The 138,137-nt window shown below is 43.8% G+C and overlaps 6 protein-coding genes and 1 non-coding gene across 34 annotated transcripts; 3 read left to right on the top strand and 4 right to left on the bottom strand.

Moving 5' to 3' along the window:
* Positions 1–25,721: 25,721 nt before the first annotated feature.
* TREM2 (triggering receptor expressed on myeloid cells 2) lies at positions 25,722–30,520 on the top strand. Its single transcript, XM_069564749.1, has 5 exons — positions 25,722–25,915; positions 27,372–27,722; positions 29,087–29,177; positions 29,941–30,134; positions 30,217–30,520. Exons 1-5 carry the CDS (start codon positions 25,876–25,878, stop codon positions 30,231–30,233), a joined length of 693 nt encoding a protein of 230 aa, XP_069420850.1. The 5' UTR covers positions 25,722–25,875; the 3' UTR covers positions 30,234–30,520.
* Positions 30,521–31,181: 661 nt separating this feature from the next.
* Positions 31,182–31,253, bottom strand: TRNAG-UCC (transfer RNA glycine (anticodon UCC)). The gene has a single exon. It is a non-coding gene; the product is annotated as a tRNA-Gly (tRNA).
* A 2,998-nt stretch (positions 31,254–34,251) lies between these two features.
* On the top strand, positions 34,252–38,964 carry TREML1 (triggering receptor expressed on myeloid cells like 1). 2 transcript variants are annotated; one of them, XM_069563137.1, is made up of 6 exons: positions 34,252–34,402; positions 34,590–34,922; positions 36,908–37,025; positions 37,433–37,518; positions 38,011–38,063; positions 38,423–38,964. In XM_069563137.1, the coding sequence occupies exons 1-6, from the start codon at positions 34,360–34,362 to the stop codon at positions 38,735–38,737; spliced, it is 948 nt and encodes a 315-aa protein (XP_069419238.1). In that variant the 5' UTR covers positions 34,252–34,359; the 3' UTR covers positions 38,738–38,964. The 2 variants fall into 2 exon arrangements, with proteins under 2 accessions (XP_069419238.1, XP_069419237.1); XM_069563136.1 differs by having other exon boundaries at positions 34,256–34,402; positions 37,430–37,518.
* Positions 38,965–46,849: 7,885 nt separating this feature from the next.
* On the bottom strand, positions 46,850–85,487 carry LOC138425348 (adenylate cyclase type 10-like). Of its 5 annotated transcripts, none has more exons than XM_069563132.1 (32): positions 85,301–85,487; positions 83,933–84,037; positions 81,312–81,350; positions 80,409–80,552; positions 78,193–78,398; positions 77,825–77,915; positions 77,640–77,728; positions 76,860–77,051; positions 76,354–76,475; positions 73,337–73,413; positions 73,044–73,233; positions 72,497–72,552; positions 71,645–71,798; positions 71,295–71,484; positions 70,035–70,121; positions 67,956–68,227; positions 67,269–67,405; positions 66,245–66,370; positions 63,834–64,100; positions 62,696–63,025; positions 57,155–57,218; positions 55,398–55,617; positions 54,950–55,075; positions 52,720–52,892; positions 51,981–52,137; positions 50,110–50,314; positions 49,926–50,022; positions 49,339–49,457; positions 48,957–49,074; positions 48,318–48,516; positions 47,602–47,806; positions 46,850–47,087 (listed from the first exon to the last, which is right to left on the bottom strand). In XM_069563132.1, the coding sequence occupies exons 1-32, from the start codon at positions 85,455–85,457 to the stop codon at positions 47,023–47,025; spliced, it is 4,779 nt and encodes a 1,592-aa protein (XP_069419233.1). In that variant the 5' UTR covers positions 85,458–85,487; the 3' UTR covers positions 46,850–47,022. The 5 variants fall into 5 exon arrangements, with proteins under 5 accessions (XP_069419233.1, XP_069419236.1, XP_069419232.1 ...); XM_069563135.1 differs by having other exon boundaries at positions 85,073–85,413; XM_069563131.1 differs by having other exon boundaries at positions 77,640–77,915; positions 85,301–85,466.
* A 931-nt stretch (positions 85,488–86,418) lies between these two features.
* Positions 86,419–112,691, bottom strand: NFYA (nuclear transcription factor Y subunit alpha). 16 transcript variants are annotated; one of them, XM_069563116.1, is made up of 10 exons: positions 112,125–112,627; positions 104,658–104,805; positions 102,983–103,066; positions 100,116–100,262; positions 95,161–95,292; positions 94,850–94,955; positions 93,610–93,764; positions 92,416–92,589; positions 91,313–91,414; positions 86,419–89,009 (listed from the first exon to the last, which is right to left on the bottom strand). In XM_069563116.1, the coding sequence occupies exons 2-10, from the start codon at positions 104,730–104,732 to the stop codon at positions 88,956–88,958; spliced, it is 1,029 nt and encodes a 342-aa protein (XP_069419217.1). In that variant the 5' UTR covers positions 104,733–104,805; positions 112,125–112,627; the 3' UTR covers positions 86,419–88,955. The 16 variants fall into 16 exon arrangements, with proteins under 16 accessions (XP_069419217.1, XP_069419207.1, XP_069419215.1 ...); XM_069563106.1 differs by having other exon boundaries at positions 93,610–93,782; positions 102,983–103,069; positions 112,125–112,561; XM_069563114.1 differs by having other exon boundaries at positions 102,983–103,069; positions 112,125–112,288.
* Positions 112,382–121,718, top strand: OARD1 (O-acyl-ADP-ribose deacylase 1). Of its 8 annotated transcripts, none has more exons than XM_069563123.1 (6): positions 112,382–112,864; positions 113,506–113,585; positions 113,926–114,070; positions 115,115–115,173; positions 116,162–116,274; positions 117,770–121,718. In XM_069563123.1, the coding sequence occupies exons 2-6, from the start codon at positions 113,547–113,549 to the stop codon at positions 117,870–117,872; spliced, it is 459 nt and encodes a 152-aa protein (XP_069419224.1). In that variant the 5' UTR covers positions 112,382–112,864; positions 113,506–113,546; the 3' UTR covers positions 117,873–121,718. The 8 variants fall into 8 exon arrangements, with proteins under 8 accessions (XP_069419224.1, XP_069419228.1, XP_069419225.1 ...); XM_069563127.1 differs by having other exon boundaries at positions 112,394–112,679; XM_069563124.1 differs by having other exon boundaries at positions 112,405–112,880.
* Positions 120,542–134,479, bottom strand: APOBEC2 (apolipoprotein B mRNA editing enzyme catalytic subunit 2). Its single transcript, XM_069563122.1, has 3 exons — positions 134,044–134,479; positions 123,882–124,445; positions 120,542–120,931 (listed from the first exon to the last, which is right to left on the bottom strand). The coding sequence occupies exons 1-2, from the start codon at positions 134,172–134,174 to the stop codon at positions 123,902–123,904; spliced, it is 675 nt and encodes a 224-aa protein (XP_069419223.1). The 5' UTR covers positions 134,175–134,479; the 3' UTR covers positions 120,542–120,931; positions 123,882–123,901.
* Positions 134,480–138,137: the final 3,658 nt, after the last annotated feature.

The raw sequence follows: 138,137 nt of genomic DNA, 5'->3' as shown, positions 1-138,137 counted from the left end.
TTTTCAGTGGAGAGGAGAAAGTTGAGGCTTGGGAGGAAGATGTCGGATCAAGAAGGGAGAAAGAAGGAGGAAAAATAGGTTCTTAATTTGTTAACAAGTCCAAGTTCGTACTGCTTGCCGCATGACAGGAAAATAAATGGACAGGAAGTTGTTGGGACATGGAAGAGCAACTTCATTTGGAAAGCCAGCTGATGGAGAACGGGCTCAAAGAAATGTCTTACCTGAGTCAGAATTCAGGCTTGTTTTATACTAAAAGGGAGATGGTATTGCAGACTTCTTGGTGTCAGCCAGACCCTGGAGGGGAGGTGAAAATGCTTTGTTTTTGTAGTTCCTGTAAACTTCCAATAAGACAAATGCTATTCTCCATTCTGCAACTTTTTATCTCTGCATGAATGAAAAAGCAATGTACCTTTAAAGGTCAGAGCCCAGAATGGGCTATTATGTATATTTCAGGCTATAAACAACATTCTCAACCAGAAGCAAAAGCAATCCCTGGTGGTCCAGTGGTTAAGGACCTACACTTCCATCATAGGGGGAAGGAACTCAGATACTGCATGATGAGCAGTGCAGCCAAAAAACAAAAAAGGTTAAAATAGAAGAAACCTGTCCCGTATGGAAAGGCAGGGAGACGGGCTGATGGGGAAGAGGCTGGGCAGGGAGGGTCAGAGTTCCCCCGGAGCCTCAGTCAAGGCTCCGATGTAGCACATGCAGCTGAGGGTCCTGCCTGCAGACTGAGGCCTCCCCATCCTCTCTAGGCTGCCGCTTCCCAGGCTAGCTTTGGTGGCCGAGCTGAATCCCCCTGGACTCCGGCTCTCCCTTCTCAGGGGCTTGCTGCTGTCTCGTTTCCTTCCCCTTGCCTGAAGTCAGGAAGAGGGCCCATGGCCTGGGAAGCCACATACTGGCTGCACCTGTCCTTCTGGTGCTCTGGGCTCAGGTGAGGGGCAAGGAGGGAGGGCAGAGGGAACAGGACAGGCAGAGAGGGAGACGGACATGGAGGAGGCTGTGAGGAGGAGGGGCAGGGGACAGTGGTGTAGTGGCGGGGGCCAGCTCTGGGGTTCATTCTGTGTGAGCAGGAAGAGGGTGGCTCCTGCAGCGGAAGGCCTTCATCTCACAGCCCTGCATTGGTGGCTGGGGGGCTTCCTGACCGGAAGGTTTATTCTCAGGTTGGGAACAGAAGCCAGAGTTGCCACGTAAACCATAGGATGAGACAGTCTCTATGAGATGCTGATACCCACCCCAGCAAGGCTTAACACTGAAAACCCGTGCAGGGGAGCATCCGCATATTGTTGTGGTTGTTGTTCAGTTGCTTAATCGTGTCCGACTCTATGATCCCATGGACACCAGTGCATCAGGCTTCCCTGTCCTTCACCATCTCCCAGAGTTTGCTCAAACTCACAACCATGGAGCCGATGATGCCATCCAACCATCTCATCCTCTATCGCCCCCTTCTCCTTTTGCCTTCAATCTTTCCCAGCATCAGGGTCTTTGCCAAAAAGTCAACTCTTCGCATCAGGTGGCCAAAGTATTAGAGCTTCAGCTACAACATCAGTCCTTCTGCCTCAACATCAGTCCTTCCAATGAGTATTCAGGATTGATTTCCTTTAGGATTGACTGGTTTGATCTCCTTGTAGTCCAATGGACTCTGAAGAGTCTTCTCCAGCATCACATTTCAAAAGCATCAGTTCTGAGCACTGAGCATCAGTGCTCAGCCTTGTTTATGGTCCAACTCTCACATCCATAAGTGACTACTGGAAAAACCATAGCTTTGACTAGATGGACCTTTGTTGGCAAGTGATGTCTTTGTCTAGGTTGGTCATAGCTTTTCTTCTAAGGAACAAGCATCTTTTAATTTCATGACTGCAGTCACTGTTCACAGTGATTTTGGAGCCCAAGAAAATAAACTCTCTCAAATTTCCATTGTTCCAGCTCCCAGAATACTGGAAATAAAAGCAAAAATAAACAAACAGGACCTAATTAAAATTAAAAGCTTCTGCACAACAAAGGAAACTCTAAGCAAGGTGAAAAGACAGCCTTCGGAATGGGAGAAAATAATAGCAAATGAAGCAACTGACAAACAACTAATCTCAAAAATATATAAGCAACTCCTGCAGCTCAATTCCAGAAAAATAAATGACCCAATCAAAACATGGGCCAAAGAACTAAATAGACATTTCTCCAAAGAAGACATACAGATGGCTAACAAACACATAAAAAGATGCTCAACATCACTCATCATCAGAGAAATGCAAATCAAAACCACAATGAGGTACCATTTCACATCAGTCAGAACGGCTGCGATCCAAAAGTCTACAAGCAATAAATGCTGGAGAGGGTGTGGAGAAGAGGGAACCCTCTTACACTGTTGGTAGGAATGCAAACTAGTACAGCCACTATAGAGAACAGTGTGGAGATTCCTTAGAAAACTGGAAATAGAACTGCCTTATGACCCAGCAATCCCACTACTGGGCATACACACCGAGGAAACCAGAATTGAAAGAGACACGTGTACCCCAATGTTCACTGCAGCACTGTTTATAATAGCCAGGACATGGAAGCAACCTAGACGTCCATCAGCAGATGAATGGATAAGAAAGCTGTGGTACATATACACACAATGGAGTATTACTCAGCCATTAAAAAGAATACATTTGAATCAGTTCTAATGAGGTGGATGAAACTGGAGCCGATTATACAGAGTGAAGTAAGCCAGAAAGAAAAACACCAATACAGTATGGTAATGCATATATATGGAATTTAGAAAGATGGTAATGATAACCCTGTATGTGAGACAGCAAAAGAGACACAGATGTATAGAACAGGCTTTTGGACTCTGTGGGAGAGGGAGAGGGTGGGATGATTTGAGAGAATGGCATTGAAACATGTATAATATCATGTATGAAACAAATTGCCAGTCCAGGTTCGATGCATGATACTGGATGCTTGGGGCTGGTGCACTGGGATGACCCAGAGGGATGGTATGGGGAGGGAGGAGGGAGGGGGGTTCAGGATGGGGAACATGTGTATACCTGTGGTGGATTCATGTTGACGCATGGCAATACCAATACAATATTGTAAAGTAATTAACCTCCGAAAATAAAATAAAATAAAATAAAAATTTCCATTGTTTCCCCACCTATTTGCCATGAAGTGGTGGGACCAGATGCTATGATGTGCATTTTTTGAATGTTGAGTTTGAGTCAAATTTTCACTCCTCTTTCACCTTCATCAAGAGACTCTTTAGTTCCTCTTCAGTTTCTGCCATGAGGGTGCTGTCATCTGCATATCTGGTATTGATATTTCCCCTGGCAATCTTGATTCCAGCTTATGCTTCATCCAGTCTAGCATTTCACATGATGTACTCTGCATAAAAGTTAAATAAACCAGGGTGACAATACACAGCTTTGACGTACTCCTTTCCCAATTTTGAACCAGTCCGTTGTTCCATGTCTGATTATATCTGTTGCTTCTTGATCTGCATATAGATTTCTTAGGAGGCAGATAATGTGGTCTGCTTTTTCCAACTCTTTAAGAATTTTCCCCAATTTACTGTGATCCGCACAGTCAAAGGCTTGAGTGTGGTCAGCGAAGCAGAAGTAAATGTTTTTCTGGAATTCCCTTGCTTTTCCCACAATCCCATGGATGAGGACAATTTGATCTTTGCACATGGTTGTACTGTGTTAGTCACTGGCCCAGGCTCTAGATAATTCCCAGGAGTCTTGATCTTCCAGTCAGGCTGACCTCAGTTCGGCCTCTTTCATCATGACTTTGGTGATCTTAGGGCAAAGGACTTGGGATTCTATTGGTGTGGAAGCCACGAGTCTTTCAGGACCTCTGGTCGCAGAACCATCTGTCTGGTGTGTCCCAGGGCGTGTTCCTTTCCTCCTTTTGTGTGCCTTTAAGACTTCCTGAATCACAGATGTTAGAGCCAGAAAGGAGTCTAAAAATCACTTCCGGCAACCTTTTCACAGATGAAAACTGGGGCCCCTTCCTCAAGGTCTCTGGCTCGTCAGGGATAGAACCAGCCCCAAACCACAGACCTGCTGGCTTTTGGTGGGCTCTGCTTTCCCCATCACATACACTTCTCTGAACACTTCTGTCGCTACCCACAGGACTCCTCCATCGATGTGTGATGTTCGCATAGCTTCCTCAGGCTTGAACAAGACTGGCTTATTGGTCCATTACCAGGCATCCCTGATCCCCAACTTCTCCTAAAGGGCTGTGCTCAACATGGGTCACAGGTAACCAGGTGGGGGTCAAGAAATGTGGACAGACAGGAGACAGCCAGGTGGCGAGGCAGGCATGAGCCCCTGGGGGTGGGGATGAGCAGCCAAGAGCTCAGAGAGCCTGAAATTGCCCCTAATAGTAAGAAACCTTATGTGTCAGAGTGGGAAGTCTGGGGTCATCCTTAGCCCGAGGCCCTCAAATACTCCTCCTAAAAATTTCAGAGTTGCAAATCATCCCCTGTGTTCTTTGGGTTGGTCAGGGCTTGAAAGGTACCTTCCAAGACTCTCACCCTGTGTGAGCCTGTCCAGCCATTTGGAAGCCTGAGGACCCAGATCAGCTGCTGGCTCATTTACTGTCTAAGCCTTGACTCACTTTTATCCATGGAGGGCATGTGGCTAAGCTCTGGGAGGGGAATCAAAAACTTTGAGACCCCCATCCTTAGCTGGAGAAACCCACAGCCCAACCAGGAGGTCAAACATGTAAATAAAGGATTATTTCCATGTCTGTATGATGTCACATGTCATACATGTAGACATCATAGAAGCATGTTGGGTGGAGGTCCAGTGAAGGGAGGACCAGTTTGTTGGAGAAAGCCAGGGGTATGGACTCTCCTGGAGGACTCCCCAGAGGAGGTGACACCACCTGGGTCTGTTGGATGAGCAGGAATTTATCCAGGGGTGACAGCACGGGTTGGGGGGAAGGAGGGAGGCATAACACCTCCATGTGTCTGCAGGACCATATGTGTGTGCTCCTCTCGCCCAGGACTGGGGGCTAGAAGTGGGGAGTCCTAGAGTGTGGGGCAGCCAGATAGGGATGTACCCCTCTCAGTCACCCTTCCAGTTTCAGCACCATCCACCATCAGGAGCACCAGGAGAACCACTGGTGCCTCCCACCATGTCCCTGACAGCTACTGTCACCTCATCCTGGTCCTCGCAGCCCTTCATTTCCTCCCACCCACTGTTGACGCCAACTACCATGTTCCCCTGGATACCTGGCTCTCAGGGGATGAAATGGAGACAGATGATTTGCTTCTGGTCATTTCACCTCTTTGTGCCTCAGTTTTTTCATCTGCGAAATGGGACCAATAACATTCCCACCTAATATCCAAGTTTCTTACCCTTTGCACTATTGACATTTGGGTATTATACTGAACATTTCCTTGTCTTGAGGGGCTGGACTGTAGGTGGTAGGATATTTAGCAGCATCCTTGGCCTCTACCTGTTAGATAACAATAGCACAAATACCCTCCAGACGGCACAGTTGTGACAACCAAAAATGTCTCCAGGAATCACCAAATTTGCCTTGGTGGACACAGCCACCCGAGTTGGGAACCATTGTTTTACAGGGTTGTTGTGGGGATAAAATGAGATCAGGGACTTAAAGGGCTCAGTGTCAGGGACATGACCAGAGCTCCTTCTTTTTCCTTCTCCCCACCCCAGCTCTTCTCTATCTTTCAGTACAGGCAGGGAGCCATTCCAAGCTGCGAGGGTCTAGGCGAGTAACACTCTGTGGTGACTACCACCTGTGGCCTGATTTCTCCTCCACCCCGCCTGAGGGTTCTCAGGTGGCTGATGATGGTGGAGGAGGCACAAGTGACAGGCAATCACCCCGCCTTCCTCCTGGAGGAAGACCTTATCCTCACATACCTGCCCACCAGACCTCAGACCACCCTCCCTTCTCCTCTCCAAACCTCCACTCCATTCCTGGCAGTGTCACAGCCTAACTCTCAGGTCCTGTGGGCAAGGGGGACATCTCCTTGTGACCGAGGGCAAGCAAGGTCATAATAAAAGCATTCCCAAATGAGCTACTGAGCAGGAGGTGAGATGACAGAAGAGGCTGATTGATTCACTGGGATTTTGCCCAGGGGCCTCTGCTCTGGTTGGCCATGGGATTCGATGACCCTGAGAAGTGATGAATCTGCAGTTCTGAGTAATCTTCCCCAAAATGTGGCAGGATATCCCCCTTCTGCCCACATGGCCTGGATTTTCCAGAGTTATGAGTCATTCCTTGGGGAGGGGAGCACTTCTGTCTCTGAATGACCATAGAAAAAAGATGAGGTAAACATACACCAAAATAGTACTACTATTCCTGGAGAATGGGGTTAGAGGAGGGGAGGAAAATTCCACTCAATATAATGAAGAGGATTGACTCTGAACACAGATTGTGTTGTTAGTCGCTCAGTTGGGTCCAAATCTCTGTGGCCCTACGGACAGTAGCGCAGCAGGCTCCTCTGTCCAAGGTATTCTCTAGGCAAGAATACTGGAGGGGGTAACCATTCGCTTCTCCAGGAGATTGAACCCAAGTCTCCTGCATTGCAGGCAGATTCTTTACCATCTGAGCTACTGGGGAGCCAGATTATGTTGATCTAAATCTAACTTCTATCTTATATGAGCTGTGTGAGCCTATGCAAGTTGTTTAATTTTTCTGGATCTCAGTTATCTGGAACAATAATATTATCAACTTGTTGGGTAATGATGTAACATATAAATTGTTCAGACCAACGCCTAACACATAGTAAGCACTCAATAAATATTAGTGTGATTTAAGTGGTGGGATTATGGACCCCTTTTACCTTTTTAGAGAAAACTTTTATATATTTTTCCCCATAAAAATTTTTTGAATGTAGCTTTTAAAATATTTTACAAATGCTAAATACATTTTATATAGCTATTCATGTTAATAGGCATAACTTCCCTTTAAAGCTGGGCTCCACCTAAATATGGCAGCTGATACTGGGGAAAATTGCATGCGGTTTGAAGTTATGATGTTTCAACTGCACAAGAAATATTCCAAATAAATGTTGATATCATTTGTTGTATGTCATCTATTTAGTAAGCATGGTTAAATCTCGATTCTTACAATTTCAATACTAGGTCTTTACAAATTATCTATTTTTTCTAAATTGAGATGTTTTTCAAATTCTAAAAAAAATTTTTTTTGGAAACAAGCAAATTTTGTAGCAACTAATCTGTCTTTAGGACTGGTTTTGCTTTCTATGCTAATCCAGCCCCTTTCTAATCTAATCTAACCTAGCTCTACTGTTTCTACTTTAACTCCGGGGTTCTGGCAGATGTCTCAAAATTGAGAGTAGATTTAAAAGCATCTCACGGCTGGATAATGTTAGAAAGGGCTGATCTACATGCACACTGGTGTCAAGATTTATTTCCTTGTTGATCCCTGATTGCCCAATGTGCTCTGGGTGTGGAAGGAAGGCCTTGTGACCTAGCTCAGGCCAAAACATTACAGGGAAACAGTGCCACCATGTGGGGTCCTGCTGGTGCTAGAGGTGCGAATCAGCCCCTCAGTTGGGGGAACTTTCTTTTCAGGAAGGCTGCAATTCTCTAATAATTCTCTCTTATTTTTAAAGATATGCATCTGACTAAGGCAAGGCCACTCTTCAGTTGGCAGAGATCTGTGGTCAAAGCCTGGTCTTATTTCTACCTTGACAGGCATCCTGACTTCTCAACTCGATCTTAGACCAGAAGTCCAAAGTTGCCTTTCTGAATGAGATGGCCAGATATGCCTCAGACTTTCTCAGATGACTCATTTGAAGGCCTCCTTTCACTCCCCAAACCCAGGTGTTCACAGTTTAGAATTTGGCTTCTACAGATTTACAGTATCAACATCACTTCCACACAGAGGAACAAAGAGGAACTGCCTCTTGTTTATTGCACCTCGCTAGCACCTGGCATGGTGCTTGGCACATGGTGGTAGTGTTTAGTTGCTAAATAGTGTCTGATTCTTGTGACCCCATGAACTGTAACTCACCAGGCATGTCTGTCCAGAGGATTCTCCAGGCAGGAATACTGGAGTGGTTACCATTTCCTTCTTCAGGGGATCTTCCCAACCCAGGGGTCAAACTCAGGTCTTCTGCACTGCAGGCAGATTCTTTACCGACTGAACTCCCAGGGAAGCCCTGGCACATGGTAGGTGCTTGGAAAATATTTGTGGAATAAATAAATGTGCCCCTGAGAAGAATGCTCCAGGCTCTCCTGTTCCCTTCTATAAGAAGGAAAGGAAAGTCAAGAAGGAGAGGGCATTTGTAGGCCAAGTTCCCTGCCAGGAACAGATGGCTTTTACACAAAACTGTTGAATTATCATTCATTTTGGGGCTTTCCCAGTGGCTCAGCAGTAAAGAATCCACCTACAATGCCGGAGACGTGGGTTCAGTTCCTGGATTAGGAAGATCCCCTGGAGAAGGAAATGGCAACCCACTCCAGTATCCTTGCCTGGCAAATCCCATTGACAGAGGAGCCTGGTGGGCCACAGTCCAAGGGATCACAAAAGAGTCAGATACAACTTAGTGACTAAATCACAAAAACAACTTCAATCATTTTAACAAGGTTCTTTACAGAGGAGTGGTCAAGGATAAGGGAAGGGGTCATGATGCATTGAAAGAGAGGGAGCTGTTAACACCCCCAGACTTGACAGAGCAGGGAGAGAAAATTGTGTTATTGGAACTGAGTGAGCACCAGAGCCACAGAAGAGGGACCACCAATGGGAGCTGTTGCTGCAGAGGAAGGCAGACCCTGTTCAAACCGCAGAACACGTGGAGAGAGTAGGGGAAAGTAAAGACCAAACTTATTTCTTCTCTTGACCTCCAAACTCCTGCCAATATCTTCCTTTGACTTAACCCAGGAGTAGGCTGGTGGGCTGGGATCCTGGGTGATGCAGTCCAGAGGGGCAGTCTCCTAGGAACAGAGCAGGTCTGAACAGAAAGAGCATGGGTTGGTGGAGGGGGCAGGAGGGAAGAATGACAGGCCCAGTGGTCAAGGATGTCAAAGGTAGCAGAAAAGCCAAGAAGGGGAGGACTGGGACAAGACTGCTATGACTTGTAGGGATCAGAGTCAAAGAAGCAGTTGAAAAGCATGAACAGCAAAGCCGTCTCTAAATTTTTCAAAAAATAAAATATAGATACAAGATAATAAAAGAACAGCGATTGAAGAGGAAGCAGAGACAAATGAGGGCCTTTGGGGACAGTTGAGACTGTGCCCATGTGATCATGGAGGAAAAGGCCCTGGGGGTGGGAGGCCGGTAGAGCTTGAAGATACTGGAAGAAAGAGGACGTAGGTGAGAAAGCAGGTTCCTGGGGATTGGCGAGGGCAGAGAGAGAGAGAGAGGCAGAGAGAGGCAGAGAGAGGCAGAGAGAGAGAGAGAGAGAGAGAGAGAGAGAGAGAGGGAGGGAGAGAGGAGAGGTAATCTTGGAAAAGGAAAATGGAAATGGAAACCTGGGATGGACATAGACAGGAAGAAGAAATGAAGAATTTAGAGAAAAATATATTGAAGAGGGAGGAAAATAATGTCAGCTACTCTTTTGAGCACTTCACAATCGATCATATACCTTTACATACCCAGATACTGAAGCTGCTGGAGAGTTAGAAAACCTGCCCAATAGCTAGCAAATAATAGAGCAGGACCTACTCACTGTAAGAAGCAGACCCTGTATGCTTAACCCCTAGTCTGTAGTTTCAATATCTGCCCCACCCAGGCTTCCAGTTCCTACACTCTGCCCCACATTCAGGCTAGACATCCTCCTCCAGCCTTGCCAGATCTGGTCCAGTTCTGATCCAATCAAGCAGCAATTAAGACTCCCAGCACCTAAGATGCCTTTCACCAGGCTCAGTACATGGGTCTCTGCCTCTAAGCTCCTGTGTTCTCAACCAGATCTTCCCTTTGACCAGATGTCCTGCATCACTATGGCCCCTGGACAGAGGTTGAGATCCTTAGCTCAGAAATATGAGATCTTAATAATGGGAGAATTGCCTCAGTCAGAAGTGGCAGGGAGTGACAATATAAATATTAATACAAAGAGACAGGTGGGATCAGGCCAAGTCTGAGGGAGCAGATGTGAGAGTGTGAGGCTGGAAGGAAGGGGTGTGGACCCAGGAAGGCAAGATCAAGTAAAAGCAGAACAAGACCACAAAAGGAAGTGTTAAGTGGCTGCTTATCAGTCAGTGATGTTTATAGGCTCTAATGACTGTGGTTGGTGGACCCAGTCAAGAGTTTTCTCAAGCTCACTTCTCAGGCAGGGCTGGGCAGGGGATTTCCCAGGCTGGATTACTGGTATGCCTGGATAGAATTTGAGTTGTTCCAGGTTTGAGAAGCCTGTTTCCCTGCCAGCTCTTGGTGACCACACCCTTCCCCAGCCCGGGACGGGTGCTGGCCATGGTCCTGACCGGCCACTGGTGCTTCCCTGGCTGCCCAGGTTGGTGACAGTGGTGACAGGAGGGTAACAGAGAATCTGAAAGAGGGTGAGGATGTTCACACATGATGGTCCTGATCTATTCCTAGGGAAACAGAGGGAGTAGAAGTGTGTGTCTGAAGACACTGATGATTTGGGAGACCTGCTATAAGCAGTTTACTAGGAAACCTCCATGTATTTTGTTTGTTTTGTTTTTAAATTTTTAAAAATTTATTTATTTTAATTGGAGGCTAATTACTTTACAATATTGTAGTGGTTTTGCCATACATTGACATGAATCAGCCATGGGTGTACATGTGTTCCGCATCTTGAACCCCTCTCTCACCTCCCTCCCCATCCCATCCTTCTGGGTCATCCCAGTTCACCAGCCCTAAGCATCCTGTCTCATGCATCAAACCTGGACCGGCGATCTGTTTCACATATGATAATACACATGTTTCAGTGCTATTCTTTCCAATCATCCCACCCTCGCCTTCTCCCACAGAGTCCAAAAGACTGTTCTATACATCTGTGTCTCTTTTGCTGCCTCGCATACAGGGTTATCGTTACCATCTTTCTAAATTCCATATATATGCGTTAGAGTACTGTATTGGTGTTTTTCTATCTGGCTTACTTCACTCTGTATAATCGGCTCCAGTTTCATCCACCTCATTAGAACTGATTCAAATATATTCTTTTTAATGGCTGAGTAATATTTCATTATGTATATGTACCACAGCTTTAATGGCTGAGTAATATTCCATTATGTATATGTACCACCAAGAAAGCTGATGGACATCTAAACTGCTTCTATGTCCTGGCTATTATAAACAGTGCTGTGATGAACATTGAGGTACATGTGTCTCTTTCAATTCTGGTTTCTTTGGTGTGTATGCCCAGCAGTGGGATTGCTGGGTCATATGGCACTTCTATTGCCAGTTTTTAAAGGAATCTCCACACTGTTCTCCATAGTGGCTGTACTAGTTTGCATTCCCACTAACAGTGTAAGAGGGTTCCCTTTTCTCCACACCCTCTCCAGCATTTATTGTTTGTAGTCTTTTGGATAGCAGCCACTCTGACCGGTGTGAGATGGTACCTCATTGTGGTTTTGATTTGCATTTCTCTGATGATGAGTGATGTTGAGCATCTTTTTATGTGTTTGTTAGACATCTGTATGTCTTCTTTGAAGAAATGTCTGCTCAGTTCTTTGGCCCATGTTTTGATTGGGTCATTTATTTTTCTGGAATTGAGCTGCAGGAGTTGCTTGTATATTTTGGAGATTAATTCTTTGTCAGTTGCTTCATTTGCTATTATTTTCTCCTATTCTGAAGGCTGTCTTTTCACCTTGCTTATATTTTCCTTCATTGTGCAAAAGCTTTTAAGTTTAATTAGGTTCCATTTGTTTATTTTTGCTTTTATTTCCATTACTCTGGGAGGTGGGTCATAGAGGATCCTGCTGTGATGTATGTCAGAGAGTGTTTTGTTTATGTTTTCCTCTAGGAGTTTTAGTTTCTGGTCTTATGTTTAGATCTTTAATTCATTTTGAATTTTTTTTGTGTGTATGGCGTTAGAAAGTATTCTAGTTTCATTCTTTTACAAGTGGTTGATCAGTTTTCCAAGAACCACTTGTTAAAGAGATTGTCTTTACTCCATTGTATATTGTTGCTTCCATTGTCAAAGATAAGGTGTCCATAGGTGTGTGGATTTATCTCTGGGCTTTCTATTTTGTTCCATTGATCTATATTTTTGTCTTTGTGCCAGTACCATACTGTCTTGATGACTGTAGCTTTGTAGTATAGCCTGATGTCAGGCAGGTTGATTCCTCCAGTTCCATTCTTCTTTCTCAAGATTGTTTTGGCTATTTGAGATTTTTTGTATTTCCATACAAATTTGAAATTATTTGTTCTAGTTCTGTGAAAAATACCGTTGGTAGCTTGATAGGGATTGCATTGAATCTATAGATTGCTTTGGGTAGTATACTAATTTTCACTATATTGATTCTTCCAGTCCATGAACATGGTATATTTCTCCATCTATTTGTGTCCTCTTTGATTTCTTTCACCAGTGTTTTATAGTTTTCTATATATAGGTCTTTTGTTTCTTTAGGTAGATATATTCCTAAGTATTTTATTCTTTAGTTGCAATGATGAATGGAATTGTTTGCTTAATTTCTCTTTCTTTTTTCTCATTGTTAGTGTATAGGAATGCAAGGGATTTTTGTGTGTTAATTTTATACCCTGCAACTTTACTATATTCATTGATTAGCTCTAGTAATTTTCTGGTGGAATCTTTAGGGTTTTCTATATAGAGGATCATGTCATCTGCAAACAGCGAGAGTTTTACTTCTTTTCCAATCTGGATTCCTTTTATTTCTTTTTCTGCTCTGATTGCTGTGGCCAAAACTTCCAAATCTATGTTGAATAGTAATGGTGAGAGTGGGCACCCTTGTCTTGTTCCTGACTTTAGGGGAAATGCTTTCAATTTTTCACCATTGAGGATACTGTTTGCTGTGGGTTTGTCATATATAGCTTTTATTGTGTTGAGGTATGTTCCTTCTATTCCTGCTTTCTGTAGGGTTTTTATCATAAATGGATGTTGAATTTTGTCAAAGGCTTTCTCTGCATCTATTGAAATAATCATATGGTTTCTATCTTTCAATTTGTTAATGTGGTGTATTACACTGATTGATTTGCAGATATTGAAGAATCCTTGCATCCCTGGGATAAAGCCTACTTGGTCATGATGTATGATCTTTTTAATATGTTGTTGGATTCTGTTGGCTAGAATTTTGTTAAGGATTTTTGCATCTATGTTCATCAGTGATATTGGCCTGTAGTTTTCTTTTTTTGTGACATCTTTGTCTGGTTTTGGTATTAGGGTGATGGTGAGCTCATAGAATGAGTTTGGAAGTTTACCTTCCTCTGCAATTTTCTGGAAGATTTTGAGTAGGATAGGTGTTAGCTATTCTCTAAATTTTTGGTAGAATTCAGCTGTGAAGCTGTCTGGTCCTGCGTTTTTGTTTTGTTTTGTTTTGTTTTTTTGCTGGAAGATTTTTGATTACAGTTTCAATTTCCATGCTTGTGATGGGTCTGTTAAGATTTTCTATTTCTTCCTGGTTCAATTTTGGAAAGTTATACTTTTCTAAGAATTTGTCCATATCTTCCAAGTTGTTTATTTTATTGGCATACAGTTGCTGATAGTAGTCTCTTATGATCCTCTGTATTTCTATGTTGTCTGTTGTGATCTCTCCATTTTCATTTCTAATTTTGTTGATTTGATTCTTCTCCATTTGTTTCTTGATGAGTTTGGCTAATGGTTTGTCAATTTTATCTATCATCTCAAAGAACCAGCTTTTAGTTTTGTTGATTTTTGCTATGGTCTCTTTTGTTTCTTTTGCATTTATTTCTGCCCTACTTTTAAAGATTTCTTTCCTTCTACTAACCCCAGGGTTCTTCATTTCTTCCTTTTCTAGTTGCTTGAAGTGTAGAGTTAGGTTATTTATTTGACTTTTTTATTGTTTATTGAGGTAAGCCTGTGTTGTTATGAACCTTCCCCTTAGCACTGCTTTTACAGTGTCCCATAAGTTTGGGTTGTTGTGTTTTCATTTTCATTTGTTTCTATGCATATTTTGATTTCTTCTGTAATTTGTTGGTTATTCAGAAGCGTGTTGTTCAGCCTCCATATGTTGGAATTTTTAATAGTTTTTTTCCTGTAATTGACATCTAATCTTACTGCATTGTGGTCAGAAAAGATGCTTGGAATGATTTCAATTTTTTTGAATTTACCAAGGCTAGATTTATGGCCCAGGATGTGAATCTATCCTCGAGAAGTTTTCATTTGCACCTGAGAAAAAGGTGAAATTCATTGTTTTGTGGTGAATGTCCTATAGATATCAATTAGGTCTAACTGCTGCATTATATCATTTAAAGTTTGTGTTTCCTTGCTACTTTTCTGTTTAGTTGATCTATCCATAGGTGTAAGTGGGGTATTAAAGTCTCCCACTATTATTGTGTTATTGTTAATTTCCCATTTCATACTTGTTAGCATTTGCCTTATATACTGTGGTGCTCCTATGTTGGGTGGATATATATTTATAATTGTTATATCTTCTTCTTGGATTGATCCTTTGATCATTATGTAGTGTCCTTTTTTGTCTCTTTTCACAGCCTTTGTTTTAAAGTCTTTTTTATCTGATATGAGTATTGCTACCTCTGCTTTCTTTTGGTTTCTATTTGCATGAAATATCTTTTTCCAGCCCTTCACTTTCAGTCTATATGTGTCCCTTGTTTTGAGGTGGGTCTCTTGTAGACAACATATATAGGGGTCTTGTTTTTGTATCTATTCAGCCAGGCTTTGTCTTTTGGTTGGGGCATTCAACCCATTTACATTTAAGGTAATTATTGATAAGTATGATCCTGTTGCCATCTACTTTGTTATTTTGGGTTTGAGTTTATACACTCTTTCTGTGTTTCCTGTCTAGAGAAGATCCTTTAGCATTTGTTGAAGAGCTGATTTGGTGGTGCTGAATTCTCTCAGCTTTTTTTTGTCTGTAAAGCTTTTGATTTCTCCTTCATATTTGAATGAGATCCTGGCTGGGTACAGTAATCTGGGCTGTAGATTATTTTCTTTCGTCACTTTAAGTATGTCCTGCCATTCCTTCCTGGCCTGAAGAGTTTCTTTTGAGAGATCAGCTATTATCCTTATGGGAATCCCCTTGTGTGTTATTTGTTGTTTTTCCCTTGCTACTTTTAATATTTGTTCTTTGTGTTTGATCGTTGTTAATTTGATTAATATGTGTCTTGGGGTGTTTCACCTTGGGTTTATCCTGTTTGGAACTCTCTGGGTTTCTTGAACTTGGGTGGCTATTTCCTTCCCCATTTTAAGGAAGTTTTCTACTATTATCTCAAGTATTTTCTCATGGCCTTTCTTTTTGTCTTCTTCTTCTGGGACTCCTATGATTCGAATTTTGGGGCATTTAACATTGTCCCAGAAGTCTCTGAGGTTGTCTTCATTTCTTTTAATTATTTTTTTTTTCCTCACTGCTTCATTTATTTCTACAATTTTATCTTCTACCTCACTTATCCTATCTTCTGCCTCCATTATTCTACTGTTGGTTCCCTCCAGACTGTTTTTTATTTCATTTATTGCATTACTCATTATTGATTGACTTTTAAAAATTTCTTCTATGTCCTTGTTAAACATTTCTTGCATCTTCTCAATCCTTTTATCCAGGCTATTTATCTGTAACTCCATTTTGTTTTCAAGATTTTGGATCATTTTTACTATCATTGTTCTGAATTATTTTTCAGTTAGACTCCCTATCTTCCCTTTTGTTTGGTTTGGTGGACATTTATAATGTTCCTTTACCTGCTGAGTATTTCTCTGCCTTTTCATCTTGTTTAGATTGCTGTGTTTGGGGTGGCCTTTCTGTATTTTGGCAGTTTGTGGTTCCTCTTTATTGTGGAGGTTCCTTGCTATGGGTGGGGTTGGACGGGTGACTTGTCAAGGTTTCCTGGTTAGGGAAGCTTGTGTCGGTGTTCTGGTGGGTGAAGCTAGATTTCTTCTCTCTGGAGTGCAATTAAGTGTCCAGTAGTGAGTTTTGAGATGTCTATGGGTTTGGTGTGACTTTGAGCAGCCTGTATATTGAAGCCCAGGGCTTTGTTCCTGCATTGCTGGAGAATTTGTGCGGTATGTCTTGCTCTGGAACTTGTTGGCTCTTGGGTGGTGCTTGGTTTCAGTGTAGGTATGGAGGCTTTTGGATGAATTCTTATCAATTAATGTCCCCTGGAGTCAGGAGTTCTCTGGTGTTCTCAGGTTTTGGACTTAAGCCTCCTGACTCTGGTTTTCAGTCTTATTCTTACAGTAGCCTCAAGACTTCTCCATCTATACAGGATTGATGATAAAACATCTAGGTTAATGATGAAAAGCTTCTCCACAGTGAGGGACACCTAAGAGTTACATGGAGAAGAGAAGAGGGCGGAGGGAGATGGAGGTCACCAGGAGGAGAAGAGGGGGAATCAAAAGGGGAGAGAGCAAGCTAGCCGGTAATCAATTTCCTATGTGCTCTTCACACTCTGGACCCCTCAGAGAGGTTCATGGAGTTACACAGAGAAGAGAAGAGGGAGGAAGGCGACAGAGGTGACCAGGAGGAGAAAGGGGGAATCAAAAGGAGAGAGACAGACCCATCCAGTAATCAGTTCTCTACATATTCTCCACAGCCTGGAACAAACAAAGAGATTCACAGAGTTGGGTAGAGAAGAGAAGGGAGAGGGAGGAGATAGAGGCGACCTGGTGGAGAAAAATGAGAGTCAAAAGGGGGAGAGAGCAATCAAGCCAGTAATCACACTCCCAAGTAAAAATGGGTACTGAAGATTGGTTTCTTCAGTTCAGTTCAGTCACTCAGTCATGTCTGACTCTTTGCAACCCCATGAATTGCAGCACGCCAAGCCTCCCTGTCCATCACCAACTCCCGGAGTTCACTCAAACTCACGTCCTTGAGTTGGTGATGCCATCCAGTCATCTCATCCTCTGTCATCCCCTTGTCCTCCTGCCCCAACCCCTCCCAGCATTAGAGTCTTTTCCAATGAGTCAACTCTTCGCATGAGGTGGACAAATCATTCCTTCCAAAGAACACCCAGGACTGATCTCCTTTAGAATGGACTGGCTGGATCTCCTTGCAGTCCAAGGGACTCTCAAGAGTCTTCTCCAACACCACAGTTCAAAAGCATCAATTCTTCGGCACTCAGCTTTCTTCACAGTCCAACTCTCACATCCATACATGACCACTGGAAAAACCATAGCCTTGACTAGACGGAACTTAGTCGCCAAAGCAATGTCTCTGCTTTTGAATATACTATCTAGGTTGGTCATAACTTTTCTTCCAAGGAGTAAGCGTCTTTTAATTTCATGGCTGCAATCACCATCTGCAGTGATTTTGGAGCCCCCAAAATAAAGTTTCTCACTGTTTCCACTGTTTTCCCATCTATTTCCCATGAAGTGATGGGACCAGATGCCATGATCTTCATTTTCTGAATGTTGAGCTTTAGGTCAACTTTTTCACTCTCCACTTTCACTTTCCTCAAGAGGCTTTTTAGTTCCTCTTCACTTTCTGCCATAAGGGTGGTGTCATCTGCATATCTGAGGTTATTGATATTTCTCCTGGCCATCTTGATTCCAGCTTGTGTTTCTTCCAGCCCAGCGTTTCTCATGATGTACTCTGCATAGAAGTTAAATAAGCAGGGTGACAATACACAGCCTTGACGTACTCCTTTTCCTATTTGGAACCAGTCTGTTGTTCCATGTCCAGTTCTAACTGTTGCTTCCTGACCTAACAGAAGCAGAAGATATTAAGAAGAGGTGGCAAGAATACACAGAAGAACTGTACAAAAAAGATCTTCATGACCAAGATAATCACGATGGTGTGATCACTCACCTAGAGCCAGACATCCTGGAATGTGAAGTCAAGTGGGCCTTAGAGAGCATCACTATGAATAAAGCTAGTGGAGGTAATGGAATTCCAGTTGAGCTATTTCAAATCCTGAAAGATGATGCTGTGAAAGTGCTGCACTCAATATGCCAGCAAATATGGAAAACTCAGCAGTGGCCACAGGACTGGAAAAGGTCAGTTTTCATTCCAATCCCAAAGAAAGGCAATGCCAAAGAATGCTCAAACTACCGCACAATTGCACTCATCTCACATGCTAGTAAAGTAATGCTCAAAATTCTCCAAGCCAGGCTTCAGCAATATGTGAACCGTGAACTTCCAGATGTTCAAGCTGGTATTAGAAAAGGCAGATGAACCAGAGATCAAATTGCAAACATCCACTGGATCACCAAAAAAGCAGGAGAGTTCCAGAAAAACATCTATTTCTGCTTTATTGACTATGCCAAAGCCTTTGGCTGTGTGGATCACAATAAACTGTGGAAAATTCTGAAAGAGATAGGAATACCAGACCACCTAACCTGCCTCTTGAGAAATCTGTATGCAGGTCAGGAAGCAGCAATTAGAACTGGACATGGAACAACAGACTGGTTCCAAATAGGAAAAGGAGTACATCAAGGCTGTGTACTGTCACCCTGCTTATTTAACTTCTATGCAGAGTACATCATGAGAAACGCTGGGCTGGAAGAAACACAAGCTGGAATCAAGATGGCCAGGAGAAATATCAATAACCTCAGATATGCAGATGACACCACCCTTATGGCAGAAAGTGAAGAGGAACTAAAAAGCCTCTTGAGGAAAGTGAAAGTGGAGAGTGAAAAAGTTGACGTAAAGCTCAACATTCAGAAAACGAAGATCATGGCATCTGGTCCCATCACTTCATGGGAAATAGATGGGGAAACAGTGGAAACAGTCAGAAACTTTATTTTGGGGGCTCCGAAATTACTGCAGATGGTGATTGCAGCCATGAAATTAAAAGACGCTTACTCCTCGGAAGGAAAGTTATGACCAACCTAGATAGTATATTCAGAAGCAGAGACATTACTTTGCCGACTAAGGTCTGTCTAGTCAAGGCTATGGTTTTTCCAGTGGTCATGTATGGATGTGAGAGTTGGACTGTGAAGAAAGCTGAGCACTGAAGAATTGATGCTTTTGAACTGTGGTGTTGGAGAAGACTCTTGAGAGTCCCTTGGACTGCAAGGAGATCCAACCGGTCCATCCTAAAGGAGACCAGTCCTGGGTGTTCATTTGGAAGGACTGATGCTAAAGCTGAAACTCCAATACTTTGTCCACCTCATGAGAAAAGTTGACTCATTGGAAAAGACTCTGATGCTGGGGGGGATTGGGGGTAGGAGGAGAAGGGGATGACAGAGGACAAGATGGCTGGATGGCACCACCGACTCGATGGACAAGAGTTTGGGTAAACTCTGGGAGTTGGTGATGGACAGGGAGGCTTGGCATGCTGCGATTCATGGGCGCAGAGTTGGACACGATTGAGTGACTGAACTGAACTGAACTGATGTTGCCCTCTGGAATTCCAAAACTCCCCACAGACCCGCTGGTGAGAGTGTTTCCTGGTGTTTGGAAACTTCTCCTCTTTTAAAACTCCCTTCCCCGGATGGATTTCCACCCCTACCTCTTTTGTCTCTCTTTTCATCTTTTATATTTTGTCCTGCCTCCTTTTGAAGACAACGGGCTGCCTTTCTGGGTGCCTGATGTCCTCTGCCAGCATTCAGAAGTTTTTTTGTGGAATTTGCTCAGTGTTCAAATGTTCTCTTGATGAATTTGTTGGGGAGAAAGTGGTCTTCCCATCCTATTCCTCCACCATCTTAGGACTGCCCCCACCTCCGCGCATTTTGAAAACGATGGCCCAGCAGCTGTGAAGTCTCAGTCAAAGTCAGACATCACTTCCCCCAAGTCCTGCTTCTGGTTCTAGGGCTTCCCTCAGCTATGTTGTCATTGTGTCCAGGAACCCCGAGGCTTCAAGAGACCTGAGTTCTCCAGCACGTACATGGCAAGTGAATAAATGCATGCATGCAATCACTGTTGCAAAAGTTCTAGGGCCACAACAGATTTCCCAACCTGGGGATACAACAAAAGGACTGAGAACCCCCAGTGAAATGGACTCTTGGAGGGCACAAATAAAGCCTTGTGTGTACTAGGACCCAGGAGAAAGGAGCAGGCTGAGCCAGACTTGCCTGTGAGGGCCCAGGAGTCTCCAGCAGAGGCACGGGTCAAACAGCGGCCTGCCACGGAATCAGGGGCACTGACTACAACAGTCCTGGGAGCCGAAGCATGCTCAAATAAGTTCTTTTGAGGGAAGTCACCATTACCTCCATTACCTCTACCATCAAACTACCTGATGTAGTTTGACATCAGGCCAAACTACAGGGAGGGAACACAGCTCTATCCAGCAGCAGAAAATTGGATTTAAGATATATTGAGTATGGCCTTGACTACCAGAGCAAGACCCAGTTTTACCCACAGCCAGTCCCTCCCACCAGGAAGTTTCCACAAACCTGTTATTCTCATCCTTCAGAGGGCAGACAGAAGGAAAACCACAATCACAGAAAACTAAGCAAACTGATAACATGGATCACAACCTTGTCTAACTCAATGAAACTATGAGCTGTGCTGTGTAGGGCCACCCAAGACAGATGGGTCATGGTGGAGTGTTTGGACAAAACGTGGTCCACTGGAGAAGAGAACAGCAAACCATTTCATCATTCTTGCCTTGAGAACCCATGAACAGTATGAAAAGGCAAAAAGATAGGACACTGAAAGACTAACTCCCCAGATCAGTAGGTGCCCAATATGGCTACTGGAGAAGAGTGAAGAAATAGCTCCAGAAAGAATGAAGAGGCTGAGCCAAAGCAGAAACAACACCCCGTTGTGGATGTCTCCAGTCATATAGGTAAAGTCTGAGGCTGTAAAGAACAATATTGCCTAGGAACCTGGAATGTTAGGTCCATGAATCAAGGCAAATTGGAAGTGGTCAAACAGGAGATGGCAAGAGTGAACATTGACATTTTAGGAATCAGTGAACTAAAATGGACTGGAATGGGTGAATTTAACTCAGATGACCATTATATCTCCTACTGTGGGCAAGAATCTCTTAGAAGAAATGGAGTAGCCCTCATAGTCAGCACTAGAGTCCGAAATGCAGTACTTGGGTGCAATCTCAAAAAGGACAGAATGATCTCTGTTCATTTCCCAGGCAAACCATTCAGTGTCATAGTAATTCAAGTCTATCCCCCAACAACCAATGCCAAAGAAGCTAAAGTTGACTGGTTCTATGAAGACCTATATGACCTTCTAGAACTAACACCCAAAAAAGATGTCCTTTTCATCATAGGGGACTGGAATGCAAGAGTAGGAAGTCAAGAGATACCTGAAGTAACAGGCAAGTTTGGCATTGGAGTGCAAAATGAAGCAGGGCAAAGGCTAACAGAGTTTTGCCAAGAGAATGAACTGGTCATAGCAAATACCCTTTTCTAACAACCCAAGAGATGACTCCACACAAGGACATCACCAGATGGTCAATACTGAAATCATGTTGATTATATTCTTTGCAGCAGAAGATGGAGAAGCTCTATACAGTCAGCAAAAATAAGACCTGGAGCTGACTATGGCTCAGATCATGAACTTCTTATGGCAAAATTCAGACTTAAATTGAAGAAAGTAGGGAAAACCACTAGGCCATTCAGGTATTGACATAAATCAAATCCCTTATGATTACATAGTGGAAGTAACAAATAAAGTCAAGGGATTAGATCTGATAGAGTGCCTGAAGAACTATGGATAGAGGTTCATGACATTGGACAGGAGGTGGTGATCAAAACCATCCCCGAGAAAAAGAAATGCAAAAAGGCAAAATGGTTGTCTGAGGAGACCTTACAAATAGCTGACAAAAGAAGAGAAGCCAGAGGCAAGGGAGATAAGGAAAGATATACCCATCTGAATGCAGAGTTCCAAAGAATAGCATGGAGAGTTAAGAAAGCCTTCCTAAGTAAACAATGCAAAGAAATAGAGGAAAACAATAGAATGGGAAAGACCAGACACCTCTTCAAGAAAATTAGATACCAAGGGAACATTTCATGCAAAGATGGGCACAATAAAGGACAGAAATGGTATGGACCTAACAGAAGCAGAAGATATTAAGAAGAGGTGGCAAGGATACACAGAAGAACTATACACAAAAGATCTTCATGACCCAGATAACCACGATGGTGTGATCACTCACCTAGAGCCAGACATCTTGGAGTGGGAAGTCAAGTGGGCCTTAGGAAGCATCACTATGAACAAAGCTAGTGGAACTGATGGAATTCCAGCTGAACTATGTCAAATCCTAAAAGATGATGCTGTTAAAGTGCTGCACTCAATATGCCAGCAAATACGGAAAACTCAGCAGTGGCCACAGGACTGGAAAAGGTCAGTTTTCATTCCAATCCCAAAGAAGGGCAATGCCAAAGAATGTTGAAACTACTGCACACTTGCACTCATTTCACACGCTAGTAAAGTAATGCTCAAAATTCTTGATGTCAGGCTTCAACAGTATGTGAACCGAGAACTTGCAGATGTACAAGCTGGATTTAGAAAAGGCAGACGAACCAGAGATCAAATTGCCAACATCCATTGGATCATAGAAAAAGCAAGGGAATTACAGAAAAACATCTATTTCTGCTTTATTGACTATGCTAAAGCCTTTGATTGTGTGGATCACAACAAACTGTGGAAAATTCTTAAAGAGTGGGGAATACCAGACCACCTGACCTGCCTCCTGCAAAACCTATATGCAGGTCAAGCAGCAACAGTTAGAACTGGACATGGAACAATGGACTGGTTCCAAATTGGGAAAGGAGTATGTCAAGGCTATCTATTGTCATCCTGCTTATTTAGCTTCTATGCAGAGTACATCATGCGAAATGTCTGGCTGGATGAAGTACAAGCTGGAATTAAGATTGCCAGGAGAAATATTAATAACCTCAGATATGCAGATGATAACACCCTTATGGCAGAAAACGAAGAGGAACTGAAGAGCCTCTTGATGAAAGTTAAATGGAGAGTAAAAAAGCTGGCTTAAAATTCAACATTCATAAAACTAAGATCATGGCATCTGGTCCCATCACTTCACGGGAAATAGATGGGGAAACAGTGGAAACAGTGTCAGACTTTATTTTGGGGGGCTCCAAAATCACTGCAGATGATGACTGCAGCCATGAAATTAAAAGACGCTTGCTCTTTGGAAGAAAAGCTATGACAAACCTAGAGAGTGTATTAAAAAGCAGAGACATCACTTTGCCAACAAAAGTCCATCTAGTCAAAGCTATGGTTTTTCCAGTAGTCGTATGGATGTGAGAACTGGACCATAAAGAAAGCTGAGCATTGAAGAATTGATGCTTTTGAACTGTGATGTTAGAGAAGACTCTTGAGAGTCCCTGGGACTGCAAGGAGATCAAATCAGCCAATTCTAAAGGAAATCAACCCTGAATGTTCATTGGAAGGACTGATGCTGAAGCTGAAAACTCCAAAACTTTGGCCACCTGATGCGAAGAGCTGAATCATTAGAAAAGATTCTGATGCTGGGAAAGGCTGAAGACAGGAGGAGAAGGGGATGACAGGATGAGATGGTGGATGGCATCAGTGACTCAATGAACATGAGTTTGAGCAAGCTTCGGGAGATCGTGAAGGACAGAAAAGCCTGGAGTGCTGCAGTCCATGGGGTCACAGAGTCAGACATGACTGAGTAATTGAATAACAACAATAATCAGAGAATGAAGGCATTCAGAGTGAATGATGTATTAGAGGGGGAGAGATCTGTGACCAAGTATGAGGTCGTGGGTATCTTTGAATGCAGATTTAGCAAATGGAAAGGAAAGATTCTGTGCTTGGACGTGGGGTCATGTAGAATGTTCCTGTGCTCAGATATGAGGATCAGGGGATTGAACTACAAATCAGCACAAGCTTAGAGAAGGAGTTTTGTATGTGCATGCTGTGAATTCATATACATGAACTGGCAGAGATTTCTTGGTGCCTGTCCTTTGCTATGAGGCTTAGAGGAACAAAAATCATACCCTTTTCTCAGGTAGGAAGGATGTGGGAAGAAGAGGTCAGAATGGAGCATAAATGGGACTGGAAGTAAGGTAAAGATTCACGGGATTTCAGAGTTCTGTTTTGGCCTAAGATATAGGAAGTTAGAAACACTTTTAAAATAGCACCAAAATCATGGACCAGAGAGAAATTTAACAAAATATGTGAAAGATCTGTATGCCAAAAACCATAAAACATTGGCGACAGAAACCATAGAAGAAGTAACTAAATGGTGAGCTAGAATGTGTCCAAGGATTGAAAGACTCAGTAGTGTTAAGATGTCTGTTGTTTAGTTGCTAAGTCATGTCTGACTCTTTTGCAACCCCATGCATTGTAGCCTGTCAGGCTCCTCTGTCCATGCGATTTGGGGGGCAATAATACTGGAGTGGGTAGCCATTTCCTTCTGCAGGGGATCTTCCCAACCCAGGGATCAAACCTGCATCTCCCGCATTGCAGTTGGATGGATTCTTTACCGCTGAGCCACCAGGAAGTCCATTAAGATGTCTGCTGGTGCTGCTGCTAAGTCGCTTCAGTCGTGTCCGACTCTGTGCAACCCCATAGGTGGCAGCCCACCAGGCTCCCCCGTCCCTGGGATTCTCCAGGCAAGAACACTGGAGTGGGTTGCCATTTCCTTCTTCCTCCCAAATTAAGCTATAGAGTCAATGAAATCCCATCAAAAGCCTGATAGGCTTTGGGGAGAGTGGAGGGGGTAGAAATTGACAGGGAGATTCTAAAATCTACATTCCAAAGCAAAGTTACTAAAGCAGTTAAAACCATTTTGAGAAGGAACAGTGTAGTTGGATTACATCACCTGATTTTAAGACTTGTTATAAAGTTACAATGAATATGACCCAGCAATCCCACTAGGGCATATACTCTGAGAAAACCATAATTCAAAAAGACACATAATTCAAAAAGTACCCCAATGTGCACAGCAGCACTATTTGCAGTAGCCAGGACATGGAAGCAACCTAAACTTCCATTGACAGATGAATGGATAAAGAAGATGTGGTATCTATACACAATGGAATATTACTCAGCCATGAAAAGGCATGAAATCGAGTCATTTGTAGCGATGTGGATGGACCTAGAGCCTGTCATATGGAGTGAAGTGTCAGAAAGAGAGAAACAAATATTGCATATTAAATGCATATGTATGGAATCTAGAAAAATGGTATTGATGAACCTATTTGCAGGGCAGGAATAGAGATATAAATGTAGAGATGTGGACTAAGAGAGAGAAGGAGAGGGTGGAATGAATTGGGAAAATAGCACGGACATATATCCACTACCGTGTGAAATAGACAGCTAGTGGGAAGCTGCTGTAGAGCCCAGGGAGCCCAGCTCAGAGCTCTGTGATGACCTGGAGGGTTGGCATTGGGGGCAGGGGTGGGAGGGAGGCTCAAGAGGGAGGGGATGTATGTATACATACAGCTGACTCACTTTGTTAGTACAGCAGAAACACAACATCGTAAAGCAATTGTACTCCAATAAAAAAAAGCAAAGCCCCAATGAGTAGTCAAGGTAGGGTGTGATTGGTAAAAGACCAACACATAGATCAAAGGAACAGAATGGACAGTCAAGATGGAGACCTACACGTCAAATGACTTTCAATGAAGATACTAAGGCAAATGAGTGGAGAAAGGATAATCTCAACCAATGAGAAGGCTGGTACGGGCTGGCCCGTGAGCCGCCCTCTCAGCGGTCTGGGATCCACAGCACCCCCTGCTGGGCTGCAGCGGTGGCTCCTCCTCTCCCGTCTTCACCTCCCCCGCTCTGCTCCTCCTCCCTGAATCATGAAGCCAGATCCCAGTCCTGACGGTTGCTCAACCTCCAGGAGCCAGTTCCTGTGGGCAGTGTCTGGGGAGCCCGACCCTCGTGAAAAGACGAGATCTTGCACAAGGCACCCTGCGTCTGTCCTCCACAAGGGAAGGGTGACATGGAGCTTGTCGGGCTGCTCATCCTGCTCGCTGTCACAGGTAGGAGTCCCTCCCTCCGCTGCTGACTCTCCCTCCCCTTCCTTGAGTCTGTGGCAAGTGGGTGGGTGGGGAGCGCTGAGCCACACTCTAAAGACGGCTGAAATCCTCCGCCTGTCCTGCACCCCCGCTTCCCACTGTGCCCCGTATTCTCCACGCTTTCCCTCCCTCCCCAGTATCAGCTCTTCACGCTGGTGGAGGCATCAGAGGCTGGTGGATTTGGACACCTAGAAAGAGGAGGAGTTCTGATGGTGGCATCTCAGGCACTAGCTAGTAGTTGGGGGAAGTTTGGGGAGCACTGGTAGGAGTCCCTAACATTTTGAACCACTTGAGCATAAAACTAGTCCCAGAGGAATAGCAGGGTGGGAGGGAGAAAAGAACCCAGCACTGGGAATCTGCATCTTTGGGGTACCCCTCCTGGGCTCTGAAGGTCCTCCTGTCCTCAGCCCTGGGGGCTGAAGGTTCTGTGATTGAGCTGCAGGGATGAGCACCCCAGAATTTTGCACATGACAGCATTTTCTCATTGGGGGATGCTTCTTGCTCCCCCAGAGGAAAAGTCACATGGTGTTGGGGGGAGACAATGTTCCAGTGAAGATGGAGTTTCTTAGCTGGAGGTGGGGCAGGGAAGGCAGGGGGATGTTGGTCTGCCTGGAGGCAGATGGACAGGGTGGTATGGGGGATATTGCTTATCAGGTCTCTCTGGTTCCAAAAGGCAGGCCACCAGCTCCCTAATCCTGGCAAGTTTCTGTCACCCATGTGGTTGACAAAGTGATTGAAGAGAAGGGAGGCTGAGGCAGAGGGTGCTGGGTGATTCTCTTTCAGCCCCTGCCCTGGCATCAGACTGGCGCTCCCCCACCCCAAGGAGGGTCCCTAAAATAGCAGCCTCATGTTTCCCCCAAAATAGCTCTGAGATGCATCCCTCCTGAAAGGGGAACAAAGCCACAGAAATAGGGAAGCTGGAAGCTAAAGGTCACAAAGAGGAGAATGTGGGGCTGCTACTGGCGTGGGCAGCTGCAGAGTTAGCAAGCATGGCGGGCATGGGGAGGGAGCGTTCAGCCCCCCGTGGGACCAGCCCCAGGCCTGAGAGGCCACTGGCCTTGCTCTCTTGACATGGACGGGGAGAGACGAGGGCATGATCCCCTGTAACAGGAAGAACACGTGTGGACTAGGACCGGCAGGAACTTCAAGACCAAGTGTCTCTGGAAATAGGCTCAGAGAGGGTCAATTACTTCTCTAAAGTGGTCCAACAAGTCCAGTGGTGATAAAGCCAGACCCAGACCCAGGACCCAGGGTTCCTGGTTTCCTCACTTGCTATAAACACACACTTGGGCTTTGCCACCTCTTCCCAGCTTATGTGGACCTGAGTTCCTTACGGGCAGGACTGCTGTCTCTTCTGTTCAGTGAGCATAGTAGGTGTTCAGTAAACACACGGTGCAGTGAAGGGACGTCTCCTCCCCAGAGCCGTCCGGAGCGCACAACACCACGGTGTTCCAGGGCACGATGGGCCGGTCCCTGCGGGTCTCCTGCCCCTACAACTCCTTCAAGCACTGGGGGAGACGCAAAGCCTGGTGCCGCCAGCTGGGTGAAGAAGGCCTGTGCCAGCAAGTGGTCAGCACCCACCCCTCGTGGCTGCTGTCCTTCCTGAAGAGGCGCAACGGGAGCACGGCCATCACAGACGACGCCCTGGGGGGCACACTCACCATCACGCTGCGGAATCTTCAAGCCCACGACGCTGGCCTCTACCAGTGCCAGAGCCTCCACGGCAGCGAGGCTGACACCCTCAGGAAGGTCCTGGTGGAGGTGCTGGCTGGTGAGTGGGCGGCTGACTGCACCCCGCCCTGAGGCTGGGGCTCTGAGCACAGGATCGACCACCCTCGGGGCTTTTGGGGGCCCTGGGAGGTCCCACGGTGTGGATTTTGTCCCCCTGCCCAACTGAGGGCCACTGTGGCTCGTTGTGCCGATTGCTGACTGCACGAGGGGGTCGCCATCCAGCCCTGTGCCCCGCTCCAGGCTGCGCGCCCTGGTGGAGGACTGCATCGCTTGCAGGAAGGGTACAGTCCTTTACAGACACTTAGGAGCTAGCTGTGGTCCTGCTCCCCTCCAAACAGCTTTATCCATCTGGCATCCCGTTGGGATGTGAGCCCTGAGGTGGTCCTTAAGGAGTAGGAGGACATTCACTCATTCCCTCACCCAACCACCCAAAGCACCTACCAATGTAGATTAAGCACCAACTTGGTACAGAAAAACAGGCCCAGAAAGGAACACTGCTGTGACCAGGGGCAACTGCTTCTCCTCTCCGGGCCTCCATTTCCCCATCTTTAAATGGTGGTGATGGAGTGGGTGCCGCTGACCCCATATGGCTCCCGTAAGAAACAAGCAACAGAGTTTTACAGTGCTTGGGGGCAGTGACAGCCCTCGCCCCAGTCTCCTGCTGCTAACTGCTTGGGATCGTCATTCCCGGTTTAACTAGGTGAGATAGGGAGTGCTGGGGTCCTTCTCGCCCCTGAGCTTGCACAGGGGTGCCCTCCAGGAAAGCGTTCTGTCTGTGTCTCCTGTGTCCCAAACAAATCTGAGGTTACAGATCCCTTTTCTGACTCTCTCTTTGTCCAACTCTTCCCCCTAACATGGCCCCTTATCATGGAAATGAAGGTCGGAAACTTGTCTAAGATGGGGAGGGTAGGTGAGACCATCTGCCTTAGACCCCAAACCCCATCTCCATGGAAGTAGGTGGCGAGGAAACACGGCGATCCTATCAGAGTCTAAGGTTCAGCTGACTCCCACAGATACAGCAGGAAAAGAGTAACAAGAATAACAACAATAATATCTGTAGCTGGTACAGCCAGCTTGACAGTCCACACCGGACTTTCAGAAACACTGATCGTCTCGTTTGCTCTTCCCAAAGACCCTGTGTGATGGGAGGGTGGGGGTGCAGTCACTGAGCTCCTTCAGGGGATGGGCACTACACAGGCTGTTCTCGCTGAATCCTGCAACACTATTATTAAGAAGGGGTTCCTAACTGCTCCACTCTACAGGTGAGGAAACTGAGGCTCAGAGACGTTAACAACTTGATCCACACAGGGTGAGGTCCCAGAGAGCTTCACCCCACCCAGAGGGGTCCTCTCCACTGTGGCTTCAAGAAGGGGACTAGCAGCTCACAGGCTCTGTCTCCCACAGACCCCCGTGATTACCAGGACCCTGGAGATCTCTGGATCCCTGAGGGGTCTGAGAGCTTCGAGAATGCCCAGGTGGAGCACAGCATCTCCAGGTATAGTAACAAGTCTTTGCTAAGATCCCTAGGTAGACTCCACCCTGCAGAGCCCAGGCATGGGGTGGCAGCTGGGGGGCGGGGGGTGCCAGAAGCACAGATTCCGAGGCAACTGCAACAGGAAGGGATCTATATATGATCTTGTCTAAACACCCCTCCAACCCGCCAGTGTGTGTTGGTGTGACTGTACCAGTTGTTAAAATATTGCAAAACTTCCCTAACAGTTTATAAATAGCTGATGCTCCAAGATTCTTGAATGACTGGCCTCCCACCCCTTCCCCTGGTAGCCCTCAGACAGAATCCTCACAGTTCAGCAACAATGAAAGTTTTAGGATTAATATTTCAGCACAAAACTTGTACCCCCAGATCCCTGCTTCCCTGACAGGACCAGAATCAGTTCTGACTGGTTCTTGACTATGTACTGGTGTTTAAACACTGTTAGTATAACCATGAAGTGCACGTGTGTGTGCACACACACACAAAAACACACCACAACACATCACACCATCATGAAGGCAGAAAACCGCTCAGCGAGGGAGGTGGTTGTTTGAAAGTACTCAGCAGGCAGATCCATGCCTGGAACTCAGGTCTCCTGACTACAGGCTCCCTAAGCCCCATAAAGCCTCATCCAGGGCTGGCGGTGGGTGGGGGAGGTGTCCCCAGCCCCCAGAGCTCCTGAGGTCTCCCCATTCCTTCTCTGAGGACAGATTCCAGCGTGTGTGTCCCCTCATGGCCTCCCACATGCCCTCTTTGTTTCTCCAAGGAGCCTTTCGGAAGAGGAGAGCCCCTTCCCACCCACTTCCATCCTTTTCCTCCTGGCCTGCATCTTTCTCAGCAAGCTTCTAGCAGCCAGCGCCCTCTGGGCTGCAGCCTGGCATGGGCAGAAACAACGGCCACCCCAGGCCAGTGGACCGGACTGTGGCCACAACCCAGGTTACCAGCTCCAAACTCTGACAGGTGAGCTTGGAGAGCACAGTGGTGGCCGGGGGCTGGAGAGGTGGGGCAGAGAGGCGCTGAGTGAGTACCCTGTCTGTTGCAGAGCTGAGAGACACATGAGAGAGGAGGACCCTCAGTGGAGAGAGGTTCAGGAGAGGTCTGCACGGATCACTCCAGCCTGCTGCACACCCGCCCCTTGGCCACCAAGTCTCCTGGCTCTGCTTTGGCAAAAGGCCGCTCTGCCTCTACCCTTCTTCCTTTGGCCGTGGAAGCACGCGCGCGTGTGTGTGTGCTCACGCACGCACGTGTGCGCATGGGAGGTGGGAAGGATACCTCCAGCTTCTGGACATTGGCCATTAAACAGTCTCACAAATAAACCCAAGACGTCATGTTTCTTTGATGGTTTAGGGTGTCATGAAGGTCTTCTCTTTTGCTACAAGGCTAGGAGAGGGAATACCGATGAGGAGAAGTCAGAAGGTCTGGCTCCTTAGGGTCCAGGGTCTTAGAATACCACGTTCTGCCATTTCCACAGGCTCCAAACTGGCCCAACTTTTTAAGTCTTCTCTCTCCTTCCTAGAGATCTGATTACCAAGCCCTGCTTCCCTCTGTGGAATTTCTCTAGCATCTTCTCTCATCCTCCTGCCTCCCGTCCACTCGTTCCCTATGATTATTGCTGGGCCCCCACTCCAGGCCCCCCTCCCTCTGCCTGTCTCAAGCCCCCCCCCCCCCCAAGACCATCCAGTTCCCAGCTGACTCATCCATTCATCTCCCTAGAGGTTTGTTTTTATCGTGTTATGCTCCCTCCAGAGAAATGGCAAGGGCTTGGGTTGTTGGCACAGCATACCAGAGCTAGGGACTACTGGTCCAAGCCCCAAGCCTCTCATCGTATAGAAGGGAAACTGAGGCTCAAAAGGGAAAGATTTACCCAGAGTCCCCTGTGCAGCCTGGAAATCCTACTTTCACTTGACTTTCCAGGTGCCCTTCCCTCTAGCTCAACCCTACTTATTTATTTAAAATAATCCCCCCCTCATTTTTTTTAGCCACGCTGCATAGCTTGCAGCATCTTAGTTCCCTGACCAGGGATTGAACCTGGGCCCCAGCAGTGGAAGTGTGGAGTCCTAACCACAGGACTACCAGGGAAGTTCCAATCCTACTTATTTCAATAAAAACTGATATTTTCTGTGCCAGGTACCAGTCCAGGCATTGGAGACACAACAGTGAACAAGACAAGCAAAGATTTCTGCCCACAGAGAGCCTTGATCTAATGGGAAGAAGGCAGACAGACAAATACAATGTCGGTCAGTCAGCTGGTTGGGAGTGCGGGGAGGGCAGAAGGCCCGGGGAATGATGCAATTCTAAGGGGTAGTCAGGAGGCACCACTTGAGAAACACCTCAGGGAAGCAAGGCAGGAAGAGTGTTCGAGACACTGGGAACAACCAAGGCAGCTCGGGGAACCTCATCTCTCTCTTCAACACACACACACACCTCCTGGACCAAGCATGAGGGGAAACTAGATGGAAGCTACCCTGAAGGCGGGCTGTCCTCGAGGAGGAAGTGGGCTGGCCATATCTGCAGGCTCTCTGTCCCGGCCTCAGAGCGGAAGGCCAGGAGTCCCTCTCCACGGCCACATGTGGCTGCATTGCTCCCTAACCTGGATGCGAGTCCCTGGGGTTTGGAATCACTGGGAAAGAGCCCTCGGTGCAGCCCTGTGTATCAGCCTCAGGTTAATAGGTCACTCCCCTTGTCACAGCCCTGCCCCACCCACTCCCGTCGAGGCTGTTCCGCTGGCCTCTGCCCCCAGCTCTTGGATCCTGGTCTAGTCTGTGTTTCCCTGGCCTCCCTGACTCAGCTGCACTCTAGTGAAACTTCCCCGTTGGGTCCTGGTGCAGTCGTCTCCTTCCTGCAGACCCAGGCACAGTCTAGGAGCCAAGACAGAGCAGAGCCCAAAGCGAGCCCACGCCAGCGCCCTCCCGCCCACCCCGCCTGAGCACCGGGAGTGAAGGGACAGAAGGGGAGGCTCTGGGGGTGTGCCTGGTGGAGGGGTGCTGCTGGAACTTTCCTGCTCTTGGGAGCTCAGCCTTCGCTCCTTCCTGCTCGGCCAGGTCAGAGACGTCCACCCTGGGATCCCCCGCCTTTCACTCTCGAGTGCACACTGAACTGAAAGCGTTTTCCAATGTGAAGTTTGCCTCCTTAAGAAACCTTGAGCAAGTTCCTTAACTGCTCTGAGCCTCAGGCTCCTTGCACATAAAGACAAACAAAAATCCCAACACCAAACCAAACCCCAACAACCCTACTTTGGTGGGTTTTTATGAGATTGAAAGAAATAACATGAAAGTCCCTGGCCAGCTGTCTGGCACATAGTAGGTCCTGCATAAGCACTGGCTTTCTTCCTCTTCTCAAACGCCTGGTGAGAGGACATGTCACTGGGTCCTTGCCACTTCTGTCCCAGGCACCCAGTGGGGGACTGTGTCTGTTTTAGGCACTCAATAAATATTGAAGACAGTTCTCCTCCTCACACAAATCTCCCAGGTTGGCTTATTAGAGCAAAGATAATTTTCTGGTAAGGAAATAAAAGAAAGACTGATACGCCTTGGCAGAACAGACATACATCCGTCCATATCACTCACAAGGGAGACCCAGGTGTCCAGTCGGCTGGAGACTCTGCCAGTGTTAGCACCGAGAGTCCTGTGTCCCCAGAAAACCCTCACCCCAGGTGAACAGGGACAGCTGGTCTCCATATCACCGTGTCCACGAGACTCGGCTAAACACAGCTTTCTCCGGCTCCTGGTCCCTGCTTCGCATTCTCAGCTCCCTTGCTCCTGGAGGGAGGAGGAGGTAGGGAGAGGGGAGGAGGAGGGCAGGGAGGACAGAAGAAGGAGGGAGGGTGGTTTTTCCAGGCCCCTTTGCAGGCATGAGCATCTAGGTCAGAGCAGTGTGTCCTCCCAGGCATTCCCACCTGGCCTGCTCCGGTCTGAGCACTGGCGCATCGCTGGTGTCAGCAGGTTCACCCCTCACATTCTGTGCAGGATCCCCAGCCCCAGTTCTGCACAGGGTGATGCAAATGGGGGCCAGATGGACCCTGTGCAGGGATTGGGTTTGTGTCATGGAGAGGAACCCCAAATTATGAGACTTGGAGCTGATATAGAGCATCTGGCAGGTTGAGCATTGGCCCATCTTCCTCTCTGGTGGGAGAGAGAGACATCTTTACTTCGGAATAGAACCTGATCATTTCCAGGGAGGAAGGGGAAGGATGGAAGCAAATCTCTCTGGAGCTGACATGCTGTCTCTAACTCCCCAGGCACATTTGCTCTTCAAGCTCCCTGGAACAAAGCTCGGTCAGTGACCTTTCCTGAGAAGGCCCCGATCATGCAGAAACATGAACATATTCACAGAGAACTGTCTTCTGACAGAGAGGACAGTGCATTCATGAAATAAAAATAATACATCAAAAATGCTTGGAGAATTAAAAATACTATAAATTAAAAGCACTAAGGGATAAAAATTTGAAGGACAAGGATAGAAGGGATGGAAGAAAAAATATGAGGATATCTTCCAGGAATCAGAACACAATGGGCAAAAAAAAAAAAAAAGGAAGGAAACCTAGACAGAAAAGCTATGAAAATGAGATGAGTACAGGAGGCTCAATATCCGATTAATTGTCAAAGCAGTAGTGCAGCTCCTGCAAGTGGAGAACGTGGTCCACACCGGATGTGCTAGGGAGCACTCAGCACAGGGAGCGAAGACAGGTCAGCCCAGGGTGCACCATCGAGGGGGGGCTTCCTGGATGATCTCTGGAGAGCTCGGGTAGGGCACTCACACAGAATTTAAAATTAAGATGGACTCAGGCCCTGGGGAGGACATTTTACTTCCCTCCTTCACAGCTCTGCATCATCAGATTCTATATTTGGAATACCCTGAAGATCATCTTCCCCCTTTCTCTAGTGCTCCCTGGTTGCCATAATCCTCCTCCCTGACTTCACTCCTTAGGGGTGCCCAGGATCCCAGGCTTCTGTATTCCTTGGGCCTTCTCATTCTGCCTCGCCCACTCCTATCTGGAGCACTGAGCCAACCAGAGCTTGGAACAGCTCCTTCTCCCCACCCATGGCGGGGCCCACCAGTGCCTGCTTCCCAACCCCATGGTCACTGAGAGCCCCACGTGAGTGTCTGAGGCCAAATTTCCTGCCCCCAGGGGAATGCTGTGTCAGTGCCCAGAGGAGCCTCAGAGCTGACATCTCCTCGCCCAGCCATGGGCCCCAAACTGCTCCTGCTGCTGCTCCTGGGACTAGTAGGTAAGGTTCAGAAGGAGCTGCACTCTGGGCCCCATGTACCCTGCTCCATGCCCAGGGATAATTGGCATTGCCCTGGCAACAATTACATGTGTAGGCCCAGAAGTGGACCTCTAGACCCCTGACCCCCTGGGCAGTGGGTGGACCAGGAGGTGCCCTGCCTGACATTCCCTCAACTTTCCTTCCCTAGGCCAGGGCTCGACTGGCAGCCTCCCGGAGCTGCTGCAGGCACCCAAGGGGAGCTCCATCCTGGTGCAGTGCCACTACCGACTCCAGGATGTCAAGGCACAAAAGGTGTGGTGCCAGGTCCTGCCAGAGGGATGCCAGCCCTTGGTGACATCAGCTGTGAATCGCGGGGCCCCAGCTGGCAGCCGCGTATTTCTCACCGACCTGGGGGGCGGCCTGCTCCAGGTGGAGATGCTTGCCCTGCGGGAGGAGGATGCTGGAGAGTATGCCTGTGTGGTGGAGGGCCTCTCGGGGCCCCAGACTGTGCACAGGGTCACTCTGGATGTGCTTCCTGCAGGTGAGTTATCCCAGCCTGGCCAGCAGCCCTGGCCTGCCCTCCTGCCCCAACCTGCCGCTCTTGGGTCCTTGGTGGGTGGGAGCCCTTGTGGGTGAGGAATATTGGCCAAATGCCCAATATTCTTTTGACAGCTCTGCAAGGAACGGAAGCCAAACTGGGTGAGAAGTCTGAGATAAATCAGACAAAGAGCAGTCCCCTTTCCGCTCTTGCATGGGTGGGTCTCCCCACAGGAAGTCACATCCTTCTTCCCCTACTCAGGGTCTTGGCCTCCTCATCCAGCATTTTTAACATACCATATGCTGTTATTTCCCCCTTAGAAATGCTTTAAACAAAGTTTTGATTCAGACATATCAACCGGAATTAATTTTTTGGTATACGTTCCAGGCTTAAGATTAATGGCTTAAAAACTACTGAATTTATACCTTATTTTATAAGTCTTCACTGAGCGTCTAGTATGTGTCTCATGTAACAGGCAGGGTACATTCAATGGCTGAATTCCTTTGACTTATTCAGTTTTAAAAACAGAAAAAGTGTCTCATCAATATATAGTCAATATTCTCGACCCTATTTCAGTTTACAAAGTACTCTTCACAGGATTCATTTTTACAGTCTATAACTTTCTCATGTCTAAATATTTACTAAAAGAACATTTCAAAGTATTAAATATTCCTCAGAAAAGTACAATATTGTAAAAAATAATTGTTCTGTTGGGAACATGGTCAGCTACCTGAGGAAGCAGACTGTTCTACCTTCCTCTTATGGATGTTGACATCTTTTTGATTTTCAAGTATTCCTTTCTTAAGTAATTTGTGCCAAAGGCCCAAAATAAGGAAATCAAGACATTTTTCCTTGTGTTTTTCTCCATCTGTTATGAGGAGGGACTAAGCTGTCATTAGAATCTCTCTTGTGTCCATAATTTTTACTCATATTATAAACATACTCCTGTTAACTCTGCTTATCCTTTGTTCTCCTGCTTCCTTGACACTCTAAGGTCTAGTAACTCAAGGTTAGAGCTTCCTAAACGGCAAATGGTCACAAGACAATGCACTGGGGAAGGGTGGCAGGGAGATGGGTACCCTCAGTGGGACATCTGAGGTATGGGGACCCCAAGAGTTGTAGAGGATGGATATTCAGGCAAATGGGTAGAGCCCAGTATCCAGGGAGGATACAGCGGTCTTAAAAACCAGATCAGGACATATGCCACAAGGCTGGGGTCAATGATGTCTCAGTTCCTGGTTTACCGTGGGGCGGGGAGTGGGAATGGCGATTGCTAAGAACCAGGCAAGACCCTCCTCTCAGAGGATCTAGGAGGGCGGCTGCGTTCCCAAGGCAGATCCTCAGGCCGACAGAAACCAACCCTGAGCCCCACAGACAGAAGCTGAGCACATTGTTGGAATGACAAAAAAACTTGTCACAAAACTGAGTCTCAGGGTCTAAGCCAAAGCTCTCAGCAAGTGTCAGCTGGCACTGTGTCCCTTCAGGACCGACCCTATGTTCCTTAGCTCCAGAGCTTGGGATGGGGCCCAGCCAACCTGCAAGGCTGGTCACAAGGTTGCAGGTATGCAGAGAGGTCTAGTAGGCTGGGCCAAAGCCCCTTTAGAGAGCAAGTGATGAGAGCTGGGAGCAAGGTCCCCAAGGAGCTCAGAGTAGAGAGGCCTATTCTGGGGTGGGGAAGGGAAGTGGGCACAGATAACACAGTGGGGTTTCTGCATAGTCTGAGCAGCCTGACTGAGACTAGGCACAGGGGGAACGGGTAAAGGAGAAGAAATTCAGAGGGGGAGGTTGGGAGCTGGCAGCAGAGGGGACGTGAGCATATTCACAATCAGATAAAGACTTAGACTTCCAGAATAAGAGGCCCCTTAAGGAATATCCCAAGCACCCCTTTGTGTTTCTTACTCCAGACCTTCCTCAGTTCTACTCCCCAAGTCCCTCAGATCTCAGCAAGCCCTTCAACCCTGCTCAATAAGGACTTCCTTCTCACTCAGCTCCTGGCCTGAAAGAGGAGGAGGAGGAGATCCATCAGGATGGGACTCTGGGTGAGAGCTCCTCTTTGGACTCTGTAAACAGCGGCAGCCCTTTGGATACCAGCCAGGATAAGAAGAGGTACTGACAAGAACTGTATGTGGGTGGCTGGGAAAGGGTGATGGTGAAGATACAGCTTGTTTAGAGCCCCAGCCTAAATTGAAAGGAAAACTTACAACTCTCTCCACTCCTGGGGAAGCTGCTCAACAGGTAGGCAGGTAGGCAGACAGACAGGCATACCTCTCTATCCCAGTTCAGCACTGAGCCCTTTATTCCAGTAGATCTCCAGTCAGGATACCCTGATAATGTGTCTCTCTTCTTCCCTGCTTGAGTCTGCCTGCCTCATTCCATTAAAAAAAAAAAGCTCTTTCTCCTGACCATGGCACACCAAGAATGGTGCCTCTGCGCCACTTCTCCAGGATTCCTGCCAAGCAGCTCCCCACCAGGTTCAGGGCTAAGCTCACTTCCTTCTTCATGTGTCTCAGCAGACCCTGGATTTGGGGTGCTGTGTTCCTGCTGGGCCTGCTGGTGATGGTGGCGGTGGTGCTGCTTGCTGTGATGGTCAAAAGGAAAGGTGGGTAGATCTCCACCTGCGTATCCCAGCAGGGCTCTTCCAGCCCTGTATCAGCCACTCCTGCATTTGAGGCTGGGAATCCAGGTCTGCTCCCCCTACAGATGGGCCTCGGCAAGCGCCCCCAGGCCCTACAATTCCCATGGCTGAAAGGTGGAGAAGAGCACAGAGATTCCGTGGGAGGTGGCCTGGGGAGAGACAGGAATTGTAGGGTGAGACAGTGGCACTGGGGACAGGTGGCTGGAAGAGATGGGGGATTTCAGGAGATGGCTTGAGTGTTGAGACAGGATGAAGGGAGCTGTGGAAGTAGTAAGTGGGGGAGTTAGGGCTGGCCGGAGGTGGGGGCTGGGGAGATGGAGGGGGAAGACTTTGCTGTTGGGAGTGGGGATGTTTGAGTATGGGCTGGAACAGAGGTTGCCAAGGTTTCTGAAGAGAGTGCATGTGTGGGAGGCACTGAGTCAGCACAAGGAGCAGTCTGTGCTTCTGTTCCACCAGGAAACAGGTTTGCTGTCGGTGGACAGTTTCAGAGCAGTGGAATCTCAAACACGGTAAGAAACCTCTGCAGGCCCCCAGCCAAATTCCCTAGACCCTCTCTCTGCCATACTCACTGACAAGTCCTGGGATGATCGGGTGGAGAAAAGACTGGAACCCACATGAGGTCCAAATCCACTTCTTAAATGCAGTAAACTTGCCAACTATAGTCTTCTACCTTCCCACTTTGCCATCCACCTGCCCAGATTTAGGGAGATACTTGGGGCCTGAAAATCTTCCCAGTGAAGCCGTCTTGCCCACAGACATACTCAGGATTCCGGAGACAGATCCAGTGTGATCCTGGACTTCCCACCTCAAGGAACTGGGGTAGAGGGAGGCATTTTCTCTTTGCCTGACAGGCCTGCTTTTGTTATAGGCTCCCTCCTCAGTGGTCCACCACATCAGTGACTCTGGACTGGCTGTTGATTTGCCATCAGATGTACCATATGTCAAGCTTGACTCACCACCTTCCTTTGATGATACCACTTACACCAACCTTCCTGCTGACTCCCTGTCAGGGAAACTCCTACCCCTAGAACCACCCTCTGTGGCCCCTCTGCCTCCTAAGGTTGAGATCAGCTCCAAGCCTGTGACATACGCTACAGTCATCTTCCCTGGAAAGGGCAAGAGTGGAGGAGCTGCCTGCGAGCCAGCCCAGGAGCCGCCTAATAGCCAGGCTCCACCCAGCTGAGCTGTTCACCATCCTGTACACCACCGCAGATTAGCCCCAGGGTTTTCTGTAGCCATCCATGCAACCCATGCTCTAGATCCTTAGGCTATCAGATCTTTAGGATCTAAAGTCTTGACTTTCCTGATCTGGTAAGTGATACTTGGAATGACTGAGGTGTCCTGGGAAACTAGCCATGTTAGTTCCTCTGCCATTACACCAAAGAACTAAATAAACTCTAAATGATAATATATGAGCTCTTGATGCTTGGGAGGGAATGGAAGGGCCCTGGTTTGACTGCTCGTCAACTGAAAAGAGTGGTCTAGAGTTTGTGCTGTAATGTTCTCCTGCCAGAGGGGAAGTGATTTCCCTCCCTGATCAGACTCCTGCAATGCAGTCTGATTTAAGGGGCATGAAGGGGGATTTCTTCAAAAGCATTTCCTGCCTTTATCATGACACTTGAAAGTATAGATTCATTTGCTTGAGACGGAAATCTCCTTTTTTCTGCTTTTGACCTTGAAAACAAACGTGACCTCTTACGATGCGACACATAATGGGAGAAGGAGGATAATTCCTCAGCGCCAGGTGCTGCTAGTGCTAAAGAGCCCGCCCTCCAGTGCAGGAGATATAAGAGACATGGGTTCGACCCCTGGGTCAGGAAGATCCCCAGGAGCAGGAAATGGCAACCCACTCTAGTATTCTTGCCTGGAGAACTCCATGGACAGAGGAGGCTGGTGGGGTCGCCCAGAGTCGGACAAGACTGAAGCGACTTAGCACAGCACAAAGAGGGCTCAGGACAGAAAGGGTAGGAGAGATGGGGTTAAAAAGAAACAGGAGGAAGGCCAGAAACAAATAGATACCAAGCCTATTCCTTGGTAGAGCAAAGGATTTTCAAGCACCAGGAGATAAAAGATCTTCACAGACATCAGTTTTATCAGAGTTGGCTCTTTCTCAATTGTGTGGTCTTCTGGTAGCTCTGTTCCCCTAACTATGAGCCTAGGAAGAGCCCAGTGAAGAAAAGGCATGCAGGTGGAGGAATAAGGAATAAATGGTAAATGTGTGGCCACAGTTAAGTATAAATGAAAGCTAGTCCAGGCTGGGTATAGGAAGGCCTTTAAGGTTTCTGCCATGACTTCTCCTCAAACTGTTTGAAAATATTTGTCCATATTGAGATGAGAGACTTAGATGGAGAAGAGGAGGTGCTCAGGAATCCAGTCTTTTACAATCATGAAGAACTAGGCAAAAAGAGGTTTTCACTGTCTGAACCATCTGGAAGGGCCCTAAGCTTAGTCGAGGTACATGAGGCGAAGAGACAGGCAGGGGCTGTTTAAGCCTAGTAATGCTATTTTCAGGGAGCTCTGGCAGGATGTTCTGGGCTTCCTTTGATAGAGTCTCAGCCTGTGACAGAACCTAAATTTACTCTGTCCCTTGTGGAGGCAGCAGCTCCCCACCAATCAACTAAGCCCTCATTTACCCTGGCTAAGATGACTGGGGACTTTCCTGGTGGGAAGGAGAGATGGGGGAAGGGGAGAATAAAGTCTAAAAAGCCCCCCTCTGGGAGAAATGACTATAATTGGTCTGAATGTAACTGTTTAGAACCTGACAGAAGTAGAAGTATATTTAACAATGCAAAGGAAAATACTAAGATAATCAGTTGACTGGTAGAGAAGACTGAAGGAAGAAAGGGAAATGTACTAATTCCATCAGTGCCTATGATAGAAAGTCTATGAATTATAGTCACAGAGTCACAGTTATAAAAGTAACTTCTAAAAGGAAAATGCTAAAATTAATTTCATTTATTTTATAAAAACAAAGTAAATGCAAATGACATGGTGAGATGACTGCTTCACACTAGAACCTTTGGAACTCAGGTAAAGAAGCTCTCAGAGGAAAATACACACCCTTAACAAGAATTAAGCATCTTACTCAAACAGCTAGTTAATTTTAAAGGAGAAAAATGACATAACTAGTACATAAATAAAAGAGTTTATTCTTTGAAGTCAACTGAAATAAAGTGTTAGCTAACTTACTCAAGAAGATGGATGAAATAAACAACAAGGGGGAAATATTCACAGATAAAAAGACAATAACAAAAAAGTAAGAATAGTTTGTGCTAGTGGTGGAGGAGTGGGAATGACTGTAAAGGGGCCTGAAAGAACTTTGGGGTGTAATTAAATGTTCTTCATCATGGTTGTGGTAGTTACATGGTATATACATTTGTCAAAACCTATCCAATAGGCGTAACTTATGGCATATAAATTATATTTTGATAAAATTTATTTTACAAAGTATTTGAAAGGTCATTGGGGAATAATTAGAACAGTCTTAGAGAGAAAAGCTCTTTAAAGTATCATACAAAACTCAGAAGCCATAAAAGAATTCATAGATACATTACAACTGACACATTAAGATAAATTAAGACTGATACTTTTCCCTCTATGACAAAACACCACAAATGAAAATCAAAAGACAAAATAAGGACAAATTTTGCAACCCATATAAAGGCAGAGGGCTCATTTCCCTAACTCCTACATATCAATTAGAAAACAAATACTTAATAGAATATGGTCACAGGATATATACCTACAGCTCACACACAAAAAAATATAGACATAATAAAGATGTTTCAATTCATCTAAGGAAAATACAAGTTAAAAGTACATTGAGAGTAATTTTAAAAGAAAATGGTTAAAGAACTCTGAAAATTCTCACCTTCATAAAAGAAACAAGAAAACTGGCAAAAATATGGTCAAATTTTTTAGAACTCTGGAAATTAACCAATGGCTTGCATCAATCCAAGGAGTGTTTACTCAAGAAAAATGGCTTCCCCTTGCCCCTATTTAAGAGACAACTTTATAAAGCAATAATTATATACCTGTGCTGATGGGCACACCATTTATTAAGATGTAACTTTTATGACAGTAACAATATGAAGAGGGAGAAAAAAGGAATGGAGCTACATAGAATCAAAGTTTTTGTCTAAATATATTATTGAAATTGTTATATTAATCTGAACTAGATTATTTTAAATTAAAATGCTAACTATAATCTCTACAGTAAGAAAACAGTGCAAAATTATACAGTAAAAGAAATGACAAGGGAATTAAATTATCTAATATGACAAAAGACAGTGGTGAAATAAAGGAGAAAAAAGACATAAAAGAAGTAGAAAACAAATAACAAGCTGGAAGACATAAATCTTACCTTATCAGTAACTATACTGAATGTAAATAGATTAAACATCCTAATTAAAAGGCAGATATTGGCAAAATTGATTTAAAAAATATATGATTCTAATATATGCTGCTTCTAGAAGACAAACGTTAGACTGAAAACCACAAGTCTGCTGAAAGTAAAAGAATGGAAAAACATATCATGCAAACTAGTTACAGAGCACTAGAGTAGCTATGGGAGAAGGCAATGGCAGCCCACTCCAGTACTCTTGCCTGGAAAATCCCATGGACGGAGGAGCCTGGTGGGCTGCAAGTCCATGGGGTCGCTAGGAGTAAGACACAACTGAGTGACTTCACTTTCACTTTTCACTTTCATGCAGTGGAGAAGGAAATGGCAACCCACTCCAGTGTTCTTGCCTGGAGAATCCCAGGGACGGGGGAGCCTGGTGGGCTGCTGTCTCTGGGGTCGCACAGAGTCGGACACGACTGAAGCGACTTAGCAGCAGCAGCGGTGGCAGAGTAGCTATACTAATATCAGACAAAATAGGCTTTAGGACAAAAATTGTTACTAGTGACAAAGGAGATTTTATAATGATAAAAGAATAAATCCACTAAGAAGATATAACAATTATAAATATATGTTTACCTAAGAACAGAGTTTCAAAATACATGAGGCAAAAACTGACAGAACTGAAGGGATAAATAAATTGTAATGGTTGTAGACTTCAATATTTTACTTTCAAAAACAATACAGCAAAGAGGTGGAAGATCAACAACAAAAGAGTGACAGGAATAACACTATAAACCAATTGGACCTCTCAGATATCTACAGAACACACCATCCAACAAAGCAGAATACACATTCTTCTCAAATATACATGCAACAGTCTCTAGGATAGACCATATGCTTGACCATAATCAAGTCTAAATAAATTTAGAAGGCCTGAAATTATATAAAGTATTTTTTCTGACCATAATGGTTTGAAACTAGAAGTCAATAACAGAAGCAAAATTTGGAAAGTCACAAATATGTGGAAATCAAACAACTCACTCCTAAATAACAAATAGGAAAAAGAAGAAATCACAACAGAAATTAGAAATCAATGAATACTTTGAAATGAATGAATATAATTATGCAACATACCAAAAGTTAGTTGATTCAACAAAGACAGTGCTTAGAGGGAAATTTATAGTTGTAAACACCTATGTTAGAAAAAAAAAGAGAAGATTTCAAATTAATAACCTAATTTTCCACCTGAAGAAACTAGAAATAAAAGAGCAGACTAAACTCAAAGCAAGCAGAAGGAAGAAAATAATAAAAAATTAGAGCAGAAATAAATGAAATAGAGAACAGAAAAACAACAGAAAAAAAATCAACAAAACCAAAAGTTGGTTCTTTGACCAGATCACCAAAATTGACAAATCCTGGCTAGAATGGATAAGAAATAAAGAGAAGATGACTCAAATTACTAAATCAGAAATGAAAAGGGAAGAACTACTGACCTTATGAAATAAAAAGGATAAGAAATATTATGAAAAATTGCATATCTTAGATAACTTAGATGAAATGGACAAATTCCTAGAAAGATGTAAACTACTGAAAATGACTTAAGGAGAAATAGAAAATCTATACCATGTAAAGAGGTTTAATTAGTAATCAAAAAACTTCCCACAAAGAGATGCTTAGGACCAGATGGCTTTTCTGGTGAGTTCAATCAAATACTGAATGAATGTTAAAACCAATCCTTTACAAATTCTTCAAAAAAAAAATAAAATAAAAAAGAAGAGGAAGGAATACTTACCAACTCATTTCTATGAGAGCAGTTTTACTTAGATACAAAAACCAGACAAAGAGATCACAAGAAAACTATAGGCCAACATTCTGTATGAATGTAGATGCAAAAAATCTTCAATGAAACAGTGGCAGATAGGACCTGGGAACAAGTAGAAAGGATTACAGACCATGACAAAGCAAGACTTATTCTAGGAATGCAAGGTTGGTTCTACATTTGAAAATCAGTATGATACATCATATTAATAGAAACTCCTCCCTGCCAAACCACATGATCATTTCAATGGGTGACAGAAAAAGTGTTTGGCAAAACCCAACACTCTATCATGATAAAAACACTATAAAGAAGAACACATTTGAGTCAGTTCTAATGAGGTGGATGAAACTGGAGCCGATTATACAGAGTGAAGTAAGCCAGAAAGAAACATCAATATTAATACTTATATATGGGAGGGATTGGGGGCAGGAGGAAAAGGGGATGACAGAGGATGAGATGGCTGGATGGCATCACCGACTCCATGGATGTGAGTTTGAGTGAACTCTGGGAGATGGTGATGGACAGGGAGGCCTGGCATGCTGCAATTCATGGGGTCGCAAAGAGTTGGACACAACTGAGCGACTGAACTGAACTGACTGAACTGATATGGAATTTATGGTGACAATGATCCTATAAGCAAGACAGCAAAAGAGACACAGATATAAAGAACAGACTTTTGGACTCTATGGGAGAAGGTAAGGGTGGGATGATTTGAGAGAATAGCATTGAAACATGTATATTACCATATGTGAAACAAATGACCAGTGCAAGTTTGATGCATGAAGCAGGGCACTCAAAGCCAGTGCTCTGGGACAACCCAGAGGGATGGGGTGGAGAGGGGGGTGGTTCAGGACAGGGAGGACACATGTGCAGCCATGGCTGATTCACATTGATGTATGGCAAAAACCACCACAATAAAGTAATTATCTTCCAGTTAAATAAATAAAATTTTTAAAAAGAAAACTTAATAATGCTGATAGCAGTTCTCTGCAAATTGATTTACAGAGTCAACATATTCTATCAAAATTACAGCTATCCTTTTTGTAGAAACTGGCAAGCTGATAGTGATATGGAAATTCAAGGGACCCAGAATAATCAAAACAATCTTGAAAAGAATAATAAAGTTGGAAGACACATTTCCTGATTTTAAAACTTACTACAAAGCTGCAATAATCAGGACTGTGTGGCTTGCCATAAGGATAGATATATAGGCCAATGCAACAGAATTGAGAGTTCAGAAATAAATCCATACATCTAATAAAACCATATATCAACAAGAGTACTTGGGGACTTCCCTGGTGATCCAGTGGTTAAGACTCTAAGCTTCCACAGTAGGGGGCCTGGGTTTGATCCCTGGTCAGGAAACTAAAGATCCCTGCCATGCCATGCAGTGCAGCCAAAACAAAACTAATAAGTAAATCTTATTAAAAAATAAAAATGACAGTATTTACTTAAATGGGGGAGGAATAGTCTTTTTAACAAATGGTGCTGAGATAGTCGGAAAAGGCAATGGCACCCCACTCCAGTCTTCTTGCCTGGAAAATCCCATGGACAGAGGAGCCTGGTAGGCTGTAGTCCACGGGGTCATGAAGAGTCGGACACGACTCAGTGACTTCACTTTCACTTTTCGCTTTCATGCATTGGAGAAGGACATGGCAACCCACTCCAGTGTTCTTGCCTAGAGAATCCCAGGGACGGGGGAGCCTGATGTGCCGTCTATGGGGTCACACAGAGTCGGACATGACTGAAGCGACTTAGCAGCAGCAACACAGAGTCGGACATGACTGAAGCGACTTAGCAGCAGCAGCAGCAGCAGCAGCTGAGACAGTGTATATCCACATGCAAAAGAATGAGGGAAACTTAAATTTCACTATATGCAAAAATGAACTCAAAATAATCAAAGACCTAAATAAAAGCTAAAACTATAAAACTCTTAAGAAAACAGAGAAAAAAATCTTTGTGACTTAAGATGAGCAATGGTTTCTAAGCTATGACACCAAAGCTGCTGCTGCTGCTGCTAAGTCGCTTCAGTAGTGTCTGACTCTGTGCGACCCCAGAGACGGCAGCCCATAAGCCGCCAAAAAACAAAAACAGATAAATTGGACTTCATCAAAACAAAACACTTTTGTGCTATAAAACAATACCACCATGAATGTGAAAAGACAACTTACAGAATAAGAGAAAATATTTATAAATCAAATCTGATAAGGGTTTAGCATCCAGAATATATAAGAAATTCTTCAAGCTCAACAATAAAAAGGCAAATATTCCAATAACAAACAGGCAGAGGATCTGAATAGACATTTCTCTAAGAAGACATACAAATGGCCAATAAGCTTATAAAAAATGAACATCATTAGTCATTAAGGAAATACAATTCAACAACACACTGAGATATTACTTCACAATCACTGCTGCTGCTGCTGCTAAGTCGCTTCAGTCGTGTCTAGCTCTGTGCGACCCCATAAACAGCAGCCCACCAGGCTCCGTCATCCCTGGGATTCTCCAGGCAAGAACACTGGAGTGGGTTGCCATTTCCTTCTCCAATGCATAAAAGTGAAAAGTGAAAGTGAAGTCGCTCAGTCGTGTCCAACTCTTCGTGACCCCATGGACTGCAGCCTAGAATGGCTATATAAAAAAACAAGCAAATAACAATTGTTTGTGAAGATGTGAAAAACTGGAACCCTTACACATTGCCGCTGGGAATATAACTGGTATAGCAACTTAGGAGAAAAGATGACAGTTCCTTAAAGAGCTAAACAGAGAGCATCTGCATGACCTAACAATTCCTTTCCTGGGTATATACCGAGAAGAACTGAAACATGGGTTTAAACAAAAACCTGCACACGAATGTTTATGATGGCATTATTCATAGTAACAAAAAAGCAGAATCAAGCCAATATCCACTACTGCATGAACAGATCAGCAAAATGTGGCATATCCATATAATGGAATGTTATTCAGCCACAAAAGGAAATGCTACAACATGGAAGAATTACCTGTTAATAGATCTCACCTTATATAAGATGGAATCAGCTTAATCTCAAAGCCTCCCTGACCTCTGGTCTAGCTCTGGTTCTAGTAATAATTTCTTCCACAGTTGCATTAATGAAGAGAGTTAAGAAAGATCTAAATTTCATGCTTTAGAAACACATGCTTTTATTTTTACGAAGATATAGTGGTGAATGTAAAAGGCTAGCATATTTAATATGTACATATACAGCATCTTAAAAAGGAGACTTGGTGGCATATCTTTGTGTTACATGTAATAAAAGAATCATGGTCCCTTCAGAGGATTTTTGTTTGATTAACAGATACATTCTTGAATTTCTTCTTTATCCTTCTTGTTGACATCAACCTCTCTGACAAACCCTGAAAATAGGAACATAAAGAGTAATACAAACACAAAGAATTTCCTTGGCTATTACAAATTTAACTCATGGCCTGGAAAAAGGAGATTTGCTGGGTCCTAAAGCAAGGAACTATATTCTCTCCTCTCTTTTTCTTGCTCATTTCTTAGCATTCACCTTCATAGACATTACCTTGTGATTTCTAAGGCCTTCTTTCTCCCTTAGTGACCATCCAGCTACTCCACGGAAACAACCTACTTGTTTGTGCAGGGACCAAAGGGGAATTTCCTATGCCTAAGAGTTACAGATGCTGAAACAAAGGGCTGACAGGGGCTCTTACACCCCTTACATAAAGGACTCTCTGTTGAGGCGGAGGCTGGCACTGTGAGAGAATGACAACGACCTCTAAAGCAAGGACTAATCCTCATACCTGGATGTCCCTTCTTATTTGAAAATGCCTTTTAACTGCTTGTGAGTAAGAATCTGAGACTGTTCTTTATGTCTCTCAGACAAGAGTTCCAGAAAGGAATGCTTACTCTGTATTTCCAAATTTTGTTCAAAGGAGTTATTTTCCTCCAGGAATTCTCCCTCTATCCAAATCCTGGTCAGGCAGGTGTCAAAAGGTCTGATGATGTTGGTCAAGGACATCTCTCCATTTCTCATTACAAAGGCTTTAAGCTCAGAGACCCATTGGTGATAGACGGGGCAGGTCCCACATCGAGAGAAGAACTCCTTAAAGTACTGAAAGGAAAGGAAGGCCCATTAGCTCAGGGATTAGTACTTTTTTCCTCCACTCCACTCCATCAGAACTTACTGCAGCTCCCACTCAGCACACTCACTCAGGGTTAGGGGAACAGGAAGGAGTTACTGATGGTCAAGGAGGCCCAGACAGTCTGTTCTCAGATACAGAGGAACTGCAATGTTTTTTAGATTCAGAAGGAAAGGATGTAGGAGAATGTGTCAAACTATAGACAAAGCCAGAGTGTTCTAATGAGAAGGGCTAAGTGTCAACATTTTAATGGCATTGGGTAGTAGCTTTTGCAAATCCTAAGAAATCCAGTCCTGATTTACATGCAAGAATATCTGGGAGGACACATGAGGTAGGTGGACAGAGTCTGTAGGTGGAGGGGGAAAAAAGGGTTCAAGGAGGAAAAAGAAACCAAGGCAGCAAGGAGAAGAGTAAGGGAGAGAGGCAGGTGGCAGAAAGAGTACCATGCCTTAGGTGTTAGTTGAGAATAACGGAGACAGGTACCATGAGGGTTTGGTGGCGAGTCTCTGCGAGAGTTTGCAGGAGGACATCCTCTGGCATCTTCTGTAAAATTAGCACCTGGCACTCTAGGAATCGGACAAAGCCATGGGAACCAAATAGTGAGGCATTGGTTCTTTTCACCAACTGGCGAGCCTTGGAGAAGTGGTACTCAAACTGATTCCACTGTGAGTCCTGCGCAAACCTGAAGGGAAAGAACCACAGCTCTCAGCTCTCTCCCCTAATTGCCCACTATGGCTCCTCCATAGAACCGTCACTACTCTGAGGGTCTAAGACCTCCTTCAGTCAGATTTGGGATTCTAGTAAGGGGCCAAGGCTACTAACTCACATGTAAGGAGGCTCAAAAGAAAACCAATGATATACAGCTTTGCCATGGATTATCTCACACTTAAATGTAACTCTAAACTGAACCCTTAATCTATGAACCCAAACCTCTTAAGGGACAAGAAGAACCCTTCCAATAACGTGGAGGGAAATGGGAGGTGAGTGGTCTTTAGAAATGGGTTGGAGATGTGGAACCATCCTGCTTTGGAGGGCAAAAGGCAATAGCTTAAATGAGTTCATGGTGTCTTTAAACTTACCCTTTCCCACAGCCCCAAGTAACACTCTGACACCCTGCATTACCACATGGCCAGAGAGGAGTGGACCCCCAGCATGACATTGCTCTGAGAATTTAGAATGCAGCTGTGCTCGTAGTGTTGAATGAAATGCAGACATTCCTCAAAGGGCCGACACAGCCATCCTGTGGACAGAGAAAGTAACCAGGCTAGTAGTATAAGTTGTCAACCCTAATGTGGTATATAAGGTGCGTGGTCCAGGGGAGGAGACACCACCTGAAAAGCAGACACCTTGAATCACAGTGTGGTTCCTAGACTTTAAGGAACAAGGGTGAGGAGCAGAGGCCATGCCCAAAGGACAGGCCCATGAGCGCCTGTGTTCCAAACCTAGGGCCCCACCTGAGGTCTGAATCCCTCAGGAATACAGCAGAGCCCTGCACATGATTTACCTTTTCCGTAGAGCAGCAGATCTAAGCAAGCAGAATAGAAGCAGGCCTGGCCAAGGACATCATGACTCTGGGAAATGAGCGCCCACTGACTCTCCAGCACGTGGACACACAGATCAAATCTGCCGAGAGACAGAGCCACAGGGACCAGTTGGAGAACGGGAAGGGCTGTATAGGAGAGGACGGGATCTTATACCTTCAAGGTGGCCTAACAGCCCCTAGATCTCCATTCCGTAATTCTATTTATATAGAGAGTATCTGTGCCTGGGATCAGACCTATCTCTAAACAAAGGAAGTGGGAAAATGACTCTGAGACAACTTCCAGGGTCTTGAGCAATTACCGACCTCCTTGCAGTAAAATGCATGCGGGGGGTGGAGGGAAAGGAGGGGGGATATCTAGTGCCCAGACTCTGCATTTCTACTCCTGACCCCTCAAACTTAAGACGATGTTTCCTGGAGGACTACTGAAGACAGTGCTGGCTGTGGAGACAAGACAGCTTCTCCCTCTCCACTCTAAACTGCTCTGGTAGGTCATAATCTCCCCTCTGAGGCAACAAATAAATACAAAGGACAGAAAAGGATCTTAATACTTCTTCTTCAGAAATGCAGATCTGAAGAGAACTGAGAGAACCAGATTCTCCAGAGCTGGTTTCTTGAGGTGTCTGCATATCTCATGAGCTTGAAAACCTAAGGAGGTTAAAGAGCATTGTGAGGTCTAGAGGTGCGCCTGGCCTCTCTAAAAGCCCCAGGCCCACCAGCCCCAGGCCCCATTACCCAGCTTGATGGAGAAGTCGAGATGCCCAAGGCAGAGTTTGGTATAGGCCAAGGCCTGCATGAGCTGGGCTGTGGCCAACAGTCCCTCCCTGGAGAACCAGCACAGGCTGCTTTTCTGAATGGCCAGCTGCTCACGGTGCAGCCACTTCTCCTTGTCACCCACGTTCTGGGAGAACTGGGAGAGGGCCACATAGGTAGAGACAACCTGTGGGACAACAAACATGGGGTGAATATCCAGACTGCACAGTCAGGCTGCAGCTCCAGCTCGTCCCTTTTCTGGGTAAGAGCCCCCGCGTGCCTGCTATTCACTCTATGTAGCACCCCTGGGGACCACTGCTCACCTCAACTCCAGCTATGAAAACATGCTCCGTCTCACCCCTACATGTCTGATTTGAACATTGTCACTGCTTGTTCTTTAAACAAACAGCTTCCTCCATCTGCCCCTCTTCTTTTCCCCAATCCAAGACTTTCCCCTTCAAAACGCTGGTCAAACTGCACCTCTTCTGTTTTCTCTAACTGAAGCCTCTAACTGCTCCTTAGAACTCTATAGAACTGCCGCCTAGATCTGTCATCAGTTGTGTGTACATTTGACATCATTTGATGACACTTTGAAACTCTGTCTCCATTAGATTTCCAATATAAGTAGACTCTGTCACTCCTAAGAATTTTCCAACAGCTTCTCATCTTCTTTGGAGTAAAAGCCAAAACTCCCACGGTGGCCACAAGGCCTGCACCATCTGCCATCCCCTTCCCTAGACTCTCTGACTCACCTCCTGGCTCTTTCTCTTCTTCTCACTCCCTCCTCCAGTCACACGGGCCCCTGTACTCCTCCTCCACATAGAGGACAGGCCTTGTGCATCCACTCTGCCTTCCTCTTGCCCGCTCTTCTCCCAGGTAGCCTCTTCTCCCACATGGCCTACTTTCTCATCTCCTTCAGATAGTTGCCCAAATGCTACCTGCTCGGTGAGGCTTTCCCTACCACCTTATTAAAACTGCACCCCTAGTTCCCAGAACTCTGTGTCCTCTGGTCTCCACTTAATTTATTTCATTGCATTTATTATCACCTAACATACTAAATATTTCACTTATGTTTCCCTGGAACTAAGATCCAGTGTCTGGTACAGAGTAAGTAAAAGTCGTTCAGTTGTGTTCGACTCTTTGTGACCCCACAGACTAAACAGTCCATGAATTCTCTAGTCCAGAATACTGGAGTGGGTAGCCTTTCCCTTCTCCAGGGGATCTTTTACTCTGGCTTTTACTCCAAAGAAGATGAGAAGCTGTTGGAAAATTCTTAGGAGTGACAGAGTCTACTTATATTGGAAATCTAATGGAGACAGAGTTTCAAAGTGTCATCAAATGATGTCAAATGTACACACAGCCCAGGGATTGAACCCACATTGCAGGCAGGTTCTTTACCAACTGAGCTATCAGGGAAATCCGGTATAGAATAGGTGTTCATATTTGTTGAGCAAATGGATATACATAGAGACACTAAAATTAGGACGACATATTTCCCTTTCTTCTTTTTCCCTAAGTCAGCAAATCTTATCCTTATTTTTGGACCACTGGCTTGAGAATCTGGTGGAAGCTATGACCCCTTCCCTACTTCTGATCACTCCTTAAATACTCTTTTGTACACACAAATACACACTAATGTCAACATTCAGTTCAGAGGGTACACAGATAGCGTCATACATGAAAGCCTCCCTATAAACTGCAAACTAAGAACCCTGTTCAAACACACAATCAGCAAAGTCCTGTTAAGTCTGGGTTACCGTGGAACCATGCTTTACCAGGGACTTGACAGGGTCTCTCCCCTAGCATTTTAGGTTTCTGAGTGAGGTCCAGAGGTAAAGCAAGGGCTTGCTTACCTGGGCTTCACCAGGAAACTCCTTGACTGAATTCTTCTGCATAAGAGTGGCCAGGCAGGCAAACCTGCGGCTGCTGGCTGTGGCCTCCAGGCTGTAGAGCTGCCGGAGCAGGGAGAGACAGTGCATCTGCTGCTGGAGGACTGCCAGCTGCTTCTTCCTGGTGTGAAGCAAAGGGTGGTTAGCACGCCCTTATCCTTTACCAGGGTCCACCAGCCTTCCCCAAAAGAAATTGGAGTCTACTCACCCACAGACTTCCAGACTCAGAAAGATTCCTGGGAGCCCACTACTTCTAACCTCATATGCTTTTCAAATTCATCCCTCTTGACCAAAAAGAAGTTTTCAGAGAGGTTTTTTTTAAAAAAGGTTCATTCTTTGAATTGTTCTTTTGGTTGAACAGATTTCCTATAAATCATTATAGCTCGATAACTAGGAAGTGTTTAATATTATGTGTATATCTATCAGAGAAATAACACTAAATTCCATATATGTGTATGTGTACACACAGTACACATATATTTATCTTTATTTGAAAAAGACAGGATAATACCATACTTCAAAGAGAAAAGATGTACTCGTTCTGCTACACTGAACTGGCCCAGAGTAAGGTAAATGAATGAGAACTGTTCATATGCTTGAAAAGAGGAGCCTTAGAGTCAAATAGGCAAAATTTCAGCCTAGGTCCAACTTGAGCTCTCTGTGACCCTAAATGGAACCAGGACAAGTTGGCAGAGCTTCTCACTTCTCACTAGGGTTGTTTCGAGGTTGACTCAGGGAACAGGAATACCAGCATTTTTCTAGAAATGTTTGGAAAATGACACCAAGCCAGGTCCAGGGAAAACTCCTTTTCAGCAGACGAAGGGCTCGCCTAGCCAGTTTTTTGGCCAGGGTGATCTGTCCCATGTTGAAACAGACCTGGAGATAGTAAAGTGAGAAAGACAATGTAAACGTGAGAAGAGTCCTAAGGACAAGGTTCTGGATACAACACACCGGCTCTTATTTTGGAATGCGTACCTGGGGCCCGAGGTGCCAGAGTGAGCAGAGTTAGAGCAGAACCTGGCCACACTAACAAGCACCCGTAGGGCCATGAGCAAGCAAAGGATTGAGAAAATGGAGAAAGCACTCTTCTTTCTCATCTCCCACAGTAGAGAGAGGCTGTGATTTACAAAGCGATGCTGGGAGACGCAGATGGGACTGTCTTTAGCTTCAGATGCCATGGAAAGCATCTGAGATATCACCAAATCTCATCACTCTCTTCATAAACAAGTTGTACCACCACAGTGTATGAGGATAGGAGCTGAGGTACTACCCTGAAGTTATCATATACCTTCATGCTCTATGGCTAAATCTATGGCTAAGAAAGGGATCAAGTCTATGGTAATTTCTGAACAATCTTAGGAAGACTGTACAATAATTCTTTCTTTAAAATGGAAAGAAAGAATTATTTAAAACTTTGCTTCCCTGGTGGCTCAGATGGTAAAGAATCTGCCTGTGGTGCAGGAGACCTGGGTTTGATCCCTGGGTCAGGAAGATCCCCTGGAGGAGGGCACGGCAACCCACTCCAGTATCCTTGCCTGCAGAATCCCATGGACAGAGGAGCCTGGCAGGCTACAGTCAGTCCATGGGGTCTGAAAGAGTTGGACACGACTGAGTGACTAACACTTTCAAAGACCTTTTGGTTGAAACACAAATAATACAACACTGTGGACTACTGTAATATTCCCTTTGGTGTTCAAAGGCTTTATCCACATGAGGTTTATTCTCCTAACCAAAGTATCTTAAGGTTTACACTGAAATTAATTTTTCCTTACTTTTAAAAAATTTTAAATCTTGGCTCCCCAACAAAAATCCCCCCGTTTTATGGAGTCATTATTTATAAATTGATAATCATTCCAACACATTTTTCTCTGTGGATTTAATAGCAATGAGGCTGGGAGAAGTTACTGAGCTGTCCTGGGTTATTCATACACAATAAATAAGTTTACTCCTATTTGTCATTTGACAATGGAATGTCTCATGCCGTGCTTGCCCCAGAGTTTTTATTTGTCATACAAATCTAATTCCTTCAGGAAATCTGTCATAAATGATACAGAATGATCTACAAGGTACATTATTTATTTATTTTTTTTGGGCTGCAGTGCACCCAAAGATCTTAGTTTCCTGACCAGGGACTGAAGCCTCCTGCCCACTTGCTGCTAGAGTGGAAGTGTGGAGTCTCAATCACTGGATCACCAGGGAAGTTTTGTTTACTGTTAAAGCAAGATGCGGAATGGAGTACAGAGAGCTCCTATTTGTATTTAACAAAGGAAGTGGTTAGATTATATACATTAATGTATGCTGAGCCCCTCTGGCAAAATACATACAGATACATAACATTGGAGGGAGGACCCAGCAGCTGAGTGGTATAGGGTTGAGCGGGAAGAGTTTGAAAAGTATGCTCTTTTCCTTCTAGCTTTATTGAGATATCTTTCACACATAACATTGTGTAGGTTTCAGGTGTACAACGTGATGATTTCTTTCACTGAAGGACAGTGACAATATAATGTTAGTTTTAGGTGTACAGTACAATGTTTCAATATATGTATATACTGGGAAATGATCACTACAACAAGTTTAACATCTATCACCACATATAATTACAATTTTTTTCTTGTGATGAGAACTTTTAAGATCTATTCTCTTAGCAACTTTCAAATATACAATACAGTATTGTTAACTACAGTCACAAGCTGTACATCACAGGACTTATAACTGGAAGTTTATATCTTTTGATCACTTTCACCAACCTATCAACTATGCTGGGGGTGACAAGGGATTAGGAAGTGCTCTTTCACTTTCTACATGTATTTCTATGTTTTGAATTTAAATCACATTTATAATTGCTCACAAAAGGCAAAGAGACTTTAAAGGAAATAATAGGGTAATCCTTAAGGAGAAATACCGCAAACTACAAGGTTAACCCCTGCCCTCACCTCTGACTGGAGACGACAGAAAGTGGCTTCTTCAAACTGACAGATCTTCACCTTGTGCTTTTTAAAAAACGAGAATGCGGAGGGTTGGCCCAGAAGACTGCTTGCCTTCCTCAAATAAAAGAAGGCCTCCAAACAAGAGAAGGGGAGGAGAAACTGCATTAGGATTCGGATGCTACTAAGTGTGTGATCAGGACGACGGCTGGACCAAGGCTATGAAGAATCTGAACTGTGGCAGGATTTAACTGGAAACGGGGAGCTGGACTGTGCGGGAGACGTCGAGGTACTCTTCACTGCCACACTTCCGCTTTGTACTCTCGCCTAGACCCCTTACAGCGCCTTCCTCTCCCCCACTTTCCTCCGTTTTTTCATACTTGTTGGTAAGAAATCCCCATCAAATCCCCCCAAGTCATAGGGCTCAGCTCAGGGGTAGAGAGCAGAGCTTGCTTACCATGTAATTATCTGACAGCTCCAAGGAGGCAGCGGCAGATTCCAGCAGGTAATAAAATGCACAAGTGGTTTCTCCAATGACCAGGCAGTGCTGGGTGAGGGGCGAGAGCACTAACTTCAGGACTTCCCTACAGTGGCAGGGCTTCGTGGTCAACAGGCCTTTCTTGGGGTTGCTCTGAGCCAGACTCCTGTTCACTTTATCCAGGAACTCTTCCTCTGTTCTTTGTGGAGAGAAGATGAAGAGCTAACAGTGGCCATATAGCACCCACTTTTGCTGAGGCATTACCAGGTCCGAAAGCCACTTTGTCTGGGAAGTTTTCCTTTATGATTCATTAATCCTATGTCTATCCTTCTCCTCCATCGATCCACAAGGTTTTGAATGACAGGGACTTTGTTCTTAATGGCAAAGCCCTATCTGGGAGTTTAAAAAACCTAAAGCCAAACTAAGTACCTCACAAACGAAATGGGGAAAAGACCACATCTCAAGAGCAAACTAACACTCTGCTACATGAAAACACAAAAATGATACAAAGCAATAACTAATAATAAATTTATTTATCAGCCCATTTGAACTCTATCATTGCACACATAAATATTATTTTATGAAATAACACCATCTTATTCTATAAAAACCCTGCCATTCAGGTAGGCAAAATTATCTCCCTTTTACAGATGAAGAAATTGAAGCTCTGGGAGGTTAAATAACTTATATATGACCTCGCAGCTACTGATGTGTGTGCTGTACTTAGTCGCTCAGTCATATCCAACTCTTTGTGACCCCGGGGACTGTAGCCCCCTAGAATCCTCTGGGATTCTCCAGGCAGCAATACTGAAGTGGGTTGCCATGCCCTCCTCCAGGGCGTCTTCTCAACCCAGGGATCGAACCTAGGTCTCCCACATTGCAGGTGGCTTCTTTACCATCTGAGCCACCAGGGAAGCCCAAGAATACTGGAGTGGATAGCCTATCCCTTCTCCAGCGGATCTTCTCAACCCAGGAATCGAACTAGGGTCTCCTCCAGTGCAGGCAGATTCTGAGCTACTAAGTAAAACCAAAACTAGAGTTCACCTTTCTGAACTACTAGTCCGGTGCATTTTTCACAGGCACCACAAGTTCAAAAGAGGTCTGATCTCTCTGAGATAGAATGACTGAAAAAGTGAGAACTGAGGAGGGCTTTGGATAGTGAACATTCTGATAAGTTAGAAGGATATAGACGTCACTGAGTATTTTTAAAAGGGAGAATTGTGTGAGCAAAGACATATTAAGGATGGGGGTGACTAATGTAGAATATAGGTTTTTGTTTGAAAACTGTAGGAAATCAGGCTGAATAAATGAGAGCTGAATAACTTAAGAGTTGCTGGTGAATTCAAGGTAGGAACTTGCAAAATTGGTAAGATATGCATTAGAAAGCCAGAAAGTACATGGTTATGAAATATAAAATCATTTTAATATCATCTGGGTTCAAAAGTAATTGAGCAGGCAAATTTATAGCTGAAAAAAATCTGTTACGTGTATAATACATTTGAGAGAGATTAAATAAAGTTTTTCTTAATCACTAAGAAATAATTTCCCTATAAACAGTCAAACAAAGCCTTTCCGATTCACTGTTAACTTGCATTTTGGGCTGAGAACAGAAGTCACCATTCCTGGGTGGTCACATGCCTTCCTTGTCTGTAGGTAAGGTGAGCGCCCTAGTTTAATGATCAGCTGTGTCTTACTTTCTGGCGGCCTCCACGACCACTCTCAGCATCTCCACCTACCTGCAGTATTCTCTTGTGAAGGACTCCTGACTTCTGGATGATTCTGTCTGGAACTGAGAAGTGTCTGTAGGGAGGAAAAGATGACTGTCCTTAATCGCCTGTGTTTGTATTAACTGAGAACATTTAAAAATTCCTGACTATCTTTCATGAAAATTGCTTCCCCCATTATAAAAATGGTAAATTTAGGTTTAATAGTAACCTTACATGCAAGATTAGGGTACTAATTCTTTTTTCCTTAAATGCAATTACTTGTGATTTAAATAGTAATTCCTTTCATTCTCAAACCTCCCAAACCAATTCCTAATTCTGTTTGCCAAAGAAATGAATAAAGAATATGGCCGTCTGGTTTGATGACTAATTCTAATAGTAGAGATCTATGAACATATCTGGGTCAGATTTATAACTAGGTGGGAGAGAACCACAGAAGAAGTGACCTAGTAGAGAAAAACATGAGGGCACAAGATGTCATCCCACCAGGGTCACAGGAGCCAGAAGAGGTTTTCAGCTTTACCTGGTTGATCCTAAATAACCTCTGTCCTCCAGACATGCCTCTTCCTCTGCAGCTGACTTCTGATCAAAAGGCAAAGACTGGAAAATGCTGTGGCGATGCTACCTATTTGGGCTCAGGAGCACAGGTGGTGGGACTGAAAAGGAGTCTAAAGGAACGATTATAGGGAGGGTTTGTGCTAAGTAAAAGGGCTGGCTCGCCGATTATTTAATGATGTCATACAAGGTAAAGTAAGGAAACTGGAATTTGGCAGCACTACTGTGATGCACAATTCTCAGGCACCACCGTATTGCAGCCTGAGAGAACAGCATGCTTTGTTCTGCATGTCTGTGCACAGAGACCCAGGGTCTGGGAAGCCTCCCTAAGAATTTGGTTGTGCTGGAAAGGTCTTGAGCCTCGCTCACGCCTAGACTGACCAAGATGCCTTATCTAAAGGTCAGTACTGACCTCTCAAAAACAAAAGGCTGAAAAGCAATTACGAATGATAGTGTGACTTTTTCATAATACCAACCAGGACATTCACTGTTTTCTTTCCTCTTCCCCTCAGAAAGTACAAAAGTGCAAGTTACCATAGACCTCATCAGCCAGAGACCAATTTCTCCAAGTCACTGGTCTACCTTCACAGAGTCATAAAAATGTTACAGCCAGAGGAGGTATTAAGATCATAGATCAGAATCTTCATTTTAGTATTTTACCACCACCAATTCGCCACATCCCTTTCCCCCACCAACGCCAACATCAACACCAACACCAACTTCTCCTTTACTAAAGTAGAGGAAAAGAAGATATTCCTGGGTCTTGACAGCTGTCTTCAAATATGAAAGGCGGCACAAAGCTGAAAAATGAGTGAAAAATTTGCAGGAAGGTAGAATTCACCTGGAATCCTATCACTTCCACTAGCTTTGTTCATAGTGATGCTTTCTAAGGCCCACTTGACTTCACATTCCAGGATGTCTGGCTCTAGGTGAGTGATCACACCGTCGTGATTATCTGGGTCGTGAAGATCTTTTTTGTACAGTTCTTCTGTGTATTCTTGCCACCTCTTCTTAATATCTTCTGCTTCTGTTAGGTCCAGACCATTTCTGTCCTTTATTGAGCCCATCTTTGCATGAAATGTTCCTTTGGTATCTCTAATTTTCTTGAAGAGAACTCTAGTCTTTCCCATTCTGTTCTTTCCCTCTATTTCTTTGCATTGATCTCTGAGGAAGGCTTTCTTATCTCTTCTTGCTATTCTTTGGAACTCTGCATTCAGATGCTTATATCTTTCCTATTCTCCTTTGCTTTTCGCTTCTCTTCTTTTCACAGCTATTTGTAAGGCCTCCCCAGAAGCCATTTTGCTTTTTTGCATTTCTTTTCCATGGGGATGGTCTTGATCCCTGTCTCCTGTACAATGTCATGAACCTCATTCCATAGTTCATCAGGCACTCTTATCTATCAGATCTAGTCCCTTAAATCTATTTCTCACTTCCATAAGGGAGAAATCATAAGGGATTTGATTTAGGTCATACCTGAATGGTCTAGTGGTTTTCCCTACTTTCTTCAATTTAAGTCTGAATTTGGCAATAAGGAGTTCATGATCTGAGCCACAGTCACCTCCTGGTCTTGTTTTTGTTGACTGTATAGAGCTTCTCCATCTTTGGCTGCAAAGAATATAATCAATCTGATTTTGGTGTTGACCATCTGGTGATGTCCATGTGTACAGTCTTCTCTTGTGTTGTTGGAAGAGGGTGTTTTCTATGACCAGCACATTTTCTTGGCAAAACTCTATTAGTCTTTGCCCTGCTTCATTCTGTAATCCAAGGCCAAATTTGCCTGTTACTCCAGGTGTTTCTTGACTTCCTACTTAAGCATTCCAGTCCCCTATAATGAAAAGGACATCTTTTTGGGGTGTTAGTTCTAAAAGGTCTTGTAGGTCTTCATAGAACTGTTCAACTTCAGCTTCTTCAGCATTACTGGTTGGGGCATAGACTTGGATTACTATGATACTGAATGGTTTGCCTTGGAAACGAACAGAAATCATTCTGTCGTTTTTGAGACTGCATCCAAGTACTGCATTTCAGACTCTTTTGTTGACCATGATGGCTACTCCATTTCTTCTAAGGGATTCCTGCCCACAGTAGTAGGTATAACGGTCATCTGAGTTAAATTCACCCATTCCAGTCCATTTTAGTTTGCTGATTCCTAGAATGTCGACGTTCACTCTTGCCATCTCTTGTTTGACCACTTCCAATTTGCCTTGATTCATGGACCTGACATTCCAGGTTCCTTTGCAATATTGCTCTTTACAGCATTGGACCTTGCTTCTATCACCAGTCACATCCACAACTGGGTATTGTTTTTGCTCTGGCTCCATCCCTTTATTCTTTCTGGAGTTATTTCTCCACTGATCCCCAGTAGCATATTGGGCACCTACCAATCTGGGGAGTTCCTCTTTTGGTATCCTATCATTTTGCCTTTTCATACTGTTCATGGGGTTCTTGAGGCAAGAATACTGAAGTGATTTGCCATTCCCTTCTCCAGTGGGCCATATTCTGTCAGCAGTGGCCACAGGACTGGAAAAGGTCAATTTTCATTCTAATCCCAAAGAAAGGCAATGCCAAAGAATGCTCAAACTACCGCACAATTGCACTCATCTCACACGCTAGTAAAGTAATGCTCAAAATTCTCCAAGCCAGGCTTCAGCAATACATGAACCATGAACTTCCAGATGTTCAAGCTGGTTTTAGAAAAGGTAGAGGAACGAGAGATCAAATTGCCAACATCCACTGGATCATCGAAAAAGCAAGAGACTTCCAGAAAAACATCTATTTCTGCTTTATTGAATATGCCAAAGCCTTTGACTGTGTGGATCACAATCAACTGTGGAAAATTCTGAAAGAGATGGGAATACCAGACCACCTGACCTGCCTCTTGAGAAATCTGTATGCGGGTCAGGAAGCAACAGTTAGAACTGAACATGGAACAACAGACTGGTTCCAAATAGGAAAAGGAGTACGTCAAGGCTGTATTTTGTCACCCTGCTTATTTAACTTCTATGCAGAGTACATCATGAGAAACGCTGGGCTGGAAGAAGCACAAGCTGCAATCAAGATTGCCGGGAAAAACATCAATAACCCCAGATATGCAGATGACACCACCCTTATGGCAGAAAGTGAAGAGGAGCTAAGAAGCCTCTTGAGGAAAGTGAAAGAGGAGAGTGAAAAAGTTGGCTTAAAGCTCAACATTCAGAAAATGAAGATCATGGCATCTGGTCTCATCACTTCACAGGAAATAGAAGGGGAAACAGTGTCAGACTTTATTTTTTGGGGGGCTCCAAAATCACTGCAGATGGTGATTGCAGCCATGAAATTAAAAGACGCTAACTCCTTGGAAGGAAAGTTATGACCAACCTAGATAGCATATTCAAAAGCAGAGACATTACTTTGCCAACAAAGGTCCATCTAGTCAAGGCTATGGTTTTTCCAGTGGTCATGTATGGATGTGAGAGTTGGACTGTGAAGAAAGCTGAGCGCCGAAGAATTGATGCTTTTGACTTGTGGTATTGGAGAAGACGCTTGAGAGTCCCTTGGACTGCAAGGAGATCCAATCAGTCCATTCTGAAGGAGATCAGCCCTGGGATTTCTTTGGAAGGAATGATGCTAAAGCTGAAACTCCAGTACTTTGGCCACCTCACGCGAAGAGTTGACTCATTGGAAAAGACTCTGATGCTGGGAGGGATTGGGGGCAGGAGGAGAAGGGGACGACAGAGGATGAGATGGCTGGAAGGCATCACCGACTCGATGGACGTGAGTTTGAGTGAACTCCAGGAGATGGTAATGGACAGGGAGGCCTGGCGTGCCGAGATTCATGGGGTCGCAAAGAGTCGGACACGACTGAGCGACTGAACTGAACTGAACTGAGAGTTCACCTTGGTGAGAGAAGTTTTCTAACAGCTACTAAGAATGAAATGAGCTGTCCTACAAGGCAAGCTAACTGAAAATGTTAAAACAAAGAGGGTGAACTGTTGGCTCTCTGTAGTGAAATTTCAGAGTCTTAACCACTGGACCACCAGAGAATTCCAAGGGTGAACTCTTATCTGGGTTGTGGTAGAGGGCTATAGGTTTGGGGGAACATCTATCCACTAAAGCTTCTTTAGGTAGCTAACTCCTACATAACCCTCAGATCTCACTTCTGGCATTATCTCCTTCAGGGAAAAATCTTACTCATTTCTCAGGCTGGGCTAACAGCCATTTCACTAGGTATCCAAACCCCTAGGTAGTTGATTTTATCACCTATTACTAGGCCATATTGGAATTCTCTATTTATATGTCTGTACCACCACCACCCCCCAAAAAACCTGATAATTTCACTTCGTATTCTTAACACCTACTTGAAGCATCTGATACACATAAGGACTCCGTATATGTGTATGGAAGTAAAAATTTATAATAATGAAAACAATAATTAAATGTATTGAGCACTAACCATATCCCTGGTACTGTTCAAAGCACATTATATATTTTAACTCATTTAATCCTCACAACTACCCTATGAAGTGTGTACTGTTATTTTCTTCAATTAATTGAGGTTAAGTAACTTGCCCAAGGGGCTTCCCCAAGTGGCTCAGTGATAAAGAATCTTCCTGCCAATGCAAGGAGACATAGGAGACTTGAGTTTGATCTTTGGGTCAGGAAGATCCCCTGGCAGAGGAAATGGCAATCCACTCCAGTGTTCTTGCCTGGAGAATCCCATGGACAGAGGAGCCCAGCAGGCTACAGTCCCTGGGTTCGCAAAAGGGTTGGACACCATCGAGCAACTGAGCACACACCTACAGCTTGCCCAATATTGCCAACCAAAACAAGTATGACCTCTAAAGTTCCTTTTAACTCTGAGATCACACTTTTTTAAAAAAAATTTCTGGTATTTCAGTGATAAATGACTCTCTCCACCTATTTTTCTCTCTTAATCTGATTTCATCTTTTGAATGAAGAGTTCCAAGTACACGAATAAAGAGAAGTGATGCACACATAGCTTCTTTCTGCTCCCTGATTTACCTTGGGGAGAAGGCAGCTGCAATCTGTCTGTGATCACTTGTGTTAGTATTGAGCCAGTGTCTTTATAGCTACAGAATCGGGAGGTCCCGCTGGAGCTCTTAGTGGAACAGATGGCGAAACGATGGAAGGGGACAAAGTCTCCCCCATGACAGCTTCCACAGCGGCAGGCCAGATCTCGAAGAAAGCAGGCACATTCAAGGTGTAGGGCTGTTTGCTGTGCCTTGGGCCACAGCTCCCAAGCCCCTTCCCGCAAAAGAGGCACTCCAAATTCAAGCACCTCCATCTGAGGTAGGGATAGTTCCTTTTGTAGCTTTAGAGGAGAGTCAGCATCTGAAACATAGGAATGCTAAATGAGAGCCTCCCTTAAGGTAGTAAACTCCCAAGCACATGCTACTAGTTTATAAGAAAATTCTATCGATAATTCTTGCTTGGTATTATTGCTTCCTTTGTATAAATAATTGTATACCAGTGATACTGACCATATTTAGGATAAAGTACAACAGGGAAGAAATGATCAGGAGACAGATTTCTTAGTTATTCCTCCTAAATTGAGCTTTTTTTTTTTACTATTAATATAAATTATTATAAACATCAAGTAACCAGAAAGGCTCTGCTCAAATATAAGACTTAACTCAAAGTCAAAGGGAAACTATTTGTGGATTATATGTGCTTTGGGTAGCCTATGTCACAATTTTATTCTTTCATGTGGAGAATATGAGAGTGCAGCTATTTAATGCATATCTTGCTTTGCTCATGTTTGTTTCAATATCACACTTAACTCCCTTGTGAATTTCTAAAATCAGAAATAATTTACCCACTTTTCTTCTTATTTATCCCAAGAAGCCAATAAAAGACTAGGGCAATATTTTCTAAACCAAAAATCAAGATACAAATACTTAATGCGCAGGGTTTAACATGGAGCTAGAATTCTTGAAATTAAGACAATTTTGAAAAATAAAAGCTATTCATTCACTATAAACATGGCTCTTCCAAGATTAAAACAATAATTTCCCCAATTCTTTAGATATAAGCTTTAAGAGACAGGGGCCCATGACACATAATATTGATGTTCTTTCTGAACAAACACACCCTCACCCAAAGCTCTCTATTTGGGCCTGAGAACAAGGCACCAGCTCACCTGACTTTGTCTTCTCTTTGGTACGCTCATTCTCGACAGAGGAAGGCACTAATGTCGGCTCCGCAGGAAGCTCTTGGCCCTTATTGCACCAGCGGAGCACGTGCATACCCACAAGATCCTTCAGCACCTCAAGTAGCTTATTCTTACTCCAGCCAGGCAGGAGGTGCTGCAGCAGATCTACGTGGAAGGAGTGACCAATGACTGCAGCACATTTAACCAGCGACTGTTCCTCTGGGCTCAGTTGATCTAGTTGGTTCACTGCTATTTCTGAAGAAAAAGAAATTAGCAATGAATAAGTTTTCTACCAACAGAGAATACACCATGTTAATAATCTGCTCATTAGGAAAAAAAAAAAAAAAGGCTTGCTTTTTCTTTCACCTGTTCTCCACTCAGCCAAATCGCTTGAAAGAACCTTATCTCCATGTCTTCTTTTCTCCCCATTCCTCATTCATTATTTATCCAGCAATCGGGTTTTCACCACGACACTGAAGCTGTTTCTTGCGGTCAACTAAACATGGAGGCTGGGCTTCCTGGTCCCAGAAGCCAATTAGTGTAAAGAGCTAAAAACTGCAAGCATTTTAGTAAATCTCTCCAAATTCTGATCCATATATTAAAGCAGTTGTTATTAAACCAATTATATTACCAAACCCCAAATCTTGGAATAATTCTAAACTTTTCCCTCTCTCTCACAACCAACTGGCCACCCACTCATTCTCTTTCTAAAAGTTCTTGAGTATATTTCCTTCCAAACAATTCTAGTCTAAGTAGTCATTTTCACCTGGATCACTATACTACCATTTTGAACATCAGCAGTCTTCTTCTCTTATCCCAATAACACATTAACTAGTGGTAGAACTGTACACCTAAAGTACAAATATAATGTCAGCCCCCTTGTTAAATATTTTCATAACTTATATGGCTTTTTACAATGCAGCTTTGGCTTTTCATTTAGACTTGCTGACTGAACTATTCATTTTAGCTTATGAGTTAACAAATCCTTTTGCCTTCCCTGTGGAATACTGACCTTGTGTTAACTTTCTAGCCATTGCCTAGGAACCCCATAAAATTAGAATGTCAGCTGAGTTACCAGGTAACACTGCTTATGCAAAGAGTGATCCTTGACTGGAAATTAATTTGGACTAGGAAAACTGTGAATAAGCTACAGCTACCTGGTGGTGAGCCACAGCTTTGTGGCTACCTCGGGTGTAGTGATTCCTGTAATAGGTCACAGTGCCTAGAAGCTATGCCTACAGGTCTATTCTAAGAGACAGCAGTTTCTCATTGGGAAATAGGGCATCTAAGCACCCATCCATCATAGTCTCATTCCATCACATCTAAGTTATTCCCTGAGGTTCCAGAGGATAGCAGTAGGAACTGTTGTGAGGATCCCCACTGAAGGAAACCACTGGCTACGTTCTCTTGGAGTGCTGTTTCCTGACCTGTACGCTTCTCAGTTAGTGAAGCCAAAGCTAAGTGTGGCCCATCACAGTTGGAGGAATATGAACTCTCCAGATAGACCTAAAAACCACCAGAGTGAACAGCTTATGACAGCTAATATTCACTGACTGTTTATTATATACCATGATTTATTTCATTTAATCTTCAACTAACCCCATGAGGTTGGGACTATTATTATCCTCACTTGACTGATGAGAAGACTAAGGCTTAGATAAGTTTATCTAACATTTCACATCCAGGAAGTGGGGGAACCAATGGTACCCAGGTTTTTCTGATGCCAGAGCCCTGGCTCTTAATTACCAAGGCGTTCTCTGTTGCTGTTTCACATTACATGTCTATATTCTCAGTAAGACCACAGCTGACTTGAAGGTATGCTTAATCATAATATTCCTGAAAAGGGGTTAATAAAGTACCCCGGCCACTATACATCTGAATAGAACATTACAACCTTCATGTATAAAAAGAGCACTCCCTGTCTAATTATGCCTAGCCATTCTGAGGGCTTTATTCTTCATCTCATCAATCATTATAAGCTTATACTTCACCCTCTTTTTCTTAAACTCCTGCTAGGTCCCTAACACTGTCTCTTCACTAGCACCACGGATTTTCTTAAACCTCAGCAACATTTTCTCCCTTGATTACTGTCTCCTCCAGCACAGGAATATGCACAAAGGGAAACTCAGGTCATAATTTTTATTAAATAACTAGAAAACTTTTCCAAGTCAGCCTCAAAGAGAACAGTGGGCTCAGTTATGTAAAACATAACTCAAGTAGCATTACAAAGTCTTTAACAACTCTTCAGGCAGTGCCAGAATTTGTTTCTGAAAGGCAGGTTCCCTTTTTGAAGAAATGAAGCTAGTGTGATAATGAGGGATCTATACTCAATCACCCACCAAATTACTAAGTGCAAGGACATCCCTAATTGATTCACATGAGGTCTTCAAGGGACCTGCCTTTTAATAACGGTGGAAGAAGCACTGTATCCAAGTTCACATCATCCTTGACTGTGCAGACATAAAGTTCCTGGTCTTCAGAGCTGGCAGGAGAAATACTGTACATTGTGGATTTCATGGCACTGGCTGCAGGGAAAGAAGACTATGATTGAGGAAAATGCTCAGTGGCTGTAGTTTTAAAGACACAAGATAACAAGAATGCACTCAAGCAACTGAATTAAGGTGAATGGGACACACACCCTTAAAGTGGTTTACCCCACCCATCCTGCCTGTTCTCTCATTTTTCTCTTAGAAACTAACAACATTTTCTGTAACACACAGTATCTAACATTCTTACTCTTCCTGTTTACCTCCCAACAGCCCTCTCTGTTACTGCACTGCAGCTTGAGGACGTCTTTCTGGATTTACACATACTTCTACCTCTTTCTTTTTCCCTTCTCTCATTCTCCATTCAAACCCTCAAGTCATCCTTCTCATCACTAATGTGCAATTCTCGACTAGACTCTCATATTTATCAATCCTCTTTGATGTTTATAAATCCTATTTTTAAATCCCCACTTCTTGGGCTGCTCAAAAAAAGAATTGAAGTAGGTTGACTCAATTACTTTATCTGAGGCAGGTATTTAGTGTTTTCAACATGAAAAGTGAAAGAAGCGTTAGTTGCTCAGTTGTATCTGACTCTTTGTGAGCCCAAGGACTGTAGCCCGCCAGGCTTTTCTCTGTCCATGGAATACTCCGGGCAAGAACACTGCATGGGTAGCCTTTCCCTTCTCCAGGGGATCTTCCTGGCTCAGGGATGGAACCCAGGTCTCCTGTATCGCAGGCAGATTCTTTACGGCCTTAGCCACCAGATGGTAAACACAGCTGCATATTATTTGTATAGTTCACTTAGCCAGGAAGGCCTAATCCAGCTTATAAGGTCAGCAGGGAATAGGCATATGCCTAATAAGGGCCAGGTGATGCCATGCTCAGGCACGAACTCCAGCAGCGGGACCAGGGTAGAATCATGGGAAGCTCAGCTTACCTGAGAGAGTCTCCCACTTGCTGTTCTCCACTTCCTCCTTTTGGAGGTCATGAAAGCACAGTATGTTTTTAGAGAGAAGATCCTGGCATAAGACCTCACAGTAAAGGGGGTTTCCAAAGCACCTGCGGAGAAGGTAGCTGTAGAGAGGTAAGCAGGGGATTGCTGACTAAAGAGGCCCACTTGAAGAGAGCCAAGCAGAATGGTATTTCATAATGAGGACTACTTCTTTTGTTAAAGTCAGTCCCTGATGATACACACTAACAGAGGGAAGCGGCAGCCCAGAAATATAAAAAGACGTTTCTGACTGGTTTCGTAATGTATTTTGGCAGTAACTTTTCTCTCTTAACCATTTTGCTTGAAATAGTTTGCTTGCTTAACTATTTTGCTGAAAAGGAACTAATACCCCCTTGCTGAAGGGTCTGGAAGAAATTGGCCTGGCCACACATAATGGAAAAATGAGGCAAGCCATCCAAGTCCTAACTGTCCTATGAAAACCTGGGTGAATGGTTCAGGGAGGTAGCCCTTTTACTGGGTTACTAGGAGACTGTCTAAAATCCACTTTTGGGCTTCATCATGGTTTCTAATGCCCTTCTCTCCCCCAACTCTGGTGTGAGACCTGAGCCTTCTCCTATATTATGGCACTGGCTCCTCCCTTAATCAAGTGCCCAGCTAGTCCTAGCCACTCACATCTGCAGCTCTTGGGGGATGCTCACCACCCCCAGTTCCCAACATGCCATTCTCAACAGTGAGGTCGCTGCCAACTTTGAAATGGGCACCAGGACAGCTGGAGGGCTCTGCAGGAAGTACTGGGCCTGGCCACACAGGGTGGAGGTAGGGGTCAACGTCATCACCATGATGATGGGCACGCCGGAGAGCAATGTTCCTGAAAATTCCCAGGAAGCTGCATCCATATACTGGGCCTCGTCAATGAGGAAAATCAGTGGTGTTTCCCTTACTGCCTGGAAATAACAGTTGAGAAACATTGAAAACCTCTGATTAGAAATGGAGTCATCTGATTTTCAAATCTACCATGAATTCCGAATTTCCCATCAACACCTTAAATGTCAGTACATGCTGGTATTTTCAGAGTAAAATGTAAACTAAGCCCAGGTAATATTTTACTTTATAAATATAAAATAAAGCCTGTATATCTAATTCCTAAAGAAATGTACTGAGTTTCTTTGAACATGAAAATACTCTAATTGAAATATGAAACAAACATCAAAATGTTCTCCAAATCAAACTTGAAGCTTTCAAATATTTCATTTTGGCAAAAGCTTCAAATTGTGTGGTAATGCACAGTATTTTTTATAGAGTAACTTCCAAGCCAGGCTGCACATCAGAATTACCTGGGAGTACTAGCTAAAACCACCAATTATCATGTTCCACTCATGTAGACTTTAAAAAAATTATTTTCTTTTATCCACATTCTCCGCCCACATTCCATTCCCCACTGCCACAGGTAATCATGCTAGTATACTTATCCTACCACCTTCTGCTTGTATTGCATTCCTATAAAATGCACATTGCTGTTTTGTCAAGCAAAGTGTTTTTATGTAAATAGTACTGTATTACAGGTCTCATTATTTCTCTCTTTACTCAGGACTTCAAAAATTGGTTTATAGCATTATATGTTTTATGTGTACAATATTATATTTTAACTTCTGGACACACTACACCATGCTTACCACCAAAGGTATAGTTTCCATCCATCACCATATAGTTGACCCCCTTCACCCTCTGGCAACCGATACTCAGTTCTCTGTATCTATGTGTTTGCTTTTGCTCATTTATTAATATTCAACATGAATGAAGTTATATGGTATTTGTCTTTCTCTATCTGATTTATTTCACTTAGTATGGTGCCCTCAAGTTCCATCCATGTTGTCAGAAATGGCAAGATTTTATCTTTTTTATTCAGCCATTCCACTTCTGGATATTCATCTGAAGAATATAAAAACACTAATTTGGAAAGATACATGCATCCCTATGTTCACTGCAGCATTACTTACTATAGCCAAGATGCAGAAACAACTGACGTGCTGGCCGATGGATAAATGGATAAAGAATATGTGGTGTATAAATATGTGTATGTATATATACACACTCAGCCATAAGAAAAGATAACAAAAGATAAAAACCTCTGCCATAAGAAAAGATAAAATATTCAGGATTATTTTTAGATCACTCTGTGTTGCTGTGTTTTCACTTTCTGCCTTACTTCTAATATCGGCACTATATATACCCCAAGTGTGCATCTATAAATTCATGCCAACACCTCCCTAACCTTCACAAACAAAACACTGCAATGAACCAGCTACCTGGGATTTATATCCAGAAGTAGAACTGCTGGGTATAGACGATGAATTTTATTAAAAGTTTGACTGGTTACTTCAACATAGCTTTCCAGAATGGCTACATCAGTTTCTTCTTATACAGGTCCTTGACTCTGGAATCCTAGACTGGGGACTGAGTATCTGTATTTTTGATAAATAGGAGGTAAAATAGCTATCCACCTGCGTCTAGAAATCATTGTTTTGAGTTATTAAAATTTCATTAAGAAATAGGATCAGGAAAGAGCAAACACCTTTTCTTGTATGCTGTGCTACAGAATGGATTCAAGGTTAAAATAAATATAACAATGAAGATATCAATAAATATGTAGGCCAGGAAATGTCTAAGTCCAGGCAATATGTGGATAGATTATGCGGAGCAAGAATCATTTCCACCTATTAAGAATTAATGGTATGTAGCAAAAATACCCACCTTCTCAAGCACTTCAAAAAAACATGCTTTAATCTTCTGTTGTCTGGCCAGGTCATCCATGCGCGAAACTTTGAAGGATAAGGGAAACTGACCGGGAAAATTAACCATATATTATCATTCAAAATGACAATCTAGTAAAAATATACAGGTTCATCAAAAGCAAAGAGAAAATGATTTTGAGTAAGAATGGGTTTCTACAGGAGTGGGCATAGGGTTACAAATACCAATCAAACATCAATATATAGTTTAGAGGGTGATACTGAAAGTTCACTGGTAGTTAGAGAGAGACATCTCCTTTTCATGCTGAACTTTGGCAAACCCTTAAAGGATCATGACTGAGGAATAAAGTGACAAGTCAGGCTTAGCAATGTCACTCTGGACAATTCTAGTACCCCAGTTATTCTAAATATACCAAAATGAATGTAGCAGCAGACTTGTGAGAAAGTATTGCAATCGACATCCCCATTGTGCCAGGCTGGAGCGCATGAGCTCCCATGGGCCTGAGAGCCAAAGTGAGACTGCTCCTTGGCGACTTCAGGGAAGGCCTGTCTTGAGACAGCCGTATGCTGAGGGACTGGAAAGATTTTTGTTTTCTCTGTTTTTCATTAGATTCAATGCCCTGCATGCTGGGTAGATTAGGAGAAGTGATGAAGGATGAATAAATCGAATTGTGGACCAGGGAATTCTTAGCCTACTTGCTATTGGGTACTACATAAATCCTAGATCACTGGAAGCTTGAGATTCAGATGCTGGTTCAAGTGACATACTCCATGATGCGGGAATGGAAAGGGACGGTTAAAGAACAAGATGCTGCAACCAACTCGAGAACACATGGATATAACTGCTGGGTATCCTTCACTGGTCAGTATCACCTTTTTAGCACTTTCACATTTACAATGCACCCTACCTCCTCTAAAATTCATACAAAAACCACATAAAGTACTACAACTGTCATTTTGCAGGTGAAAAAAATTGAGGCTCAGAAAGGCTAAGTGATTTGCGCCAAGACATACAACTAGCAAGTTTCAGAGTTGGTCCTAGAATCCATTCTCCTCAAAAAGGAAAAAGTCTGTGTTCTGGTGTCAAAGACTTTTCAGATCTCAATCCTGCCATTGCTAACTCTGTGTCCTTAGGATATATGTACATATATGTACATATGGCTAAAGGGTTTTAGATTAGAAGACAATCCTGGGTCCAATTATCCACCAAAAATGTCAGTAATATCAGTAATCCAGTTCACACAGCTATCGCCTTCGTTACCTTCACAAAGAAGAGGTCATTAAAGAGGCAGTGGAGTGGCTCCTCCACTATCCCACTGAGCTGTTTGCGGAGGCGCTCTTGCCGGTAATGGGCTGGACATGTATCAATCTCAAAGAAGATGGCCATGAGAGTCTGGATGGCGTAGAAGCACTGCTTGGAATCCGCTTTCTTCAGCTTCAACGGCAACACCCTGGTGAACGTTACTATGGTCACTGGGAGTCCCCTGATGCACAGAGAGGCCTCACTCCAGCAGCCCAAGGATGCCGGATCTAATGATACAAGCATCTCACCAGTGAGGGAAAGGAGCCCCAAGAGAAATACACGCCAAGTCAGAAATCAAGAGTCTTTACCTGTGCCCTTCCTTCTGGGCCAGGAAGTTTATTTCAGCCAAGAGCTGACTTTTTCCACAGCCTTTTCCACCTTCATACAGAACTGCCTGACCCTTCTTCTGGTGCAAACATTCCTGCTGTGCCATTCGGAAAGCTTCCAGTTCTTTCTCCCGGTCTGTTAAAGAGACAAGGAGCACATAACATACCTGTACTTCTTAGCAGATACTTATTTATTTGAATTAATTTGTAAAGGTAATTCTCAGAATGGCTTCTCCCCCAGAATCCTTGGCAGAATTCCATTACTTGATAAACCTTCAGATATTTTTTTCCAGAAAATCAACTCTGGACTATACATAAATGTGTGTTGGGCTTGCAGGCTTTTTCCAGAGCCTAAGGAATAATATTGAGGACAACGAGGCACCATATGGACACGGGAGCTACTATATCTTCTCAGCTTTTTGTAAAAAAAAAATTTCCATTATAACTATTGAGTGTTCAGAATCTGTCACTGCTATGCGAAAATAATGGTCTAGTGGATATAGATAAGAGAAATATACAGACAGGGTAAACACAGTATGGGTGGAACAGTCTCGGTGCTATCGTCACCATCTCAGGATGAGGAATTTCCCTCTAAAGATTTCTCCCTAAAGATGTGAATCCTTACAAAGATTCTTACTAAACGTTGGAACTTGAAATGTAAACATCCAGTGTGGAAAAGAAATGGTAAGTCCTCCTCAAAATTAACATAAATTCACTAAGAAGGTTGCTCTCTATTTTCTATTACAAGCTTAGATGCATTTAGTCTCTTTTTGCTTTTTAAATAACATTTAATCATCTACAAAATTATGACTTAAGGTAAAAAGGGAAACTTACCTAGCAAAGAGTGATTTTTATTTCTCTCTGTGGCCAAATGTCTCTTTCCAAACATTCTGGGGAAAAGGACAAAGGGAAATGTGTTAATTAAAAATAGATTGAGATAGATAATATACTTTTAAATAGAGGACAAGTTGTCCTTATAAACAAATATTTTCAAACAATCAAAGAGGTCCAGAGTTCTGTATAAACGTTTTTTAAAAACTAAAAAAAAATTTGGAAGGGGAGAAGGGGAGAAAAACTATTAATTTTTCCAGGCTTAGGGAAGTAACCAGTGAAAGTACACAGAGAAAAAAGAACATCTAGACTAGTGACCCACTACTACTCTCCTCTTCATGTTGCACAGAAGTTCCCTGAGGAACGAGCTAAGAGCTAAACATAAAAGCTAAAGATCACAGACATGAAACCCTCCTCTTACATCTCTTATTCCATCAGGCCAGTATTAGAAGCATCGTTCTCTCTAATTTCATACAGTGAAGCACTGATTATTTCTACGCCCCGACTCTATAAAACAGAGGGGAGTGAACTATCACAGAATGACACTCACATACATCTTCTATGGCCAACGTATTCATACATCTTCCCTGGGTTAGAGATATTTTTCATCATTTTCTCTGGGAGCTTCCTGAAGTTGTAAGCAGGTAGCATAGATCTCAGATATGTTACCTCATCACAGGACACCAAACCCGGATAAGCAGTTATCATTCTTGCCACGAGGCTTACTTTGGGGCCAATAACTGTATCACAGAGACAGTAAAGAAAAGGATGGAGACTTTTTGATCACTTCCTCCATCTTTGCCTTCTAAATCACAGACCTAACAGTCCAATATCCTATCCTACCTGTATATTCGTGTCTTGAGACTGCCCCAACCATGCCACAGAATACTGGTCCGTTGGTGATACTGATGGAAACAAGCCTGGGGATGAGAAAAATAACAGTTGGTAACTATGTACTCAGAAACCTCTACTTCAGGCAACAGACTGCTACTCCCCTAGATCCAGAAATCTAGTTTTAGGGCTCAGAATGCACAGGGCCAGAGGCTGCTGTCAGACAGCACCACATGCTGGGTACAAAGTACTGAATATTAGGGAAACAGTCAAAAGGAACAAAATGTTTCTCCTTCTCCAGGAATGGCAGTTGAAGAGCTATTAGTAGTAAAAACACTAAAAATACCTTGTATCTATCAGATACTTTATGTGTGCTCTTTGAAGTACTTTCAAATTCATTACCTCATCTGATCCTTTGAGGGATAATTAACAACAAACATGTGAGGTATGTAGGGCAAATATTTAAAATCCATTTGACAGAAGGGAAAAAAAAAAGCTGAACCCATGAATTAACTTTCCCAGGGTTGTATGAGTTAATATTAGAACCACAATGAGAATCCAGGCCTCCTGACTCCCAGACCAATGTTATTTCCACTACAGCATGCTACTTCACATAAAATCCCACACTGAAAAGTAGATCAATAGAACTATACAGGATTAATGGATCAAATAATGCTAGAATGTGAGAGGAAAGGAATACTCAGAATGTCAGGCTGCTGATGGAAGCATTTCCCAAAATATGCTCCTTAGAACATTCATCCTTCTGGGTTTTTATATGTCTTGGTGTTTGGTGATCAAGCAAATTTGGGAAATGTTGAATAAAACAAAATACAGCAAATTTCTTCACTGTGAGACCACTCAGAAACTTTGATGTTAATGTACATTGTGAACCTTCAAGAAGGAAACACAGTTGCATCAATTCTCAAACATACAGGACCATGAAGGCATTTTCTGTTAGTATTTTTAAAGGGACTAGTGTTCTACCAAACATATTTTAGCAAATTACTGAATCAGTAATTATCTTCAAGAAAAAAAAAGAACACTGACCTGGAAAGTAGATTTTAGAATCTATCACTGTCAGATTACTTGGCTTTCTAACATGACCTATGGGTCTTAGTTTACTCAAGTTCAGGAGGCCAAATGAGATGAACTCTAAGATCTTGTCTAGCTCTTAACATCTACAATGAAAATGAAAGTGAAAGCCACTCAGTCGCGTCCAACTCTTTGCGATCCCATGGACTATACAGTCCATGGAATTCTCCAGGCCAGAATACTGGAGTGGGTAGCCTTTCCCTTCTTCAGTGGATCTTCCTAACCCGGGGATCGAACCCAGGTCAAACTAAGGATCAAATCAAGGATCGAACCAAGAACCAGACAAGATCTTGAGAGCTCATCTCAACATCTACAATATTCTAAACTAAAAAAGACTGAAAGGATCAAGTTATGGTCTAAGAGTCATAGAAGGCATGCTTAAAGGCATTGTAAGATAATCAATCTCTAATGACCAAAGAAATGACTATCTTATTCAACAGTAAGGGCTAACAGCAGGACCGTTGAAGACCAGAAGCCAGTGCAAAATTTGGAAACAGAATAGACCGCACTGGAAGGAATGGCTTAGTGTACTCATACTGGAGGTACGACTGGGAAGTAGGCTGCAGTATCTGCGAATCTCAACAAGCCTGAAAGAACTGCAATCACATACCTGGTGGCTCAGATGGTTAAGAATCTGCCTGCAATGCAGGAGACCCAGGTTTGATCCCTGGGTCAGGAAGATACCCTGGAGAAGGGAGTGGCTACCTACTCCAGTGTTCTTGCTTTGAGAAATCCATGGACAGAGGAGCCTGGTGGGCTACAGTCCACGGGGTCCCAAAGAATTGGACACAACTGAGTGACTAACACTTTCACTTTTCACCAAGAAAAGCAACTGTACCATCTTATCTATAAAATACCAGGTTGGCCAAAAGGTTTGTTTGGGTTTTTCTGTTACATTTTATTGATAAGCCTGAACGAACCTTTTGGCCAACCCAGTAAGAAGCTGGATGAGACAGTCTCTAAGTTCCTCTTCAGTATGAAAAGGGAATATTTGTATTTTGTAAGAGGCAGCTATGAGGTAATGAAAATAACACAGGTTTGAGTTCAGAAGATCTGGGTGTCATTACCAGTTCTGCTACATGCTAGTAACTCCTCTTCTGGGGCCTGTTTCCTCATGTGTAAAATGATACAAATGTTCACACTGCTAGCATATACTGAAGTATTTTAAAAATGTTAAAGTATTATGAAACTATGTGATATAATTTTTATTCATCTTGAATAAGTATGGCAAGCAAACAAATCTTTGACTCAACACTGACATTAGGAATGACTGTTTTTCAAATCTATTCATGTACACACTTTTCTTATACCTTTCTAGTGGAAAAAAAAAAAATAAAACCAAAACGGTCATTTGAAAAATTCCAACCAATCATGTCATAGTTGCACAACTTCATTAGGACTGGGCTTTTGTAGGTGGGAGAGTGGTGTGGATATGGAGGCAGATCAATTCAGTGTGAATTCCAGAAAAATCAACAGGACTGGGAAAGACCAAGAGTGAAAGCCAAGAAGAAGAGCGTTAACCAGCTGTGGTCCCTTCCTATCGAGGTAATTGCTCCACAACTTCTCTTCCTTCCCCCTCCCCTCCCCAAAAACAGGCAGCCATCTCTTCACATACAGATTTATCAGTTGTATATTAATTTACACACTGGTTATTCCTTTGCAGTGTTCTAGCATCTTGCTATGCATACTCTGCACCTTCCTCTCTCCCACCCCACTGGATGAAGGCTTACACCCATTTCCCCTGGGAATCTAGCACACAGTTCTGTATCTAGTGATTTCTTAACATATCTTGTCTTCTGACTTCTCTTAGCACGCTCCCTCCCCTTCAGGCAGACTCTGGATGCTCTCAACTCCTGATACTTGCTACCACCTCCTACCCTGCCTGAAGAGCCCCACTGGGTCTGAGAAGCTCCTCTCTGCCCCACCTTCCTCCTCACTTGGTCTCAGCAAGATTCTCCCAGCAGAAGCTGAAGATGCTGAAGGAGCTCTCCAGGGCATGTGCACACTCGTCTGGCTTCTTATCCCCAGGAAGGCCGAAAACACAGAGGAACATGCAGCCCTGAGACAGGTGACAAAGAAAGAAGAGGGAAATTGACCTGGGGAAGAAATATAGCTTGCCTCAACTGAACCAGCTTCCCTGAGTGAAGCCAGACCCCTTCCTGGCTCGGATTTCTATTAGACATGAAGGACTCTATAAGATTCATGAAATCGACATCCTAGGCTACATCAACAGGGAAATTTTTAAAGAAAGAAAAACTTCATTTAACTATATAAAGAACTGAAATGTAAAACACCAGAGACATATGTTAAGAACTTTCAAAAATTCAATTTCTAGTCTCTATCTTTGAGAGAGAGTGTCTTATCAGTGAGAGAGAAACTGGTCATAAGACTATTATTCCTTATTCACCTTTAATGTTGATATGGCAAGTTCCCTTGTACTTACTGTCTCAAACATAAAGATTCTGCTCAGCTGGCCACCCCCTTTCTCTATCACTGTGGAGATGTATAACGCAGCCTCCTGGATAAGATGACACAAATGCAATATCCACGCTGTCTTGTGGAACTCGAGGCTGACCAAAACCATAGTCACAGTACGGAATTCGGATATATACTCCGTAGGTTGGCCTTCATCAATCTACAAAGATATGGTGAGTCACCTTGCTGTATCTTCAACTTTCAGTACCATGTCTAGGCATTTAAGTTCTATATTCCATGGTAAACATGAGAAAACAACTTTCGGACATTAGACAAAAAAATTAAAATTCAGGTTCAAGAGGCATAGAACATGTACCAACTAGTGCACTTGGAGTTAAAATCATTTGACTTTAAATCTGACTTACTGATGAAATTTGTCAAGCTTTTCTATTTTCTTCTCTAAGACATAGTTTGATATATCTAACTCTATTAGTCTTTATATCACTTACTACATATACAGAATCAGTCAACACGTATTTACCAAGCATACACTCTATACCCTATTTACAGAGTATTAGTTTCCAGAGGGACAAACAAAAACCAAATATGGTTTCTACTTTCTAGGACTGAGAAATCTAAACTTATAAGTCATGTCAGTAATTGGTGCAGATGGGAAAATCTGCTGGTATTACAATGGGGAGGAGATGAACTGGATCAGTATGAATGGTTGTCACATATGTATATGTACACTTATTTATACAAACACACACAAAGCCTACACACAATGGCTCAAGAACTAGGAAACAACCTTCTTCAAAAGGTTTTTCATTATGTGCTTCCGCAGGGTTTGCTCAAGTGCAGAATCTGGATCCAACTCCAGGGCGGTTCTTAGAATGTCTGAGAGAAGGAAAGCAAACAAAATGTCTCCAGCCATGCAAAAAATTAATCTTTGAAACGGGCACGGGGAGTATAATAAAGGACAAAGTAACTTACCAGCACTTGTCCGGTAATGTGGCAGATAATCGAGGCACTTGTAAAAATGCTCATCAAAATCAAATGGGTCAATGATCCGCATATCTCTTAACTATGGAAAGGGAACTGCTCAATTCGGTATCCACCCACCAACTGGATTACCTTTGGTTCTTTAATAGAGGGCTGAGGAAGGCATTTCCCTTGTTTATTGCTCATCTTTTCCGCCTTACTATTCTGCCTGATTTTCCTGGGAGAGTATCCCTCACCTCCCTCCAAAATAAAGTTCCAGTGGTTACTGGTTTGGCCTGGTGTTGAGCACCGCCAGAGTGTTGCCCTGTGCAGCAGGAAGTCCTTTTCAGGACTTTCAGTGGATGCGACCAGCCTCCTACCTTCACAGCTTCATCCTCCCGCATGATTTCCACTTCAAACATGTATTGCTCACAGAGCTTCCAGCAGTTCCAGGACAGGACAATCTCATTTGCTTGAGCCAGCCGTTGAGCTAACTGGACACCATCTACATCCCGCCCAATCACCAAGAGGTACTGGCGCTGCTCATCTCCAACTATAACCTGGGAAATCCTACCTGCAGAGAGACCTATCCAGAGAAAAGAAGACAAGTGATGACTAGACAAACTCAGCCGGCTAACTATATATACAAAGAAACAAAGATAAACCTGAAAGTAGACTTTTTGTTGGAAACGCTGCAAGCTAGAAGACAGCAGAACAGCTTTCACGTAAGAGGGGAAAACTCTGTCGATCTAGAATTCTATACCCAGGGGAAATGCCCTTCAAAAACAAAGGTGAAATTTTTTTTTTTTGCAGACACAGAAACATATCTACAGCAGACCCATACTATGAGAAATGTTAAAGGAAGTTCTTCAACCTCAAACAGACAATAAAAAAGGTTGATTAGGACATGGAGAAATTGGAACTTTTATACATTGCTGGTGGAAATGTAAAATGGTACAACCACTTTGGTAAAAAAATAATTAACAATTTCTGAAAAAGGTAAACATGCATCTACCATTATGACCCAGCGCTTTCACTCCTAGGTATTTAACCAAGAGAAGTAAATGCAAATGTCCACACAAAGACTTGTACACAGATGTTCATGGCAGCTTTATTTGTAATAGCCCAAAATGGATAACAATGAATGATGAATGTCAAATTATGCTGAATTAAAGTAGCCAAAAAGTACATACTGTATGATACCACTTATATAACATTATTAAAAAATTAAAAATAAACTCTAAGATAGAAAGGAGATCTGTGATTGTTTGGGGGTGGGGAGGGAAGGGAGGGAAAGTTTATAAAGGGGCACAGAACACTTTAGTGAGTGTTGAATATGTTCATTATTTTGATTGTCGTGATGGTTTCAAAATGTCTATGTACAGTTATCAACTATGAATTATCTACCAATAAAACAAAAACCAGAAAAACAAAAAAAGGATGGTAGGAGAGATGCCATACAACTCAGAATATTATTCTTCACTTCTGCTCAAAATACCAATGAATAGCTGAAGCCAACTTTTGCCCTTACTTCAGAAACCCCTGGAGGTTGTGGACTCCTGTGAAGCGGTTTTTTTGTATATAGCGTCCCCTTCAGCCTTGACTTTGCCATTGTTGTAACTGTGGCCTGTGTTCAGTTTTTAAATTTCTATGGCATTGTATTATATTTTTGATAATGTAATACAGTAACATAGTTCAAAAATCAAACTATATAAAGACTATACATTAAAAAGTCTTGATTCAAACTTATATATCTATCTACACTATTTTCCTCCAATAGGTAACTTCTATTAGTTTCTTATATATCTTTCTGGTGTTTCTTTATATAAATATAAACAAAAATTCTTAACTTTTCCTCCTTACTCATAAGGTAGCATACTAAACACAGTGCTCTGCATCTTGCTTTTTCTCACCTATATTTTGGAGCTATTGCTAGAGCAAAACATCTTTTTTTAAAGTTGCAGAGAATCTCAGTAGGTAGGCATGTTATTATTTATTTAACTAGTCTTCCATAGATGTATTGTTTTCAAACTTTTATCACAATTTATATTGCAACCAAATTTTACACATATGATATTTTATAAGTATTCAGATGTACTGATAGGATAAATGGTATGGTTGAAGGATAAATATTAGGCTTGCTGGGTTGAAGAAAAAAAATGCATTTGCAATCTTGATAGAAATTACTGAATCACCCTCCATAGAAGTTGTACCACTGTTGCCTCTCATCAGCACTGTGTGAGGTTTATTCCTCACAGCCTCATCAACAGTGTGCTCAGCATCTGAATTTTTCCATATCTATAGATAAGAAATGATCTAAATTGGTACTTTCAATTGGTATTTTTCTTATTATGAAGTTGACCAGTTTTCTACAAGTTACAAGGGATGCTTTCTTTATGTGCTACTTCTTCTTTGCTCATTTTTCTCTTAGAATGTTAGTCTTTTCTTGATTTCTAGGTGTTCTTTCTATATTAGAAAAATTCACCTGCTGTCTACATAAGTTGCAAATGTTGTTTTTCTCTGGGTTGTCATTTATCTTTTGAATCTTTATAGTGGTTTATTATTATTAACTGATCACTCTTTTAGTAGCTATTACCTATCTTTAGCTGCAGGTCCTGGCCTTCTCTGGTATGGTAGATCCCAAATTTCTCCTGTATCTCCAGACTGCATTTTGCCACCAGAGTAATGATGTCACTCAGTTGATTTTGTTCCACTGTCCAGAGTGCTAGGAGCACATTCCCTGCAGAGATAAAAAATAAGCTGACAGAGATCAAATATCTGAATTCACTCTCCAGGGCAAACCCACAGTAATGCAGATGTCATGGAAGGTGTCAGACAAGGTTTCTTGGCCCTATTTATCATGCTAGGTTAAAATACTGCTTTAGATCCTCAAAACTATTCAGTATATAAAAACATTACTAGGTAGAAGCTGAAATGTTCCTAAAACTAAGGCTATTTTTGGTAGCCCTTTCTCTTTTTTCCATCAGTATATTAACAGAAAGAGGAGAGGGACTAGCTAACAAGTTCACAAAATGTAGGATTACATTCAAGTTGAATTTTAAGTTTTTAAATGGTTTTATTAAATTTAAATGAAAGGATAGGCCAACTCTGTGGCAGACAGCTGTTAATGATCCTAAGAGTTCTCCAGAAAGGAGAGACAAGCTAGACTTCTCTCCCTATCGTATAGTTAGCTTCTGCTATTAGTGACCAAGGTTTTCGTTAGTTTTCTCATGAGTGCTTTATAGGTACTTATTTTCCTGTCATTCAGTCTGAACAAAATGTAAAGTACATGGGAGCTGACTACCGACACGGCTTTTCCATTAAATTGAGAGATCCTCTGAGGCAGAGACTGTGCCTTCCTCATCTTTGCTTTCCCAGGGCCCAGTACATGTTAAATAACCAAACAATGCTATATGCCAAATTCCATCTAAATATAGTCTTCCTAACTTATAGTGCTGTAAATATTTAAAAAAAAAACAAACCAAAAACTGAAAAATACCTGTGATATTTAGGATATCTCCTCCAAAACAGAGCACATCTGAAATCAAATAAGGGAGAGAGAGGAAAACAAGTCAAAAATCAGAGATACGCCAGATCACGGGTAGAGTCATGTATGATGAAAAGAATGGCCTACTGAGTTTTTCCTATTTTTTTCTGGTTATTCTCTCTAAAGCTCAGACTCCTTTCTTTCCCCTAAATTCTCCCGCAAATCTGTGGTTCCTATATCCGTATTCTCTAAAAACGGGAATGTCCTCCTCAAAAACCCTTTGAAGTTATCTTCAAAGCCATTCTATTTGTTCTCTGGATCCTAGTCCCTTTCACCCTCTTAAAAGCTTCACTCCCTTTCTTATCGTCTCTCTACTCCATCATTTCCATTAATATATATTAAAAAAACAAAACAAAACCAAACCAAAGCACAACAAAATTAACCCATGTATTCTTGACTGTTTTCTTCTCTAGTTATTAGCTCATTTTTGTTATATTCCCAGCAAAAGGATTCTCAAGAGGCTGGTGATACACAAGTTTCTCCTCCTATCCTAATCATGCTTATTTTCTTTACCATTCTCTTCTCGGTTTATTCCAATTTGGCCATTTCCACCAATTCACTAAAATTATCATCGACAGGATTCATCTTGCTAAATTCACTATTTTTCTGACATCACTGCGCTTGATACCCTTTCATTCTCAAGCCAGCTAGAACGGCCCTCTTCTAGAGACATTACTTCCACTTATGTCTTCAGAAATACCACAAAATCCTACCTGACTGGCTGATTTACAGTCTCTTTTGTAGGTTCTTTTTCAGTAATCAAAATCCTCCCCTGGAATTCCTTAAGACTTAGTTTTAGGCTCTTTATTTACACTCGCCCCACACGGACTCAATCATTTAACTTTAATATCTTCATGCCATCAACTCACTTTTCAACTCTAACAGATATATTCTCTGAACTCCATCTCAATCACAGCTACTAACTTCATTTCTCCCCTTGAATGACTGACTTATTAACATCTTTAAACTCAATCTATTTTTTTATTTTTATTTTTAAAAAAATTTTATTTTTACTTTATTAAAATAGAACCCTTAATTTTCCTTCTCAAAGCCATCTTTCCCATCACGATTCAGTGATTTCACCATAAACTCAGCTACAAAAGTCAGAAAACTTGAGAATCCCTTTCCTCACTGCTTCCCACTGAAATCTGATACATTAGAAAATCCTTTCTGCTGAACTGCGAAATATTTGTATTTCAAATCACCTCCATGTAGCTCCCTTCATTGCCATATATCTAGACCAACGGTTTCAACTTTTACTGCATACTGAAATTGCCTGTGAAACTTTAAAAATCCTCATTCTTGGGCCTCATCCAAGATGTTCTAATTTAACTAATCTGGGGTGAAGTCTAGACAGGATTTTTAAAAGCTTCCTAAGTGGTTATCCAATGTGCTACCAAGGTTGAGAAACACTAACCTAGATAAAACCTCCATTATCTTGCTGCAGCTGCTCCAGATGCCTCTTCCAGCTTCCATTCTTAACACCTATCCTCCACTAGTCCCCAATAATAGTCTCCACAGGGGTAGGCAGGTACTGCATCTATTTTATTTTCCCATCTGTTCCAATACCCAGCAGTTCTTGCTTATAATACAAACATGATATATGATTTCCATCTCCTCCTTTCATCTAAACTTGAAGAAATCAATTGAAAGACTTTATTTTTAAATTAAAACAAAATTTTGGCCACACCCCACGGCTTGCAGTATCTTAGTTCCTGGACCAGGGATTGAACCTGGACTCCAGTATTGGAAACATGGAGTCCTAACCACTGGATTACCAGGGAATTCTCTAAAGACTTTTTATACTTGTTCCTCAGGGGTACAGGGGCAGTCAAATAGTCACTTCACATGGCTAAAGGAAATGCCACGAAGTAATTATTCTGGTGAATCTCGGAATAATGATATAACTCAACAGGATACTGTCAGTAAAGGAAGGCAATGTTATATTAGTACTAAAGGGTATAGGGCCAGAGTAATTTATGTTAGGTAGACCTAACGACCCAAAGCTCTTTGAAGAGTAGATTTTTGTATGCCCTGCACTTATTATAATGTATGTCACAGAGATGGTACTCAGAACATGTTTATTGTACAAATGAAAAGTCCCTTCCCCCTCCAGATTAGGCAAATATCCACAAACTTAATACATGGCAGAAAGTAAACACTCATTCCTACTTCAACAGATCAAAATGCAATAACAGAATGGGAAGGTGTTCTATATGTTTTATCTGATATACACATGAGATACATATTACAGTTTGAAGAGACAACCTGAGGAATACTTTATTTTGAAATAAAATACAAATATATAAAGTAAAAAGCAGCACTCTCCTCCTCTTTCTGAACAGGATGAGTCAACATGATGTGAAACTGGGTATAATGGCAGATACAGGCAAAGGTCTAGCTCATCAGTGGCAAAAAGATACCAAGATATTAACCAAAAGATATTAAGGATGAATGACACTAAAAGGATGTCACTTTTAGTGTGCATTTTAAAGTACCCCAGGTTCCCTTCTGTTACAAACCCTCAGGGGCCCAGCACCACACCTCTTTCCTCCCCCACAATAGTCACTCACGCTCCACGATGTCACTAATGTAATAACTGAAGATGTGGGCCAGTCTGTCCATGTCATGTTCCAACTTGCAGCTCAGGCTGAACCTGTCCATTAATGCTGTAAACCCTGACCACCAAAGCAAAAATCACTATGTTAGCTGCAAATCCTAAACTTTTAGGCTCTATTCCCTCCACACATCAGGCCAGTAAAACCGAAGATCTCTTCAAGATGAAGTGAAGCGAAGTGAAGTCGCTCAGTTGTGTCCAACTCTTCGCGACCCCATGGACTGTAGCCTACCAGGCTACTTGGTCCATGGGATTTTCCAGGCAAGAGTACTGGAGTGGGTTGCCATTTCCTTCTCCTCTTCAAGATGAGTCATTTCATTATCTTTTAACATGATGTTACTTAGCAAGTGCTCAGGGCCAGACTGGTTGCTGCTCCCTCTGGGAGTCCGGAGGGCCACCCTCCCCCATGATTTCAGGAGCTGCCCATGGTGAAGACTCATCCAAATGCAGCTACTGCTTTCCCATTACACCTTCTTAAGGCTCCCTGGCCCAGGGAAACTGTGGGATTCCCCACTGCCCCAAGTGAGGGACACAGAAACCACTGACAAGGAGAATGGATTAAAGCCTTATGGAAAACTCACGGAGAGCTTTTTGAGGACAGACACCTGAATCACTCATTTTCATATCCGTGACACACTTAGCTCCATAAATATCTGTTAAATAAATGACTCTCATAGCAGTTGTTTATGCATATGAAGTCACTTCAGTCCTGTCCAGCTCTTTGTGACCCTATGGGCTACAGCCCGCCAGGCTCCTCTGTCCATGGGCTTCTCCAGGCAACAATACTGGAGTGGGTTGCCATGCCCTCCTCATACGTATCTTTCCCACCCAGGGATCAAATCAAGGTCTCTTCTATCTCCTGCATTGGCAAGCAGTACCACTAACGCCATCTGCGAAGCCCCTCTGCTAGGTCTCAACTCCTAGAACAATGGCGGGCACTTACTTACAGACTCAAAATAGGAATTAACTGACCCAAATAGCATCACTGGATGAAGCAGAATGTTTAATGGAAAATGCTCAAGGTTGGGAAAAACTTGGGTTCAAAGCCTGCCATATGACCCTGAAAAATCCTTTCCCCTTTCTGTGTCTCAATTACATCGTCGCTGAAGTGAATTCCAGGGCTACGCCAGGTCGTCCGAAAAGGCGTCCTCCTGCTCTGCAAATGGCCCTCTAGTTTTCGGCGGAGGCGGCGAAAAGTGCAGACACACTCCGCCTTAGCTCACCCCGGGGCCACGCCCGTAACCGCCGCGGCCCAGACGAGCTGAAGCCCAACGGCCACTCCTCCAGCAGGTCGGGAGAGCGACGCGTCTCCCTTCGCCCTCACCCGTCACGTGGACGCCAAGGAGGACGCCCTGGGCCGTGGCGAGCTCGGGTTCGGATCCCCTGGGCTTCCTGAAGACCAGTAGGTCGGGAAGCAGCGCCGCCAACCTGGCCTCTACTGGCCACAGAGGCGGCGCCGCCAGCCGCTTGGCGGTTGCCATGGCGGCGGCGGGCTGGCCCGTCGAGTTACCGGAAACGGGGTTCCTCCGCGTAGTAGCCACTCTTCAACGACGGCCCTGACTGGTCCCTCCCATCAACCAATCAGTGCGGACTCCCTTGGGGCCGGTCCCATGTTTTTCAGCGCTTTAGCGCTAGCTCCGGCTTCCGGTGGGCGGGGAAGCGGAGCGGAAGGCGGGCTGGGCGGTGCCTTCGAAGGAGCAAAACTTCGACGTTTTAAAATGTTTGAAACATGAAAATGCTTCTACAGTGAAACTGATCAACTGGGATAAGTATCGAAAGGGCGGTCCTTTTCATTTCACCGGCGCTGAAAGTTGGGTCATCTTAGTTTGTAAGGACGAGTTCCATTTGGCATCTGACGAAAACAAACTCAGAATGGTTCTTAATACCGTTAGACTAAGGCTGTTTAACACGGGCAGTCATTTTTTCCCATTTTTGTCGTCTGCCAGGTCATTCGGTATCATGGGAGTATTTCCCGAGCGATTTTTCTCGCACTTTTGTGTGAAAAGGTACTATTTAAGGTTGCCGGTCTGTGGTTCCTATTTGTTAAAACACTAAGCAATAAAAGGATGAGTATATTATGGATTTTTAACAATCACAGAAATGCGTCTTTTTCTGCATAAAGAAATTAAAAATCACATCTTCACTGTGTTTAGTTGTACACGTCAATGCTGTTTTGGTGATAACTAAAGGGTTAATTTTACTCGTGGAATTATTGCCTCTTGTGAGAGTATCAAATAAATGTATGATCAACCCACAGGTGGCAATAGTATCTCCTCAGTAGAGTGGGAGGGCCAAAAGGGCAGAAAGAGAGTTGAAGGGGCAACACACAGCTCCAAGCTTGACACTGTCCATAGATAGAGCACATGTGTTTACAAAGACTGCAATACATAATAAACACAATCTGGAACCCATGGGATGCAGACTCCTCAAAATTCAAGACACTTTTTTTTTTTCAGCATTTTTATGTTTATTTTAAAAAATAACAATTGAAATGACATCAATGATCCATCACCTGTGCTTCTTCCACTGCTGAGGGGGTAAAAAAAACCCCAAACCCTTCTATGTAGTTGAGTCGGGAAGGAAAATCAAGACATTATTACCAGACATCCATTAGCGAGAAAAATGCTCTAAAAATGCTCTTTTGGTCCAGTGGTATAGACACTGACATGATCAATGTACCAGTGCAATTAAAATATATACATTTACAATTATCCTGCCAAAAAAAGCACTTAAAATAACTATGTATTAAACCAATTATTCACTCATCCATTCACTCTTTTTGCATCACTACAGTCACAAGGACAATGAATAAAAGAACTTCTAGTAACAAAGAAAAAAAATCCAAACCTCACCCCCACTTTGTGGGTTATTATGTGCTAAAATGACCACAATAAAAGGGTCATGAGCTATCTGAAATGCAATGACAAAATGACAACTGAAGCATTTCATTTAAAAAAAAACCTAAACTCAAGCTTGTGAGAAAAAAAATCCACAACAGTATGAGGTTGGTAGTATATGTACAATCTTACAGACACAAATAAATAGCATTTTAGAACTGTTGTTGGCTTAAGTACTAGAAATTAGGTCTGAGGAATTTCTTCTGAACTCTGCATCTTGAAGACTCCTAAACAAAACCAATGGATAAAAACTCCTCATTGTTTTTAGTAATCTGTCATCTTAAGAACCTGGGGCTTACCAAATAAAGTCAATACCAAAGGGTCAACCCCTCCTGACATCTGGAAGCTAGGACAGATGAGTAGACTCAAGGGACTAGGGAGATACTTCACTTCCTGCTTTCTCTGCACAGCTCTGTACCTCTATTTTGTACAATTACATTGATTTCCTTTTGTGATGTTTTCTTTGGTGGGTTTAATTTCTTTTCCCTCTTAATACAGCTAGAATGATATCAAAGGAAAAGCCAATCGGCTAGTCTTGGTATTAAAATCAAAACCAAATGTTCTTTGAAAGAATTACAAAGTTTTCCTTGTTTCTAAAAACCACCACAACAAAAAACCAGCAACTCTTCTGAAATCACCTTAGTTCTCCCAGGGTTCCACATCTAGAAAAGAAACATGTTTTTCTGACGCACAGCCTACTCTGGGGGCTTCAGCCTTGCTCCTGACCCTGGCAAGAATCTCTTATCTCCACCTTACCCCCAGAACATGGATGCAAAGTGAAAGCCTTTCTGCACAAGACCTATGGAGCAAAGGGGAAACGAGTGGAAACTGGTACCAAAGAATCAGCTGCCATGGGAAAAATGAGAACGTTCCCTCTCTCGGGCCAGCACAAAGCACAGCAGGAGTGAAGCCAACATCCACCCCACGCTCTAGCAGGCAACCTGGATTAGGTCCCAGCTAGCTTGACTAAACAGTGCTTTCCAGAAACTGTCAAGAATCAAATCTCAGACTTCCCTTTCCATGCTTGTTAAAAGGTTATAGTATAAATGTAAATTCGTCTCTTCATTATAATGATCCATCCCAGGCATCCATCCACTGGCGAATCATGCTGTATGACATCACAAGGGTATATATACTAGTTTTTGTCCTTCTGGACTGAAACACACACAAACCTTTCTATTCCCCAAATGCTGTCACAAAGCCTATGATTGAAAATCTCTAGTTTTGCTGTTTTGGAGTTACTATACATATCCTCACTACTTCAGTACAGAAGTTGTATAATTTTGTTTTCTACTAAGAAAAGGCAGTTTCAAGGTCCAGTACCCTCAAAATCGTCTTACAAAACTGTGGTCGATATGACCTGTCACCAGACAGACAAGTAGACCACACCTTGTGAAAGCCAAGAGATCCAGCAATCTATGTTTTTAGTGTTTCAATCTTTTATCATTCTATCCCCAGAGTTAACTTTTTCTTGGCTGGAGTCCAAAAATCCCAATCTATCATCTGGGTAGAAGAGATTCTTATTATTACCACAGATTAGATGAATGTATCTCAGAATTTATTGTTTCCATATCATGAGATGGAGCTTCCTTGCCTGGAAACCATCTCTGAATACAAAAGGTCCATCAGTCAGCCTGAGATCTCCCATTAGAGGGATGGGTACTGTTCAGAATCTGTGGGAAGTAATGGGCTGCAGCTTCCCCAATTGCAGTTTAGGTTGAGAAAGTTGTTCTCTGCTCAGATGGCTGGCTGGCATCACCAGTCAACACAAGTGCTATGTGTGTACTGCTGGGCTGGCATGAGTCCCTTGCATCATCCCAATCCATGAAATGTCAATGTCAGCAACAGTCTGAGAGAAGTCCTGACTGAAAGGGTGAGACAAAGGCTTGCAACTTCAGTTTGCCAGACATCCTTGCAATTATAATACTGAGCCACTTATTAAAAACTAAGTGGTTTCTGTCCTGTAGAAAAGGGCAGAATGTGGTCGTCAGTGTCCCATCGGAAGAGGTGATCAGTTTCCCTGAACGGTGGGAAACAGCGTGAGGAAGATGGCCTCGATTGGCTCCATCGCAAGGCCTGGGGTTAGGACACGCGGATGATTTGTGTCATAGCCTCCTCATCCGCTTGATTTGGATCCTACAAAGGGAAGCACAGCAACAATTAAAGTCCTTTGCAAAAGCAACCAGGAATTCAGGGCTCTCACTACTTATCACCAAGGGGAAGTACACAAACACTCTGTCTACACGCATGGACTACAATGCAATTCCACTAGGAAAGAAGAGACAATAAACTTCATTCTTAGAAAAAGATTTCAAGTCTGGTCTGGCACTCCATGACAGAGCACTCCAGAGTTGAGAGTATCTCACTTTTTTAACACCTGTGCTGTGCTCTACACACTTAAGGATTAAGGATCCCTAGGTGGCTAAAAAAAGACCTAGAGAAACCAAGTCATGTTGTATATTTTCATTATTTAAATACTGAACACTTGGCAGGGCTGGAAAGGACATTGGATTTTATTTACTTTAATGCACTCATTTTGCAGATAAACATGAAGCCTGGACTAGAATCAAAAAGTTAGTGACAAGCCCAGCAAGAATTAATTCTCAAATCTCTTGGCACCGACTTAATCTTCTTTCCCCTAAACTCTGCCTGCCTTTTTCAAAACCCTGCACTGTTAAGACGAAGGTCAGTCCTTGGGAGTTCACTGGCAGCCCAGGGTGGGTCTGCTTTCACTGCTGTGGCTTACATTCACTCTCTGGTCGGGGAACTAAGATCCTGCAAGCCACGCAGTGCTACCGTCTACACAAAAACCCACCACCTAACAGCCACCTTCAGTTCCTCCATACCAGGGCTCTGAAGCCTCAACTGGCATGATCCAAGACAAAGCTGAAACATTTCTAGGGGTGGCAGGACAAAAGGCTGAGTCTTGATCAAAGAGGAAGACCAATAACCAACATTTAGTGAGTTCTCACCATGCACTAAGCACTGTGATTAAAAAAGCACTATCTTATAAAGATGGACTGGACCACAGTAAAGCTGGAATGTGACAGGTCTTCAGAATAAAGCTTTAGTATGGGAGAAACAGAATAATGGGAGGAACCTAGTCAACAAAAATTTACTGGTACTCATTCTTGAATGGGTATTATGCTAAATACAACGGGGAACAATAACTTGACTCTCTACACAGCTTATAGTCTAGAGTAGACAACCACTGCACAGTTACACAAATAAAATGATTATTACTACACTCAAAAGGAAGACGTGAGAAAATAATGGAGTAGAAGAAACCTCTGGATATGGCCTCTCAGATTGAAACCAAGACATAAAAGATATAGAGACAGTCATGCAAAAGGATGGCATGAAAAGCTTTACAGACAAGCTATTTTAAAGACACAGGTTCTTGAACAGTACAGCAAGAGCATAAACACCGAGAAGCAGGAGGAAATAAAGCCAAAGGTGGGCAGGAGCTAGATCCTACAGGGCCCTGCTGGCCATGGTAAGCACTTTGGATTTTAGTCTGTGTGCAAATGGAAAAGGGCAGGCGTGGAAGGGAGCAGGCTGGTGATGTGATATGATACAGACACTAAGATGTGGAGAGTGAACTAGAGGGGCACAAGAGGGGAAGAAGGGAGATTAGACAGCTGTTGCCTTAACTGAAGCAAAGAAGAGAGGGTTAGACTAGCCTGATAGCAATTGGGAGGGAAAAAGTAAGCTGATTCAGAGAATAGTTTAGAGTTAAAACCAAGAGGACTTCAAAACCGGACAACTCTAGCTTTAATAATTGGGTGAAGGGACATGTGACTTATTGAGATGAGTGTCTGGTTTAGGTTTAAAGATAAAATAAAAACCAAGAGTTCTACTTTGGACATATTGACTAGAAATGCCAATAAGATACAATCAGTGAAATTAGATGTAAGAACCAGTATGGCTATAGACTAAGTTCTGGAATTACACAGCCTAGGCATGAATTTCAGTTGTACCATTTTATTAGATATTTTACTGTAGGCAAATGACTTAACCCTTCTAAACCTCAGATTCAAATGTAAAACATAAACTATAATTCTTACCTCATGGGGGTCAAGGCTGTTGTAAAGATTCAATGATAAAATGCTTAACGTAATGGCTGGCACACAGCAGTTAAGAGTTAGCTGCTGCTACCACTACCCTAGGGAATAACTTGTGCTCTGAAAATCAAAAAAAGTGAGAATTTCAAGAAGGAATTAATAGTAGTAACTGGAAAAGACTGAGGAAAAAAAGGCCACTGGATCAAAGACTTTAGTTCTTTTAAGAAGAAAGGGACTCTAAGATATACAATGTTGCATCCAGTTTACAGACTGATTAGTCCCTAGTGTGAAAATAGCAAGAGGACACTGTGAAGGCTTCCACCCAGGAAGATTCAAGGCAATAAAGCTAAGAATAAAAAGTATAAATCCTCTTACCTGCATATGAGGACTATCTTTTTCCTTTGGAGAGAAAAATCGTCCACCTTCACCACGCTTCCGTGCCATGGCATGACGGTGCCGAGACTCATGCAAGTATTTCTAAAACAAGAAAAACCAAGTTACTAGCTGAAAGCAGCAGAGCTCTCCAATGCTCAAAAGTTTAGGATGGCTGTGATCAAAACCACCAGGGGCAATTATGATCTTGTGTTATGGAGAAATCTTGGAGAAAACACAAACAGCAGCTAATCGTATCTAACTATCATAAGAAAGTGAATGCCAAATGAGTAATAACCAAATACAGGTTCCCCAAAGATATAGCAGTAATCGCCACCTACCCCCCAAAATATATCCTCCCTTTTGCTTTAGTAACAAACCAAATTTTAGCTGGTACAGTCTCATTAAAGAGACGGCATTTCCTAGCCTTATTTGTAGGTAAGTATGGCCATGTAATTAAATTTTGGCTAATGTGATCATGGAACTTTTTGAATGTTTCCTTGAAAGAGTTTCCTTATTCCCTCTGTTCCTTGGCTAGAGCCCAGGCAGTCATCTTGGACTATGGACAGCACACTAAACAATCAGGACAGTAAGACAGGAGGAGAATGCTCTTGAGGGTTGCCACAGCCCAGGACAATAGGTCTCTGTACTTTGTGTTAGTCGCTCAGTCATGTCTAACTCTTTGCAGCCTCACAGACTGTAGCCCACCAGGCTCCTCTGTCTATGGAATTCTCCAGGCAAGAATACTGGAGTGGGTAACCACTTTTCCCTTCTCCAGGGGATCTTCCCAAACCAGAGATCAAACCTGGGTGTACTGGAGGCGGATTCTTTACTGTCTGAGCCACCAGGGAAGTCCACCTCTGGACTTTACAGAAGATTAAAGAACAAAACAAAACAACAACAATAAAACGCTATTTATGTTGTAGTTATTTTTTAACTGTTATAGTTGCAGCTCCATATAGCAATAATAAATACCATTACAAAAGGTAACAGCTATCTAACTTCAAAGTCTGGAAGGTACTCAAGGAAACTAACCACATAAAAGGTTATTTCAGAAGTAGAACCCTGCTGTTCTCATCCTGTATCCGTCCCAATGTTATACATACCCGTCTCTCCTTTGGAATTTTCCCTTCTGCTTCTAATTTAGCCCGAGCTTGTCTCCTCTTAAGTATACGGTGGTACTGTTTGGCATTGACATAGAGAGGCTCTTCTTCAAGCATCTCTGCCCCAGGGAGAGGGATTCTCTGGATTGCAGGCACAGAGCCAGCACCAGGTACCATCTGTGTGAAGAGCAGAATCAGAGCTTATTAAGTAGTAACATGAAGTATGGACCTGGGAAATAATTTCTCGGTCCCTGTTCTTCTGAATGCTACGACGAATAGCTTTATAGGGTACTTGTTGAATGCAGATTCCTGGAGAACATTTACATTTAAGGCCTGCATTTTAAACAAATGTTCCAGATGATTCTGTAATAGGGGGCCAAGGACCCACACTGAGAAACAACATAACCCTGTCCAGGTTTTTGCCCACGCACAGCTCCATTTTCTAAGAATGTCTGCTGCCATCTAATGGTCATGAACAGTAATCACAGGCAGTAAAAGAGCTCAGGATCAACCAAGTGCTGCTAACAGCATCTAGTTACATAATTGTTAACTTACTATACAATTCAACCCACATTTTCCAGAACAAATCAGGTTCCACTACCTTCCCAATAATAACAACTTTAAATGGTTATATTGTTTCTTCTAGTGGACTCCTCCACTTCTGTGTAGTTTCTAATACTTCTTTCTTAGCTTACCCATTTTAGGTATTGTACACTGACACTCTATTTTGACATATGAGTTTACAGTCAACTCTCCTTCCCCTCTTCGCAATATATTTACATCACACCTTTTTTTTGGCTACTCTATTGACTACATCTTTCTAATTTTGAACGTTTTTGTTTCACCCACTTTGGGCCATATACTTTCTACTTCCCAAAGATTAGTAGTCTATAACTCTTCATTTCAGTTATGAATAAGATTCCAGAAGTGAATATTTACATCTGCTTTTCTTCTGCTATATCTCTAGCACCTAGAATAGTCTCTGGCACACAGTAGGTACACAGAATGAGTTATGGTTTACTGTAATGTTTATTGTAAAAGCAGACCACTGTGTCTTAAGAATCTCAGTCTCAAGAGGTCAGGATTATACACAAGCTTCATGAGAGATTTTAAAACACAAGCTGAAGAAATTTTCAAAGACAAAGATACATGGAAAATTAAACTATAGACAATGAAATGAAAAATCTGTTTTCTTACCATGACCATCCCGCCTGAACTGACCACGTTGCCTGCCACTGGCAGTGTCACGGTGACAGTCCCTTGCCCACTGCTGGTTGTGTTGGTGTTGGCGCTGGCTCCCGTCTGAACAATCTGTGCTCCTGCCAGACTGGCTGCGGGGATGGTGATCATGCCTGAAACAGGGACTGTAACTTTAAGAAAATAAAACATAAAACAAACAAACAAAAAAACAGGTATACAGAAAGAAGGGAACACAGTTAGTCCCTCTTCTATCTGGCACACATTTATTAATCCTGGAAACACATGCTCTTTTAGCCAAGAGGAGAAAAAGCACTCTTCCATTCTCTGCCTTGCTTGCTGTATATAATCCAAGTAATCACAAGTTTAGAGATGTTAATAACTATATGGGTTCTAGTTCTGAATAAAACTACTCATACTGAGCCGAAAGTTTTCAGTGGGTGACCAAATATTTTGGAGGCTTCCCTTTCTATGAGTTAGTCTGACTTCAGCTATAGCCACTGTTCTTATATAAATGACCTGTTTCAGGATGAAGATTTTAAAAAACTGTTTATTCTCAACTGACAATGAGTCAGACAGCTACAGGACTAAATCTTAAAGTTAAACCAGGCATGCCAACCCCCCAGACTTCCACAGCAGCACTTGAGGATTTGTCCATCATTCTCTGAGCTATGCCTGTTCTGGCTCTCTCCTGGGTCATAGGAGAGCACACTGCCTGCACTCACTGGCTCTTGTCTACCGCCAGATTTTAATCACAAGTCAAACCTTCCGTCACAGAAGACATACCACTAATAAGGGTTCTGAACGGTATTTGTTTGGTCACATTCATGTCTCGCTTACTAGACTAGAGTGTCTTTGAGAAGAAAACTGTTTTCAGTAATGTGCTACATACAGTGGTCATTTAAAGTCTTTTGGAATAAATGAATAATGAAGTGGCCTGGGGGAAAAAGAAAAAAAGCAGAGATATATTTCTCTACCACTAAAGAAACTCCGTATTTCTAATCTTCCATTTAGAGAACAGTTCTTAGAAAGAATAAAAACCTTGTATAATCCCTAGGGTCATAGTGGCTGAATTTAACAACTATTGTAGTTCTCCCACGAAATGGAATCAGCACTGGTCGCATATTGGTGACAAGGAGCTAACAATCAATGGACACATCACAAAATTTCTAAAGCAGTCATTTGCTCAAGATGAACAGGATGCCCCCAAAAGTCCAACAGAAATGCCGGGCATTCGTACCTTGCTGGAGAATGGTGCCATCTGCATTAACTGGCTGGTAGACGATGGTCTGCCCTTCAGCAGTCTGGGCCACTTGCTGCCCCTGGACAGCAATCTGCTGCTGTGTCTGTAGGGAACAAATCATGACACAATTTAATAATTCCAAAGACACCACAAGAAGAAAGGACCATGCAGTGCTTTTTGAGAAAAAGGCATTTCTGTGATAGTTTTCTTCCCCGTTTCTACTACATGTGAACACTCTACCCAGTTGTCAGACCCTCGCAAAGCAGCTGTGCGCCTCTGCTGACGCCGTGCAGAGACCGTGGAGTTACCTGCGTCTGGCCAGCAGTGACGGCTGTCTGGGGCTGCTGGATGATGATCTGCTGGGTCTGGCCTTGCTGGCCCTGCACCTGCACGGCCTGCCCACCCTGGATCTGGATCTGCCCCGGTGGGACCAACTGTATCTGCACAAGAGAACACCAAGATGAGTGCCCTGCCGACACTGGTCGCCAGTGGTCCTGGACTGTTAGTTACTCAAATTCATCTACAAGGCAGGAAATGCTCTGGAGAGGAAAAAAAACACAAGCCCTGTTCTTCTCTCTTATGAATTAGAGAGAGCTTGTTTTCCATTTATGAAACTGGGGAATTTTGATCACTATCTGGATACTGGATGATATTAAAGATGATATTGCTGGCATTGGGAATATATTTCTAAAAGCTTATTCACTTAAAAATATACCCTGAAGTATTTTTGATAGATGAAATGGTAGTATATATATTCAAAATAATCCTTGAGTCAGGGGAAATAGATGAAAATAGATTTCAACAGTAAAATACTAGTTTGTGTGTTAAAATGGGTGATGAGGATTCGCCGTATCATTCTCTTTGCTTGTGTCTATGTTTGAAGTTTTTTATAACAAAATATTGAAAATAAATTATTAAGTAACTTTAAAATTTTCTAGCTGGAATTCTATAAATACACACACACACATAAAATCCTTAGAAGATTTTGTATAGAAAGGGGTATTATCATATTTAACAAATTAAATTAGAAAATGTTGGTAAATAAACAAATAAGAAATTTATCTGGTTATCTGGATCTATTTCTACCTGTTTTGGATAGCAAGGAATACCTATTATTGGTCAATAGGGTTTCCTCTTCTATCTATTCATATGCTTTGCCCATTTTTCTACTCAACTGTTACTTTCATATCAACACATATAAAGAATTTTAAAAAATGTATTCTGGACACAAACCCCATTATATGTTAAAAATATCTTCTCCAAATTATGTCTTCTACCTTTATTTTATGATATATTTTGACATACACCAAATTTTTCAGTTATAAAATTGTGTTTTTTTGGTTTTTAAGAAATCCTTCTCTACCCCACATCATAAAGTAAATATTCCTATGAACAGAATATAAAAGTTTCCAAGTATGCTTTTTTTATAATTAGATCTGTAATCTATCTGGCAAGTATTTTTGATATAGTGTGAGGCAGAGATCAATTTGCCTTTTTGATACCACTCTTGAACCATTTCTTCACTGAAACTTTACACTGTTTTGGTTATATACCAATTTCCAATAGTCCTACATCTATTTCTTGGCTCTCTACTCCATTGTCTATATCACGCCACGGATCTTAATCTGAAGAGAGAGCACAGGCTTAACTGGAATTCTAAAACAGAAGGTACAATTCAAAGAAAGGTGAAGTACACTTCTAAAAGACATGGTTATTCAAAAACAACACACACTAAAGCAATCTCTAATAAAAATGGATTGAAATTTTAAGTGTTTTATGGGAGGCTCTGGAATCATACCTAGAGCCATGTCATGCAACATTAACAGAAAATAATTTTTCCAAGATGGTTTGATTAGTTACAGTGCTGCCTAGAGTGAGGGGAATAAGATAACCTTTTCAATATCTTCTCTTAAAGGCCAAAAATCCTACAAAATCCACAGAATCTACAGCTGAAATGAACACTAGCAATCACCTGATATAAACTGCATTTTTCAAATGAGAAAACCAACAATCAAAGAACTTGGCCGAGAGAAAAAAGTCTGTTTAATGGCAGACCTGCAAATGAATTCAGGTCACTGCATTCCTGATAGTCTTCCTAGCTCTGTATCACACTGTTTCTATTCAACAGAGAAGAGGGCATGCCAAGCTGGGGGACTGGAGAGGAGGCACTGAGAGGAAGGACAGAAATGAAATAGCAGTGTGAAATTGAGGCAAGTACACATACTGAAGTATATTTAAAGACTCATACATTTATGCATGCAGAAATGTAGAAACTATTTTTAATCCTGACTACAACTCTATCTTGGCAAAAATATGCTGACAGCCTTAAAAATGACCTTACCCTTTGCCCAATCAATTCCTCCACTCCCAGAAATATTCCCCTAAGATTAAATTTAAGTGAAAAAAATAAAGCTATAAAATTCAAATACATTTATAGTAATCTTACCTATAAAAGCAAAAACAAGAAAAAAAACACAAAATAAGTACACAGTTAAATTACAAATTCTGATTCATCAAATTGACTACTATGTAGGAATTTAAAAATAAAAGGAAGTAAAACAAAACCATAATAAAAAAACTATATGCTCGTATTACAACTATGCCCAAGAGGTGTGCACAAAACTACAAAGGAATATGCAAAACGTAAAAGTTTGGTTATCAAGCATGGCTCAATTTTTTTTCAACTGGTGGCTCAGACAGTTTGCCTATGGCAACCCACTCTAGTATTCTTGCCTGGAAAATCCCACGGACGGAGGAGCCTGGTAGGCTACAGTCCATGGGGTCGCAAAGAGTCAGATATGACTGAGCGACTTCACTTCACTTCATATTATATTACTCCAGAAAAATGAAGATATTAATGAAATCACAGAAGATATAAGCAGCTTTAGAAAATTTTAGTAAAAAGTTCATAAACATATATATATATACATACACACACTCACTGGGATCTGGCTATTAGTTATTAATACAAAGGTGATATGACTTAAGCATATACTTCTCTGTAAATTATTTCTCACTAAAAATACTTCATTATTAATCCTTCCCCCAAAGTCAACAGTTCAGCCTTTTTAACAAGGACATAATGTCATAATGTGTGCTGAGTTGTTTCAGTCATATCTGACTCTTTGTGACCCTATGGACTGTAGCCCACCAGGCTCCTCTGTCCATGAGATTCTCCAGGCAAAAATAGTGGGGTAGATAGCTATTCCCTTCTCCAGGGGATCTTCCCAACCCAGGGACTGAACCCGAGTCTACTGTGTCTCCTACACCGCAGGCAGATTCTTTACCACTGAGCCACTGAGGAAGTTCAAGGACACGATACACCATATGAATACAGTATGATGTATTCAATTGATTCTTTACCAACAGACACTCAGGCTACAATTTTTTTTTTGCTTGTATAAAGCTTCAATAAATGTCTTTGTATATTTCTCCCTACATATTTATCTTTTCTTCCTCTAAGAATAGATTCTCAGAAGTGGGACAGGTACATCAAAAGGCTTAAATATTCAAGAGCGAGATACCTTCCAAAAGGACTTTACAATTCGAAAATCACCAAAAATAATGTGCTTCATTGTCTTTACACCCATTCTAGCACTGGATATAATCAGTGTTTTAAATTTCTGCCAACAAGAGAAAAATGCCTGTAATTTTACTTTTGTTTTCTGTTTCTGAATCAGTCTTTCCAGTGAATTTAACTACTTTACATGTCTGTTTAAAAAGTCAGCTTTTATTTAGTTTTTTACATTTTTGCTGGTTTTCTACTTCATTCATTTTAACCTATCTTTTGCTCATTTTCTTCTTGTCCTAACTTCCTAAAAAAAAATTATTTATTTTCAGTTCTTTTAAAATATTCAAGGTTATAAATTTTGCTCTAAGTATAGCTTGAGGTGTGTGTGATAGGCTTGGACTGAAATATTTTCATCACTTGCTAGATAAGTTATAAATAACATGGAAGGAAATGAAAAGGATAATATTTCTGACCCAAAACAACAATCTCCAAAGCAGACTATACATTTCCCCCCTCAGTGCCCAGAAGAGCCAACAAAGGACACGTTGATGGTGACTTTTACTAAACTAGATGCTCTTTTTATAAGGGCTTCCCAGGTGGCACTAGTGAAGGTCCTGCCTGCCAACACAGAAGATTTAAGAGATGTGGGTTTGATCCCTAGGTTGGGAAGATCCCCTAGAGGAGGGCATGGCAACCTGAAATCAAACAGGACTCTACAGTCCTTGCCCCTAACCATGTCCTCTGCCTGCCTGTTGTCTGTGGCAAACTTGAGTCAAACAATAAGTTTAAACAGAGAAGTGAGAAACGTGGAAACAAAGGAAACCAGTCAAAGGAGACTAATGATAGCACTGTAGTCAGGAAGCATAGTCGAGGATCTCTAGTTCTTCCTCAAGGGCTAGAGATAATACTCTGAGCTATGTCCTGTGAGCTGTCTTACAGATAATAAAACACCAGGTGGAGAAGCTAACTACACGATGACCAGACTGTACCCAGGACGTGAGTGCCGCAGTTCCAAGAACTGGCCACAAAGAAATGGTGACAAACAGACCCTGGAACTGACAATTCACTACACCTAAAACAACTAGGATGGTGGTGGTTAGGCCACTGAAGAGCAATTTGAAGGTGACTGTCAGAGCTGACTGTGCTGTTCCTGTATGTAGCCCCTTCCTTCTGTCTATAAAAGCTCTTGCCTCACTGTTTGCTACTGGCGGGGAGGTGGGGAGAAAGTCGGCCTTTGGGCAGATGTCCACCAGCCTTCCCCTCCCTAGTTGCCAGCATTTGAAACAAAGCAAACTTTCCTGTCTCCCTTCTACCAACCTGGCCTGTTTATTGGCTTTTGAGCAGTGAGCAGCCAGACTCTCCACACTCTTTTGGTAACAAACCCACCCCAGTACTGATGCCTGGAGAAACCCATGGACAGAGGAGTCTGGGGGGGCTACAGTCCTTAGGATCACAAAGCTGGACACGACTGAAATGACTTAGCAAGCTCTCTTTTTATATTACTTACATTGATTCAAGATCATGTCTAATATCTTAGCCCTTACCAGAAATGTCCTATTTCTCTACAGCTCTGCTTTCTATCACTGACACTACAAAGGTGGGAAACTGACTAAATGCAACTAAATGCAAAAGGAAGGTTAAGAAGCAATTAAATACAGTATCAATTTTCAATTTGTAACAACTTATTTCTTAAAACTTCTATCCCGATATTCTAAAACTCTTTTTTTTTTTTTTTTTTAAAATACCACTCACCTGCTGCAAACCCTGTGTCCCAGATACAGGTACTTGCATGATGGTTTGACCTTGTCCACCAGGAACAGCCTGGACCATGATGGGTTGGCCAGTTGATGTGATTAACTGACCTCCACTGACCTGTACCATTAATGGCTGCCCCTGGACCTAGAATAAAGTAAAATAAGAACAATGAAATAACATAAGACACAAAATGATTTTTACCTAAAGACAATCACTGCAACTACTCTGCTGTCTTGCTAGAGGAGGAAAAAGTAGGAGAGACACTAAGAAAATAATTTCAGGTCCTCATCCTCAAGGAGACTTCTTCAAAAATACAGTATCTGTAACTAAGTGCCAAGCTGAATACTTAAAAGTCAGATAAAATGGGGTATAAGCAGAGTCTTTGGGAAGTCTCAATAGAAACAAGGTGTTTATCATCAAATACAGGCTAAACTCATGAGAAGTATTTAATCAAATCATCAAGATTATTTGCCTTTTTAGTCCAACATCCAGGAACAGTCTCGGGTGAAGACTGGAGAGTAGGCAGTGAGAGGGAGGGCTGATGCTGGGGATGGTGGTTGGAGTGCAAATTCTAAATAACCTGGAAGGAGTAAATCAAACTGTACCTGGTAATGACTTCAGGTGAGCTATCAAGCAGCTCCAAAAGCTTATGTAGAATACCCTTCCTCCCTACAGTTTCTCAAGCATAAATGAAACACATACCTTTTACCCTCTACCTCACCACTGAGAATTCTTGTCCCGTGGTTGTTTAAGGAGCCTACTAGTATAAATGCCTAGAAATATATTGGTCAGTTTACAATTTTTGTGGTGGGACTGCTCACACTGGACCCTGCAATATCTGCATAGTTCTTTTAGCTTTAAAAAGCATGAGCATTATACAAATTTTCAACAGTACCAAAACACTCTCAATTTTCAATCTCCAGTGAGTAAATGCATCACTCTAAAACCCAGGGCACTGAAAATGCTGTAACATCTTGAGTCCCAATGCATTCTGAAAGTCAAAAAACAAACCACTTTAGACATGAATCGAAATGTTCAACAAAATCACTGAAAATCCAAACCTTTCAGACTCTATCTTTGTTTTGAGGAACTATTTGTAACAGATCAAAAGAAAATTTGTATATCTGAAATAATCATTCTCAATGCCAGTGAAAGTATGTTCAAATAACAGTATTTAGTTAAAAGATCAATCTGTTCTAGATTAGTAGATTAGATATTAAGCCCTCCCCACCCCTATGAGCATATTGGAATCTTTAGGAACATTCAAATTCTGCGTTTGTTAAACTGCTCCTTGACAAATTCCACTTTACTATATAAAGATTTTACAATCTGATTCTCCTCTGCTTTTCTCCTCTCACTTCCCCATCCCAAACCAAATTCCTTTTGGTATACTAATGTTTCTACATGCTCTATTAGGAAAGATTTTTAAAAATATTTGTTGCATAACTAACTGAAAGAACTATTTTAAATTCTCCACAAATAATCAGAGCCCTAGAGGAAAGGTTTCCATTATCTCTAAAGTGCTTCCATTTCTTTAAGTAAAATCTGCATAAGAAGGAAACAAGTTTTAAGCAACTGTTTTTGTAATTTTCTGGCTATCCATCATCGTAACTTTTCCCTTCGTTCCCTTCGCTGACAGGCTATATATGCACATGATGAACCATTTGAGACTCCAAGGAACCTGCTGTTTTTACAACATATGATGATACAAGGATACATGCATCAGACAAGAAGCCATACAGTTAAGAGCATGTTACATTCCCATTCCACAAGTGGTTAACGACAATACTGTTTTATGTATCAAGCTGCTGAACTCTGAGATTTGAATAGTTTGGGAGCACCTACAAACTCAGCTTATTTCAGCTTAATTTATGTTTAGAACTGGCTGTATATCATCAAACATTAGGAGTGGCAGGTATGGGAGTAGGGCTGAAAGGGTAAAGTGAAATGATTACAGTTAGGGATAGTTCGCTGCAGGATGCTTGCTCAGCAGCACTAACAGTAGAGTGAGATGCCAGTTCTACATTCTAGGTCCTTCTCAGTCCATTCAGAGAAGGAAAAAAGGCAGGGTACTTGAACTTTGCCAAGTTCTCAAAAATATGGTCATTTTAGTTAAAGTAACCTGATAAATACGGAAAAGACTTTTGTTCCTTCTGTTTATATAGGACCTGGCCCAAATATAACCCCAATTTAGGTACTTAACTTGGTCATACATAATGTTAAGAAACTGCATTGTTTAAGTAGGAATTCTTACGGTGGCTATAATACCTAAGATTTACAGACAGCATCTCTCTCTTCTGTCCAACCAAGAGCTATGGGGCAATCTCTGCAGATCCAATAATAAGGTCACGACTTCCCCAAGAAAAATAGTGAATAGTGAATAGAATAGCAGAGATTAACAAGATTCAGTGATTAGATCAATCTTGTCAAATGCAATCATTATTTTATATCTGAGTTGTCCTTTTAATAAAGCACAATCTAGCCTAGTAAAATGTATACATTTTCTTCTCTATTATCGTAATACAAAGTTCAAGAAAATTTACCGTGCAATCTTATTACAGAATCTGAGCTCTAAATAGGTTCTAATGCTACTTGTTAAGAATTTCTTCACTGATTTGTTCTCAGGTATTCCCCCCAAAACATACTAGCCAAATGGCACTTTTCAGAAAACTGGTACAGCATCACTATATGATTTAGCACAAAGCATTAGGAAATTGGCATCGTATAAGCCTCAAAGGCAAGTTAGCAGCACCAAAGTCATGCAACTGGCTCTGCCGTCCCTCCGTGAGGTCCTACCACGAACAGCACCAGACACGAGGAGAGAGGTTCATGCAGTGCTTACAGAGAGTCAGAGAGAGCACCACTACCTGCAGGGTCTGGACTTGCTGGCCTGAGGCGGATGCCACCTGGGCCTCAGTCTGCAACTGGACAGCAGTGACACCACCCTGCTGCTGAGAACAGGAACAGGAAGAGCTTGAAATGTGTCAGGAAGGAAATGTATAGTTCAAGACATGAGATCACCTTACCTCTTGTGGGAGAGGAAGGGTCTTCTTTCAATAGCCCCACCCTACACAGGACTTTCGAACTGGAGACTCCCTATACTGAAGCTTTTTGTTGAAGGTAACAGGTTACAGACTTCTGTCTTACAAATTACAGATTACAGTCTTCTGTCTCCAGAGCAGAACTCAAATACACTTCCATGACTCAAAAACATCGATGTAGCTGACATCATTAACAAAAAATTTTTAATGTAGTCCTTCCCTCCAAAATTAAGCATTTGATCCTTCTGCATGCATTTAATGTTCTTTTTATTTCCTCAAATGAGTTCAAAAGAACAAAATAGTTCATCAGGTTTTAGCAGCCTAGAAGCTACAATGAAGAGCTTCTGGAACTTGAATGCAACCACCAGAAAGGAAGAATAAAGCAATCACTATGAGACAAAAACATCTTCTTGACGTCACTGCCCTCATGTCCCCAAACTAGGATTACTCCTACTCAGTTGGACTACCTTAGAAGCAATGTATTCACAGACTCAACTTAATTTTTATTACCCCTAGTAGTAACTTCAGACAGAGCAAGAATTCACTCACTAGGGCACTGGTATGAATGAATGGAGGGTCCTCTGTGGAATCTCCCTTCCTTTCAAGGCAGCTGAAAGAAGCTGTAGTTGTGTGGAAGGAAAAGCCAGCAAAGGAATTTCGACAATTAATCTCTTTTAATAAAAAGTAGCTCCTTCCTTTGGTCATTAGATAGAACAACTCACCATCAAAACACCCACTGCCCACCTACTCCCTCCCCCCACCCCCCACTAATGACTTTTCTATATTATCTAGGTCCCATTTTGGAAACAAAACATTTTCAATTTTGGCCTACAGGCCAAATCAATGCACAATAAATTTATTTTCTTTCAGGGAGAAAAAACAAGAGAAGTTTTCCTAAAACAAACCCAGGTATATATAATCAGAAAATGTAATCTGTGTATAAATTCAAGAAGGCAACCTATCTTAATTAGGAATAAACCAGCAGCAGAAATCCTTTCTAATATGTGTTTATCCATAACTGTAGCTACCTATCACCTTCATATTGAACTACAGGTTTTCAAAATAAACAGTGTGATGGATCAAATTAAATAGTGGATTTCTTAGAAGCTATCTTGGTTTGTCTATTGTGGCCAAAGCCTTACCAGACCACAAGATGGCTTAATCAATAAGAGAAACAACCAAATTTAATGCAGGAAAACAAAACTACCCTTCAAAGCTCCATCTGAAAACAGACTAGGTATTTTTGATTTCTAGTAAGATAAAAGGGGGGCAGTTTATTAAACCAGGAACCCATGACATCAAATTCTAAGTAATTATGGACTGGATAGACTTCTGAACAGAGAAAATCAGAGAAATCACAATAAATCCAATTGTCAAAAAGTACTTCAGCACAAGTCACCAGACACACTAGAAGATCTGATGCCTCTCAAATCCAGAACTGAGAAGTGCTATTATCACCTCCACTGCTGTGACATTTAAAGCAGTTTTCCTTCCATACCTGCTGCTGAATCTGTCCGGCCTGTACAACAATCTGCTCTGCTGAACTGTTGCTGTTTGCTGCATACTGTTCCATGGTCCCTCCAAGTCAGAGTCCTGTCCGCAGTCAGTGTCACGCTGGAGATCCTAGAGGACTGCCAGATGCACTCCTAAGAGAGAGGGAAGAAAAGAAAGTGAACTGAGACTGTTAGTCAAGGCCTCACGAGATATTTAATTCATTGTTAATATGCATTAACATATTAACATTTAATATGTTAAACAGCATCTTGATAATGCCATTTAACATGTTTAAAAATGCTTAGTCATTTCTCATCAGCAACTTTCCCTTTCAGTACTACTAGGGCAACACTTGCACCTCAGAAATTCTCATTAAGTTACAGTATCAATTGCTTACAAGGCCCATTTAACACAGATTTTCAGGCCTGCACATGTACTTTAGAGAACTGTGCCTTTAATTTGTAACACATTTGCACTAAATGTGATATGAAATTTAACATTTTAGGATTTATTATTTAGTACGTAATTACCCAGATCTGAAGTCCAACAGATTGCTTATTAGTGTTAAGTAAGAAAGATACAGTGAAGGTTTGGGAGTTTGGGCTTTAATCCAGAGCAATAAATAAAAAGGAATTACATAAATGCTATTTGCAGATTAAAAAAAAATTTTTTTACATATCAAGGCTATTATTTTCTCTGAAAAAAATCTACATTTTCCTCAGTCATGAATCTGAATGCCTGATAATACCCCACCCTTTGTTAATTTTTTTTAATGACAATTTTCAAATATATACCCCAAATAGCGAGAACACTATAATGTTCCACCTAATCCCCATAGCAATCACCCAGCTTCAACAATTTTCAACCTATGGTCAATCTTATTTCACATATATCTCATCCATTTTTTCATTCACTCTCCCCCTGCATTGCTGTTGTTCAGTTGCCAGAGTCCGACTCTTCGTGACCCCATGGACTGCATTATTTTGAAGCAAATCCCAGACACCTTATTACTCCATAGCTCCATAAATACTTCAGCATCTGCCTCCAAAGAGTAAGGATTCTTTTGCCTTTATCATTTTATCACAATGCTACTGTGTCTCTACAATTACTTCAAACATTAAAAATTTTGTAAGTTTTTAATATCATTAAGAAAAAAAAAAAGCAAGGGAATTCCTCCCCCTCGAAAAAATCTACTTCTGCTTCATTGACCATGCTAGAGCCTTTGTTTGGATCACAACTGTGGAATATTCTTAATGAGACAGGAATACCAGACCACATTACCTGCCTCCTGAGAAACCTGTATGCAGGATAACAAGCAAGTTAGAACTGGACATGGAAAAACGGACTGGTTCAAAATTGGGAAAGGAGGATGTCAAGGCTCTGTATTGTCCCCGTGCTTCTTTAACTTATATACAGAGTACATATCACGTGAAATGCCTGACTGGATGAAGCAGAAGCTGGAATCAAGACTGCTGGGAGAAATATCGACAATCTCCAATATGCCCACGATACCACTTTAATGGCAGAAAGCGAACAGGATCTAAAGAGCCTCTTGATGAAGGTGAAAGAGGAGAGTGAAAAAGCTGGCTTAAAATTCAACATTCAAAAAACTGAAGATCATGGCATCTGGTCCCATCACTTCATAGCAAACAGATGGCGAAAATGTGGAGACAGTGTCATGTTTCATTTTCTTGGGCTCCACAATCATTGTGGACGGTGACTGCAGCCACAAAATTGAAAGACACTTGCTCCTGGGAATAACAGCTATGACAAACCGAGACAGCAAATTAAAAAGCAGAGATATCACTTTGCCGACAAAGGTCCATATAAATCAGTTATGGGTTTTCCAGTAGTCATGTATGGATGTGACCATAAGGAAGGCTGAGCACTGAAGAATTGACGCTTTTGAACTGTGGTGTTGGAGAAAACTCTTGAGAGTCCCTTGGACTCGAAGGAGATCCAACCAGTCAATCCTTACGGAAATCAACCCTGAATATTAATTGGAAGGACTGGTGCTAAAAGCTGAAGCTCCAATACTTTGGCCACCTGATGTGAAGAAATGACTCACTGGACAAGACTGATGCTGGGAAAGATTGAGGGCAAGAGGCGGCAATAGACGATGAGATGGTTGGATGCCATCACTGACTCAATGGACCGGAGCTGAGCAAACTCAGGGAGATAGTGAAGGTCAGGGAAGCCTGGTGTGCTGCAGTTCATGGGGTCACAAAGAGTCAGAAATGACTTAGCAACTGAGTAACAGCAACAAATATCATTAAATATGCAGTCAAGGCCCAAATTTACTCTTCTCATACACTTTAACAGCTGAAAGCTCCTTTTTGAAATAAGGACACGATTAGATAAACTGAAGTAATAATGAGAACCCTGAATAAAGGCTTGATTCAAAACCTTTAGATTTTCTCCCAAACTTTTCTCCAGGCCTCCATAAATTCTAAAATTTGAGTGACAGTTGCATTTGAGTTACACTGAATTACATGAGCTGCACATCATAGCAGCAAAGCAATGTACCTCTCCCCACAAATCCACACATGGTGGATAAGATGAATTACCCACCATGATTGTAAAGTGTCTCAGTTATTTGTGAATGCCCACATATTTAGGAAGAAGCGCACTGATGGGTTGGAGAAGGCAATGGCACCCCACTCCAGTACTCTTGCCTGGAAAATCCCATGGACGGAGAAGCCTGGTGGGCTGCAGTCCATGGGGTTGTCGCTAAGAGCCAGACACGACTGAGCGACTTCTCTTTCACTTTTCACTTTCATGCATTGGAGAAGGAAATAGCAACCCACTCCAGTATTCTTGCCTGGAGAATCCCAGGGACGGGGCAGCCTGGTGGGCTGCCGTCTATGGGGTCGCACAGAGTCGGACACGACTGAAGCGATTTAGCAGCAGCAGCAGCAGCACTGATGGGTGAAGTAGGTTCAGACATAGATATATACAGACACCTCTCTAAAAAGGCAAGTACAGTACATTAAGAGCAGATTCTAGATGGCGGGCACACAGGTATTATAAAACTCAACTTTACTGTTATCTAAAAAATTTTATACTAAATGTTGGGAGGAAAATCTAATAAAGCTCAATCAAGTCTATTACTCACAACCAAACCGGTACAGAGGGTAAGAGCCATAAACGAGTGGCAGGATGACTACGCCGCTGAGCCTGACAGTGTATCTGGCCATATGGCTCTTCATCTCACCACCCTTGCTCTAATGGAATGCTCACCAAACACGCATCTAGCTATAATTTGGATTCACATATACAGTAGCCAACAGGGAGCAGATATGATCAGTAACACAAGTAAACCCAACAGTTAATGCTCATTGCATAGTGACAAATCAGCCTTCTGATTTTTATATGTCTCTTCTAAACTGGTTGACTGAGTTGGCTCCTCAGAGATTCTGGGAACAGTACAGAAAACCAGATTTTCAGCCAGACTCAGTGGCTCTTTCAGGGAAGTGAATGGTCTTTCCTAAATTCTATCTTGTCTCTAACTGCAATACCCACAATGCATTTATGTTTCTAAGCTAATAAAATTAAAAATTAAAGGTCCTGAGTAGTGTGACTTCATTTATATGAATCCCTGAGATGGTAATAGTAATCCAGAGATGGAAGGCAGATCAGTGGTTTCCTGGAAATGGAAAAGGGGGAAGAGGGAAGTTGACTGGGATAGAGCATCTGGAACTTTCTGGGGTGATAAAATGTCTTATTTTTTCATTATGGTGGTGGTTGCATTTGTGTATAAATTTATCAAAATCCATTAAAACATACACTTAAAATGATTAAAGAGTTGATTAATAAAACAAGATCAGGAAGGAATGTCCTCTGTATTTTAACAACCCACTCTACCTTCAGTCCCCTTCCTGTGTGAGATTTTTTTCCTTGACCCCTAATTTCCAGAAATTTACATCCTACTGGAAGTGCAGAGAAATGACTGATAAAATGTCATGCAGGTTTTAACTAATTTATCCTCGTCATACAAATACTACAACTTAAAAACATTTAAATCCACTATACTGATGGGTCAAAACAGAAGGGGTTTCAAGTTTAACAGCAATTTCCTGTCATATATTAATGAAGGAGTGATTCAGCTTGGAGGATGATATTTAGACTGCCAATGGTGATGAACGGTTGCCACCAGCTTCTATGAAGCCATGTGTTCCCATTACTGTGAGCTTCAGTTAGCAGAACTGCAATATAATCTGACGTCGTCTTTCCTGAAGTGCTTTTCTGCCCACATTCTGACAGAATTAAGTGAGCCGGATTTAGCCTGTCTAGTTCTTGCTCCTAACTCAAAGTTTGAATGTCTTTTCCTCAAAGACAGAAAGAACATATGTTTATTCTGGTTAGCAAGAAAATCTCTTCCTCCTCACTTCAAGGTACACAACCTGAAATGCAGCTAACTATGTAGAAATCCATTTGTTTTGGACCAACACACGATTTAACTCAACCAGAAACTCAACCTCAATAAACAAGTGAAAAACCCTGCAGAATTATCATATTTGATCATCACTACCAGGCAAAGACTAGAAGAGCAGTTTCTAAAACTTTTTGACAGCTCACAGTAAGAAACACATTTCGTATCACAAATGCACTGAGAATGTATTTTAAAAAGTAACAAAGTTTCATAACTGATCTTTGTAAGTATAACTTAAGATGAATGGTGGTATTCTCTATCCTACTGTAAAAAATTACCAGCATTGGCCCACTAAATTGACTTCACAACTTAACAAACAGGTCCTGATCTATGTTTGATAGAAGACTAGAGAACAAAGAACTGTCCTGTATCCCCATCATCCAAAAGGTTTCTGGATTGCAGCTCCTAATTTGCATAATCCCCACTAATGATGGACCACCTGTCAAACACTGTCTTGAAGGTTTTAGAAATAACACGAAAACTATAAGTTTTTAACTTCAAAGTCTTTAAATTTAGTAAAGGAGTAAAAATCTATACCCAAACCCTAAAGGAAAAAAACAAAAGAGTGTGAAGGACAGAAACTGGGGACAGTCATGAAGTCTTTAGAAAAAATGTGGCATCTGACCTGCTCTTAAGCACAAGTAGGATTTACACATGTCGAAGTGGAAGGGAATGGAGTGCTCCAAATGAAGTCATAGCATAAAAACAAAGAGAAAAATTTCCACATATAAAACAGCAGGCTAAAAGGCCACACATCAAGAGAAAGCTAAAGGTCAGATTACTGTACTCAAAATTCCAGGCAAGGAAGTTCTTTTGCAAATAGGTAGGGTTTCTAGAGGGGTTTAGCAATAATATGACCAGACAATAACTGTCTATTAGAAAGAAGTCTAGCAAAAATGTTTGCTGATTTTAAAGTGACACATACTACCATCTTTAAGTCCCAAGGTATTTATCCTCTCCAAAGGCAAATGTAAACGTTCTTAAAAAATATCTAAATCACACTGCCCCATCTATCAGATATTTCACAAATCAATTTTTAAAATGTGTTCAACAATAAAAAATTCATGGCAAAAATGAAAACAAGTGTCCCCAATTTTTTGGTAGTGGAAAGAGCACTAGTGTAGCTTTCTGAAACTTACCAGTTATGACTTCAGTAAATGTGATTATAAAAATAGGCATCATATACTAAAAGCTGACTGTATGTAACAAGGACTGCTGTACTGTGAAAAATAGTACACCTGAATGAAAAATTCTAAAGTCCTAGGAGAAAAATCTCCCTTCCTCCCCTCCAAAGTCAGCTGTTATTGTGGAGCAGAATCTCATAAGCCAGTAACTTATTTTTCCAAACTTGGAAAAAAAAAAACGTGCTTCCAGACTTCTTCTGAAATTTCCACAAAATAACTGCTTCTGAAAAATCCTTTAGCAAAATATACAAGTGGTTTTACCAACTGCGTTTCCCAACCTACTGAATTGTCACAAATGCCCACTGCCCAACGTTTTCTTCTTCCCCTGAACACAGCAGTTTGGTGCCTCAGCACATGCTCCTCTCTTTGTGAGCAATGCTCTTCCGTTCTTTCCTGCCCAAAGAAACCCCATTATCCTTCAAGGCCAATTAAAAGTGTGGCAATGATGGCCTTCCACCGAGGCTGTCGTTAGCTCACACATCACAGAACTGAACTTGGCCCCGTTACAGCACTAACCCTGAGATATGAATTACCTGTTCACCTGTCAATCTCCACCAGGCTTCTCATCGACCTCTAATCACTCTCCCCCCAGCAGATGGACGCCTGGTTCATACTAACTGTTAGATACTTGGCTGTCAAAGGAGATTTCCTTTCACCCTAATGAAAACCCCAGAAGACTGTTAAGTTTCTATAAATACCCAAGAAAACGTCAACATACTGGGAAACAAAAAACAAACCAAGAGATGGCTGTAAACCAAGCTAATGAGTGAAGTCTGACATGTTCGAAGTGACACAGAAAGGTGAAAGGAAAAGAAACTACATTCCTAAGGGAGCGAGAATCCACGAAATGAGCAACAACAGATTAAGACTAATGAAAGCAAATTGTGCAGCCTCGGGGGAAAGGAATGCACAGAGCTCGCAATCTTCCAAGAGCGAGGTTCCAGGCACCGAATGGACAGGGGCTTACAGCCCGGGCAAGGAAGGGACACCGCCTGGATGGGCTCCAGGACGGAGGTGTGCGGTTCTGCCCGGCGATCGGGGCGGGGAAGAGAGGAAATGACGAGCCAAAAGGGGGTGGTAACGGCGCCGGGACCGGAGACCCGGGAGTGCGCTAGGAGGAGGGGCGCAGCGGGGTCCGAGAAGGGGGCGCACTAACGAACCCCTTCCCCTCCCCCTACCCCCCCTGCAGAGGGACGGCGAGGGCGGGCCCTCAGAGTGTCGACGCGGGGGCGGGTCGGGCCCTGTCCGCGCTGCACGCGGGGCCCGGTGGCCACGGCGCGCGTCTTCCCCGGTTCTCCTTCCCCACCTAGGAGAGCTGCAGACAGGACAGACCCGCTCACGGAGGGGAGGGGTGCGCGGGACCCGCGGGGGGAGACTTTCCGTCCCGGGGGCCGCCGCGTGTTGAGTGCAAGGGCAGGTTTAAGTTGTGAGGCCAGAAAGACCAGGAGGAAACTGCCTAGGCCCGAGTGGGTGTATACCTGAACGTAGGGGCCTTGTGGCAGGCAAACCCCACACCCCCGGGTCTGGGGCCCGAGAAACTGGGCCAAAGGGTCGGGGAGAACAGCGACGCATCCCCAACTGGCCCTGGCACCCTGCGCGGGTATGGGCCCCGAGATGCCTGCTCCCGAGGGCGCCATCCCCTCGCGGGGCGGCCCCCTGCAGGCCTCGGTGGGGAGTGCCCCGGAGAGCTTCGCAGGCTCTGGTCCGGGGCAGCAGGTCGCCCCGCTCGGCTAGACTCAGCTCGACTCCCGGGGCTCGACAGGCGCCTGGGCCTCTCCTGAGTGGTCAGCGAGACCCGCCAATCGGGGCGCTGGGGCCGGCTCTGGGCCGCTGGATATTGGCTCCTCACACTCACCGTGCCTCGCTCCCCCGGTTCGCTGCCCGCGCTGATTGGCTCCAGTACCGGACCCCGAAACCCAATCAGAGGCTCCAGCCGCCGCTGCCGCCGCCACTGCCGCTGCCTCGCAAAATGGCGAAGTCGAACAAAGGGGAATCGGGCCTCCCTCCAACTGCCTCCGCGCAGGCGCCTCTTAGGCCACGCCCCCTACCCCGAGCTCTGGGCTCGCCCCACCCCCGCAGAAGCAGCACTGCGCAGGCGTATGCCTTAGCCACGCCCACTTTCCTGATTGGCTCCCACCCGGCCGAAGGAATACGCAGGCGTCTTCTAGGCGCGCCAGACCCTTCCACTCAAACAGAGCCTTGAATATTAGCAGCACGCAGGCGCTAAGTAACTCCTTTGCTAACTGCCCTCCCTCTTCTTTGCGGCCCCTGGAGACACACCCCTTGGGACTTAATGCGCAGGCGCCGCTCTACCGAACTTGCATTCGGCTGTCTCGTTACGCATGCCCGGGCTGCAGCGGCGGTCGGGCTTCACCGCCGGAAGTTCGGCGGCCATCACCAAAGAGTGCAGGTTCGGCTAGCTAGCTAGAGGGGCCCGTTTCCGCCCGGCTCCCGGATGGTGGGCGGCCATCTTTGGTGCGCGCAATTAAAGGCTGTGGTGGGATTGGCTTCGCATCGTGGGCTCGTCCGCTGTTACCCACCTACCAGAGCCCTTCCCCGCGGGGCGGGACCTCGTAACGGCCAACTCCTTTCCAGGTGAAGGGTAACGGCGGTACGTTGGGTCTTTGAGCAAGCCTCCTCGCTTCCTCCTACGGGATCCCAGGATAGGCCCTACGCCCTGGCTGATCAGCCCTAGGGTAGGAGACGGAGAATGGGAGGCCTCTCTCAACTTCTTCCCCCAGTTCCCGCCCCCCGCCCCCCGGCAAAAAGATGGGGGTGAGTCTTCCTTAAGGGGCCACCTTCCCTCTCACCCCTGCTCGCGCCTTGGCAGTACACACCGCCTGACCGGTACACTCTCTAGTTGGTGACTTAACGGGACTGTGGCCAAGTCCCACCTTTTTGTCCCTGGGCTAGACCCAATGGGGAAGTACTCTTGCATCTTTCAGAGAAAAGACTGTCCTAAATCAGCCTTGCTCGGCGCGGGCGCGGGGAAAGGAGGAGGCGGGTCTTAGGACTGCCTTTCTTCCTCTCCTGCGAAGCGCGAAATGCAATCGGGTCACGGCCGCCTCCGAACCCAGGCATTATTCCTCTCCTTGCCCCGAGGATTTTTGCGTTCCTTTCTAGAGAAGTCACACTCAGTGATAAACGGTGGGGGGAAGAGTTCGAACGTGGGCGGGCAGGGCAGTCTGAATGTAATATATTTGGGCTGCCTAAGCATTTTTACTCCCTTTTTATAGCTGAAGAAACACTTAAGTTCTGGAAATAGCGACCCAGTATCATGGCTGGCAGCCCTAATGAAGATTCAGAAGGAAGCAGAGTGCGTAACAACTATTAACTTATTGGTGAACCGAAATTCAGAATGATTGAGGTCAAAGCGCACACATTTTTAATTAAGCTAGTAATTGAATTGTCTTATTTTCCTCTTCTGTTGATTTATTTTAGAAAGGCTGATACAATCTTAGGCAAGCCCACTCATTACTTTGCACATGCTTTAATTCGCTTTAGATAACTCATTAAATTCTGAAAATTTGTCTCTTAAATGAAGGAGGGACGAGGCGGGGAGAGGTAGTGGTGGTGGTGGGCACAGTAAAGGAAAAGAAGTAGCTTAGTATTTTTCTATATGTAACAAAAGTTTTCTTTCTCTTTGCACATTTTAGATTACTTATGTGAAAGGAGACCTATTTGCCTGCCCCCAGACAGACTCTTTAGTGCATTGTATCAGTGAGGACTGTCGAATGGGCGCTGGGATAGCTGTCCTCTTCAAGAAGAAATTTGGAGGAGTGCAGGAACTGTTGAATCAGCGTGAGTTTTGAAAGCACCTGAACTCACATGCCCTGACCAGACCATCTTTTGATGCTCCTTTTAAGCTTAATAATTTAAACAAGATATATATGCACAGATGGGGTTCCTAACTACCGAGTCCTTTTAACTCTGCAGATTAAGTTTTTCCTCTTCAGAGATGGTCTCTAGTTTGGGTTGGCCCACGAAACCTGAGTTCTTGTAAAAGTTTTAAATTTCTCCGTATTTCATAAATCTTTCTTAATAATATTACTCCATTTGTCTGAAGCCTTTAATAACTCTGGCATGCTTAGCAAAATCCACAGTTTTTAGCCTGGCATTCAGGAGTCTCTGTTTGCCCATACTGTGCTTATGCGTCAAAGAGTTTAGAACTTTTCCTTACAAACACTTCCCGTTGCTTGCTCCCAGTGATTGTAAAGCAGAAAAGTGTACTAGAATCAGAGGTGGAGCTTCTGAAAACAGTTGCTTAGACCACAGTCCAGGCTTACTGAATCAAGTTGCCACTGGTGATTCCGCTCCTAGCCTAAAGAAAGCAACTTCTTAACTGTTTTGTGTTATATTTGTTTCAAAACACTACATAGTTCTCCTGACTGGAAACTGTTAAATAATTAACTTTTTAATGTTAATACACCTATGTTCCCCCATAATGCTTAACACATTAGCTGTTTGTATGTAAAAATATAATTACTAAATTATTAAATACACATTTGGCAAGTGAAAAATGCTGTACATTCTAAAACATTTCAAGGCAGTAGACATTAACATTTTTTAAGAGAACAAGAAAGGGTATTTGAAAATGTAGCAGGATTGAAGATGGAGTGTGAAGAAAATGTGATTGAAAACGTGATTTCCTAAAACAGTAGGAAAACTGGAAGTTAAGGTGTATGGTATTTAGGAAGGCTGATAAGGATCAAAGGGTTCTTCAGAGTTGAAAGTTAATCCTACTTCTGAAGTAGACTTAGATCTATGAAGATCTTTTAAAAATCTAAGAGTGAAGATCAGTGTTTTGGTGTTTCTTTTTTACTATTAAATAACTGTTTTTCTTAGAGAAAAAGTCTGGAGAAGTGGCTGTTCTGAAGAGAGATGGACGATATATATATTACCTGGTAAGACGGGGCCAATTCTCAGTGAGTTTTAAGTATTAGCAAACAGATGGGCTGTGCTGCATTGTGTTGATCACAGTGTTTCTTTATAGACCATCAAAAATGTCCAAAAGCTGGCCTCATGCTGACTCAGATCCAGGGCTGGTGGCTATTTGGTGCCCTGCGTTAGAAACGTGAGGCTGCATCCCAACTCCATGGGAAAAAGTTGTGATATTTACCAAAGACCTGTTATATGATGTGCGAAAGTTAGGGATGCTTCCCTTGCTTTAATTCCTTCATTGTCGTAGTGAAATAGAGACAATAAAGTCTCAAGAGACGGATTGCTCAAAAGAGTTTTTCTCTCATTCTTCCTTACCAAATGCAGTGCCAGGTAATACTCTGCTCCTCTCCTGCTTGCTTCCTCCATGTGGATTTCTTCCACTGTCCCAGTGGCCTTTGACCTGTGAAGGAGTGCAGCTTCTTGGTGATGCTGCTGGATGACTTAGAGCCAACTCACTACAAGCTTGGTTTGGGTAGCACACAAAGTGGGGATGCTGTGACTACGGTGACTACGAGTCTTGTTTGGAATGCTACCAGTTTCTTTCTGTGCTTTTATAGGGAAATAAAAAGCAAGCGCTGTTTCTAAATAAATAAACCTAACAGGAAATTTTTAGGTGCTGTGGGTTCTTCCTTGTTACAGGTAGGTAGCTTATCTCTTGGAAGTGGCACAGGAACTTTCACCTACCTTGCTTAAAAACAATAGACAATAGGCACACCTACTAATCTGGGTTTCTTAGGAAGAGAAAAGATGTGGCGGTGTCTGGGCCTCTGGCTCTATTCAGTATATTCCTCAGGGGCTCGCCTAGCTGGAAGAGACTATATGACATGTGTTATCTAGGCTAGTCTATAAAAGTATACTTATTTTAATTATCACGATGTTGGGAGGACATGATGACGTATTTTGCCTCTCATTTTGGACTAATGGAAATTTGAATTTGTTCTTCATACTCAGATTACAAAGAAAAGGGCTTCACACAAGCCAACTTATGAAAACTTACGGAAGAGTTTAGAGGCTATGAAGTCTCATTGTCTGAGGAATGGAGTCACCGACCTTTCCATGCCAAGGCAAGGAAATCCAGGGCCCTAAATGACTTGATTGGTGGGGTTTACTGTCTTACCCAAAGACAAATGACTTAAAAGCTTATCTTAACCCAAAATGTAGACTTAAAGGTGGACAAATTTTAAAACTTTTAAAAATCATCAGTAAACCAGTTGTCAGATCTTCGCTCAAGGCATGCCCATCTTTTAGCTTAGGCTGAATGGATCAGGATGATTAAAACAGATCTTCCTCAGCCGGCCTAGTAGGGAGGAACCATTGTTCACCACTATTTGTTGAATTCTCGGCATCCTCTAGTACAGCTCAAGAATCAAGACTGAGCAATTGTGATTTCTCTCTGGGCCACTCCAGGTGTCCCAAACCTGTTCATTCTGAGTGAACAAAATTGTAGGTTGTCACAGCTTTGTAAACTACATGCTATTTATGTTCAGCATGGATAGTAGCCAGAGGGTATGTTGCTGGTGTAATGTCTTAGACCCTAGATATTGGGAAGTTAGGGGACTGATGTCGGGGGTTTAGTACCCTCTCTGTTTCCTTTTCAGGAATAGGCTTGGGGTCCCTTCTCTTCCTGACAGACTAGTTCTGAGTCAGTACTGACCACGCATGCAGGTTTATTCCACGCTCCGAGTTAGAAATGTGGTTACTTGATCCCTCATCTTGCACTGGTCTGTAATATATTCATGACTTATGTACCAGAAACTTTTTTTTTTAATCACAGGTTTTTCAGGTACTTAATGCATTAATAAAAAATTATCAATTTTAAGCCTTTTTTCCCTGTGGATATTGAGGATCAGTAAAGTAACATCTTGGAAGAAAGCTGCCAGGTAGTAGATTTGTGGGCTGATTGAGGTTTCTCACCAGGGTGTCAGGAAGATTGGAATTACAATCAGCTTGGCATTTCCCAGTTATCTTCCTTAACATTCTGTTATCATAAGTGTATTTTTAAAATGGGCTTTCCTGGTGGCTCAGTTGGTAAAGAATCTGCCTGCAGTGTGGGAGACCCAGGTTCGATCCCTAGGTCAGGAAGATCCTCTGGAGAAGGGCATGGCAACCCACTCCAATATTGTTACCTGGAGAATCCCCATGGACAGAGGAGCCTGGCAGGTTATAGTCCATGGGGTCACAAAGAGTCAAACACGACTGAGTGACTAACACAGTTTAAAAATACCAACCTTTTCCCATCCACCCACGGCTAGTTTTCACTAGTAGAAACTGAGTTCTTCTGTCTGGCGGCAGAGTTACACATTTCTAAATGTACCCTGAAGTAACTGGGAATTGGTAGTTTATTTGGCAGAAGAGAAGTGACAGCTATTGGATGGTAGGGCTGTCTAGGAAACAGCCTTAGGTGACTCACAACAGGCAGTAACGTCTAAACTCCCACCGTGGTTGCCTATAGGTGCGAGACCAGATGTTATCTTTGGCTTTGGGTGGATGCAGCCTAGGGAAGGAGGGAAGGAGCTTTTTCCTCAGTCACAACCAGTGGAGATATGTTGTCTTTTTCAGGATTGGATGTGGTCTTGATCGTCTGCAATGGGAAAATGTATCCGCTATAATTGAGGAGGTCTTTGAGGCAACAGACATCAGCATTACCGTGTACACACTCTGAACAGAAGAGCATTTTGGATGTGTCTACCTTCTGCATCGCCTGGGCCACAGGATTGAGCAAACTGACCTTAAGATGGGCAGAGGACCGTTTCTTGTGAAGTAGTCTGTGTCACAGGCCAGACCTGGGTTGCTGTATTCTCAGGATTGAATAGGACTGAAGGAGGGGTTTCTTGTTGCTGGGAATTTTTCTTTTTCAGGAAGGTAAGGGGAGGGACCAAATGTTGGGCCTAGGACCGCTATTTTGCTGCGGATGCCATGTGATTTGTTTGGGTTGCCACTAGGTGGCAGCATTGCTTTTCTCTGCTGTTTTAAGAGAAATTTCAGGAAGGATGTCAGTTTTCAGTTAATTTTGCATTTTGTGTCATTTGTTCACAAATTGATCCTAGGAGAGAATTATGGGTTTGATTTTTGTTTAAATTACAAGATTTTTATGTTTACAAGGAATTTGTGGTGACAAAAATGGAAAAATAAATATCTTTTTTTGGGGGGGGCTCCAGTGAGGTTCTGCGCACATGTCGGTGTTGTTCTGTACTTGACTAACGGAGGATTCACCTGTAACTTAATTTGGAAGAGTCAGAGGGCCCAGTAGGAAGAGTGGCAAGGTGAGAAGACATCAGAATGGGCAAGAACATTGGAAAGGCAGGCTTTTAGAATCTCCTTGTGGTGAACTCTTCCTCTCTCCTGTCCACCATATAGTTTCTGTGACTGAAGGAAATGGCAGCCCACTCCAGTGTTCTTGCCTGGAGAATCCCAGGGACGGCAGAGCCTGGTGGGCTGCCATCTATGGGGTTGCACAGAGTCGGACACGACTGAAGTGACTTAGTAGCAAACCTGTCTGAATTTAGTCATAAAACAGAATAACATGTGAAACACCTGGCAAAGTTCTTAGTGTGAACTAATGAATGACTGAATCTGCAGTTCTCAACAAAATCCACACACATCTCTTTAAAGGTCCACTCCCTCTTAAACAAGAATTCTAATTTGGTAGTTAGGGGTGGGGGAGAATGGCCAGTTTTGTGTTTCTGAGCTCCAGAGGATTCTGGTGTGTGTCCAGCTGGGATGGAAAAGAGTAAATTGGTCCCCTTCTAAGTTCAGAGCAGCACTTTGTCCACTCTTGATTTCCATATTGGAAGAATAAGGCTCATGGATTTTAGCCAGTGGTTCAGTATCAGGCTTCCTTGGTGGCTCAGAGGTTAAAGCGTCTGCCTGCAGTGCGGGAGACCTGGGTTTGATCTCTGGGGTCAGGACGATCCTCTGGAGAAGGAAATAGAAACCCACTCCAGTATTTTCTGGAGAATCCCATGGACAGAGGAGCCTGGTGGGCTACAGTCCACGGGGTCGCAAAGAGTCGGACATGACTGAGCGACTTCACTTTCAGTATCAGAGGTGTGGGGAAACGAGACTGTTTCTACCCTCTTCTCTTACTGTGGTATTGAGATCAGACAGACCTATTGATTTTCTTCATAGAATGAATTCTTGGTCTGTCATAGGACTTGCTGCTTTCCCAAGTGTAAAAAAAGAACTGGATTTTAGAAGGGGCTTGTTGAAACACCAGGAGAGCACTGGTTAAATGTAATCTTTGTACTTGAGACTTGTGTTCTTATTGCGTGGCAGCCTGATATGAGGCAGCAGTTTCAAAAAGTATTTGACTTCTTCCGTATCTGTATGTGTAACAGACAAGTTCTCTATGTTGTTGGGGTAGGGGCAGTGCTGGGAGCAAGTTCATTGTCAAACTTTTAGACTAAGGCTTTTCTGGAAGCTTTGTTTCTGTCCACAGACACACAGTGAGGTTGAAAGGGAAGAAAGAATGTACAGAACTAAAAAGGAGAGTGGGATGGTAAAGGGAAACTTAGAATTAAAGTATTTTGCTTAGCTCTGCAAAGAAATCTTATCACTGGGTCGAAACATTGGTTTTCTAGGATTAGGGTTAATTTGTTTCATGGAGTATGAGCCTCGTTCACATTTCTGTTAACAAAACCTAGTCTTGTGAAGGTCCGGCTGTAATTGGAATTCCACAGGGATGTGATAAAGTGCCCTGTCATTTGCAGATACTCTTGGGGTCAAATTCCGATGACTTATCACACTTGAAGCCTGGGGAAAGGAGGCATGACCTGATAATCAGAATGGGCACATTATTCCTGGAAACCTAGTTTGGCAAACACCCAGAAATTCACATGTGAAATTTTGCTTCCACATAGGACTCAGACAAGCCTTATAAGAAACGAGACTTTTGACACCATCCTGCCCTTGCCATCAAATATGACGCACAGACCACCCCTACATTATGTGTATCCAAACATTTAAATCCTACTTCTCACCTTTTCCTCTTTAACTAAGGAGGTAATTGCTTATGGATTGGGAATTGGAACCGGAACAGGTTTCCTGTGCCTTTTGTTTCATCCTCTGGCATACTCCTTGTTTTCAGAGGAGAGAAAAGACGCTCATTTGCAAGTAATCTTGAGAGACTATTTTCTGAAGGTCAAGACAAAGGTGAAGTCTGCATGGGAGTTGGTACATTCTGTGTAGCCCTGGCAAGTTCTGTTTAAGCCTTTCCTCTGCTTTATATAATGTGGCTTGGCTTATAGCCTGGGACATTCCTGTTTCTGGAATTTGCTCACTGTCTATAATTTCTAAATGTTCTAGTTCCTTAAAAAACCTGGTCACAGAAAGGCCACGCCACTTCTTTTATTAATGTTGCTGTTTAAAAAAAAAATCCCAACGTAACATGAGATGCATTTCTAGACATGTTGCAAAGATCTGTTCAGACTTTGGGTCTGAGGCTCTTTGCCATAAGCCCAATTGGGGGAATAATATGGACCTTCAGTCCCACGGAGCCTGGTGCCATTTGTCTCTTCACAGCTCACTTCTGTTTCCCAAGAGCAGCCTTAGAGAGAGAGGTACAGCTTAAGTGATTTATAGCATAAGTGTATTTTGAGTTGTCAGAGGGCCTTGGGCAGGATTGGTTGGTGTCGAATGTTGTCCAGCTCCAAGCGGTGTTAGGGAGTCAGGCATGTCCCCGATGACCACGTGTCATTGCTGTCTCGGTGGCAGCAGGCAGACCTTTGTGAGAAAACAAAGCAACGTTACTGAGAGCCCTGCTGGCCCCAAACAACGAAGAGTTTTCTTTTTGAGTTAGGGTTTCTTTGTGCCTTCCTCAGTGAATGCCTGAATTTCTCCATAGTCACCTGTGATTTCTGTTTTACTCAGGATTGGATTTGTTTCATTTATACTTTGATGTGGTTCACACAGAGAAAGCCCCAGCAGAGATCTGCTTCAACTATGGTGCAGCTGCTGCTGTGTAGTTACTAAGTCGTGTCTGACTCTTTGCAAGTCCATGGAGTAGCCAGCCAGGCTGCTCTGTCCATGGGATTTCCCAGGCAAGAATCTTGGAGTGGATTGCCATTTCCTTCTCCAGGGGATCTTCCTGACCCCGGGATTGAACCCATGTCTCCTGCTTGGTGGGCGGTTTCTTTACCACTGAGCCACCTGGGAAGCCTGTGTTATCTTGGCTTTAACTATACGGTTAAATCCTATTCTGTCATTTTTTCAAAAGATGGAAGAAGACATATGAGGCACATTTTCTTTAACAAATGCTTATTTCTTGAGAGTATTTTAATTAAGCAAAGTTCTTTGGGGCTTTTAGATTACAACTTGATTTCATGCCATTTTTTTTTTTTTAAACTTGGTACATTTTAACCTCTCCCTTCAGGAATATGAGCAACTCAAATAGAGTACAGGGAAGCATGTTAATGGGTCCAGATAATACGATTATGTACACTAATGGAAGGAGGCTTAGAATGTGGAACATGTCCAATGATATTTTATTAAAAAATAATTTGACTTAGAAGTGGACTTTCTCTCAAACTGATTTATCTGTTTATGTTGATTTAGATCAGCATAAGAGGCAACTCTGAATTATCCAAAATTAAAAGCTTTTTAATCCTCCTTGAAATGCTTAATTTTTATAGCAGATTTAGCTATTTAATTATTTGACTGAATAGGTAAGACACACTCATCTCTGAGGTCTTGCTAGTTTGGCAGCTGAAAGAAGTGGCCTGTGACTACAAGATGTTTAAGAAGAAAGTATACTAGAGTTAAAATTAGGCTGCCTGTCGTCATTCTACAGAATTTATGTAGGGTTTATAATTATGATTGCTAGTCCCTACACTAATAAAATCCTCAAGGAATTTTTGTATTTTCAGAGGTCACCTTTAGAAATCTTTGTATCATTACCACCACTCTTGAGTGGTGTTTTATTTTAGGTGAGCAAGGTATCACATGGCACTATCTGACCCTGGTCTCACTGAGCTCAGTGAATGAGTCCTGCTTTTTTGTAAGAAATGGCTGAGAACTGTGACTTCATGGATTGGTGAATGCTCAGCTAGAGAATGATCCAACACCCTGTGTGCATAGACCTGCCAACATCAGGCTCTGGAACATTGATGTTTCCAGAACACGTCCATGAAGCAACATCTCTTTATTAAGACTGAGAGGCACTATCTCCATGGAAGCAAGCTGCTTTCATGTTTTATTAATCTGTGCTGCTGCTGCTAAGTCACTTCAGTCGTGTCCGACTCTGTGTGACCCCATAGACGGCAGCCCACCAGGCTCCGCCGTCTCTGGGATTCTCCAGGCAAGAACACTGGAGTGGGTATTAATCTGTGAGGTGTCCAGAATTAAAGCTGGATGAGGGTGTGAAGACCCTTTTTCTGATAAGGGAAATTTTTGATCAGTAACTCAGGTCTTGTAAAGGGACTTAGTCATACATACCACTTCTGTGGGAGCAAACTAGATCAGACCAAATTCAAAAGGAGACAGTAGGAGATCCTGTACCCTCTTTTCCTGAGGGCAATTGGCCTGTTTCTCTGAAAGAGTCTACCCTCAGCAAGAGGTCGAATTGGCCTTAATTGTGTCCTAATTATTTGCTTAAGTAGCTAATCTTTACTTCCAGTTCTCCTATCCCATCTTGATACCTGTTAGGAGGCCACTTCTCAGCTGTTGCCTAATTTGCACACATCTTTTTAACCCTTTAAACGTTCCTTTATAGCAGAACTTGCTGCTTTATTATCTCCGTTCCTGAATTCATCGTTTTTCTGCAAGTCCTGCTGAGGTCTTCTCAACGTAAGAGAAGTGTTCTTGCATTGTATGTTCACACAGCAATTCCTGGTCTCCCTCAAAGCAGAACCATTTGTTTGAAAACATGAGTTTCTCTGCCTCCTTTCTCTTCACAAAGAGTTGAGTACAAATTCATTCAAGGACATTCAAAAGTACCAAAAATGAGGGGAAAAAATGCCCCTGTAGGAATGAAAAACCAGCATTAAAGGAAAAATAGAATGGTAAGGTTGCAAATGGGGTGGGGGCAGAGTGTCTAGAAGGTGCCTAGAGTTTATAAGTTTGGACAGGTGGACATGGGGACTTGGTAGAGGACTGAAATATCTTTGCTGTTCAGTAACAGGTCCTTGCGGGCGTCCCAGCTGGTGTAGTAGTAAAGAATCCACCTGCCGAATGCAGGAGATGGCAAGAGTCGTCGAGGGTTCGAGCCCTGTGTTGGAAAGATCCCCTGGAATAGGCAATGGCAATCGGCTCCAGTATTCTTAGCTGAAAATTTCATGCACAGAGGAGCCTGACAGGCTACAGTCCATGGGGCCGCAAAGATTTGGACATGACCAAGCGATTGAGCATGTGTGCGTGTGTATACACACACACCCCCCACACGTGCGCAACAGGCCCTTGTACCATCCTCATCTTAGTTATTCAGTCTCATCAGAGCTTTTGGATTTCTATCACCCTTTAGCACTCTAAGTTATGGAGAAAGTCAGTTTGATATAAAAGGGTAGGAGAGAAAGGATTTAGGGAGAGGAATTTAGAGGAAAGAGAAAAGGCAGGATCTAAGAATGCTGTTACCACCAACCAGAAAAAAAAAAAAAAAAAGATGAAATCCTTTCAAAGGAAAATCAAAGAGACCACTCATTCCACCTGACCTACCCAAGTTGACAGTGAACAGACTCACGTGAGGCTGAACCTAGCTGCCTACTTCAGGATGTCCGCCAACTTCTCCTCATAGTACAGGAAGTTCTCCTGAATGTCCTCCCAGGGCTCAAAGGCCTTGGATTCACCCTCTTCTTGCTCCACGAAATTCTGCCAGATGTACTCGAAGTCCTGGGGCTTCATGATGCGAAGTCTGCAGCCGGCCTCCTTCAGCTTCCTGAGAGCCGCCTGGACCTCGGGCTCCTCCCACATGAACAGCCGCCCCACCAGGATGAGCAGGCGCAGGTTCTTGGTCTTGTTGAGGGTCTTGACGATGCGGTCCGCGCAGGCCGCGCAGGGGCTGGAGGACACGTACCAGGTGACCAGGTAGCGCAGGGCGGGGTCAAAGGTCGGCATGATGCTGTTGAAGAAGGCTTCCTCGGCGTGGGCAGCGGCATGCTCGTCCTCCAGATACCCTCGGGAGGCCTGCACTTGGCCTCCCTTGCTCTGTGCTTCCACCACATAGCAGAGGAAGGTCTTGTTCCTGCCGGAGCTGTACTCCACGTTCCGGAACTGAAACTTAAAGAAGTGGGCAGGCAGTCGCTCCCTATGGGTCAAGGAGACAAACGCACAGGGAAGGAGAGTGGGTGATGAGTTCTTGTGCTAGGACTTGCCTGGAGTAGGTGGCTTTCCAAGATCAACTCCCCTGGGACAGATTCATTCTACTGAAACAGGCCTTGCCTATATGCTAACGGTGGTGACAAAGGGACGAGGGAATTCAAATGGTGTATCTGAAGGAGAAGAGAGTGTGGAGTGAGGTGTATATCCTGGACGCCACGTTAGCGCAGATCTCCAAACACTCCTTCACTCCCAACACACGGCACATGCTCAGATTTCTAGATCAGTGACTCTTTAACCTGACTGTGCACTAGAATCCGCTGGAGGAGCTACAGATGTCTGTGCTGGTGCCCCACACCAATAAATCAGAACATTTGGAGGAGGCCTGGGCATCAGTGTTTAGAAAAAAAAAAATGCTCCAGGTGATTCAAATAAGTAGCCAGGTTTGAAAAGCAGGGTCCAAATAGTATTACAAAGTAGCAAGCATGTAAAAATTCTCATGACAGAGCAAGGCAATGATTGTGCAGAATATTTCACACTTGCATAATCTCTCCTTGTCACTCACAGATATTGCAGCTTAGGTAAGATGTGGCCTAAAACGTGCAGTCCAGGCTCTCCCAAGGACTTTCTCATGTCATCTTTTCCCTCAGGCGAAAGAATGGTTGTCATGTAAGTGTCCAAGAAGGTTTATTTTTGAGGCTAGGCTACCTCAGGGTACTTTGATATGAATTAACTTGTGTAGTATTGACACATTTCAAAACCATAAAAGATAGCCTCTGTCCTTTAGATGCTTATGGTCTTACCAGCGAGATTCTAGCTGGAAAGCAAAGATGTGAGTAAGACAGCTGAGAACAGTAGAAGCCTGCTGACAGTGACGAGGTGGAGTAAGGACCCATGGTGAAGTTTCTTAAAGTTTAGCCTTGACTCAGGAGTCAATAGAGAATTGTTACAGGTTCCCGAGGAAAGAAAAGTATAATGAAACTGAGGTACATGGAAGAGTTACGGGGGGTGACTTTAGGCAGAGACAGTGAAGCTGGGGAAAAGTCTGAAATTTGGGAAGCCCACTTGGTGTCTTAGGGCACCAGACTTGGTGAGGAATATGTCCAGTGGCTTCCACGGGAAGTGGATGATTAGCAGATGAAAGCAGCAGAAAAAGGCCGGGTGTTTCAGAAAGTATGGTAATAAAAAAAGGAGAGAAGCTAAAGAAGCAGCATCAGAGCTGAAGATCGTCTTGTTTGTATGTGCATGTTTTTCTAAAATAGGGAAGATTTGTGCGGGTTTGAAGGCCAGATGTGACTGCAGCCATGAAATTAAAAGACGCTTACTCCTTGGAAGGAAAGTTATGACCAACCTAGATAGCATATTCAAAAGCAGAGACGTTACTTTGCCAACAAAGGTCTGTCTAGTCAAGGCTATAGTTTTTCCAGTGGTCATGTATGGATGTGAGAATTGGACCATAAAGAAAGCTGAGGGCCAAAGGATTGATGCTTTTGAACTGTGGTGTTGGAGAAGATTCTTGAGAGTCACTTGGACTGCAAGGAGATCCAACCAGTCCATTCTAAAGGAGATCAGTCCTGGGTGTTCTTTGGAAGGACTGATGCTGAAGCTGAAACTCCTCCAATACTTTGTCCACCTCATGCGAAAAGTTGACTCATTGGAAAAGACCCTGATGCTGGGAGGGATTGGGGGCAGGAGGAGAAGGGGACGACAGAGGATGAGATGGCTGGATGGCATCACCAACTTGATGGACATGCTGCTACTGCTGCTGCTGCTAAGTCGCTTCAATCGTGTCTGACTCTGTGTGACCCATAGATGGCAGCCCACCAGGCTCCCCCGTCCCTGGGATTCTCCAGACAAGAACACTGGAGTGGGTTGCCATTTCCTTCTCCAATGCATGAAAGTGAAAAGTGAAAGTGAAGTTGCTCAGTCGTGTCCGAGTTAGTGACCCCATGGGACTGCAGCCTACCAGGCACCTCCGTCCATGGGGTTTTCCAGGCAAGAGTACTGAAGTGGGTTGCCATTGCCTTCTCCATGATGGACATGAGTTTGGGTGAACTCTGGGAGTTGGTAATGGACATGGAGGCCCGGCGTGCTGTGATTCATGGGGTCACAAAGAGTTGGACATGACTGAGCGACTGAACTGAACTGAGCTGAAGGCCAAGGAGAATGAAGAGCCTGTAAGAAGAGAGACTGAAAAGGTCAGAAGGAGAGGAGGGGATGAGTACCAGCTGGAGAGGCTGAATGTTTTCTTTTTAAAAATGTAATCTCAGATTTTCCTGGGGGTCTACCAGTTAAGAATCAGCCTGCCAATGCAGAGGACATGGGTTCGATCCCTGCTCCGGGAAGATTCCACATGCTGAGGAGCAACTAAGCCCTCATAATGCGACTACTGTGCTCTGCTCCCTAGAGCCTGTGCTCCACAACAAGAGAAGCCTCCGAAAGGAGAAGCCCCCGCTTGCTGCAACTAGAGAAAGCCCACATGCATCGATGAAGACCCAGTGCAGACAAAAATAAAACAGCTTTAAACAATGTGATCTCTGTGGTTGCCCCAGAGGATCCCCAACTAGTAGCTCTGTGCTTTCTTCCCTACTCCCCTTCCCTCCCCCCAGAGAGGTCACCCAACTCCCTGGGCTTCAGGGGGATCCCTGGTATCCCAGGGCCTTGGCTTCTTAGTGATAAGTAGCAGGTGCCAAAGAGCTGAGTAGATGTGAGCTGTTTCCCTGCAGTTGTCCCCACCCCCATCACCAATTCCCCACCCAGGTTTCCATGTCCCTTGCTGTCAGGTTAGGTTTCCACCGTGGAGATGGATGTGTTTGGGGCCCCAGCCCTGGGATTCCTTCGCGTACTATCTTTAGCTCTCTTAAGTCCCTCTGTCCCTGGTTGAATGTGTTTATTATTTACTTAACATTTGGAGAGAAAGGATGGCCTGATGATTCCCCTCTCCTCTTTCAGTCCCTGCTGGGAAGTCACTTACACTAGTCTCTCCCCCGTTAAACTCACCCCAGAAGACCACTCCTCAACTCAGCCAGTTGTTAAATGATCCTTTCACTTCCTAGAGTGGCTTTTTTTCCTCCTGAGAAGCACGGAGCCTACACTTCTTGCTGAAACCTTTTTTTTCCCCCTCTCTAATCAGTGCCAGACCACCCCCAATCCCACCCCTACCCTCCCAACCATCCCCAGGTCCAATCCAGAGCCACCTGTAGGATGGATTTGCAGGTAAAGGTTCTGGAAGGATTCATAGCTACTTGGTTGGCTTGGGGGCTTCAACAGTAGCTTCCTATGTGGTCCCTCAGGTTTCCTTTCAGAAACTGAAAAGTATTGCTCCAACTTTGCCAAGTACAGCCCAACCAAGAAGACGTGTGGCCCAGTGTGAGGTTGCATGCTGGCTGGCTGGTCTACAACTGATGCTTCTCTCAGTCTGTCCTCCTCTTTAGGCAAGAGGAAAGGACCCAGAGAAATGGGAAGGCCAGTGGAGAGGAAGAAGGTTCACCTCTCCGTAAATATTGGTTTCTGACCCCTGGGGCCAGCAGCCTCATGGTCTGCCCTGTCCCTCAGCAGGGCTTTCTGGACCCGTTACCTCAGAAAGGGAAGTGCATTCAAGGGGCAAAGGAAAGTCAGGGAAGGTCTCGGTTCCCAGTCTTTCTTGGGGTTGGCTCAGAGACAGCCTGCTTGGCTTCTCAGTGAAATTCCTGGTTTTTCTAGAAGGAGCATACAGGTTGAATGAGGTTCTTTGGGCTTTCAGACTGAAACAGCCAGGTCCTGGAGGGCCACCAGGAGAACAGAGTTGGTCTGAAATTTCTCCAGAGAGCTAGCCCATGTGGTCGTCTTGGGTTATGTTCTAGAATCACAAAGTAAGTCAACACTATTATGCCCACTCGGCTTCCCTGGTGGCTCAGTAGTAAAGAATCCACCTGCCAATGAAGGAGACATGGGTTCGATCCCTGGGTCGGGAAGATCCCCTGGAGAAGGAAATGGCAACCCACTCCAGTATTCTTGCTTGGGAAACCCAATGGACAGAGGAGCTTGGCAGGCTACAGTCCATGAGGTCGCAAAAGAGTTGGACATGACAGAGCGACTAAATAACATTATGCCCACTAGTGGAAAGACAGAAATAGTGACGGTGACTTTGTAGATGATCACACACATCTTTCATTTTCTAGTAGCATGACATGCTCCAGTACCATATTTACATATGCTCTTTGCTCTCAACCCCAGCAGATATTTTCCTGCTGAAGTGTGAGTGTGTGTGTGTGTGTGTGTGTGAGTGTATGTTGGAGTGGTGGCCAGGAGACAGATGCTGATGATAGATTTCTTCACCTGGACCTAGTCCCTTCTTCAAGCACAGAAACTAACAGCATAACTCCTACTCCCTCCTGCCAACTTCAGCACCTCCTTAGGAACCATTTCCTCATACTTTCTGCAAACAAGGCCATTCACACTTCATCTCCTTAGACCTGGGTTTCTGGACATTGCAGTTCTCTAGGCTGGAAACCAAGAATCCTTATATCTAGAAAAAAGAGGGACAACTGTCTGCTTGATGGAGGGAGAAGAGATGTGACTCAGTGTTTTATATGTATATCTATATACATATATATATATATATATTTATTTATTTATTTATTTTCCCCCTCACTTTTACATTAAAAAACATTTGCATTTCCTAAGCATAAATCTAGACAGTGAAGGCAAGCAACTTGGAGGGCAGTGGAAGCTCGTCTGAGATTAGACATTCGCCCCCCCCAAATAATCCATGGAGCAGAAAACCTACTGACAGGTAACTGAGTGATGACTCATTTCCACTTTGCTCACTAGACCTTTTCATGACCTACTTGAAAGAGGCAGAATTGCCAATCTGAGTTTCCTTTCCCCTTTCTCAGACCACTTTTCGAAGTGGATGCTACAGAGTGGGCATTGTCAGAAGGAGGAAACAGAGTTCTAACAGCCAGACTTCCTGGAGCTACGAAGGTGTTTGATGGGCTGCTGGCTCCTGACTGGCAGTTCTGGATGGGATTCTGCAAGCCCTGGGCCCGCCCTTTTTCTTGGGCCCACCGTTTCTCGGAGGAATGCCATCCTGCACATATGCTTCAACCTTCCCCTGACCCTCAGAGGAGACCAGAGTCCGTGACCGTCTTCTATCCTTTATGAAACAAGCTCTTCACAGTCTGCTCAGGAGTCCAGGTGAGGGGCGAGCATTAATAGTGGCATTGAACTCCTGGCCCAGCCTCTCTGAACCCTGCTTCTCCTCTCTCTCCTCACGTGGGTGGAGTAAGCTACGGGTGGCTAAAGAAGTGGTTGAAAGGAGACTCACTGCCTGTGCCATTTATCTCTGTTCCAGAATAACCCCTTTGATAGCAGGTTCAGCTTCATGTAAAATCATACACAACATAACTAGAGATAAAGACAAACACACAGCAAGCCCTGCTGCCAGGCAGAGCTGCAGCTGGGATGGAGGGATGGGGAACCTACCCATTCAGGTGCCCCAGAGCTTCCCTCAAGCAAGCTGAGTTCAGAAGCAAAAGAGAACCAGAGGAATTCTTTTGTGAGCCTAGTGCTGTTGGATCTTTGTATATATATTAATAATATATCTGGAACTTCTCCCCTCAAGAAGCTCCCCCTGATGGTTAGGGAGTTTGGGGTCGATGTGTACACACTGCTATATTTAAAATGGGTAATCAACAAGGACCTACAGTATAGCGCAGGGAACTCTGCTCAGTGTTACGGGGCAGCCTGGATGGGAGGGGGTTGAGGGACCATGGATACATGTGTATGTATGGCTGAGTCCCTTTGCTGTCCACCTGAAACTATCACAACATTGTTAATCAGCTATGAGGTGACAGTCATTCAGTCGTGTCCGACTCTTTACAATCCCATGGACTGTAGCCCACCAGGCTCCTCTGTCCATGGAATTCTCCAGGCAAGAATACTAGAGTGGGTTGCCATTCCCTTCTCCAGGGGGATCTTCCTGACTCAGGGGTTGAACCTGCGTCTCCTGCATTGAAGGCAGATTCTTTATCATCTGAGCCACAGGGGAAGCCCTCCAATATAAAATAAAAAGTTACAAAAAGTAGCCCTCGCCTCATTAATTCCCTACCCAAATGTCTGACAGAGAGCCTTCCACACAATAGGCACTCAATCATGAGTTCACTCATTTATTCAACAAATAATTATTGAGCACCAGTCAGGAGCTGGATGCCACTCTTGGTACTGGGGACAAAACACCTAAAAGGCAGAGTCCTTGTCCTCATGGAGATAAAATACTTCTGGGGAAAACGGGCAGTGAATAAATGACTGCTTTTCAGAAATTTTTTGTTGAATTTGCATAAAAGATGTCTCTTTATGGCTTTTTCTGGAGGTGGTGTGGTGATTTGGAGTCAGCCAGTCTTGGGATTCACATCCTACTCCATCCACTTCACGCACGCGTTCTTAGTCACTGTCTGTCCGACTCTTTGCGACCCTATAAACCGTAGCCCTCCAGGCTCCTCAGTCCATGGGGATTCTCCAGGCAAGAACACTGGCGTGGGTTGACATGCCCTCCTCCAGGGGATCTTCCCAACCCAGGGATCGAACCCAAGTCTCTCGAATCTCCTGCATGGGAAGGCAGGTTCTTTACCATTAGTGCCACCTGGGAAACCTGACGTCACCCACTAGCTTTGGGCTAATTCTCTCTCCCTCTGAGACTTGGTTTCCTCATCCAGAAGACAGACTGAGTAATCTCACCTCTCTTTGGACAACAGCCGACTTTTGAAAAATTAAATCTGGTACTGAAGGATGGTGCCTTCTTTGGGCCTCAAGTCTTCCCCTTTTAAGCACATCCCTCCTCTGCCCTTCCATTCCTATTCAGAGGGTTCTCTCTCTCAGTGCTTTTTTTTTTTTTTTTTTTGTAAAGCCTTGATTTCTAACATTTGCTGCTTTCCTGTACACACACCTGCTGTGGAGATTTCAAGAAACGAACAGGAAGTCAGTGAACACAGATGTGGTAAGAGGTGCACCCGATGGGCCCTCAGCTGAGGCAGGAACAGGCCTGGGCACACCACTGCTGCTATAGACCTTTTGCTAGCATTTTCTATCACGTCATTTTTAATGTTCTAAAGTCTGCTTTTTTTTTTCTGACCGAGTCATGCAGCCTATAGGATCTTAGTTCCCTGACCATGGATTAAACCCAGGCCCTCGAGAGGGAAAGTGCCCAGCCCTAACTCCTGGACCACCTGGGAATCCCATGGTTTCTATCCCGAGTGCCCTATTCACACCAGAATCACAAGTGGGCACGTTTCTCCTTATTCATACCTGGTAGTGCCCCTGCCCTCAGACTGTTTGCTCAAAAGCCATCTGCTGTTCTAGTCTGGGGCCCTGTTCGGAGGAGCAGTGTGATGAGACCCTCCTCCGGGAAGGCCAGGCTCTGCTGGCCCTTTGATGCCAGGACACCTGGAGAGCGGAGCAGAGGAGAGCTTTCCCTCCGCCTGTCCCCTCACAGACAGCCGCACCTTGGGGCTATTTTAAGTTGTCTGTTTACCCGCAGGGGCCCAGGAGACAGATCTCCACAGCTGTTCCTTGAGGCCGGGAAATATGAAGGGCTCCACCTCCCTCCTGAACTGCTCTCAGAGCGTCGTGAAAGTGGCCCTCCTGTGCCTCACTGGGGAGCCTTGGCTTAGGGAAGACTTTGCACCTCACCACCTGGAGGATGGAGACAGGTGGGAGCTCTGTTTGGGAGACCAGTGAAAAGGACGCTAGGCTGGAGTCAGAAAGCATGCCTCTTACTGGTTCTGTGGTCCAGGAGCATGGCTGGACCTCCCTGTTTCTCCAGCTGTAGTGTGGTGGTGATACAGCTCCTCTCTCAGCCTCACGGTGAGGCTGGAATGAACTCAGGTGTGTGTAAGTGTGCCGGCATCATAAACCCCCGGACACGTGTCTGTAATATCAGAGGATTTAATCTTTCAAAATCCACCACCCTGAGCCCCCAAAGCATGTTCAACTCAGCAAACATACTTTAACTCTCTTCCAAACTGACCCTGCCCGTGTGCTGGGGAGATTACAACACAGCACAGAGTGGGTGTGTCTCCGTGTGTGCGTGTGTGTGAGAGACCAAGGCCAGCATGGGCCAGCACACTTAGCTGTTAGAAAAAGGATCTCTTTCCATAAAAAGCCACTGGAATGGAGGACACTCCCGGCCTGGCGGCCCTAGGCCCTCCCTGTGTCTATATTAATCTGTGCCCTGTGGCTCCTTTAATCCTGGGATGGGGGTGACATTACTCGGTTGGCCACGGACAAGTGCAAGTTCAGGGGCTCTTCCCTGAAGCCTTGCCTCAGGAACTAGGATACATTTCCCTCAGGTTCTCTTAGAAACCGGAAAATGTCTCAGCCGGAAGGGAACTTGGGAATCAAGTAGCACTACTTCCTAAGGTTGCAAATGAAAAAATTGCAGCCAGGCCAGGACTGGAAAAACACTTGCCCAGCTTCAGCCAGCAAGTCCCAATCACCTCCCAGGGTTCCTTCTGCCCTTGAAGGCATCATGCCTCCATTTTCCCTGGAATTTCTCTTCCTGCGGCCCCTCCTCTGCCTGTGGGCATTGCTGGAGACTCCCAAGAAGGAATCCTTATGCCCCCACATACTCAGTCCCTGGATCAGGAAGATCCCCTGGGGGAGGAAATGGCAACCCACTCCAGTATTCTTGCTGGGAAAATCCCATGAACAGAGGAGCCTGGTGGGCTACAGTCCATGGGGTCACAAAGACTTGGACATGACTTAATGACTAAACAACAACAATAACCACAAATTCCCTTCTTATTCTTTGTTTAGGAATTTAGCAGAATCTTCTGCCAGAAGGACATGGAGAGAAGAGGAGGACGACTGCCTTGCTTTATTCCTGGAGGTGCCATCATCTAGACAAGGCAGGGGGACCCTCTTTGGAGCCTCAGCATTCTCTGCTGTAGGACCTGCTCCCTCCAGGCTGCGGTGGAGGGCGAAGGAACACCTCCTCCGCCCAGAAGCTCCAGCCCTGGCCTGTACTCTCTCTTTTTCCCTGGGGGCGGATGCGAATCTCTGCCCCTGGGGAGATTCCGAGATGAAGCAGCAAGAAAAACGGACTGCGTCTCACTCTAGCTTGGGAAAGGATGGATCTGTCTTTCCTAGCTTAGGCTCTTCTGCTTCAGGGAGAAGCTCTAAAGAAAGAGAGGAAGACATATGGGTAGAGGAGAGGCCCACTCAGAAGCAGGGACAGAAGTTGAAGGAGGAGGTTCTCTGGGACCGTTCTGAAACGTGCTGGCGGTATCCCATGATCTCACCCAATTGCCCGGGACTAAACTGCTTTTACCCAGAGAGGCAGGTGACACCCCAACACCAGGAAGCCCCAGGGCTGGTTTCCTTCTCAGGGTCCTCGATTCCCCAGAGTTGCCCCTACCTCCGCTGATCGGAGGTGTCACTCTGAGAGGCCCAGAGGGAGTTGCTGCTGCTTCCCACGCGCTGCACACCCGGGTGCTCTCCCGCCTGCGGCGCGGTGACCCTGACCCCTACGATTACCATCCTAAGTTCACCAGCCTGTCCCGCCTGCTTCGTGCCGGGGAGGAGGAGCCCAGCCCACGCCCAGCTCTCACCCGGTGACGATCTCGAAGGGCGGCAGCTCAATCAGCTCCTTCAGCTTCTCGGGGTCCTCTAGGTTCTCCGCGTCCTCGCCATTCTGGGAGGCAGGCTCCGCGGCCGCCGCGGCCTCTTCTTTCTGAGCCATGGAGGGGCTGAGGCTCTGGAGTCAATGAGAAAAAGGGGAGAGGCGGCGGGTCTGGGCCAAGGCCTGGCGGCAGAGTCCCAAGCAGCTGTCAGCAGCTAAATCTGCCTGGGGTGACGGGGAAAGGATGGGGCAGGCCAGGCGAGTGCACTCAGCCCCTGGCCCCGCAGACTTTATAGCCAGAGGCCCCTCCCCCAGCTTCTCTCTATCTTTTTTTAATTGAGTGACGGCGGGTGCGGGGATGGGGGGAATGGAAAATCTGGCCATCGGTGTCCCCTATTTATCAGAAGCAGAGACAGGAAGCTGGCAGGTGGGGATGGCTTGGCCTGCACCCCTGCCCCCTGCACCGGGTAACACAGGTCTTCACATTCTCTTTCTCTTCCTCCCTGTTTTTATTTTTTCTCCCCCACCCAGCTCGCCTGGGGAGATTGCGGAAGGGACCTAGGGTGGGTGAGTTTTTGGAGGGGAGTTCTCTCAGAGGTTTAAGTGGGACAAGGATTGTGTTGAAAGGGACCCAGGCCAGCCTGACTGGGGGGACTTGGGTTCAGGGAAGGAGGGTCCTGAGATGGGGTGAGGGGGATAAGTACTGCCGATGGGGAAGACACTGTGAGCTGTTACTCAAAGGGAGTGCATGCTGATTTGCCTATAATGATGCCTAGTGCAACATCACATCCACTGGCAGCCTCCAGAAGTAACTATATTGCCATTGACTAAGCTTAGAGTTTTGGAAATAGGCCAGGCAGTGACTTTAGTGTTTTCTGTGTGAAATCGGACTTAATGCTCTCAACCATCCTGGGAGGGCATGTGGATTATCCCCATTTTACACAGAAAGGTTAAGGCCCCTGTTTGGGGTCATCAGCCCCAAAGCGGCAGGGCCAGGATTAAAGTGAGGACTTTTTGTTCCTGAGGCCAAACATTCACCTGCTGTGTGTGTGTGTTCCCTCTCATTTGGTCCTTTATTTTTTTTTAATAAGTATTTATTGAGCATCTATTAAATGCCAAGGGCTGATTCAGTTACTTGGGCACGGCAAAGAACAGAACAAATGAAAATCCTTGCCCTCATGCAGCTTGAGGGGGTTGGAAAATATGCAGGGTAAGTTATATACATGGTCTGTTTGGTAGTGCTAGGAAGGAAAGGCAGAGAAGGGGGACAGAGTGACACTTTTTTTTTTACAGGGTGGCCAGAGAAGAACTTTTAAAAGGAAATAATTGAGAAAAGATGTGAAAAAGCTGAGGGAAATAATTCTAGGGATATCTAAGGGGGAAGTGTTCCAAGGAGCAGAAGAGCAGGTGCAAAGGTCCTAAGGTGGGAGCATTCCTGGTTTGTTTCAGGACCGAGTAGGGACATTTGTGTGGCTTGGGAGTCTTAGGGGGTGAGGCCAGAGAGATAAACAAAGGCTAAGTAGGCTGGCATCACCGACTCAATGGGCACGAATTTGAGCAAGCTCCAGGAGATAGTGTAGGACAGGGAAGCCTGGTGTACTGCAGTCCATGGGGTCACAAAGAGTCAGCTACGACTTAGCGACTGAGCAAGTACGCGGGGGCCTTAGGGGCTGTTCTAAGGACCTTGGCTTTTTCTCTGAGTGAGATAGGAAGACACTGTCTTTGACCAGATGAGTCACGCGGTCTGACAGATATTTGTAGGCTCACCCAGGCAGCTTTGTTGAGAACAGAGCAAAGGTGAGAAAGAGCAGAAGCAGAAGCACTGGCTAGAAGCCTATTGAAATGAAGGAAAGATGACGGGGGCCCCTGGAGCAGCCCCTGAGCTGGAGCAGTGTTGGGGGCGCTGGGTGAATTTTGTTCTTCGCCTGGTGCATGCTGAGCTGGGGCCATGGGTTTTTGTGTCTAGGGCAGGGCAAACACTCTCAGGGCAACAGAAGGTGGGGGTCAGAGTCACCAAGAGGCTGAAAATGAGGAACCTAAGAATGTTGGGGAACTCGTCTGAACATAGCTCCCAGAGCTAGTGGGGAGTGGTGATGAGAAGGTAGGGGACCCTTTCCATGGTCTAAGTAGAGGATAGGAGTCAGCCAGGTTGGGAGGATCTGGGGCTCTCTCCTCCAGAGAGTTCTGGGCAGCATGGCACCCTATGAGTAAGATGCCCAAGCATTTTGATCTGTCATAGTTTATATCTGTTGTCCAGGTATAATTGGTACTGGCTCCCCAGTCACTCCCAAAGTGCCCCAGTACCGAGACTATATGGTCACTTTCCTTATTAGGCTTGTTGCTAATTCTGGCATTCTTATCCAGAAGTTATTCATTTTTTTTTTCAGGCATTTTTTCCAGGGGATGTAAGGCACAGGATAGTGGTAGTGGTGCCTGTGTCCTCAGAGAAAAGGCAGTGATAGCTGATAAATAACAAACACACATTATTATTATAATTAGCATCACACAAACAACCAACATTTAAATGCAAAGAGATCACTTCGTCCTTTTATTCGATCAGCAATTATTGAGGGCTTCTAAGAGCCAGACACTCCTGGAGTAAACACCAAGAATATGGACATGAATGAGGTGCTGCCCCATCAGGAGCAGCTCCCAGTCTCAATAGCTTTGGGGGGCATTCGGGCACTCAGGCTTTCATTATCACATTTGATCCTCATGCCTGTCTCACAGAGTATGTATTATTGTCTTCATTTTGCAGGTTAGAGCCCTGTAGCTCAGAAAGGTGATTTGTATAAGATCACATGAGGATTTAAGTCCAGGTCTTCTGAGCTTATGTTCTTATTTCCAGGGCCGCGCCCAGCTAGCTCTGATCGATACATCTCTAAAGCATTATCTCCCACTTCTGGCTGCAGCTACTGGACTAAGGAAGAGTAAACTGTCTTGCAGTGGGGAAGGTGGGGAGAGGGATCCTTTCAGCTCGCTGTTCCCTTGTGGGAAAGGCTTCCTTCCTGAGGGTGAAAGTAAAAGTCACTCAGTCGTGTCTGACTCTTTGAGACCCCATGGACTGTATAGTTCATGAATTCTCCAGGCCAGAATACTGGAGTGGGTAGCCTTTCCCTTCTCCAGGGGATCTTCCCAACGCAGGGATTGAACCCAGGTCTCCCACACTGCAGGCGGATTCTTTACTAGCTGAGCCAAAAGGAAAGCCCAAGAATACTGGAGAGGGTAGCCTATCCCTTTTCTAGAGGATCTTCCCGACCCAAGAATTGAACTGGGGCCTCATGCATTGCAGGTGGATTCTTTACCAACTGATGAGCTATCATCTTACATTTTGGCTGTAGTGTATGCCCTAGGGGCTTCCCAGCTGGCAGCAGTGGTAAAGAACCTGCCTGTCAATACAGGAGGCCTAAGAGACATAGGTTCAATCCCTGGGTTGGGAAGATCCCCTGGAGGAGGGCATGGCAAGCCACTCCAGCATTCTTGCCTGGAGAATCCCACAGACAGAGGAACCTGGTAGGCTGCAGCCATAGGGTTGCAAAGAGTTGGACACGTCTGAAGCGACTTAGCACACACGCACGCACGCATGTATGTCCTAGACTGGGGGTGGGGGGAGGAAAGATCCATGTTTATATCCCCATCTTAGATCTCGATTCACTGTGTGATGATGTTGGCCAAATCACTTAGCATCTCTGGATGGTCCTCAGTGTCCCCGCCCGTGACAAAGGCTGAGTTATTGCTCGTATTCCAGGATGCCCAAAGGGATGAAAATGTGGAATCAGGGCCGCTCCCAAAGACCTGTAGTGTGGGGATGAACAGTGTGGTGGAAATTTTCTGAGTGATGTTGGGAGATGGTACAGAGGTGGTTCATGTTCCTCCCTGAAGACATGATCCCTCACCCTGCCAACTCTATACACTGGGGAGGGTGCCCTGGACCTCCCTGGACTGATGACTGATGGTTTCCTTTCCCACTGCACCTTCCCCCGCACCCCCTTCCCTGGAGGCTCTCTGACTCTCTCTGGCTATTTATGGCACCTCCTAGGGGCCCACATTCCTGCCTTGTCCCTGGCTTTCCTTTCCAAGCTA

Source organism: Ovis canadensis, chromosome 20, assembly GCF_042477335.2.
Source record: "Ovis canadensis isolate MfBH-ARS-UI-01 breed Bighorn chromosome 20, ARS-UI_OviCan_v2, whole genome shotgun sequence".
NCBI classification, from domain to species: domain Eukaryota; kingdom Metazoa; phylum Chordata; class Mammalia; order Artiodactyla; family Bovidae; genus Ovis; species Ovis canadensis.
This window is presented reverse-complemented; position numbering and strand designations above follow the sequence as displayed.

Excerpts from the sequence above, each read along its gene's own strand:
- NFYA (XM_069563106.1), bottom strand. The coding sequence starts at position 104,732 with ATGGAACAGTATGCAGCAAACAGCAACAGTTCAGCAGAGCAGATTGTT. Across the intron at positions 92,590-93,609 it reads GTTCAGGCGGGATGGTCATG|ATGGTACCTGGTGCTGGCTC; the intron begins GTAAGAAAACAG and ends CTCTTCACACAG. Across the intron at positions 89,010-91,312 it reads AAGATAGTCCTCATATGCAG|GATCCAAATCAAGCGGATGA; the intron begins GTAAGAGGATTT and ends TTCCCTTTGTAG.
- TREML1 (XM_069563136.1), top strand. The coding sequence starts at position 34,360 with ATGGGCCCCAAACTGCTCCTGCTGCTGCTCCTGGGACTAGTAG. Across the intron at positions 37,026-37,429 it reads ACCAGCCAGGATAAGAAGAG|CAGACCCTGGATTTGGGGTG; the intron begins GTACTGACAAGA and ends CATGTGTCTCAG. Across the intron at positions 37,519-38,010 it reads TGTGATGGTCAAAAGGAAAG|GAAACAGGTTTGCTGTCGGT; the intron begins GTGGGTAGATCT and ends CTGTTCCACCAG.
- APOBEC2 (XM_069563122.1), bottom strand. The coding sequence starts at position 134,174 with ATGGCTCAGAAAGAAGAGGCCGCGGCGGCCGCGGAGCCTGCCTCCCAG. Across the intron at positions 124,446-134,043 it reads CCCTTCGAGATCGTCACCGG|GGAGCGACTGCCTGCCCACT; the intron begins GTGAGAGCTGGG and ends CTTGACCCATAG.
- TREM2 (XM_069564749.1), top strand. The coding sequence starts at position 25,876 with ATGGAGCTTGTCGGGCTGCTCATCCTGCTCGCTGTCACAG. Across the intron at positions 27,723-29,086 it reads CCTGGTGGAGGTGCTGGCTG|ACCCCCGTGATTACCAGGAC; the intron begins GTGAGTGGGCGG and ends TGTCTCCCACAG. Across the intron at positions 29,178-29,940 it reads GTGGAGCACAGCATCTCCAG|GAGCCTTTCGGAAGAGGAGA; the intron begins GTATAGTAACAA and ends TGTTTCTCCAAG.
- LOC138425348 (XM_069563131.1), bottom strand. The coding sequence starts at position 85,457 with ATGGCAACCGCCAAGCGGCTGGCGGCGCCGCCTCTGTGGCCAGTAGAG. Across the intron at positions 71,485-71,644 it reads GCCCAGAAGGAAGGGCACAG|GGTGTTGCCGTTGAAGCTGA; the intron begins GTAAAGACTCTT and ends AACGTTCACCAG. Across the intron at positions 47,807-48,317 it reads CTCGCCACCAAACCCTCATG|TACTTTAAGGAGTTCTTCTC; the intron begins GTACCTGTCTCC and ends CTTTCCTTTCAG.
- OARD1 (XM_069563123.1), top strand. The coding sequence starts at position 113,547 with ATGGCTGGCAGCCCTAATGAAGATTCAGAAGGAAGCAGA. Across the intron at positions 113,586-113,925 it reads AAGATTCAGAAGGAAGCAGA|ATTACTTATGTGAAAGGAGA; the intron begins GTGCGTAACAAC and ends TGCACATTTTAG. Across the intron at positions 116,275-117,769 it reads ACCGACCTTTCCATGCCAAG|GATTGGATGTGGTCTTGATC; the intron begins GCAAGGAAATCC and ends TGTCTTTTTCAG.